The sequence below is a fragment of the Neolamprologus brichardi genome, chromosome 2 (genome assembly GCF_056152115.1).
Source record: "Neolamprologus brichardi isolate AB-2024 chromosome 2, ASM5615211v1, whole genome shotgun sequence".
Lineage (NCBI taxonomy): Eukaryota > Metazoa > Chordata > Actinopteri > Cichliformes > Cichlidae > Neolamprologus > Neolamprologus brichardi.
Genome location: NC_142105.1, coordinates 33,511,031 through 33,635,570, shown reverse-complemented (window position 1 = coordinate 33,635,570; position 124,540 = coordinate 33,511,031). Strand labels below are relative to the sequence as shown.

At 39.5% G+C, this 124,540-nt stretch overlaps 1 protein-coding gene across 2 annotated transcripts; it reads right to left on the bottom strand.

The window, feature by feature from the left end:
* Nucleotides 1-14,846: 14,846 nt before the first annotated feature.
* On the bottom strand, nt 14,847-68,627 carry glra4a (glycine receptor, alpha 4a). 2 transcript variants are annotated; one of them, XM_087851723.1, is made up of 10 exons: nt 68,266-68,627; nt 38,761-38,885; nt 36,064-36,131; nt 34,730-34,953; nt 31,544-31,626; nt 26,153-26,290; nt 25,703-25,917; nt 23,448-23,597; nt 20,744-20,854; nt 14,847-15,789 (listed from the first exon to the last, which is right to left on the bottom strand). In XM_087851723.1, the coding sequence occupies exons 1-10, from the start codon at nt 68,331-68,333 to the stop codon at nt 15,496-15,498; spliced, it is 1,476 nt and encodes a 491-aa protein (XP_087707849.1). In that variant the 5' UTR covers nt 68,334-68,627; the 3' UTR covers nt 14,847-15,495. The 2 variants fall into 2 exon arrangements, with proteins under 2 accessions (XP_087707849.1, XP_087707845.1); XM_087851719.1 differs by lacking the exon at nt 20,744-20,854.
* Between the last annotated feature and the right edge of the window lie 55,913 nt (nt 68,628-124,540).

Genomic DNA, 124,540 nt, shown 5'->3' with positions numbered 1-124,540 from the left:
ACATGAAAGCAGCCTTTTTTCTTATTTATTGCTGTGAACCCATAGCCTGGTTGCACCACTCCAGTTCCATGTAAAACAGTAAGGATGAAAAACAAGAGATGAGGCTGAGGTACATGACATTTTCCTCTAACAGTATCAGATCACGCACCTCAGTAGAAGGAGGATACACTCATACTGAAGGATCAGATATTTGGAGGACAGGAATCAGGTTGGGAGACCCACCACGGCACTCACAGTTATCTGTGAGTGCAGGTGGTGAAGCACACAAAATGCTTATAGTGCTGCAGTCTCTTCATGGATAAGCTATAGAGGCAATACAGTCCTTATAGTCTTGATATCTAAGGTAGGGAGTCAGCGAGTGCTACTTCAACCTAGAGTGTGCTGCAACTGCAACGTTTTTCTTAATTGGCTTTGCTCATACAAACAAATTTAAATATATTAAAAAAATAACTTGGCTAAATATAAAAAGAACCTCCACCATGTTTTAGCAATTCATATTGGAGATTTCCTATATGAACTGATTGCATGCATCAAGGGCAAATATTAGAGATGACTTAAACGCTCATGCAGAAACTGTTATATTGCTAAAATATGCAATAAGGTGGTATTGTTTAAAAAGAAAAGGGTTTACTTATTTTGCTCGAGATGTCTGAAGTTAAACTGCATACTAATTTAGAGCAGAGACAAAGCAAAGAATTAGCTCACTGACAGGGTCTTAGAGATTCAGCATTACCTTTGACCTGCTGCTGAAAACAACTAAGATGAAGATGGAAAAGCTAACCTTAAGAGACATCCAAGCATTCATTACCATGCTGTGTTTGGCATTCGTTTGGATATGTGATATTTAGGGAAGGAACCCTTCTTTGCCCTGTCGTTAATTAGTGCAGAAGAAAATGACCTTTTTGAATTGTCAGAGCTGGTGCCACCTTTAAATAAGGAATTGGAGGACATTTTTTTTATGATGCTATTTGTAGATCTATTTGAAGTAGGGATGCAACGATACCAATTTTTACAAACCGATACGATACCGATACTTGGATCTGAGTACTTGCTGATACAGAGTACAAAAACCGATACTTCTACCACACACACACACACACAAATACAATGAATTGGAAGACAGATTTTATTTTATTCTCTGCCGATAAAAAATAAAATCTTAATAAAAATGACCACAAAAAAATTTCAAGTGAAAAATAAGCACTTCTGTTAAATTATTGCAGAGTCTCCACATTGTAATTTTACAAAATATCACTGAACTATTGGCACTGTCTCGAGCTTTCAGAATAATAAATAAACACTTCTGTTTGGAATAAAATAAATACAAATTAGGTTTGAGAATAAAATAAACTTTTAAATTATTGCAGAGTGTCCAATTTCATATCTCGGCTGGAGTATGCTGAGAAGACGGTTCAATCCTATGCTTTCCACGACCGGCATTGGCTGGTCATCCAGAGCGATAAAATGAGTCAGAGCCTCTGTTATTTTAACTGCCCGTGGATTTTCTCTTGACATTTTTCATCGCTTTTCCAAAACCTGAGTTAAAGTTGGCTGTTCCACACTGCTGACATTTTGTTTAGCCTAGCTACAGCAGCCTCCAGTTTCTCTTTTTTATCTGGAGTCGCCAGTCTCACTCGTCTAACCCTGTGCCTGTTTAGCGTGGGATGTCCCCCTAGTGGCCAATCTAAAAAACTACAACAGAAATGACAAGCCACCCTCTGATTAATGAAATAAGTTGGTATCGGTTCATGGTATCGGTTAACTTTTACGAGTATGAGTACACACACATTTTACAGTATCGGCCCCGATACCCGATACCAGTATCGGTATCGGTGCATCCCTAATTTGAAGTATCTATTTTATTACAAGATACATTTGTATGTATTAGGGCTGTACAATGTATGTACAATGATAATAGGAACTTTTCACAGAAGTAAGGACATATAGTGATAATGAGCAAGATCACCTGCTTATCCATTTGTGAAACTTGTGTCTTTTGGGGTGTTTCGAGTCTACATGTGATGCAGGTAAGGGAAAAGCAAGTCTGGAAGGACAACAGGGGACAACTGATTGCAAAGAAAAAAGAAATAAAGAAGTCTATAGGAAAACTGTCCTCTTGCGAGCTTAGTAAGCACTTAACCTGATGAGTTTATATTCTCAGTCATCACCACCGTAATGATGATTGTCTACATTATGGTCACTATTAGAGTAAAAAAACTAAAAGTAGAGTGTTCATTAGGAACTTCTAATTGGCCAGCAGTGACACTGTGAGTGGGCACACCCGGATATCCTTATTCATCTGCATTACCAAGACAATAATAGTAAAGAACTTCACTGACCAGTCCTGGGTCATTTTGCAGTGAGAACGTTCATCTTCAGTCCTTGGTTAAACAGAACTAAGCTCCTCATTTCTTTATTTGTTGCCTACGAGAAGACTTTCTTTTAATTTGTGATTCTGAGCAGTAGCTCTGCAGGCTTTCTGAAGGCCTTTCAAAGGTTTTCTTTGGACAACAGCAGCCTTTTCACTATTTTCTTAGTCCCATCTTTGTTCATTACCATTTTAAGATGATTAATAAAGGCTGGTTTTGACAATGGCACACTTAAGAGAGAAAAACAAGGAGAAAGGGCTGAGATGCCAAATTACACATATAGTTGTTTGGAAAAATCAATGGCAACAGGTTTTATTGAATCCAGATTTTAATATTTTGGTTCAAATCATCATCAGTATGTCTGTGGAGGTCAGGAGGGGGGACAACACTGAGTGTCTACAGCCATCTCTAAAACACAGTGGAGGCTCTGTCATGTTTGCTGCTGCTGGCTGCATTTCAGCCAGTTGTGTTGGGGATCTTGTCAAAGTTGATATGAACAAAGAAAAGTACCAGCAGATTTTCACACACCACGCAATTTTTTAGATATGAAAAACAGCTGATCCTTTTTATGCATGACAATTAAAGTGGTCTTGAAACACTTTCATGTCATGGAATTACTGACAGACAGTGTTGGGAAGGTTACTTTTAAAATGTATTCCATTACAGATTACAGATTACATGCCCCAAAATGTATTCTGTAACGTATTCCGTTACGTTACTCAATGAGAGTAACGTATTCTGAATACTTTGGATTACTTAATATATTATCATGCTGTTTACAACTACATGAATGTACTATTGCTGTGATTTATTACTGTTACTGAAGGTCCGCGGCTCCGAACCGTAGTAAAGGGACCTCTGGCTAATACGGTGGGTTCTGTGTCGGCTCGTAGCTGAAAACTAGCTTTACTTTGTTGTCTGGGTCAAGTTTCAGACAGAGGCGTTGAAAGGCTGCTCCAGCTCCCGTTTCTCCCTCCCTCGCTCACAGACACATAACGGGTATGGCAGTCCATTCTCCCTGCAGCACGGACTACACTGCCCATGATGCTACATTCTTTAGAGCTATACCTGTAGCATTCTGCCTGTTAGCTTAGCACAACAACAACAAAAAGGCCTCTCTCACCCAGGAAACACGCAGAGCGAGAGAGCGTCACCCTGTAACCATGGCAACCGTAACGCTGCCACCTGGAACAACAGAACGTAGCTGTCAAACAAAACCCAAACAGTCCTGACCCGCCACAATATGAAACAGGGAAGTACCGCCGTGTAATCCATTTATTTCAACAAAGTAACTGTATTCTAAATACCACCTTTTTAAACGGTAACTGTAACGGAATACAGTTACTCATATTTTGTATTTTAAATACGTAACGGCGGTACATGTATTCCGTTACTCCCCAACACTGTTGACAGAGAGTGCAATCAACATTATTGGTAGAAAATGGAACAAAAGCCGGCCAACATTCAAGCAAGACATTAAGACTATCCTTCAACAAGCTTGGAGAACTACTCCTGAAGACTGCTTAAAGAAATTTCAAGAAAACTCGTCTAAAGACTTGAAGATATTTAATTGTGTATAGAGAGAAGGACAGTTGGCAACACATCAGTAAGTAATAACTCACTTCAAGTCTTTCACTTCAGGTCACAGTTGGTTCATTTTAATGGAAAGTCTTAGTGGGAAAACATACAGGCATGCAGACGTCTGCATGGACCCATGGGCATGAAAACATACAGTGCCAAAGCCAAATGTCCCTGAAACCAAAGTTAGTAGGGTAAGCTAGTGTGCAAATCCAAAGGTTAATAATCATCTGAAAAGTACGACCTCATGACTAAAGCACAGGCAGATCCCGTAATTACAATTATGTATTTCTTTAAATCCATATGTTACTAAAAAGTCTTTTTGGGGGCAGATAAGTTTGAGCTTCATTATTTCAGGTGCAATCAGTGTTAAACAGTACAGTATAAAATATAAGGTCATGTTTTTAATCAGCTTACAGAGATAAGCATTTGCCTGGAGGCTAATCAGGGGAAGCCAGAGAGTTTTACAGTGTTTTAAAGACAGCATAAATTATGGAGATGCAAAGTAGAGTAAGGCGCGAACCACCTTCACAACCATAAAAACACCAGGTTAGAGAGAAGTTACAGCTAACTCCAAAGACTGCTGCAAGGCCTGCAACGCAAGGGATTATGCAAATGACTGGAGTTCACTGGAAGAGTTTAAATTTTGTTGGTGATCAACACCAACATGTTTTTATTTGCCAAAGATAAATGCCCCGATGACCTCACAGTTCAGACTGTGTCAGAGGTGCTGGAGAGTTCACCTGACCTTCTGTTCTGTTCTGTAAAAACAATAGTCTCATTAATAAGCAATAACAATGAATCTGCTGAGGCCACAGCCTGAGCTCAACCTGCAGAAGGCATGCTACCAGGGAAAACACTGTACTTGTACGAGATGTGCTTCTACAGTGTTTTAGAGAAGATCCAGGAGAGTCTAGAGTTTCCCAAGGATCAACTAAAATTCCAAAAATACCGCAGGATTAGAAGTGTACCTGCAGACTTTTTAAAAAGCCGCCGCAGCTGCTGCTTGTCTGCGTGAACAAGAAGCATCTCTTGTCTGCTGCTCTTTAAATTTCTGATGCACTGAGACGGAGTGAACTTGAGGTTCTTAAATTGAACAGTAAAGTTGCATCATCCATTCATAAGAACCTTACAGTTCACTTTATAAATGCCCTCAGGAGAAGGCGGCCTTCAGGATAAAGACTTTTCTGTTTCTAATGATAAAAAAATGTTTCCACTGAACTGGCAGCGTGACTGTGAGAAGTAATCCCCAAAACTAATTGAAAAGTGACATCAAACCAGCATTTCTCTGTATGCATGCTGTTATGCTTGTCTACAAAATAAATGAATTAGAAACACTGGCATACAAAATCAAAGTATCAAAGTCTCTGGTGTTCAGCGACTTTGACTATGAGTCACAGAAATAGAAGTAATAAAAGGAATGACCATTCCTTAAGAACAGCGAATGACTGTGTAAGTCGCTTTTGCTCTTTATTTTTTATCTCTTTGGTGAGAAGCCAAAGAGACATTTAGCTGTCTTAACACACACTCACGCACACACACACATGCACCGCCTCACAGGAAAATAATTATTTTCCCTCTTAGTTCACCACTCTGAGCCAAACACCTCCAACTCTGATTTGTGTCAGAGCAGCAGCAGCGGAAAAAGGACGCGAACTGTCTCCCTCCCCGACTCTCTTGGGCATTAATGACAGCGACAGTCGTGTCTGTTGGACAGGGGAGACGAGGAGGTGGAGAAAATCCACAGCAGCAGGAGAGGTGGAGGCAGAGACACAGGTGTCAGGGTTGGTGGGTACTTACTGACTTTTTCTTTGCATTTAGTTGATCTTAATAAGGCGATGTGAAACACAAACAAGATTCGAGGATCATAATTATAAATTTGTTTTAAGTTATGGAAAATGGGATTAATTATGTAAAAAAACCAATATCTCAATGCAATGTTTGTTTTTTTGTGAAAAATGAGCTAATTTGTTCTCTGTGGACCACACAGAGTTAGTCCTTTGAATAAACAGGAAAGATTAGGAGAGCACTCTGCCTGTAGGTGTAGCTTTGAACACTTCTGCTTCATGCCCTGGAGGACGGGGCAGTGGCCCCCCCACACCCTCTAACAGATCATTACATGAAGGAACCTTTTAAAAAACAAGCGCGTCCATGCTCACAGGTGTACACACGGGTGCTCACACACACAAACTACACCCTTTTTGGCTCCTACCTCAAAGCACACTGTGCTGTCGATCTTACGTGCTGCACAATAATGTTTATTTAGTATTTACTGTCATATTCACATATATCATTGTGATGTTGTTTATTCTATTACTCTCGTTTTCTTCTGCTTGTTTTCTTTTTTCTTTCTCAACAGGTGATCCAGGTGATCGATATATGGATTTTTTTTTCTTCTGCTTATTCTGTTGGTTTTTGTTTTTTGTCCTACTCCCCCGACCCTCTTCTCAACTGTTTTTCTTTCCCCCAGTCAAGTCTGTCCTGTATTCAGCAAGTGAAAATAAAATAAACAATAAAAGGTGAATCAAATGGACCATTACGGCAAAGCTGGGATGGTCAATTTGGTAAAGAAAATCCGTTGGGCATCTTTCTTCGCCTTTAGACAATAATTCTGATGGCAAAAGAGCCAAACGGGACAGGCAAAAAAAAAAAGGTTTGAACACTTCTGCACTGGCTTCGTGCTCCAGACCTGGGCTGGGGTTGAATAATCGATTTAGCTTTGATAGGTTTTTCTAACTGAGTGAACTGACACAGAAGTGTCTACATGGCATCCAAAACAAGAGCAAGTCAAATTTTCTAAATACTAATGAGGAAAAGTTCTTTGGTGCTTCCTTTATTACATCATTTATTTATTACATTTATTACACCAGGATACACCAGACCATCCTTTTTTAAAAAGGAAAGGAGATCATCCCACAATTACTTTGTAAACCTACACAGTTTTTTTTAGATTGATTGGTAATTTATTTCAACATGTGAACAATATACAAGTACATTTAGAAAAGAAATTGAGAAAGAAAAAAAATACATACAAAAAAATGTTATGATTAATTGACATGTTGAAAGGGAAGAAGTAAACACTTATTTAATCCCACCCCTTTGCCATAAATTATCAGTTAATATTTAGTCAGCTTCCTTACTGATATAATTTGTAATAAAAACAGTGAACAGATTTCTGATATACTATATACTATAATATCACATCATGAGTTTTGTTTGTTTGTTTGTTTTTTAAATAGAGACATTCACTTAATTTAAATATTTTCCTTTTCTTTATAGTTCGAGAAGATCATATTTTTATAACTCCTTTTGAACAGTTTTATGTTTGGACGTTGCTTTAATTCCATATTCAGACTGTTCCACAGTTTCACTCCATGAACAGAAACACAAAAGCCTTTTCTTGTCGTACGTACCTTCATTGTTTTAAAGTTACAAAAACCCCTTAAATTATAACTTCCTTCTTTCAATAAAAACATACTCTGAATATTACCTGGCAGTTCTTTATTTTTTGCTTTGAATAGTGTGTTTTTATATTAATCACGTGGAGTTTACATGTAACGAAATGTAAATATAAACATGTCTGTGAAGGTTCTCAGTCATCCAGGTCATCGTAGTCAAAGGAGCTTGCAAAGAAAAGCGTCTGGACTTCTTTAAGACGTTTCACCTCTCATCCGAGAAGCTTCTTCTTAAATATAAACAAAACTTAAATGGCCATAACTCATAATCATAATCATAAATAATAAGTAACGTAAGTGATGCAGATCATGTAAATATTAATGTTGTCTTCACAATGTGCTGTGAACCCTTAAAAGAAGTGTCTGTTTCTCCTTGTATATATAAACATAATGCTGCTGTAATACAATGTAATTCTTATGAAACTGTTGCCTGAAAAATGGAAAAATATATCTGAAAAAAACTGTAAAAAGTTATAATAACATGATCAAAGCAAATTTTCAGATGTTGAAGACAAGAGTCGACATTGTGCTTCATTTAACAGACACTGACACTACAAAGCCAGTTTGCCTTAGTTGTGTTTAAGGTTGTTTTATTGTTAGTTTCATTTAACTTTTGTCACTGAAAGCCTTAATAAAGGTTAGAGTTGTGTTGGATCATCTATCCAGTTTGATGAAAAACTATCTCCCTTTGTGAGTCACATGCATTCCCCTTTCCAACCTTCATGATTAAGTGTTATATGACGTACATAAGAGCATTTAGATCCTCTAACCACTGTAGTCTGATTTTAAACTACCAGCATAAGTGTACATTAACAATGAACTGACACCAAGACAAAGACTGAGGGGAAGGACTTGACTATTTATTGACGTGAGGTGATCAGGGAAGTGGAACTAGCTGGTGACACAAGTGAAAGCAATTATACAGGTGAAGACAGACAGTCAAAATCAGACCGGGGAGAAAGCACTACTGAAACAAGAGACTAGCAAATAACCAATAAAATAAAACAGGAAGTGAGTAACAGCCATAACTGACACAAGGAAATGCAGAAACAAGTACTGAGATGTAAACCAACTAGGTTTGAAAATATATATATTTTTGACCCCGACCTCTTAGCATTGGGCACATTTCTAAGTTTAATAGTCCTAAAACTGTCTGTTCTCTTCCCCCATGGTCTCCTTTTATCAAATGTACATGTCCTTATGTCTTAATCCTGGTTGCTTTTCTGGCATAAATCTTTCTGGCATTGCACAGATGACATACTTTATATGCATTACATGTATTACTACTGTAATATGCAGAGGAACTGGCATCATTCCTAATTCAATCTTCAACTAAACTCTCCCCAGGAGTTTTAAAATCTTTTAAAGTGAAGTAATTCTGTGGTTGACATCGTTTCAGTTGGTACCTATTCTGTCTACAGAGGGACAGGGAAGTGACTAATTCCTTGTTTCTCCTGTTCACACACAAAGACCGTGCAGTGTGCATATACATCTATAAGCATTATCCATGTAAACCTTGAGCTGCAGTCTTCCCAGCTGTAGGGCTTCTCTCAGATGTTGGAATTACAGAAATGTAGAAGCACAGCGAGGGATTAGTGGAAATGAAACCACATGGGATTTCTTGTATAAGTATACACAGTGAGGAGTTTTTCAGTGCTGCTTGAAATATAGTTTTTTTTGTCTTTTGCAGTTTTCTTGAAGAAATATTTTCTTGTCTCAGGTTGGAGGAATGGTTTAAAATGAGCAGGCTGGATGTCTATCTGTCTGTATTTGAAAGATCCAGCTGACGCATCAATCATAGCTACATCAACAGTGTCGAGTCGTATAACCGGGGTGGACTCCAGCTTCACGTGTTTGCCTGCTATCTAGCTAATATTAAAAGGCTGTCTGCTAGGCATGTTTTTTGAATGTGCAGAAATGTCAGGGTATTGATGAATGTCTGAACATTGTTGTTGCAAGAAGAACAGCAGAAAAGATTGTTGATGGGTTTGTCTATTGAATTATTTACTAAAGCTTCAACACTGTGTCCAGCTTTCTAAACTTAACAGCAGTTAGTTTCAAGAATTTGGCTGTAAATTCTTCGTTTTTTGGTGTATCGATGTACCAGCTGTGGAAGTAGTGGCTCCTAAAAAAGCTACAAAGCTGTGGTGCAAAAAAGGTATTTTTTTCCTTTCCACTGCTGCCCAGTGTTTTTTTCCCATGGAAGTCTTCTTTACCTTACAGCAGCGGCCCCCAACCCCTGGGCCTCGGACCGGTACTGGTCCGTGAGTCGTTTGGTACCGGGCCGCGAGAGTTGAGGCTCAGGTGTGAAATGTATAGTTTTCAGGGTTTTTATCGTTAACTCGGTTTTCCTGGGTCTTTTCACGTGTGTTATGAACAGTGTTGGTCAAGTTACTTGAGAAAAGTAATCAGTAACTAATTACTGATTACTTCCACAAAAAAGTAATCCCGTTACTTTACTGATTACTTTTTTCAAAAGTAATTAATTACTTAGTTACTTTTTAAAAACACGATTTACAACCTGAATAGGTGATAAAGTGATAGATCTTTCAGCCCAATTCTACTTTTTCTACATAATCATCATACAAAATGTAATCAAATGGAAAAGTCTCTTTTTAAAACTTGTTTTATTCGTTTTAATCTTTTAACTTTATGCATCAAGCAAAAATGTAATTATCTGCACCATTGTCTGACTGGAAGAAATTTGTTTAATATTTAAACCTTTTTTCTGCACATTCCAGCACATAAAATAAAATATTTTTGTGTGTTTACACTCAGTCTTTCAAATAGATGCAAGTAAAACACAGCAGAAAATAAATAAAGTCAAAGACTAGCGGTCCTGTTGCTCTATTTTCACCTGTAAAGCAGGAGTGGGGTAGGCGGAGGGTTACCCTGGTGCAGGTGTGCCGCGGTCAGTGGAAGAATCCGCGAGTTTCTCTGTGAGTTTCCCATTACGTCGTAGCTACTCGGTGCTTGTTTGGAAGTTTAGGGTTTTTTTCGCTGTAAAAAGAAGTTTTCTTCCCACGCACAACGGACACTAATGTTTTTGTCACTTTTTATGGAATCAAACTCAAAGTAAGGTCAGTACTTCCACGCTTTAAACGCTGCACGCTCATACTCTCTCTGCACTCCATATATGATCCATTGTTGATCTGCACACAGCTGTTGTCACGAACGTCGCACTCGCTTACGTCACTGTCATGAGACATTCTCGCAAAAAAATCACGGTTTTAGTAACGCAGTAACGCAGCGTTCCTACGGGAAAGTAACGGTAATCTAATTACAGTTTTTGCAATAGTAATCCCTTACTTTACTCGTTACTTGAAAAAAGTAATCGGATTACAGTAACGCATTACTGCCCATCTCTGGTTATGAATAAATCTTCTTTTTTTCGGTACCAGTACTAGTTTTATTTTGTTGTATTTATCCGCGACACCTTAAAGGCCGGTCCGTGAAAATATTGTCGGGCATAAACCGTCCGTGGCGCAAAAAAGGTTGGAGACCGCTGCCTTACAATATAAAAGGAACATGAAACATTTTCTGTGATGATTTGGCACTATATAAGTTAAATTGAGTATCGTGTTGTATTGACTGAAAGGAAGTTACTGTGTCTAGACTTGGAGATGATAAACTCTGTTTATTTTATCTCCCTTTTAGCCGTTTTCCATATATCATATTTCTTGAGTACCTGCTGTGGATTTTCAGGAGATCTGAAGCACTATTTCCAAAGGATGGGGCATTTCACAAAACAGAAAAAGCACAGGATCTGAAATTAAACCTTCCCTTGAAGTGTTTGTCAGGGGGATTTTGATTGCACTACAACCCAAAGAATAATGAATACACTGAAAAGCCTACTGGGCACCAAATAGTCACATAGATCCAGCTGCATGTGTGTCATTGTATAATGGATCATCAGTAGAGGAAAGACAGGATATTTGCATGAAACCATTGAACCACCTACATAGTACTGAATTCACAAGTATGCCTATGGGGGAAGAAAAAGGTGTATTTAAAGTGCAAGGACGTCTCTATCCAAATGCTGGGTGACATTCACAAGATTTGCAGCCATAATGTTGTGTGGAACCAGCAGTTTCCTCTGTTTACTCTCATATATTTAAAGGTGACACGTGTAGCATTGTCTCACCAATGCATCACTGTCAACAGAAGGCAATATTTTCCCCTTAGATGCTATATTTCTTTATCTAGCATTCTGCTATGAAGGTTCTTATACAAACAGGGTATTTTTCTGTGATAAATGCTTGGTAACAGTGATCTAACTCATAAGCTCTGATTAAAATTATATCATCTATCTATGCTACACTAGGTTTATTTTTGATGGTTCCTAAAGCATTTTTCCAACTAGATAAACAGCAGTTTGCTGATCTAAGACATTTTTAATGAGGACCTGAAGAGAAGAGCCAACGACTGAAGGCACGTACAATTCTGTCTGCAGAGAACAGGTGAAATGCTTATACTCTGAGAGAAGAGTATTGATTGCAGGTCTTAGGTTGCACTCTTCAGTTTTAGCTCTACTGACATTCAGTGAAAATGGGGAGGGGGGGAAAGCTGTTAATCACTCCCAAGGGAGACAGTGAAGGCATACCTCGAACATGATGACCAGCAGCTCCATCAAACGCATATTCCTTTCTCCCGTGCTGACTGTATGTTACACAATCACATGGCTTAAAGTCATGTGTGTCATTTGTCAGCGTTGAGCATTCCCTGGAGAAGCCTTCAAATAAACAGCCACACATAGCACATGACTGGATGCATGTAAATCCGGTTGGAACAATGAATATTTTATGTTTTCATTTGGGTCCATCCGTCCGTTGGGACTAATTTATAAATCAGTTGGTTTAATGGCTTTGGTTTTCTTTTTGGTGCCTTGTTTGGTGCATGGGTTTAGGGTTTTTGTTAAAGTCATCGCACTCTTGGGAATTTGTGTGTAATGAAAGTTAGGGTGCAAATCCAGCCAGCATAGCAAAGATCTTGCTTTATTGGAATCCATCAGTCTTCCTCTGTCCTCAAAATAACGCACATTTTGAGCGGACATGCTGTTTTCTTGAAGAGGCAATAGAGCATAATGTGCCAGAAATCACTGGGCCTATTTTGCGTGTGTCAGTCAATTGAAGATTTAGAAAAGCTTCTTATTTTGTAACAAATGTGCTGTTTCCCCCCCTCAGAGTCAAAATAACCCCATCTCTGACTTACAATGAAAGGAGGCGACGCTGTGCGATACTATTTGTTTCGGATGTGAGAAATTTTGGTTAGTGTTTTGAGTTTCAAAATGTTATTTGACCTTTTGTTGTGTGGGCATCAACAATGCCAATTCTGAATGTCTGTATTGAGAAATTGGTTTTCGGTTCTGCAAACTGGCTATGTTTTTTGTTTTTGCAGCCAGGAACACTGAAATCTACACAGATCTACATTAGAATGCAACTAGATCTGGTTTTACGCCAAAACAGCATATTTGGACTGGAAAGTGCAAAAGGAAACAACAGCCATATGGGTACAATGCACAAACTTTTTTTAGTCTTCCTTATTTATTAGTTTTGTTTCCTTAGACTGTTAAAACACTGGATTTTTACTCACCAAAAGTACAGCACAAATTATTATTATTTGTCAGAAAACCTCATTAAAATGGTCCAAAAGGAATCAACAGCACAGCACACACAGTGGAGAGGTCTACTTCAGTAACATCGCAGCCTTGAAACTTGGCTGCATAAACTACTTGCCAAGCTGTAATGAAACTGGAAAAAGTGGGAATAGAGAATGCTGGCCTTTAAAGTCATGGTTTTGCCTCACTGCTGCAACCAACACACCTCAACACGTTACTCTGAAGGCCAGGCAGGTCGTTTGCAAACAGTTGCAAGTCAAGATTTTCCATGCAAACTACAGGCAATGACAGCAACCTGCAACCTGCAGTTGCAAGGTGGTTTTAAGTGCAGCTCAGTATGCCTCAGGATATTCTATTTCAGGTTAGCCACTGTCAACAACTGCTCACTAACCAGCCACAGGATAGACACTTTTCTCTACCTCAATCCTTGGTTCATACTTTGTTTAAATGCAATGTTCTGCTGTCGGAGCTTTCTTCTTGGGATTCATGTGGACCCACCATCTACGAGCATAGCCCCGCACGGCAACTGCACTCATCAATGGCAACAGTCTCTAACTAGGAGGAAAACACACCTTACATCACACAAAAAACTTCTCAAGAGTGCCTAAAGTTACAAGAAGATGGGCCGAACCGTAGAAATGAGAAACTCCCCAGATGCCAGTCTGATTGAATGAGCCACAGTCCACACCCTCCTAGCTTACCCAAGGGATCCACTACAAACACCCACAGCCACCATGGATTAAACAGATGAGATGTAAAGTGTCAATTTGTGACTTTTGTTTAAATAGAGTCAGACATGGGAAGGATTCTAATCTCAATTAACTAGAGGCAAAAAAGCAAATCAGCTTATTTCCCCAAATTTCCTCAAACTAATGTCCTAAAGGCTGCAGATTAAAGGAAGGGGAATGCATTAGCCATGGCATGCAACAGTCAACACTTTTGACATTTGCATGCCCTTGCAGACTGTTTTAGAAATTTAAGCTGTCACAAGCAAGTATGAAGGACTTCAAGGTACGTGTCCTTCAAGCTGAGGCAAAGAGTCCAGCGTGTAAATGCTTTTTACATTTATATAACAGTAGCTCCTTATTTGAGCCTTTCATCCAGTACGCTAGATTTTGATTCCAAAAATAGCAACATATAGGATAATATTTAACCCAGTAAAGTTTAAAGCACAAACCCCATTGATATAAGAGCAGGCAGATGAAACACACACATACACTAAAGGATTCTCACACACGCATTTTCATTACCAGGGGAACCATACAATACAGAGGAGTTGATTAGGATTGCCAACAAAAGGACAGTAGGCTCTGGCTGCCTCTCTGAATTCATTGTCATTAGCAGTGGAACACCAAGCCCTTTTCAAACTCATTAGTTGATAAAACAACCCTCTGATTTCCCATTAAAAAACCCATTCGTCCTCCCTCACTGCCGATGCTCTCCCTCTACTGCATCCCTGAATTTCCACACCTTCCAAACCACTCCTGAGGATAGCAGCCCTTATGCAATCTTTCAGTGAGTTCCTGCAAGATTTATTATGCAAGTGGCATGTTATCACGAATCAAACTCCAACAATCTTAATGTCAATTTAGGATTTTGCATCTGTAACATTTGTAATTTCTTTATTCAGAACCTTTTTTAAATTTCTTTCCACTTGGGCTTTTAGAGCTGATTGCTGCTATTAAATGAATGCAACAGAAACGTAATTGTGTGTGATTCAGCTATTCTGTGACTGATTTCTTTGACTACATTGTCCCTCCACCCCCCAAAATGAATTATTTGAATACTAAGGTTAAAGAGAAGCAAAATCATTTGTTTTCCTGGCAGAATAACAATTTATTTAATTTATTTAAATTTAGACAAAAGGAAATACATATTTGTGCTTTGTGCAGTATAATGAACAGCTTTGTTATATACACTTTTATACACCATTATGTATAATCTCTTGTTACAGATACTTAAACTGAATGATCATCACGTACTGAATAGTCAGAAATATCAAAGAGCCCCCTCCCCGCCCCGCCCGGACTGTTTGCACCCATTTGTTAAAGTTGTTTAAAAAAAATATTTTCAAAAACATTCATTCAAAGCTGGGTAGTGTCAAAATTCAAGTCAGAATGTCTTGTTCAGCCAGGACCAACTTCGCTGAAATCATTTATCCATCTTTTGAAGCAAAGGTCATGAACCCAGAAGTACCGTCAGTGTCTCGTCTCTGCTGTAATCCAGGCAACTCAATCCAAGACAGGAATGCACACAACAGCCAGAAACCACGCAGCATAATCGAGTTTCTGCTCTATGTCCACGATCCTGAAGACGCACCTGAGCACAACATTTTTATTTTTAGCAGTGGTTCTGAGAAGCAGATGTGCCGTTTGACACGGTTCCTCACTGTAATGTAGATTGACAGGCAGTTTTGGTTTCGAGAAAACAAACAAACAAACAAACAAACAACAACATCCCAGACTGGCAGAGTGTTTTACAAATTTGCATGGATGTCTTCATGTCGCAGCACTTTATAGGTGACCCAGTAGAAGATGTTAAATATGAGAAAGCTCAGGGGGAAAACGGCTCTGGATATGGTGTCAATTCGTTTGGCTCGGTCCACGAAACGCTTGTGAAGCACTCCTCCATCAAACATGGTAATCGGAGGTGGCGGTGGGGTGAACACGCTGGCTCCTTCCACAGCAGTGCCATCCTTGGTCTGCAGGCAGTGACCCAGGCCATAACCCCGGAAGTAAAAACCGCGGCTCTCCCTCACCAGTTCCTCCTCCTGTGGAGTCAAGCAGGGAAAAACAGATTGGCCTCTCGCTGTCAACAAGAATTAGCATACAGCTTTCCACATTTCCGCTCAGTGGCTGATTCTTAAATGCGTCTGTGGTGTAGTAGCACAAAAGGGCGGCGCAGTGTAAGAATGAGATCACCCAAACAACAATAGCAAAAAAAGGAAAAAGAAAAAGTTATGTTTACTAAAATGTTCTGTCAAATTCCTGACATTTGTTTGTTTGTTTTTTTTAAATAAAACGGTGATGATTTGTCACCAAGTGTATAACACCAGCCTAAGTTTAGGAGAATTACATTTAAGAGAAGCAGAAGTCAAAACTCAAGCAAACTTATAACACAAACATAAAACTGTATTGAAAAGCAACATTGTTACATTAGATTCAGAGTTGAAAAACATCAACATCTGTTTCTCTTAAAACTAAATAAGTAGTGATTTTTCAAAAACTAGAAAAATTCAGCAGACAGGGAAAGGGGGGAAAAAAAACACACCTGGGTTGAGGGTTGAAACTCATCTGAAAGCACAAATAAACTGTAGCAGTTTACTTTGTAGTGCTGCATGCTTCTGCTGCCACGCTTATATCAGCATCAGCATAGGTAGTAGAGTCAGTAGAGATAACTGCTAGCAATATGAAGCAGGTACAAAGTCCAACTGCTTTCATCTCTGAGGTGAGCTACAAATGGGAGCAAAGAACACCGGTACCTGAAGGCTTTTACACACCAAGTGCACTGGGAAAAAACGACACAAAATTCTTCTTCAGATGTGACCTCATTGTGTAACGTATATAAACACAGCAAGTGTTCCATCGTAGCGGAAAACATTGTCCGCAAAAAAGTCTGCATCGTAAGCTGGTCCTGGTTTGTTTTTTTTTTAGGAAGAAATAGAGATTCTGGGTTCATCCTATCCTCAAGAGAAGGGTTTGATCCAGAGTTGAAGCTGTATCATGTTTCATACATATTTCAGGAAGTCAGTGGGGCAGTTTGAGCTCTTGTTGGCAGAATTGGGAACATCTGAGGAGGCAGAGAAACGATACCACGGAGCTAATTGACCCGGATCAGCGTCTGGCTGTGGGTTGGAGGTAAACCAGTATTATTTCAGTATTTCCGTATCATCATATATTCAATATCAGTGCATGTTTTAAGTGCAATTGCTGCCAAATGCAGCGGTTAAACTGGTCAGATCAGTTTATTTTCATGAAATGAAAAGAAAAAAAAATCAAGCTTGATCTGAAAAAATAAATGTTACAAATTTGTCCAGTAAATTATGCATCTGGTGTGTGAGAGCTGTAACATGTGACCACTTGCACAGTTCGAGTCGACTCTAGGGTGATCGACTGAGCCCATTATACTGCCGGAAATATGATATTTTCATATTAAATCATGCATTTGGATTTGATGATGATACTGGGAACAGAGAGAGGAGTTGGGTCCATAGGCTGACTATCAAAAATGTGACTCCTTCCAGATTATCCTAAGAGCTTCAAAATTTGCCTGGCGTATCCCTGAAGATGTTGAGTTTAAAGTAGATTAAAAGTATCTATAACAATCTACTTCATTCAAACAACCAAAGAAGTGAAAATGAGGGCATCTTCTTTTTGTCACTCTGAAAATAATAACCCCCGTCTTTCCCCTTTTCAAAGTTACAGAATGACAGACCTTTCATAATGTTAATAAAATGGCTCAAAATATTAATAAAGTCATGATCTCGCCAAAAAACCTTGCACTTGGCATTATGCTTTGATGAATGGCTATGCACTTTTTTTTTTTTTTAAACAGTTATTGAGACACTGTTCCCGCCCTTTGAAGAGAATATTAATAGACATGCAGCTTAACTCTGACAGCCCTCTGACACTTTGAGAGATTCACTTTAGCAGGGGAAAGTGAAGATGTGGGATCTAAATTGGATGATTAGTAGTCAGTGTGAAGGGCCCTGAAAGCTCTGATCCCCGTGTCCCGCCTCTCTCTGTTTCTCTCTCACTGACCCTGGCAGCTCTCTGGCTCTCTGCTGAATGTCGTTTCTCAGTACTGTACAGACTTGGCAGAAAGATACCAAGAGTGCACATCTAAGTATACTAACTTACTGTAAACTTACACCTTGCGACCAACTTTCTGCTACTCCACTGGTAAACTGCACTATGCAACAGGTGGATAGGGAATACACTGCTCTTCTAGCACAGCTTAATTATCCCTCTGCCACCTTAAACGATACAGAACATCATGTGCTAAAGTCTAATGGTGCATTTCTCTAAAGATAACAGGCGCTCATCTCTGCTCTGTGCTCTCCGCAGCAGCTATACTGGCATAACTTCAACTGAACCCGCTCTGATTACCACATTGTGCTCTGTGGAGAGTAAAGTTATTGTCTAAAAACACAAATGATCAGAACAGACGAGCTATTTTTTTCCTGCTTTAGTAAAATTTCATGTGTTTCATGTTCTTTAATTACATCAGTTAGTCATTTTACCAGTGAATAACTATGCTTACTCACTGGTACAAAATTAGTTAGATCATTAACATCGTTGAATATAAAATGTGCATCTGAGTAAGGACTAATCTTTCAAACTATTACAATGGAAATACATTTCCAGTGGACAAGCGAAGGAAAATGGATGACTCAATGGATGGACTGTATCACTGAAAGAAGAGTGTCCAGAAAATATGTAGGACACAGCTGAAAGGTTACAATGACTGGCAGTGATTGTTCTGCCACTGCACCAGAGACAGATGATTGTGTAGTAAACAAACAAATAAAAAAACGGGTTCAGAATTTTTTAAAACCACTATCAGTGAACCAAATAAAACATGAGAAGAAACAACGTTTAAAAACAAAATCCAGGGTGTGCCCAAATGTACATGGGTATTTTTGAAAATGAAGCTTTTTCTATGCGTTTGGGCCTTTCGTCCACACGTAAATGGCGTTTTGAGATTTTTAAAAACTCCTGCCAGGACGGAGAGTTTCGAAAACTCACGCAACATCAAAGGTGTGCGCCTTTTTTGACGTCATGCTGTGCGCCAGGTAGGGCTGCCACAAACGATTATTTTGATAGTCGACTAGTCGCCGATTATGTTTGTGATTAGTCGACTAATCAGATCATCATCCATTGGACCTAAAACGTACAGCTTATTGCACCAGCAGCATCTGCTCTTGTATAACTATCATTAGCTTACAGCTTTAAGTGTTTAAGGTATGTGCTAACTAAAAATAAAGACAAGATGACAGTTTATTAAATTTTAATGAAATCTGCAGATTGTTTCGGTGAAGTTTAATAAACTCCTTGCTATCTAAAATATAACAGGACACCGGAGTAAACTCTCGAGCATCTCACACTTCTGATAATCAGCTGTCTGCTTGATGTTTATTCAGCTGTGTAAAAACTATAATTTTAATCTCAGCCAAACCGATTTACTCAGGAACAAATAAAATACTACAAAAAGCCAAATAATAACATGTTTAAGTTATCTAAGTGACTTATATATCATGTTTAACCTGAGTAGCGAAAGAGGCGGTGGGTTTGAAAACGATTAGCCGGGAGTCCGGTGTGCTCATCGGCTCTAGTTAGCCTAGCCCCCGGCTAGCTATCGAGCTAGTGGGTAACAGACGTCTCCAAAAACGTCGGAGCGATTTTGAAAATATGTGGTGTCTTGATAAACTGAGCAGATATTTGAGGTTTACACAGCTACATTCTCGCCTGAAAATATGTTAAACGTTTATTTTGTGACCCAGAAAGAATAATAAGAGTAACATTAAAACTAACTAGCTGCCGCCATTGTTGGAAACTGAGCTGGGCTGCGCTATGAATTCTGGGACACAGCTTCTTCTTCTTCGGGGTTTAACGGCAGCTGGCATCCTTGTACATGCAGTGCTGCCATCTTCTGTTTCAGTCCGTTATTACACTCTTAAACCCTGCTACTTATTCCTGCGTCTTTTGTGATCTTACAAAGCTTCAAACGACGTCGACTATTAAATCAGTCATCGACGATTTTGATAGTCGACGTAATCGTGACTAGTCGACTAATCGTGGCAGCCCTAGCGCCACGTAATAGTGTACATGAGATAAATTTCTACAATGGCGCTTATAGACTACATACTGTTGCTGTTTATCTTACTATATGCAGCTTTTACACGCTTACATATACACACGCAGTTACTGTCTCTCCATTTAGAAAAGACCAAAGACTGCTTCTATGCTTCATGTGTTTACTCTTTCCCGTCCAGGCTTCTAGACTTCTGATTGGCCAAGATTTCTACATGGTTAGGATTATATCGGCACCTGTTGCTTTGGCCCCAGACAGACCATCACCTGACCAAGACCAGACCAGACCAGACCAAGCTCAATCAAAACTGAAATGAGGCAAAGTGAATAACTGCATTGTGGTCTGACAAATAAAGTCTAATATTCTCTGGACATCATGAATAATGTGTTTTCAGCTTGTTATCAATACACAATTCAAAAGTTTACATCTGTGACTGTACTGGGGTCCATATCTAATAGCTTCCTACTCTGTGAAGGCACCATTAATGCTCAATCATATTGAATGACACATTTCAAGTTTTAGGGAACACGTACTACCACCCAGATGATATATTTATCCAGAAAGTAGCTGAAGTTTGTTCAGCAAGACATTATTAAACCACATTCCACATATAATACAACAGCATGGCTTCTCCTTCGACAAGGAAAGAATACCTGGAGCCTGAAAACAGGTTACACACCGGGGAAGAATAAAGGGCAAAGTGCAAAGATTTCCACAGCTAAAGGTCAAAGGGCGTTGACTATAGAAACAAGATGAGATCAGCACAAGTTGGGTTTAATTCAGGAAAAGAGGTCAGGAATTCACGTTTAAGGTGAAAGTTGCTCTACACGGTTTGAAAAAGTGGATGCATGGACAGAAATAGGGTTGGGAAGGTCAGGGTTGACACCGGGTTAGATTTTTACTCCTTTTACCCTGGCACAAGCGCTGCAGTGCTGATTGAGACTCCTGTAGGTTGAGTTGTTAGCAGGGATGTCACTGGCTTTTCGCAACGACTCAACGCTCCCAGGCTGACTAGCAGATACCTCCATTGGAAAGGATGGTGGACAAACAGAGATAGCAGTTACTGACCATTTCATTTTTTATGATTAAAAAATGAGTTTTGAAGGCATTTATCTTATATATTTGATTTGTTTTGAGTATTAGAGATAAATTAAAAAAAAATCATGTTCATATTATATCATGTGATATAATACACACAAACTTTAGGTGCAAATAACAAACTCAAGTAGATGTTCTTAGCTTTTAATTAAAGAGATACTGAGTGTAGATGTTAGTGAAAAGAAACGACTTTGAAGACAAAAAAAGACTCCTCAGGGAGACAGCTCAAGTTATTTTTGTAAAGACTATAAATGGAAGTACAAATCCATGTATTTATTTTTACACATTTGATCGCTGTGGGTATGCACAGTATACAGTAGCTGGTTGAAATCTCGCCTCTCATTGATTAAGCCTCAGTCAGTCTGGGATTTGTTTGCCTCAGACTCGCAACATCTCTCTGCTACAACTACAGGGCCGGGCGTCAATATCCCTCAGATGTATAGTTTGTGCCCTCCAACTCTGTGGGAGTAATTGTCCAACTGATGTGAACAGGGGAAGTCCTTTTCTCTACAGACCATTATTCTCCATCTCTCCTCTTTTCTCTCTGCTGTGCAGGAGGCTGGCTGTCCTGCAAACCTGCTGGACTCTCCTGCATTTACAGGGAACGCTGCCACGGGTCTAGGCTGTCTAGACTTGGAGGTGTTTAATGGGATTTTCAAAATATCCTGCTTGTTTCTCTTGAGACAAACATCTCTGTCTTACCACTCTTTAAAGACTTTTATTTGTCAACTTACAAGCTGTCGTCTCTAACAACTGCTATTCAGGACATGGATTCAGTTTAGGAGATATGTTTTTGGATGGAAGAATATGCCAGGACCAAAAACCAAAAGATAGCACTTACTGAGGGTTGGTGTTGCAACTTTTAGACTGATCACTATTAATAAACACAAATTCAAGCGTTCCAGGTAAATAAGAAACTATTAATAAGAACAAACCAAATTGCTAAGTTGTTGCTTTGGTGTTTGTCTTGCTAAGATGCTCTATCACAGTTTTACTCTTTTAATTCAAATGGACAGCCTAATAATGGGACTTATGCCTGTTTATCTTCTGCACATACAATGTGAACGTGCTTGTGCCCCTTTAATAGCAACTTACCAACTATAGCTGCAAACTTTATTGTGTGATAGAAAATTATAAATACATGGAGTTCAGTGTTTCACTGACATTTAGAGTGCACCTGCAGGCTGGTTGGCTTATTGGAAAGTGCCCATAGGTCATTTACATATTTACATGTCTACCTGTTGGAATAGGTTTGTTTTAGTGTTTAAAAAATAGATGATATTCTTATTTTGTACATTGTTGGTAAAAGTCAACTCTTAGCTGTGCTCAGTAAAATTATTCAAAAACTACCGAGCCCAATTTCACATAATTTGATGAAAAAATAGAGCAAGGACAAAGAAATTAAATTAAATTGCAGTAGTAACAGTAACAGCATCTTTACAGGTCTACCTAAAAAATCAGTCAGACATCTACAGCTCATTCAGAGCTCTGCTGCTCGAGTCCTCACTAAAACCAAACAAGTGGACCACATCAGTCCAGCTCTGAGGTCTTTACACTGGCTGCCTGTCCGTCAGAGGAGAGACTTTAAAGTTCTGATGCTGGTCTATAAAGCTCTGAATGGTTTAGGACCAAAATACATCAGTGACCTCCTGACCCAGTATGAACCTTCCAGATCCCTCAGGTCATCTGGATCCGGTCTTTTATCAGTTCCCAGAGTCAGAACCAGACACGGAGAAGCTGCATTCAGCTTTTATGCTCCTTATATCTGGAACAAACTCCCAGAAAGCCTCAGATCAGCTGAAACACTCAGTTTATTTAAATCCAGGTTGAAGACTCACCTGTTCTCAGCTGCATCTGAATAAAACACCAAATCCACACTGTTAAGCTTAAATTTCAAAACTTATATTTTAACTACTGATTTTATCTACTGTTCTGATTTTATCTGTTTTGATTTTATCTGTTTTGTTTGTTTGTTTGTTTGTTAGTTAGTTAGCTTGTGTTAATCAATTTTAAACCATTGTTTTTGTTTCTAATATATCTGTAAAGCACTTTGAATCACCTTGCTGTTGCATTGTGCTATACAAATAAACTTGCCTAGTTACTGGATGGCTACACTAATCAGTATAACCTTTTCATATCTGTCATAACAGTCAAATTTAGAGTAATTCAGTGTCACAGGGTTGGTAAGAAGCCTGTTGCTCTGCATCAAAAGTAGTGGTAGAGGTAAAAGATCACAAGATCTTCTAACAGGTCACTGCTCACGAGCTGAACTGAAGAGACTGGATCTTCCTTATTTAATGTGACAGCCAGCTGTAGCGTGTTGATGCTGTCAGCTCCTGGATCTACAGCATCGCACAACAACAAGAGGCAAAATTCATTGCTAAATAGGATGACGAGGACTCGAGAGTCTTCTTTCTTCATCCGTGCTTTTCAGAATCTACTAGATTGTGACACTGAATACAAGTGTGTGTGTTTTTCTTTCTGGTAGCAGTGTGTGTTTGCGTCATTTACACTTACTATTCTCTGCTGCCGCTGCTTTTTCCTCAGCCTGATGAACTCCTTGTGTTGCCTTGAGACGAAGTTAACTGCTGCATACTCCAGAAGGGCAGCAAACACAAACAAAAGGCACACTGCCATCCAGATGTCAATGGCCTTCACATAAGACACCTGGAAAAGGACAAGGTCACAGTGTAATCAATAGCCGATCAATAAGGCTGATGGATAATTTCGTTTGTTGTTCACAGTCGGCCCGTTCTGGCTCTGCGCTATAATGACATACATCTTTGGGATGGCCTAGAATTCGAATGAGTCAGTGGGTTGTGGGCTGTTGACACAAAGCCATGAGGCAGGTCACAGCTAAGGCTCGGGGAGTCCCCTCGCCGTGTCATTCATGAGAACAGATCTGTCACACCACATCAGCAACACCAACTGAGCAGGCACTCACTCAACTGAGCAGCATTTTACTGACTGTTACAGATACATACAGAGAAGCAAGGGAAAAACAGGGATTGACAAACAGTTTCTTTTAAATGACTCCCTGTGGCTCAGGAGGTGGAGCGGGTCAGAATAAGCTGCTGTAATGTTATTGTGAATAAGTAAATGTGGCTTTAATAGTCAAAAGACTAAAAATGTGCTGTATAGATGTCAGCCCATTTACCACATAAAGACAAAATAAAGACTTTTTTTCATTTCCATTGACTTAACTTTGGTGGGCACAGCCAGCACAACTTTGTAGGAGTAATAACAGGACGAGACAAATTCTGGTTTCCGTCAAACTCTCACTGAAGTGTCTCAGGAACTCAGTACATGCTCAGTTTAATTCAGCTCAAATCTGGGACAAACTGCAGTCATCAAATAGATAAGTGCCGATTAAGGTTGTGTATAGATCTGAAATGCCTGACATAGTGTGTCTGATGCTTTTCTTGTGATAGTCACAAGGTCTTCGCATTAAATCTAGACTCATACAGACCAATTACACGTAAAATGTCTTTTACAGACATTGATTCTCTGATATCTCATGAAACATTTGATTTGTCTTGTCAGGTATTATCAGGAAAGTTAATGGTTTTTGTAAATCCTGCATCACTTTTTCAAGGATATGTCTGAAAATGTCAGAATAGTGTTCACAATGCCATTTATTACATATGTTTCACTTGGTCAATGACCTTTTTCTGGAGCTGATAGCATTATGTAATCCTATTTCCTCTCATACTTTAAGTTTTTGGACAAATCTGGGAATATTATTAGTTTCAAAATCTGTTCATTTGTTTCTGAGGATAATATTTCAGGTCCTGTGGGAGAAAAGTTACTTCTTTGCACTTTGCTGACATTTTAGATGTGATTTATTCCATCTCAGATCTTCTAATTTTAGAAGCAACATGCTAAATCCAGCAGACCGATATGTTTATTTTAAACTTCATGTGCTAACAGCTGTCTAAATGACTCGGGTAAAGTTTGTAGCATGCGTGCTTGTTGTTTTTGTCTGCTTCCACTTGTCTTTGCACTAAGATGATGTCGGAGAAAATGTGCAGTCATATTCGTTATGTTCCCACTAGTGCTGTCAGCGTTAATCTGAAATGATGTTAACGCCACAACCCGGCAAATCTCCGTTAACGAGCTACCGCTGATCGCCCCGTGCGTGGGGCTGGACGGTCAACACGTAAACGAGCTAACTGCGCTAACGCGCTAGTTCCCACCAATGTAATTGAGCATTGCGTGGCACATCCAACATACTGTTTTACTTTAGTCCATAAGGCGCTTACCTTCAGGGTCATACCTCACATGAAAACCAAAATAGTTCCAAACGCCAGATCTGAATGAGGGTGGGGGAGGTTCAATTTGCCATGTTGCAACGAGCTTAACTTCTGCCTAGCTAGCTTGCGCTGTGCTCAGTGAATCTGTGTTCGACTACTCCGCCCAGGCTGCACTGTCGAGCGCAGATCCACTGAGCGCTCAACACAGACAGCATCGTCAGAAGGAAAGTTGAAAAAATAAATTAAAAATTTTGTATTGTTCGATACATATGCGTACGGAACCGAAAGCACTGTATCAAACGGTTCAATATCTATACGAGTATTGTTGCACCCCTAATATTATATATATATATATATATATATATATATATATATATATATATATATATATATACATATATATATATATATATATATATACATATACATATACATATACATACACACTGATTGCTTAATCTTGCATGAAAGTTAAACTACAGTCGTATTTTTTCACCCATTTTTGTGCTGAGGACTCACCTTGGGCAAAGAGGCTCTTGAACCGGAGCTCTGTGTGGTCATTGTAAGTACTGTGGTGATGCCCAGACCAACTCTGGCTGGTGCAGCATCCATGTTTATCCAGAAAGACACCCATGAGAGGATAACAATGAGAAGGGAAGGGATGTACATCTGGATTAAGTAGTAACCCATCTGACGTTCCAGGTGGAACTTCACCTCAATGCAGGTGAACTGACCTGCAGAAAGTTGGTATAAGACAAAAGACTGCCTGTTTTGCTTTACTTGTTTTTCATGTTTTTGTGTCATGACCTGAAATATAAATACAGTAAGAAACAAGTTTGTCTTTTAAAATGACATTTTTCTTGAAGGCTACTAGACTTCATGCAATCAGAATTATGCAGGGTGTACAGGAATAAGATGACGTGCAAAAAAAGTCTTATAACATGGGTAACTTGGTTACACTTATTGCACCTGTGTTGTAGTGCTTAGTGCAGTAGCCCAAATCCTTCTCTTCTTTTAGCACAAACTGAGGGAGGGTGAGGTCATCGGCCACCTGAACGGGGTTCTCAGACAGCCACTCAAAGATTAAGTCATTCATCGTGTAACCAACTGTGAAAGGAAACCAAGGGGCACAAAAAGGAGAGAACAGACACAGATGGTGAGAAACGTGCTCTTCCAATTACAACTTAGTCTCTTCTACTCGTTCTAAACAAATCCCTCCTTGTGTTTGTGTTTTTCCCTTGCACCTTCCCTGATATTTGAGGCATTTAGCTGATATATACCCCACTATTTTCACATCATGCATTTTCCTACACTACTGCATATTATGAAAAAAATGCATGCAGCTGCTAACGTACGTCACTTCGCACACTCAGTATTGAACATGCAATTTTCAAGTTACCACTGACTATCTGCCAAACTGCACCAGTACAACAGCACTTTACAGAGTTATGGAAGCACTCTTCACAAAATACAGAATGTAGTGAAAAACAAGGCTGCACATTATTTAGTCATTCTGAGACGAGAAGTGCAGAAGTTTACAAAAAAGAAGTCTGTGTGTTGTTTAACTCAGATAACCTGCTTCAGCAGCTATCGAATATTCTTGTTATCACTGCCGTTATTCCTCCTCCTTAACCCAATTTTTCAAGGGGATCTTGCTACCACGGTATAAAATCCGTGCATGAGAAACCTTGGCTAATGACACTTGGAGAGAGGCAGAATGAAACTTGGAAGGCTGTGGTGATGTAATGCTCCTCTCCCCATCTGTCCAGCTACCAGCTACCCTCTGCCATCCTGTTTGTCACAGTAAAGGTCACATCATACTGCACAGCAACAGTTGTGTTGTTGTTTGAAGGTTACAGACTAAGGAGGCGACACGAGGAGCATATCTGCCTGAGAAACTCGGAGAAACTGGTGCCAACACACCATTAACGCACGAACTACAACATAGCAGTTTAGAGAAGCACTTAGATGTAAACACTTGGGATAAGTCAACAGCTGTTTTTCCTGAAACACAAATAATTCACATGTTGATTTGCATCATTTTTTAAAAGGGTTACACTCCTCACAGCTGCGTGATTATAGGTGTATTAAAAATGCATGCTGCATGCAACAACAGCAAGGAGTTCCTCGCACATCTAAATAATACTGATGTCCACTGGGACCCTTTAGGGCCTGAAATACAAAAGACATCAATTATTCACGATGTTACATCCAATCCCACACCACCAGTCTGAAAAACACCACCACTAAAACACGCTTATGTCGTTCACAAGGAGAAGTCACTGTCATTCAGACATCCTGCTACAACAACCAAGGGGAATACCAATGCTTTCCTGAGATAATGAGATGCTTTTCTGTTCTGTTCTTCAGCCAGACGGAGCTAACAGACGTCAAAACGCAACCGACACAGCTTTCAAGGTGCAATAAAAATGGAATTCATGAGCCAGTATGTCTGGAATATCTCAGCAAGGTAGAGTAATGAGCATTAGTCACATGCCATCTCTTTTTTCATGTTATAAAGTCTTTCACCTAATGAAAGTTGCGGTTATGCTTCACACTTCCTGTTTTAGTCTTGGCTTTCACTAATAGAGGAACTTCCAAGTAGATTTGGGGTTTCTGAACATTAATGGCTCATGGCAAAGCAAACTAGTATAAGCTGCATATATGAGGCTTTGAAGTGTCAGAATCCTATGGTTGGCTCTATTTATATATCTATATAAGCCCGTGGCCTTGGCTCTCTAAACCTCAGAAGATAACCCCCCCAATTATTCTCCTCTCACTCTCTCATGCTGAGCAGATGGTGTTGCGAGAGCTCTGGTAGTGACAGCAAAACCCATAATGTCCTCTTAACATTAAGCTCAAGCCAAGGTGATCGCACCCTTGGGTGGTGTACACCAGCAGCATCCTCAGTAGGCCTTTAATCATAAATGATTACCTCTCCTCTAATGGCAGTGTGATGTGATACAGTAACCCCCAGAACTAACACACATACACGCACATATAGACAGACACTGCCACATCAGGCACACATCTGTTTACCCGACGTCTCCTCTTCTTGCACTTCTGAAGGGTGAAATGTCTTTATATTTTATTAGATTAAATAAAAACTCAGCTTGTCCCTCTGCTTCTTGATTATTACCGAGTCAGGTACAAATCCAGAGAGAGGTTAAAACTTTAAACTAAACTTATTTGGATAAAAGCTGAATTTCTGGAAGGCTCTGTCTATTTCACCCTTTGCCAAAGTTGAATTTTTTGTCCCTGTGAAGGGAAATTGGGTCACCCCTAGGCACAGCGGGTGGGTCACATATAATAAAAGGGACACAAAATTAAAGTTTTATTATTTATATCCTGGAAATTGGTTTCATGAGGGCAGATACTATCTCTGCTAAAGGCAAAGGAAGTCTGATAGAGGAGAATACTCTTCCTACTCTGTTTTATCAGTGCATAACATTTTAACAGGTTTCAAATATGTTTTCTACATTTTTTCCAAACTCTCTGGTTTTAATAAATGCGGAGAAAATGTGGTGCCTTGATCCAAACCTTTGAAACTGTCCACTCCACTGAGCTGACTGATTCGTCTGGCACTGTGACGTGAAAAAGTAGCTTCTCTGTCAAACATTCAGTCCAACGAGCACCAAAAAGCAGGACTAAAGATTAGCCAGTGTCACTGGCAGCATCAATGCTGATGCCAAGCAGTTGTCAAGCTGTGCAAATGAGGAATCAGACTGTTTTGCATTTGTGCTGCTGAAATTGACATGATCCCCTCAAGAGTATTTTACATAGATGGTGCATTCTATACAAGGGGTAACGTCGCAGTTTGATCTTGCTTTGGTCTGCTCTGCTCTTTAAACCCCAGCAAAACCAATATGTTTGCACGACTGCACTTCAGTGTCAACCTGAAATTGTGATAGCTTCAGACAAAGAGGTTAGTCTCTAAAGAGTGATTAGGGGGAAAATCTAATCCTCTCTCCCACTGAAATGTTCAGGAGTGCAGACAGTGTCAGACTAAAGATAGAAACAAAGTGTGAGAAGCTGACAATTCTGCCATATTTCATGTAAGAAAATGTGAATGATTCAAGGGGGGAAAAGTTCATTTTATTTTTCCTTGTCTGAGGTCACATTGCAGCAGCAGCAACATAGCTGGGGTTTCCACTCGTCCCTTTGCCCAGCAAAGGTTTCAGTTCCACCGGGGGATCCTCAGATATTCCCATTATACTCCTTTAAGTGAGTTTCAGGCCTTACACTGGGGTCTTCACTCAGCAGATGTAAGCAGAAAAATCCCCCCCTCCCAAAAGAAAGATGCCTAGGAGGGATCCTAACTAGATGCCTAAACCAACTTAATTGACACGTTTTGGCAATTGTGGTATAAAATGACAGCTGCTGTCAGCAGCAGCACCAATTTTCAGTAACTGACTAACAGTGTTGGTCAAATTACTTGAAAAAAGTAATCAGTAACTAATTACTGATTACTTCCACAAAAAAGTAATCCTGTTACCTTACTGATTATTTATTTTCAAAAGTAATTAATTACTTAGTTACTTAGTTACTTTTTAAAAACACGATTTACAACCTGAATAGGTGATAAAGTGATAGATCTTTCAGCCCAATTCTACTTTTTCTGCATAATCATCATACAAAATGTAATCAAATGGAAAAGTCTCTTTTTAAAACTTGTTTTATTAGTTTTAATCTTTTAACTTTATGCATCAAGCAACAATTAAATTATCTGCAACATTCTCTGACTGGAAGAAATTAGTTTAACATTTAAACCTATTTTCTGCACATTCCAGCACATAAAATATTTTGTGTGTGTTTACACTCAGTCTTTCAAATAGATGCAAGTAAAACACAGCAGAAAATAAATAAAGTCAAAGACTAGCGGTCCTGTTGCTCTATTTTCACCTGTAAAGCAGGAGTGGGGTAGGCGGAGGGTTACCCTGGTGCAGGTGTGCAGCGGTCAGTGGAAGAATCCGCGAGTTTCTCTGTGAGTTTCCCATTACGTCGTAGCTACTCGGTGCTTGCTCGGAAGTTTAGGGGTTTTTTCGCTGTAAAAAGAAGTTTTCTTCCCACGCACAACGGACACTAATGTTTTTGTCACTTTTTATGGAATCAAACTCAAAGTAAGGTCAGTACTTCCACGCTTTAAACGCTGCACGCTCATACTCTCTCTGCACTCGATATATGATCCATTGTTGATCTGCACACAGCTGTTGTCACGAACGTCGCACTCGCTTACGTCACTGTCATGAGACATTCTCACAAAATATCACGGTTTTAGTAACGCAGTAACGCAGCGTTCCTACGGGAAAGTAACAGTAATCTAATTACCATTTTTGCAATAGTAATCCCTTACTTTACTCGTTACTTGAAAAAAAGTAATCGGATTACAGTAACGCGTTACAAGTAACGCGTTACTGCCCATCTCTGCTGACTAACATAGTTAGCTTCACCAAGTGGATAAAAATACTACTGTTGTTGACGTAATGTCAGTCAACATCTGCCTCAGATGTGGAAGTTAGTTGGCTAACTTCCACAGCTTAAAAGGTTTTGAAATGACATGTTTGCTCTTAAAACGGGAACAAGAATGAGGCTGTTTTCGGTAAAAGCAATTGTATTTCATAGAAAAGCTTTACCTGATAGTGTAAAGTTCCCCAGATCCTAATCTACAGGACAAAAAGCGCAAACATCGGTCTATACAACATAGCATGACTTTTGATCACTGTCACAGGAGACAGTGTTTCTTATACTAATTCTACAAATGCTGGTTATGGTTTGGGTTAATATAGACCCTTTTGCACTGTTAGATGTTTTGCTATTTGAAAACCCTTAAGATAAACTTCTAGAAAGTACAAAGCTATGACATCACAGCAACGTGACCAGTCAGTTGTAACAGTGTCCAGGAAGCAACATTAATTATGGTGATAGAGGAACAACACGGCAATATCAGATTGTGGATGGATTAAGTACAATTGGATCCCTGACTGCAAGACTGCACCCAACATATGCTTGCACATTAGCATCTTTCTCAATCAAGCTGGTAGAGGTCTTACAGTTTCACCTTTGCAGTCGTAGTTTAATAAATATTTAATTACTGCTGTTAAGCAATATGTGGACAATCGCTCCTTCTGTGAAATAGTACAGCCAATGGTCAACACCAGCTTGAGTAACAATCATATTAGCAATATCGATTAGAAATATGGACAAACATATGAAGCAATTACAAAACGTCATGCTCACACAGACCTGTAGGTTTGGCATACAGCAAGGCAAACGTAGAAAAGGGCAAATGCAGAAAATAAGAAACCAAAGGAGGATAAAAGAGAAGTGAAACAAAAGGAAGAGGAGGAAATGAAAACTCACAGCTTTCAAGCTGCATGGTACAGGTCTGAATGTCCATTGGGAAATTCTTCAAGTCCATAGGGCAAGACAGGGTAAGAGTCAGCCTGAGAGAGAAACAACAGATTGGAGAAGAGAAATAGGATGTAGAGGATGTCAGAGGGCACGACAGAGCTCAAGGAAAAGACACGAAGCATAAGAAGAAACGATCGATTACAACATCTTTAAAAAGTGGCTTTATCAGCGTCGGCTGCTTTGTTTTGCAATTTATGAGTCTGTCTGAAAATGTTCAATAAAAAGTAATCGAATAAATAAAAATAATAAACAAAAAGAGTAGATTGGAAAACAGCTTGAATTTGTCTGCCATTTGATCGCTCGCTCACTCACCACAGTAATAGAGAAGTAATTGGTGTAGGCATCCCGACTTTTATTTGTTGTTTTGATGCATTAAGCCTTCAAGGATTCTTAGAGAAGAGAGAGAGAGCTATTTGGGAGTCTGTCTGGAGGAAAGCTCTGTAATTACCTGCTGTAATGCATTGCCCAGAGGCGAGACAAGAGCCGGCAGCAATATACACTCAGGCACCCATTTGCAACTGTGTTATGATGACAATATCTCTTTCACCAGCAGAAGAACAAACTACAAATACTCCGCTGGTTGACTCGCTGCCTAAATTGTGTCATGCACTTAGAGGGAACAAAGATGTTTGATGCATAATTACCGAACATAGTTTGCAAGCAAACCTAAGAGATGCAGTAAATCAGTGGAATGAGGAGGTGATTATCTGTATTTGCAATGCTGTGCGTCTGTTTTCAATGGATCATGTTTATGCCTCTCCCTCTTCCTAAAGAAGTTTTTCTTCTCAGTAAAATAGTAATTTCATGATGGAAAAATCAACAACAAAACATTAAACATTATAAATATCACTGCACAACATAATAACTTAACGCGAACAGACTTTTGTGATTAAATTGTTTTGTATTGTGTACATTTTTATTACAAACACGTTTAAAGCTTTAAAATGGGAACTCGGGACACACGAGCACGGAGTAAAACTACATCTACTCCTCCCGTGCAATCGTTTATTAAGTCGGCTGCAAATTTCCCATCTGGCGCAGAGTGTCATTAAACAAAATCGCATCAAAGACTCCGTCACACACTTGCCACTTGACATGTTTGCACCCTATTAATAGTTTGGTGACCTCCAGTGCGCATAGACACGCACTGGTTGGGTGGAAAGATGCAGTAAGATGAGAGTAACTGGCATTTCAGCAATCTGCTATATTTTAGTTAAGAAGTCATGTTTGAGTGGGATTTATTTTCCATTTCTCTGCTAGCACTAGACTGGGGAGCAATTTTTTTTTTTCTTTAGAGGGGGGGGGGGGGATTTCTTCACTGAATTTAGCAGATATTGAGTGCCCAAGTTGAGTAATGATTTGCTGATGCATAGGGCTGTGCGATATGACCAAAATCTCATATCCCGATATAAAACATCTATCGTCCGATAACGATATAAATCACAAAAATGTAACATTTTCTGTAAATTCTGTGAATCTCGGGCAGCTCGACTTGCGTGAAGTGTTTCCAGCTGTGCGTCATGTAGCTGGAGTCGAGTGTTTTAACCGATGCATGAAACGATACATTTTTAGACATAAGTTGTAACAGTCGCTGTTTTCTTTGTGAGTATTTATTACACGGCGTGCTGCGGGGAAAAGCCTGTTCTAACGTTTGAGTCTAAGGTTTATTTTTTAGCACCTGGCGTCTTTTTTACTTCTCATCCGTAAATAATCTGCTCTTTCACGTGATTCAGTTTATTTTGAAAAGTCTCAACAGGATCTTGAACTTTATTGTGAAAGGTTTATGTGGAACATAAACAAGCGAACACGTGATTGTTTTACTGTCGTTGTTGCTAACAACAACGCATAAAAACAGTCGCTTGTCTGTCCGTAGTGTGGTTATATTAAATATAAGGGAAAGAGAGAACTTTAAGAAATTAATTTAACCACTACAGTGACATCAAAACCATGAACAAATATTGCTGTAAACAGTTTATTTTGCGACACCACGAAACAAACGATAGCGTAAAATGAAACGATAGATGTTTTTATATTGTCATCCGATATATATCGTTATATCGAACAGCCCTATACCAGATATATTAAGTTAAAAAAATAGACTCACAGAACTATTTCAAGTCACACTTTGCATGCAAGCACCTTAAACTAAGTGAGTGATAAAGAAGAGGTGCAGCACATTGACTGGTTCAATTGACAAAACAGCCAGTCACTGCCTGGGCACATTTATTGGCCTGCAGAGGCACATTACTATGTTCCCCGGCATTTGTCATCATCTAAAATGAAACAACAGACGTTTTTATATCGTAATCCGATATATATCGTTATATCGAACAGCCCTACTGATGCATATACATAGTTTGAGTTTAATGCCTCGATTAAAAAAAAAAGGAAAAAGACGCTGTTTAAAATGTAAACCAAAAGAAAATACAACAATTTTCAAAACTCATAATCCCAGATCTTTGTCACAGCAGCGCAAAGAAAACATATTCAGTGTTTGAACTGAATCTAAGAAACAGTTTCTAAGAACTAAAGATGGGCAGAGGTAAAATTGTGAAGGCTGCAAATATCTAATCATCTACAGCCCATAATATCAAGAATCTGCATGACATGACCGTCTCACCTTTGAGATGTGCTGCTGCCAAAAAATTTAAAATGAGCTACACTTTTCTTTAAATAGTACATTTTCTCACTTTAAACATTTGATATGTTTACCATGTTCTTTATTGTGAATAAAATATGGGTTTATGAGATTTGCAAATCAATACATTTTCTTTTCATTTACATTTTACACAGCATTTCAACACTTTCTGAATTTGGTTTGGAATATATTGCATGTACAGTAATGTTGTATATAAAGCCTAAAGAGGACAGAACAAAATGTGAAGTAAAATAGAAAGTCTCAAGCTCAAACTGAATATAATTAAATGGACTTCACACATAAATAATTCCCTCTTTAAGGGGTTTATGGTTAGAAATGGGCAAAAACAAATTCAGGTCAGACTCTCACTCACAAATCCAAACCTACTAGAGACTGAAATGTAATAAATTCATGTTGTTAAAAAATAAATTAAAGTGTTTTCTAAACATATAACTAGATAACCCAGCACCAGTGGTCCTGCTGTTCTCTTTAGTTACCTGATACTGTAAAGAACGCTGCCATCTTGGAAAATGCGTAGCAGCTTGTTATCAGTAGTGACCTCATGGAAATTGGCTCCTTTCTCGTTTGCGAAGAATAAATCAGGTTTCCAGATAGAGTCCAACATGGATGGATCCAGATCGAGGGAGTCATCGGGGTATTCACTGTATGCCAGACGAGGGTCGTTCCATTTTTGCCGTAGAAAGACATTGAGCCTGTAGTCCTGTGGAAGAACGCAGGGTAGTTAATGGAAAATATGTCATCAGTGGAGGTTGCAGTTAGATGGAAAACTCAGAAGTTCTGCTGTAGTTTGAGAAGTTCTGATACGGGTCAGTGTTTGTCCGTTCTTATTTTGAATTGAAGCTAAACTTCTCAAAGCCAGACAGAAATATCATGAAAGTTATTCTCTTGGGATTAGTTAGTACGGCTTGAAACTTTATACAACATTAATTCGAGCGATATAATTTTTCTACTTTATGTTTCCTCATGATGAGAATAACACACTTTAATGAACATCATTTCATTTGAGAAATGTGAAATGTGTGGAAACCCTGGAGACTGAGCAAATAAATGGAAAATCAAGAAAGAGCAAGCACTAAGGTCACTACAGATAATTCATCTTTGTTTGCTGCATTATATTTGTCAGGTTTAGTAAAAAAAGAAAAGAAAAGACTGATAATGCAAGCCAGGCTAAGGAAATACACCAAACACAGCCCGGCCTGCAGCCAGAATAATAAGTAATTAAATTAGAAATCTAATCAGTACAAATAATTCTTAATTTCTCTGTGGCCAATTGCAGTTATTAAGGTTTTTTCTTTTATTTCTTTTAAAAACATAAGAAAAGTCCTCCAGTTAAAATATGAATGTTTTCTGGGTTAACCTGACTGCAGCTTTGGAGCTCTGGAAGTCCCCTGGACACCCTTAAACACTTCACTGCTTTACTGTAGTGTTAATGCAGACGTAAGGGGAGCCATTTTTCCTGTCCTTTCACCCTTCTCCCTTTTCTTTCATTTTCTCAATTTTTCATTTTAATTGCAGAGTGGACAGTTCATTATCAGCATGTCAGTGACCCCAATGGTCTCTGAAGGTTGCACTGTTATGCTCCAGGAAACAGAAATTGCTTCAGCACTTAAAGGATTAGAAACCAATAAGTTAGAAAAGGAAAATGAAAGTATTTTTTATTATTAATCATGCAGAGAGATACAACTGTACCATAATCTGCTGCTATAATCATGTCAAAGAGTATTTACAATATTTAATTTTCTGGGCTACGAAGAAAAAGCAAAACTTGCATTTTTAAGAGATGTGTAATATTTGTACATGCTCTTCTTACCATGGTCGTTTCTGTGATCGAACCAAAGCTGTTGATAAAAATATTACAGGTGACATTCACAGGCGGACCTGGGAAAAGAGATAAGAACATAGATGCACACTTGTGCGATTTATGAAAAAGCACCACTGTGAATATTTGTCTTTGCACCTTTAAGGCTACAGAAAATGTATCCACTGTATCACTACTTTTCATCTGCTTACAGTGACTGTGACTTAAAAATGTTATTGCAATGCATGCAATAGGGATGCACCGATACCAATACTGGTATCGGATATCGGGGCCGATACTGTAAAATGTGTGTGTACTCATACTCGTAAGAGCTAACCGATACCATGAACCAATACCAACTTATTTCATTAATCAGAGGGTGGCTTGTCATTTCTGTTGTAGTTTTTAGATTGGCCACTAGGGGGACATCCCGCGCTAAACAGGCACAGGGTTAGGCGAGTGAGACTGGCAGCTCCAGATAAAAAAGAGAAACTGGAGGCTGCTGTAGCTAGGCTAAACAAAATGTCAGCAGTGTGGAACAGCCAACTTTAACTCAGGTTTTGGAAAAGTGATGAAAAATGTCAAGAGAAAATCCACGGGCAGTTAAAATAACAGAGGCTCTGACTCATTTTATCGCTCTGGATGACCAGCCAATGCTGGCCGTGGAAAATCAGGGAGATAACGGTGCCAAAACTTTCTGAAGAGGTAAAGACAAGCAGTGTGTGCGATGTCAGTCCTCAGTTTAACGGCACAGTGGACTGATGATCCACGGGCAGATGAGGAGTTCGTTCGTCAATGCCGAATACTTATTTTGTTTGTTTACAATATGGACACTCTGCAATAATTTAAAAGTTTATTTTATTCTCAAACCTAATTTGTATTTATTTTATTCCAAACAGAAGTGTTTATTTATTATTCTGAAAGCTCGAGACAGTGCCAATAGTTCAGTGATATTTTGTTAAATTACAATGTAAATTACAATGCAATAATTTAACAGAAGTGCTTATTTTTCACTTGAAATTTTTTTGTGGTCATTTTTATTAAGATTTTATTTTTTATCGGCAGAGAATAAAATAAAACCTGTCTTTCAATTAATTGCATTTGTGTGTGTGTGTGTGTGTGTGTGTGTGTGTGTGTGTGTGTGTGTGTGTGTGTGTGTGTGTGTGTGTGGTAGAAGTATCGGTTTTTGTACTCTGTATCGGCAAGTACTCAGATCCAAGTATCGGTATCGTATCGGTTTGAAAAAATTGGTATCATTGCATCCCTAGCATGCAATGCTAATTCCAGTTCTGAAGTTGGAGTTCCTGCTATTGCTCTCACTGTCAGTGTAACGACAGCTTAAAAGCTTCATGTAAAAGTCTGGGCACAAAGATAATGACAGGATGAACAAATATACTCGTCTGAGAAAAAAAATAGTGCTCAGGCCTGTCTACATTACATAACTCAGGGAGGATGTGTTATCAAGTTAGAGTCACACACTCCACTAACAAGTACACCACAGAGAGGTACAACATTAAGAAAAATGTTTTGTTGCTTAAACCCTGGAGCTGTGTGGAGGACACACATGATAACCTTACTCTCAGGTGCTTTGTATGTACACCATCTACCCATATCCTCTCCTGGTGACTTGTGGGTGGTTCAAACTGTTTCTTCTCTAGAAAATCCAGGTAGCAGTTTTGCACAAATATTTTGTATGTAACAGAATTTTGGTTTTTGGAAGTAAGGTCGTACTGAGACAAAATTACAGTGGTTGGGTGTCCCATAGCATAAAGCATAAGAACTGCTTTAAATGTTAGAATTTTCAAATTCAAATTTTATTTGTCACATACAGTCATACACAGTACGATATGCAGTGAAATGCTTAGACAACTGCTCGTGACCTAAAGAAAAAAAGAAAAGGCTATGAATAAGAAAGGAAATAAATATGAAAATCAAAAAGGGTAAATTTAACTAGGAAGGAATAAAATAAAATAAAATAAAATATAAAAATTAAGTTAAAAATGAGATAACTGTACAACACAAATTAGAATGAAGGGTAAATTTAACTGGGAAAGAATAAGATAAAATATATAAATTAAAGTTGAAAATAAAATAACTGTACAACAAAATACACAATACACAGTATAGAAATATCTATCTATCTATCTATATATATATATATATCTATCTATATCTATATCTATATATATCTATATATATCTATATCTCTCTCTCTCTCTATATCTATATAGATATATATAGATATAGATATAGATAGATATATATATATATATATCTATCTATATCTATATCTATATATATCTATATATATCTATATCTCTCTCTCTCTCTATATCTATATAGATATATATATATATATATATATATATATATATATATATATATATATAGATACATACACACACACACACACACACACAATAACAGCAGCTGTACAAGTATTAACTGGAAATGAGGAATATAATGTCCAGTGTTGTGCAATCCACATTATTTAGTGTCTTGTGCAGTGCAAATATGCTTAAAGTGATTTAAGTGATGAAGTGAAAACAGTTTTGGTGAAGACACATACACGGCAAACGCACATGAGCTTGGCGAGTTTAGCTTTCACAGCACAGACTCGCTACTGTTGGCTTTGTTTTCTAATGCTTGTACTTTCTCTAGGATTTTCTTGAGGGCTACTGCGACGGTCTGCCATGGCGTACGCTGTACCTTTGAAGTTGGGTCTGATCCGTGCATCATATCCTGATGTTTTCCCCATGAGTTTGTCCAGGAAGTCAGAAGGTGAAAGCTCTTGTCTGCTGGAGTGCTTTATCTCCTCCTTACAGGAGCTCAGTCTGACATTACCCAGGAGGAGAGGCAAAGACGGGAGCAACAAATACAAAGAGAAAGAGAAGAGAGAGGATATGAAAAACGGTCGTGAAGGAGTGTATGCATGTCTGAGAGGTAGCAGTGGGGGTTGTGGGCAAAGAAAAAAATAAATGAAGCCAGCAAGTCAGTCATCAGCACAAAGCACAGCAGTAGATGCGAAATGAGGGTGAAAAATGATAACTGAATGGCTTGCCTCAGCTGGCAACTAAAAGCTTATCTATTTCCCATCATGACTAAGACTTATTGAAGTTGTTAGACCCTAACTACTGAGAAGCAAAACAGAAGCAGAGGTAAACTTGTCCCTCCTCTGTGCCTCCCGCTGCTTGCGGCTTAGCAGGGGTAAAGCTTGACAGATTGATGGCTCAATTGTAATGCTATGAATGTCACACTGGGGAGAGGAAGGAGTTGATACGAGCTCCAGTAAGGCTCGGGCAGCCACTGACAAGAATAACCAACAGCCTGGAGTGAAAGGAAAAAGAAGAAGAGTAACAAAGGGGGATATCTTAAGGAACACACAAAGAACAGCACACATTGGATTTGACTTCTGTTTGGCTCTGGCTGCAGCACAGCATATTGCACCCCATGAATTTGATACAACTGTTAACAGTTCATGATTCTGTCGAGATCTAAAGCTACGTACAGATGGCAGGTTCAGTCATTGGAAGGCACAGTGTTGCTGATAGCCTGTGTTTTCCTGATTAAGTCTGGAACCAGTCTGATTTACCAATCGTATGCTCTTTGCTTTAGAGTCACAAAAACTGCATGGTCAGTTTATAGTTTACAGGGTGACTTTGGGGACAATATTTTTTAAACATGTGTGAAGCCGAGTTGGTCCTAAGATATGCGTTATTTGCAATAGCACAGACTACAATTAGGAATTTAAAAAAAGGGGGCTCTAGTGGCATGGTGGTTAGCACTGTTGCTGCACAGCAAGAAGGTCCTGAGTTCAATTCCACCATCAGCCCGGGGTCTTTCTGTGTGGAGTTTGCATGTTCTCCCCGTGTTTGCGTGGGTTCCCTCCGGGTACTCCGGCTTCCTCCCACCGTCCAAAGACATGCAGCTTGTGGGGATAGGTTAATTGGATAATCCAAATTGTCACTAGGTGTGAATGTGAGTGTGAATGGTTGTCTGTCCCTGTGTGTTGACCCTGCAACAGACTGGCGACCTGTCCAGGATGTACCCCACCTCTCGCCCTATGACAGCTGGGATAGGCTCCAGTGCCCCCCGCAACCCTGAAAAGGAGAAGTGGAAGCGAATGGATGGATGGATGGATGGGGGCTCTAGCGATGGATCACTGTGGCCAGTTTGGCGTTTACTGCATGCAAGAAGTCCAATTTGTGACTCAATTTATCCACTTGTGCCGTCACTTATTTTATATTACTCTACAGATTTTTTTAAAAATTGAAATTCCTTCGCAGACTGATATATTCATTTCCATATGGTGACATTTTGCCTCTGTAATTCTCAGTTCTGATGGACACCAACTGTACCCAAAAATAGCCTGCACGGTAATTACTACACTCACTTCCTCTTATTCCCGTTGCAGTGTGTGCAGGGGTAAAAGAATGCATCACGTTTGTTTTGTTCTTTGAACTGCTTTCATTTTACATCCTCTCATTCGGTTTTAGATCATGATCAGAGTCATTAATGGGACAAACATTCACTTCTGGTGCTTCTTTAATGGAAAAGCTTTTTGTCATCAGTCCCCTTTGATTTAAATAAGGAAGCTGATTTGAGCTAAACGTATAATCTAGCTCTGCCATCTATTACTGTGACAAGACATGTTTATGTATCACTGTGTGTAGATTCAGTTACTGAAAGAAGAACTCCTTGTTGTTCCGAAACCTGTGACTATGGCTCAGATACTAAAGCGTATTGCCTACCAATTGGAAGGTCTGTGATCGAGCCCCGATTGCTCCATGCAATGTGGTGAAGTATCACTGGACAAAGTGGCTCCGATGCATCTATCGGAGTCTGATTTTGTGTGTGAATGTTAGAAAGTCCGAGTTTCCAAGCAAGCATTTTCAGCTTTATTTTTTAATGAATTCATTCAAATGTACTCAACTTGCTGTTGTTATTCAAAGACCAACACTTACAATCTGATTATCACTTCTGTGATAGTTTTACTAGCAAGCTTTGTATATGAAGTGAAGTGACTTCATCCAAGTGACTGAAGAAGTCACTTGGATGAAGTCACTTCAGTCTCTGAGAGTTGGTCTCAGAGACTGAAGAGAGACTTCATCCAAGTGACTTCTTCAGTCTCTGAGAGAGACTGAAGTGACTTCATCCAAGTTCTTCATCCAACTGTCTCTCAGAGACTGAAGAAGTCACTTGGATGAGTGACGAAACGTTTCTCCCAGAAAATGCTACGTCCAGATGAACAGAATCAACTTTTGGAGAAGCTTTGTATATATTTTTTAAACTTTTATTTTTAGACTGAATATTGTGTTGTGCTTACCCACAGTACTTCTGGTACAGACAGCTCATCTATACCTCTGCAACTCTAGTTTTACTGTTACTGTGCTCATTGATTTTACCAGCGTCTGTACCACAAGTAAAGCGAGCTTGTTGCCTCGCATACATAGTGAGGTTAGATGGATTCACTGACAACCAAAACAACATGCCCATGAACATACAAGCCTTATCACTGCAGCCCTTCTTTTGCTTTCATCATACAGATGTGCACATATCAGTCTTTTGTGAAAGCTCAACTCTCACTAGTCCCATAACTCCCCTCACTCCACGCACTTCTCCCGCTCTAGTAACACTGATGTAATACGCGCACCTCTCTTATCTTTTTCCCCCTCTCACAAGCACTTGGCTACAAACACAAACAGGTGCACAAGGGGATGGATTGATGGTCAGCCTCTTACTTGCAGTAAGCCGCTGATAACAACAAACAATCTGTCTTGGGTTGCGTCCCTTTCACAAACCAACACAGAACAATAAAGCATCCTGTTTGGCCTAAAGTGTGATTTTTCTCTCACAGGTGGTCACAAGAATTCAAAGACAAATGACTGTGACAGTAAACTCTTTAATCTTGAAGAAATATTGACAGACAAAGAATAAGACCCCACAACAAGCATGTGTTGGCAGTGCCCTGTAAATGCTTTTGATGTGGATGGCTCATGATCAAAGAAAAGATGCTGTTACATGACATTTTGGGAAATAAAAGATCGTGAAGAGGTTAACGGCAGTCAAGGCACTCAGTCTGCCCCACAACGCTGTAAGCATAGCTCACAGGACAAGGTTCACCATTTCTATACTGTACTATGCATGCGTCAGTGCTCCGAGCCAACGATTAAGACAGAAACTTCTAGTGAAACACAGCCCCACGTTATAGAGCTGACTGAGAGTAATTTCTGCTTATGCTCGGGGAAATACACTCAGGAAATGGCAGCATGAGGTTTCTCAGTTAATAAGGTGCTGGTAGTTTTAAGATGTTTCCTGATGGTGATCAATAATGAAAATATAGTATGCAGAAAATACAAAGTTTAAGTGCATTTAAAGCACAAAAGTAAAGAATATTTAATGAGTAACAGGATAAATAAACTCTTGAGGTCAATGGATGAACTTCTTACCCGCTGCTATAGGAGGATGTGTGGGTTTGTTTTCCCTCAGGGACCAACATCACCTCTCTATCAACCCTCACGCATATCCAACTGGATTTCTTGCTATTGTTTATGGTGTCACAATAGGATCTTATATAACTGAGAGGGTGAAAGAAGAAACAGCCTAAGCCATTTACAAGCGTGTCAAAACAATTTTATCTTTAGGTTTCTGGCACAAATACAACTGTTTGAAAATGTGCTCACTTGCATTCCGACTAATGAGTCCTGACAGATGTTTAAGATGTAGTGCTGGAGGTTTTTTGAAAGACTGAACTACTTCCAAAAATTGACATCTTTATCAGGAAACTGTCTTAGTCAATCGCTTTTGGATGTGAAGTCTATCGAGGTTTATGTAGTGTACAGGAATCACTGTTAAGATGGAACAATGTAATAATCTATTGACCATAAAACTACAAGAGAGGCTGCAAGTGGCTCATCAGAACCCTTAAAAACTAAATTATGTGGTTCTTTGTTTGAATGATTCAATTATTAAGATGCTCTTTGCTGACATTTAATTAGCCTGACCTTTTGCCTCTCCCTGCATCCCTTTCATTTGAGGATCGGTGCCAGGCTGCTGTTGAGAATAACAAGTCATTCCTTCCATTATAAAGCAAGTTTTGCCCGTAACACTCTCGTTAGCAAGTGACGTTTTATTAGATTTTTAAAACAAAGCTAAAGTCAAAGCCAAAAGGTGATTGTATACACACATATTTAGATGCAGGGAAAATTTTGTTATAACAGTGTAGCCAGTAAGAAATGTTTCAATGTCTTTGAAGTGGTAATTTGCTTTATTGCTTTTATAAACCCCCCCTGACTTTACTGTTTGAATCTATCATAGGGTAGTTTTCAGTTTGAAAGGCCTCTCTGCATCTTCCTGAACTCACAAATTCACATCAGTGGGGCAGCTGCAAGAGGAAAAAGCTGTTTTGGCAAACCTGCCAGGAGCGTCTTATCAGATCAACCATGTGTACCCAAAGTAAGTACGACTGGGGTGAAGAGCTAGCAAGCATTTGATTACCTTTCCACTCCACCAGGCTTTCAACAAAAATAAATAAACAACAAATAAACCTTCAGGTTGCCGTTAATTTTGGTCAATGTAACAGAAGCGTTATCCTGCTATCTTGTGTACACACGACCCTCAGTCCAGGAAAAAACAAACAAACAAACAAAAGTCTACGGATAACAACGCAGGGGCCAGTGTTAGTCAGGGTTGCTTTGTTTTACAGTTCTTCCTCACACAAAACAGACAGATTTTGAGAAATGTTGTATGAATAGAGATTAATTTACTAGTTTTAAGTATATATTTAAAAAGAAAATCCCAACAGAGAACAGTGCAAACTAATTAAGCTACAGCGAAACTGGCAGCAGCTTCTCTTGGCTTACCGGAGCTGTATCGCCAACTCCTCACAACTTGCTCTGGTTTAGCTTCACCACTGTCATTGTAATGAACCGCTGATCTGTACCATAAGTCATCCTTGCAGGGTTGTCGGAACTATATGCGCAGTCGCACTAAGGACAGATGTGCTCAGAGGCGTGCCCCGTAACGTGTATGGAGCGGTCTGTCGCGGCAGGAATAAGTTGTACAAAGTCCATGTAAGTTACGATAATACTTTGATAAGTGTGTTTCTAATGTAAGGTATGTTGCTGCGTTTGTATTGTGAGCTATCTGAAAACCTTTTATTCTTTACTTACATTACTTACATCCATGTGCTATTTTTTAGCTAGACATGTGTGTCATGCAAGCTAGCAGCACCCCATGAGAAACGGGCCGAAGTGTTTAAGTGTTTACCGGAGTTTGCACCCTTGGCAAGCGGACTGAGGTATGTGATGAGAGGTGATCTGTTGTTATATTTTATTTAACCGAGCTGTGTAACCCCTTGATGCTGTTTGAAGTAACCCCTTTTGTTTTATTTAATCTGTGACTGTATATCTCAGAATTACTTGTTTGAACTTACCTGAATTGACTTAAGCTCATTGTTGTTATAGTTCAAAAGGACTGTACGGTTATCAATTTTTTCTTATTTTATAGTTTTCACGGTGCTCAATGTCCAGAGAATGAGCCGTACGTGGTGAGGAAATAAATGGCTGCACCCGTTAGAGACTCTTCTGTCGTTCTTGTCGCCAAGGGCTGCTACAGTCATATTGTGCTTTTGGAATATAATGATACTCGCCACCTAATTAATAATTAAAAATTGAAAAAAAAAATGTGAAAACTTATTTTAATCCAAATTATTATCTAAAAAAAAAAAAAAAAAAAAAACAAGCTATACAAGAAAACATTTTATATTAATTGATTTATTTCTATATAAGGAACCCCATTAGTTTCCACAATAGTGGTTGCTAAACAAATTTTTATGAGTGTTTAATTGTGTTTAGATACAACAGGACAACGCTGTTTGTTTAACGGCTTTGGACCAGAAACTGATCTTTTGTATTATTGTATAAGCTTTTTAAATTTGAAGAGCTTATTGTGATAATCACACTCTTAACATTTCAGCTCTCAGCATTAAAAGCACAATCTTTGCTGCACTAGCTTTGAATGTTGGGACTGGATTTAATCCATAAGATGTTTATGAAGTGCAAATATAATTTATAGGAATATGCTGCTGTTGCAGGTCAAGCAGGTCAAGCAAAAAGATTAGCTACATAACAAATGCTAGGCATTTATAGTGCGGTGTAGTTATAACGGACATCAGCACATCCAGTAAGATAAAAGAGGCTTGAGCTGTCGTTCTCTATATATTACATAGAGTTCAAATCTATAAGGACATAACTGGACTGGGTAGGGTGAGGGGGAAGGGAGGCTAAGTCAGCAGGAGACCAACAGCTGCAAAATTCACTGATTCCTCTTTTTCTCACGACATATCGCCTCCATGCCTCAGGAGATATAGAAAGCTGCCCACTAATTTCAGGGACAGATAACGAAGCAACTAATTATCACATAAAAATACTACTTTGAACAAATATGTTCAATTTTTTTTTTTACTTATTAACAATCAGTTTATTTTTCATATAACAGATAAAAACTGCACCAAATCAGATGGGATGAGGGTCTTCCAATGGAGTTCAAACATATTTTGTTAATGACTTTTTCATTAGAAAGACGCAGAAAAGCACATCTTTTCACAGTATGGATGTTCACTGGTTTCCAACAAGGAAGCACTGGGGGATATCGAGGCCATTAGATATTCATATAGTACATGGAAATACTAAGTTTCTAGTCCCATTAGCATAATGGGAAACAGAAGAAAATTGCTTTCTCTGCCTGTTGCCACATTGCTCTAATTTCCTACTTGCCAACTTGTCCTTGACATTTACTTGAGCCTCATGTATTGATCTAATACCTCTTAGATAATTGACAGAACTTTCTATCAGGCCAACCAAACCACAGAAATCATTCAAGCTTGTGACAGGCATCTTATCAAAACGGTGTGCTTCATGGAAATACAATGACATGCCATTTTTTGTTTTTAATGGCCTGTGTAGCCCTTGTCTTTACACCCCTGTATGAGATGGCCTATGGCTACTGCTGTTGCTTTTTGATCAATAGGCACGTTGGGGAATGGGATTTGGAGCACGCTGTAATTTGAGCTTGCACATTTATCTTCAATGACATGACCACTGCCATCCTATAACACCTTGAGTATGAAAACACAGGTACCGACAGCGCAGATGATTTGTCACTTAATCGGGCCATCACCGGGATCTTACACTTGTGTTTTAATGCAAGATGCCTTTAAGGAATAGGTTAAAAAAACAAAACACAGAAATCCAGCAAAGACTTGACCCGAGAGATGCATCTGGCTCTCCGGTGGATCCATCGACTGCTCATCAGAAATGGTCTCAATGGAAGGGTGAATGTTTAACTCCAAAAGGCCTGAACTACGAGTTTGTGGAAATTTCAGACTGTGATTTTTGGTTGAAATAATCTTCAGTGTGTATGGAGCGGGTCTGGACAAAAGAACAATACTAATCCATGTATTTTTATATTTTGATAATACAATGTACTCGATTATTTTACTGGATTAGAAAGTGATAAACACCAGTTTTAAATGCAACGACATATAGATAGTGCATCAAGAGCAAACAGGGTCATTACCAATAAATACATGTTTACAGACTTGCTTTTGCCACAGTAATGACAAGTCCGAGTTGGCTATGCACGTGCACGCATTCCTGTCATGATCAACCAACAATGTGCTGAAGAGGTGGAGAATTTTACATATCTTGGCATCATCATCTCGAATGACGGGGTCTCTGATCGGGATGTCGACGCCAGAGTAGGGAAGGCGGTTGGTGTCCTGCGACGTCTCCAACCTATTTGGACCTCCCTGAATGTTAGGGTCAAGATCAGACTACTGAACTCTATCGTCTTCCCTACTGCGCTTTACGCTAGTGAAACCTGGCGCTCAACAAGTGCAATTATTCAACACCTGAATGTGCTTCAACAACGTGGCCTGCGGCGAATCCTGAGAATTTCCTACCGGGACCGAATAACAAATGAGGAGGTCCTACGAAGAGCAGGCACCCGCCCATTAGCCGATGTTGTTGCAGAAAGGCGCTTCCGCTTTGCGGGCCATATTTTACGCCTACCCCCTCATCGCCCAGCTAAGATTGCCGTGACATGGCGTCCACGCACTGGCAAGCGAAAGCAAGGCCGACCAAAGACCACATGGCGTCGAACATTCATGGACGATCTGAGAACTGTTGACATTGCCTGGGACGAAGCTGAAGCAGTCGCTGCTGACCGACATCGATGGAGATCACTAGCTGCCAGATGCGCCGCCCGGCGTAGGAGGAACTGCTAAGTTCACTCACTATGTGTTAACAGACCTCTCTGCACTGAATCATATCTGTTATTAATCTCTGTCTCTCTTCCACAGCATGTCTTTATCCTGTCTTCCTTCTCTCACCCCAACCAATCACAGCAGATGGCCCCGCCCCTCCCTGAGCCTGGTTCTGCTGGAGGTTTCTTCCTGTTAAAAGGGAGTTTTTCCTTCCCACTGTCGCCAAAGTGCTGCTCATAGGGGGTCATATGATTGTTGGGTTTTTCTCTGTATCTATGAAGCGCCTTGAGGCGACTTTTGTTGTGATTTGGCGCTATATAAATAAAATTGAATTGAATTGAATTGCTAAGTAAGTAATGACAAGGACACAATGAGCTGTGGCTTGATGACAGATTTAACATCACGTTGCTACTACAGTGAACTCTAACTAACAGCCAGGCTGTTCTCATGCACCCTTTACTAATCTTCAGTTCTCTAATGCATTCTTGTCTAGTGACTTTAAATTTATAGCTGTGGGAATATATTATCCTATTCTTCATGACATAATGCGTTTATCTGTGAGAATAACGCTGCGTTAAATCTGAATCTACTCTCTCCAACTCCTAATTGCAACATCTGCTGTCAAAATGTCATGGCAGAATGAATTGTTCCTCCCACATACATTATCTAGCAAAGCTTTCTCTTTCTTTTTTGAGTAGATTTCAGAGTGTAGTCTTGCTATTAAAAACCTGGGAACCCAGAACCTTTATATAAGGTACTCCATAAGGCATCTTTCAAATTTACCAAAGGCATTGAACTTTGATTTAAAAATATGGATTAACTGTATATAACTTGCTGATTGTGTACCTCCTGTTGGCTCTGGCCAAAGCCTAATCAACAAACTAAAGGTCTCCAACAGTAGAAGTTTTCCTGCGATGAACCAGGGACGGACTTGGCCCACCCAAGAGAGACGAATCTAACACAAAGCCTCCTCAGACCTACCCATCTTCCCAGATGTCTCTTCAAGCTACTTTGTATTCAGCCCACCTTCTTCACGTCTACAATCTGATATCAGCATGGATTGCCTCCTGTCAGTCTGTGAAACAGAGCTAGCAGGATTTCTGATACAAAGAAGGGACGATACCGACTGCAAAAGATTTGCCTTGATGTGTGTCTGGGGACTTGAAATGTACCATGGCTTCATTTTCATACTGCAATTGGATCAGAGTCATATACATAATTTGCTACATGTTACATTGAAATTCATATTGTTATTATGAACCTTCTTATAGTTGAATGATTGTGTTCAAATGCAGGATAAAAGCCACGATCAAAGCACTGTGTTTATCTCCATCTTCACCATGTCTTACATTCAAGGTAACAAAATGCAATAATTAGCAAGTTGGGAAAGCATTTTTCTATGTAGCCAAATGGGCACGGTAATAAACATAATGAAGGCATTTAAAGTGCGTCTCTTCACTGCTGGTGTCTGCATCACTGCAGCGACTCAGAGAAATCTCTCCAGTTCATTTCTTACAGAAGTAGACTACTGTCAAACTAGGTAAGCTGAACACGTAATTACACGTTGTAGACTCTTCTGTTATGATAAATGTCTTCCGTTTGCTCCCTGCACCTGTATGAATATGGAAATCGCGCATTGGTCTCAGTACAAATCACATCCTCTGATGCTTCTTTTTCCAGTTATCATAATCTTTTCTTTTATTAGCTATTTGCTAAGATGATGATGTAATGGCGTTTCCCTTCCTACACTACATTGCGCACTAAAGCTTTTTCACAGTTCTGACTACAGTTTCATTATCATTTCATTATTATCTCTCAAAGGTCACTCTTTGTGGGGGAAGTACAGTGCGGTGGCTCTCCTATTTTACCTTAGCAACTAGAGCGGTTATTGCAAAAACCAAGAAAGACATAAGAAAGCTAAGGGACAGTGTGTGAGTCAGTGTGCACTTGGCCCTGGTCATGGTCCACCTGCGCTTTTAAAGAAAAGCCTAAAAGCTGGTGGTTTTGCTGTCAATCTGTATAATAAAGTGAGGTTTTAGAAGCAGACTGTCATACAGAAAAATCTTCCCACAGAAACGCACAAACAAAGACAGTAACTGCACTCTGCATGACCCATATATTGGACAGGACACTGAAGAGAAAGGAAGTTGTAGGCATAGCCGCTGACCTGTTTCGCTTGATCAAGCTGCTGGCTGGAAGCAACAACGTCATGACAAAGACACCGTGGAGCTGCGTCTACCAGCTATTTTCTGAATCGCACTCGTACAGAGAGCAGCCTTGCAATGCTTTGTGAAATCAGTTTGTCGTTGTACCTGTGCTGCTAATGTACAATTTCACATCGATGAAAGAAAAGTTCGTTTTTAGTCTTTTTACCAACTTTTTTAGCCTTGAATATTTAAGCAGCCCATAATTATTTTTGCCCATTAAAGTGATTATAACAGTCTGCAAAGATTAGCTATACAATGAGATATCCCCCCCCCTCCCCCCTCCAAGATGATATTTATTTCATGAAACACTATTTTCTGGTAATCTTATGCAAATATAACTCCTTTTCTCTCACATCAACACCTAGGGTGTTCCCTGCCTCTGGTGCTATAAAAGCTGGTATAGTCTCCAGCCCTCCCACAGCTATAGCTGAGACTTTGACTGCAAGCTACAATTTTCATGTTGCAATTTTTTTAAAATCACCGATTATGCCTCAGTAAACATGAGATGGTACAAAGCCAAGGGTAGATAGAAAACACGAGGACTTTTCTTTCTCACAGATTTGTAAAACCCTCAAGAGAGGCAGAGTCTGGCTCTGTGAGATTTCCTCAGAGGCTCGAGTCCAAGAGACAACTCAGGCACTGCTCCATTTGCTTTGTGCACTTTTTCCGGGGTGATGTCTTATTCACAAGAGCCTCTTGGGGTGCTGGACAAGCATTGCATGTCTAGCAGCTTTTTCCAAAGAACAAAGGCATATGGCTATGGTAATCCTTTAGCCTGTTAAAGAAAAACACGTTCAGACAGACTATGAACTAATCCTGTTTGACATACACTGTTGTGCCTTTTTATGTCTTCCTATCAGGTGGATTTAATTATTCCACTGTGTGAGAGAGAAGCAAACAACAAAGGTAAGAAAAAGGTAAGAAAAGTGAAAGCCTTTTGATGTTAATTAACAGCCTTTATGTGACGCATTTATTGATCAGCAAACACTTCTCATACACAGGGAACCACAACGTTTAGCACTGTTTGAGGAGACAATGTTGCTTTTAGGGACATTAAAAAAATGAATGAAACTGGAAGGAATCTCAGTGGTCAGGAGGTGAGAACGAATCTCTTCAGCTCACATGATGTCTGCTCAGTATGACAGAGAGATGTGTCTCCAGCACTGTTATGGATGGTTAGCAAGCTCTGAGGTGAGTGTGTGGACTGAGATAACCATGAACGAAGCACGGTGTTGCATAACTAAAAAGAGTGTCACCAGGTAAAAAAAGAAAATCATGGTAAAAGCACATCTTTGGAGCATAAAGTCAGTCATCTAAGCAGTGTCCTCCAAGAGAACCATAAAAACATAATCAAAAACTTTTCTCCTTAACGTTGTGATGTTAAAATTACTTTTTTTACAGAATCTCACTGGGAAATTTTACGCCGTTATGATCACCAAGGCTTTTGAAATATTAGCTGGCTTACCTTGAAATGACAGTTTGAACATCGCTAACAGAGAGATGATGAAAATCATAAAGACCAACTTTCAAAAGTGACTTTTGATGGCAACAATGGCTATGAAAATAAGTCAATCTGCGTAAACAAATTTCAAGAAGCTGATCTCAGAAATGTTGGTAGTAAAACACATTTTAACTATAGGAAACGTCTAAACTTACCCATCCACCCTTCCTCGCTTCCACTTATCCAATTCATGATCAAGGGCTTAAAAATTAATATTTAAATGTAATTTAACTAATTCAAGCAATGAATATTATAGTTGTCCCATTTCAGTGTTAGACATGGGACATCTATGGACTCACTAACACGATTGCAGCAAACAAACTAAAATGTCTCCTTTCTGGGGAAGACAAATGTCCGCCAGGCAATCGATTGAATCAACAAAATGAGGAAGAGTTAGAGGCTCAGGCTGGGATCTAATGGACTCAAAGACTGTGTGTACTTTTTTGACAGTCTTAAATGTGATATGCTGGTAATATTTTGTAACACTGGACATTTCTTTGATTTAGAGATTAAACGAGGGTTTCTGCTTTACTGCGTTCACGAGTCCGTAACGAGGTTAGCAAAGAAAGGCAAAATAACCATGCACGAGTCAATTCGGAGGCCACTGACTTTGACGCACCATCAAAATAAGATAAGATAAGATAAGATAAGATAACTCTTTATTGTCATTGCACAGTCATACATAGTACAGTAGTACAATGAAATTGGAAAACTGTCCTACGTCGGCACTACATATAACACAAACAACACAACACAGTATAATAACTTAGTAATAAAAAAGAAAAATAAGTGTATTTGTATTGCACACTGTTATTATTGCACATTAATTATTATTGCACCTTGTTATAAATATAAATATTATTATTGTTATTGTTTTAAACATTGTTACCTCCCCCCTAAAAAAGTCCAGGGAGGTAGCCAATCAGGTCAGCTATTTGCATTGATCAGGGCTATTGGGACCTCAGCAGCCTGAACCTCCTGCCATCAACACCACTGTTGCGCCCTAAATTTGTGCATCCATTTGAAATATACGGCACACAAAATGTCAAAGGCTAAAACTGTGTTTTTAAACGCTCTCGCTTTAGATTTAAGCTAAATGTCTCCCACAGATTTCAGCTGCCATACAATTCAGGGCCTCTTTAAGTAGGGGACATGTCTCGAATTCAGGTAGGCCAGGTGACTTTCTGTAGAACGCATGCTGCCGAATTGCAAGAACCGGGTTTCACATCATTTTTGGAGAAATAAGCAGTTACTGAAAAAGACGTGGTATAAATTGCAGCATGAATTGCTCGCATCTATTCTTTTGTTGCCTTGTTCCATCTTTTTAAAAGTACTGCAATAGGGGGTTGTACATAATATTACAAACAGTATTTTATTTATGTTAAGCCTCAAAATCTCCATTAAATAAAATCTACTTTTTAATGAATAAGGTATCTGGGCTTATTAAGTTGGTTCAACAGTATTTTATATAAGATCCACGTTAAATGATCTTCGTCCAGAATAAGGTTTGCTGTGAATCTATAAAGACAGACCTTTTCCCCTCCGATTAAACAAGTGCAATAATAATTACAATAAATAAATCAGATTCCTAGAAGATAATCTAAACTTTTCCATTCTTTACTTTTACTGTAGACCTCAGACAACAATTACTTTGAGAAAACAGATTCTTTTAAATTCATTCTTTCCAAGGGGCAACCAAAGAAACAGCGCGCCAACATAACACAGAATATCCTTGGGATTAACACAAACACCTTCCAAAAGCTCACACTGTTGTGCTCTCCTCAGCAAAGATTTCTTTTTTAAACTTAAGCACACTATGATACCATTACAGTTTAATACTCTACTCCTCCTGTCAAGGACAACTAGTCATCTCATCAGTGTGTGTGGAGAGAGAAAAAAAAAGTCCGCTAGCAAGGCAGATTTGTGGAGGTATATGAACAATGTTGCTTTACCCTTGAAGCAGCTTTCTACTCTGTTGAAGAGAGTCACATGAAGGCCACGTAGGGTAAATGGGCCACTTACATCACAAAGTGTCACATAATGGACACTAGGGCTGCCACGATTACGTCGACTATCAAAATCATCGTCGACTGATTTAATAGTCGACGTCGTTTGAAGCTTTGTAAGATCACAAAAGACGCAGGAATAAGTAGTAGGGTTTAAGAGTGTAATAACGGACTGAAACAGAAGATGGCAGCACTGCATGTACAAGGATGCCAGCTGCCGTTAAACCCTGAAGAAGAAGAAGCTGTGTCCCAGAATTCATAGCGCAGCCCAGCTCAGTTTCCAACAATGGCGGCAGCTAGTTAGTTTTAATATTACTCTTATTATTCTTTCTGGGTCACAAAATAAACGTTTAACGTGTTTTCAGGCGAGAATGTAGCTGTGTAAACCTCAAATATCTGCTCAGTTTATCAAGACACCACATATTTTCAAAAGCGCTCCGACGTTTTCGGAGACGTCTGTTAGCCACTAGCTCGATAGCTAGCCGGGGGCTAGGCTAACTAGAGCCATGAGAACACCGGAGTCCCGGCAAATCGTTTTCAAACCCACCGCCGTCTTCGCTACTCAGGTTAAACATGATATATAAGTCACTTAGATAACTTAAAAATGTTATTGTTTGGCTTTTTTTAGTATTTTATTTGTTCCTGAGTAAATCGGTTTGGCTGAGATTAAAGTTATAGTTTTTACACAGCTGAATAAACGTCAAGCAGACAGCTGATTATCAGAAGTGTGAGATGCTCGAGAATATACTCCGGTGTCCTGTTATATTTTAGATAGCAAGGAGTTTATTAAACTTCACCGAAACAATCTGCAAATTTCATTAAAATTTAATAAACTATCATCTTGTCTTTATTTTTAGTTAGCACATACCTGAAACACTTACAGCTGTAAGCTAATGATAGTTATATAAGAGCAGATGCTGCTGGTGCAATAAGCTGTACGTTTTACGTCCAATGGATGATGATCTGATTAGTCGACTAATCGCAAAAATAATCGGTGACTAGTCGACTATCAAAATAATCGTTTGTGGCAGCCCTAATGGACACATACAGTAAGTTCAATCATCAATATAGAGCTATTTAACTGATGGTTGAAGACACTATTGGATCGGTTACAGCAAAGGCAGAAAACCTACTGACATCAAAGCATCTCAGGAAGCTTTTTCCTCACCAGATCAAACCGTCATTTCTTGTAATTTGATTCTTACCATGTGAGAGCAAAAGTAAGCCTTAACACACAGTAATTCTTTGAGTGTATAGGAGAATTATATAGGGTCCTTATATAGGACTTTGCAAGTGAACTTCCCTTATTTAATGCTGCTGAAGAGCAGAGACTCCCTTACGCTGGGTTATCTGACAAATACAGCTTTAATCTTTCTCAACCACCTTTACCACCTGACAGATTCTCCTTTACTGATTGTATGTGACTTAGGGTGTAGTAAAATGTAGGAGGACAATACTTCTTATGCTGTTTTGACTTTATTCGGTAAAATTGGGTTTGCTACGAACTACTGAAAGGCTATGATTAAAACATTGTGTAAACATACATGCTGGTATGGATATTAGGGGTTCCATGGTATGGTAGTTTTTGCATTTCCTGGTCAAAAACCAGGCGGAGACGCAAACCCAGCATCTAGTCTACTCTTAGTGCTGGTCCCAAGTCTGAATGAATAGGCGGGTTGCATGAGGAAGGGAATCCACTGCAACATTTGTGTAAAATCAAGCATGTGGATCCCCTTGGGAAATAAGGGATCAGCCAAAAGTTTCTTCTTGTACACAATAAAGATTAAATCTGGTTTGTGCTGCAAGAAAACACAGTCCTTATATTCAGCTTCCCAAATCAACATTAGGAATTCTGCTTGAAACCCGGGTGTAGTTTTTGTTTGACCTTATTAATTACCAACATCGCACAGTTATGCTTCCTAACCTTTACTCTCATTAAGCCAATGACAAGGTCAAAATGTGCCAAAGTACCTTGTGTTGTCAGAGGAGAATGACCACAATGCCTTCAGCTGAGAGGAAGGCAACAGTAACTCAAATAACCACTCACTACAACCAAGGTATGAAGAAAAGCATCTCCTTAGATGCCCCACTGTCATCAGATCTTAACTCAATAGTGCAGCTCTGGGATGTGGTGGAACAGGAGAGTCACATGCAAACAGTCACTAAATGCCATCATGTCAGTTTGGACCAAAATCTGTAAGGGATGTTTCCAGTCCCTAATTGAAGAACTAAGGCACTTCTGAAGGCAAAAGGGGCTTTCAACCGGGTACTAGCAAGATGTACCTAAATAATGTAGCCAGTGAGTGAGTGACCCTAACCCCGTTTATCCTTATCTACTGTAGCGGTCCCCAACCCCCGGGCCTCGGACCGGTACCAGTCCGTGAGTCGTTTGGTACCGGGCCGCGAGAGTTGAGGCTCAGGTGTGAAATGTATAGTTTTCAGGGTTTTTATCGGTTTTCAGCGTTATTTTGTTATCGTTTTGATCGTTAACTCTGTTTTCCTGGGTCTTTTCACGTGTGTTATGAATAAATCTTCTTTTTTTCGGTACCGGTACTAGTTTTATTTTGTTGTATTTATCCGCGACACCTTAAAGGCCGGTCCGTGAAAATATTGTCGGGCATAAACCGGTCTGTGGCGCAAAAAAGGTTGGAGACCGCTGATCTACTGTACATACATAATCAGTGCATAAACTCAGAGCACAAGTTAGACAAGTAAAGAAAAAGGAAAAAAACAAGCAAAATGATTAATAAATTGTGGTATGCTGCTGTTCGACTGTTAGCTGTAGCCTGCAATATTTGGCTGACAAAGCTGACACAGCCCTATGTAATTAATGATTGATTATAGCGTGGTCACTCTAAACGGCTCGGTTAATGACTTTCGGATTCAATTACAAAGCAGCTCTTCAGCTCGACTCCACTGACCACTTCTTCTTTTGGCCAGCAGCGTATGATGAGGTCTTGCTTTCTGAGACCACACTTTCCCCCCTCACTCTCAGAGTGAAGTTTAATCAGCAAGGCCCTTCTGGTCAGATGTAATGACATGATGGAGGGTTTCATAATGGTTCACCACTTCATGATTCTAATTGTAGAGAGCATAATGACCTACAATAGTGAACCTCAGAGCCAAAGTGCTCTCCTAGTCAATAAGTGGGTATTTTTAATTTACCAGAGCTAGAGAAGAAGAGTGGAGAGCTCCCCTTTATTGCATTACGTTACCACTGTGTCACATTTTCTTATCCAGACACTGGAGAGAGTTCGATTGTATGCTGGATTGTTTTGGCTGCAAAGATGCAGCAACATGTATTTGCAGAACACAACTGTGGTTTTATAACCCTGATGAAGCCACCTGAAACCTTCACACCTACCGCGCCTCCACCTCAGCTGGCTGGCTGCCTTCTGCAACCAAAACTAAAATAAAGAAAGAACTGCGACACTAGCAGTTTGTCTGTGACGCCAGGCCATTGTTAGAATCAAGAACAAATAGGATTTGGCACAAAGACTATGGTATAGAGCTTTACTCAGGTATACAAATCAAACAAGTTCTTGCACTGAATTATTTAAGCAAGCAGTGAATGGAGCACAATTTACAACATTTTAAAGCACAACATGATCTAAAAGAGTCGGGGTGCTGCGTAGGATGTAAATGAGTGAGTTGAACTCTACACCAGAGATGGGCAGTAACGCGTTGCTTGTAATGTTACTGTAATCCGATTACTTTTTTCAAGTAACGAGTAAAGTAAGGGATTACTATTGCAAAAACGGTAATTAGATTACCGTTACTTTCCCGTAGGAACGCTGCGTTACTGCGTTACTAAAACCGTGATTTTTATGCGAGAATGTCTCATGACAGTGACGTAAGCGAGTGCGACGTTCGTGACAACAGCTGTGTGCAGATCAACAATGGATCATATATCGAGTGCAGAGAGAGTATGAGCGTGCAGCGTTTAAAGCGTGGAAGTACTGACCTTACTTTGAGTTTGATTCCATAAAAAGTGACAAAAACATTAGTGTCCGTTGTGCGTGGGAAGAAAACTTCTTTTTACAGCAAGAAAACCCCTAAACTTCCAAACAAGCACCGAGTAGCTACGACGTAATGGGAAACTCACAGAGAAACTCGCGGATTCTTCCACTGACCGCTGGACACCTGCACCAGGGTAAACCTCCGCCTACCCCACTCCTGCTTTACAGGTGAAAATAGAGCAACAGGACCGCTAGTCTTTGACTTTATTTATTTTCTGCTGTGTTTCACTTGCATCTATTTGAAAGACTGAGTGTAAACACACAAAAAAATATTTTATTTTATGTGCTGGAATGTGCAGAAAATAGGTTTAAATGTTAAACTAATTTCTTCCAGTCAGAGAATGTTGCAGATAATTTAATTTTTGCTTGATGCATAAAGTTAAAAGATTAAAACTAATAAAACAAGTTTTAAAAAGAGACTTTTCCATTTGATTACATTTTGTATGATGATTATGTAGAAAAAGTAGAATTGGGCTGAAAGATCTATCACTTTATCACCTATTCAGGTTGTAAATCGTAACTTAAAAAGTAACTAAGTAATTAATTACTTTTGAAAATAAGTAATCAGTAAAGTAATGGGATTACTTTTGGGGGAAGTAATCAGTAATTAGTTACTGATTACTTTTTTCAAGTAACTTGACCAACACTGCTCTACACTTAGTGTTTCATAAGTGAACATCAGTGTTACCATTTTCGAAGAATTATAGAAGGCAAGTAGTTAAGCATTCAGTTTTAAGGATGCCATCATCTACAGGTTTTAATATGAATAAAGGATTCAGAGAATAAAAAAAACAAAAACAAAAAACTATATACAAAGAAGACGACCATAAAACTATTATTTGCGGATACCATCTTTGGACAGGTAGTTGGTAGTTTCTTTAAAAACAGGCTCATTTCTAGAATATTGCACGGCCTCCGGTACATTTTGGCAAACAACTGTCAGCAAAAACATATCTGTATGTAAAATTACATATTAAACCTAAAAAAAAAAAAAAAGCAGTTTAGTTACTCTATAAACTAAAACAATTGCCAGATAGAAACTGTAGATGTAGATCTGAAGAGTTTCCTGATCGGCAGAAACTTGGGTTTTTGTTTATGTGGGTTTGTGAGAAGACCCACATAAGGAATGAGGCTATCGATTAGGTTGGCTTAATTACCTTTTGCCATTCCTGGCTACTTTCGGGGTTAATGCAGAGAAGGGAACTACTTCAACTTAAACCGTGCAGTTTTTCATCTTAGCTCACGACTGATGGACAGCTCTACTTAAATTAATAATGAAGGGATTGCATCAGGAGATGAACATGAAGTTTTGGTTTGTTTACTCAAAAGAAAGCTAAAAAAGTTCTCCATTACCTGAGGAAAACTGCAGAGGCTACATGAAAATGTTGATGCACGTCTGAAAGGTTTTTGGAGGTTCCCTCCATAACCAGTGGACAATGTTGCATTTAATGCTCTTTCAGCTTAGCATTAGCTGGCGACATATCTTTAAAGATTAAAAGTTTACCCTGAGCTGATGCGCATCAGTTACGCTTCATGATGCATTTATTATTCAGTGGCTTGGGGTTTTGATTTCAGCTGGCGGCAGAGGCATGTCAAAAATACATGGTTTAGTGTGGACAGGAAAAGACAGGCAGAGACCCAGTTCTCATCCAGAATACAAAACTGGTTTATGATATGAAGGATCGTAGCCATTTAACTCATGGTTTGATTTTGATATGAGAAAGTAACTGGCATATTTGCCCATATAAAATCCCTGAGGACAAAAACACTGTTTTCATCCACCAGCACCTGAAAACGATTCCAATCTGTCAAATGAGGCCATTACACACTTTTGATGTAACTAAAAAAGGGAAAGGTTATATGTGGTTTAACTGAAACGTATGTCAAATAATCAGTCACATCTCTCAGCCTGAGGTGTCAGTTGACCAGTGAAGGAACAGGCCAGCTGCTGGAGACCATCAGTGAACTGTCACCTCCACCATACATCCAAATACAAATCTAATGCCCACTGAAGAAATGGGTAGATCTATGTCAGACAGTGCCTCCTTGACAAGGATGTGACTGTGTGCTACCCTTTTATTAAAAGCTGCACTTAAATAGAAGATAGATGTTCATTTTGCCTTTTTCCAGCTGCACAGAGTTATTAAAAACTGAGAATGTGCAGAAAAAAAATATGTTTTCTCCCTTTCCTTAACCCTTTAAGACCTACCATAGAACCAAGGCCGCCAGAGCTTACTTTATATTTTTACATGCTGTGGAGCCATTTTTGGGAGCATTTCAAGTTGCTATACATCAATACAACCATTATAGCCCAAATTTTAATCATATGTATGCATTAAGTCCATAGTAACTACATAAATTGCAAAAAAGTGCAATAAACTACAAAAAAATTGAAAATCGTTTTTGGTTTTTTTACATATATTTCTAGTTAGAGAAATTTAAGAGGCTTATCCCTCAAAACTGTAAATACAAAAAAGTTGCAAAAAATAGTTTCCCACCACAGGAAATTTATTTTGAGTGTCTTCATAGTTTTATTTTTGAAATACACCAATTTCTATATACTGCAGGAAAAACGAAAAACAATCCTATGATGCAAATTTGCAAAGAAAACAGCAGGTGCATCAAAATAAACTATTTCCAGCAGTGCAATATGAGTCCTAAGCATCCCAGCAACTATTCAGAAAAGCATAAAGTCAAACATGACTTATAAAAACACCAGTATAGGCTTTTAAGACCTACAAGTAAAAAAACTAAATTTTCTGCGAAAATGACGTCACTTCCGGCTTCGGGCAGGAAATGGCGGACATGTGATAGTTCACGCTGACGTCTGTTTCAATGTGGGAAGTATTACGAACAGCTGATCAGATCAGCAAAGCGTGTTTCTGGAATATTATGTTTTTGTTGCTGCAAGTGCTTTTTATGCAATTTTTGCAAAGCTATATGTGGAAGGAAACTGTGACCGAGGACAAGCTGATGGCATAAGATGTAAGTACAACTCCTCCAGTTTCATATGCAAAAAAAATTATTGCGCTAGCTCACGTGGTTGCAGAGCTACCGGGATTTAAAAATAGTTACGCAAAACGGAGCGTGCCCGCTCCAACCGGCTTTAAAGGGTTAACAAGCCTTACTTGACTTTTATAATATCCTCATTGGAATCTGAAGATTACAAGTGCAAAAACATGAACTCTTTGTTTATCTTTTGAGGACTTTTTTGTCTATTGGGTTAATATTTCATTGATAAGCATGCCTCTACTGCTCATGGCGGTGGCGGCTGTGGAGAGCAAACCGTCTGCTCGCCTCTTGTATCCAGCTTGGCTCTCATTTTTTCGTCATTAACTCACATAAACATCCCATCTGTTCTCCTTTCACACTTCCTTTTGCCAGTACTCCTTGCTGCTATAATCTGTGTATCAACCAAGTGTGTGGGGATTTTCTGCGTTTTTGGAAAGAATGAGAAAACCCCAAAAGTGTTTGTTAAAGTCTAACTCAAGGTGAAATCACTGTTAGACCCTACCCATTTGTTTCTTTCTCTTGCCATGTCCAGCTGTCTTTTAAAACCCCCCCACACACGTCACATGTGAAGTTTAATTTTAAAAGGGTTTAAAAAATGCATGCAAAAGTTTTCTCTGATGGAAGTGCCAGGCATTTTCTCACCGGGCTTTTCCCCATGCAAGTGTTTTGGACAACTCCTCGTGGGCTGCAAAATGTTTAAAGTGAAGGCGCACAATCTTTGCAGTCCTCTTCTCTCTGCTGTTTACTAGCCTCCAGATATTGCTTTGCTGTTGCAGATACTTCTGTGCCAGCTGGGAGGACCATCAGAATTTAATTAAAAGCTATCACAGAAAGATTTTGTCCTCGCCCAGAAACCGAGCTTTTGAAGTCTGTATTGGCTAAAAATCGTATTTGCTTCTTTCCAGGGAGCTTACTATAAAGAAGTCCTTTTCCTGTTCTTTAGCAGTTGTTTTAGAACGGGCTTCAAAAGAAACATCGAGCTTGCTAAATGTCAATTAGCACTGTTATGGCAGACATTTTATTCCAAAAAGACGTATTTGTAACATTGATTCCTGCATCTTAACTTTTCTACAAACCGTTTTCATGAAATTTGACATAAGGTTAAAAAAAAGCTGACGTGCCATTAGAGGATCAGCTCACTGGCCAAAACTGATCCCCTTGGACTGGATATCGCATATCCTCCACATTGGTGACCCATGACTCGAGCATGCTACGGGCCGAGGATAACACAGACTCCGCTATGGATGCATCAGCGGCCGCTGGTCCCCCGCCTCCTGCTGCAGCTACGTTTGCTGTGGCGCTGAAACTGACGGACTTTTGGCTCCACGATCCCCTGTCGGGGGCACGTTGCTCAGCGTGCTGACCCGGCCCCCTGGCAGCCCTGGACGTCCTTGCCCTTCAGTCAACGAAAAACGGAGGACACCCCTGTGTTGGACGGCGGTCCGCGCCTGCTTTGCGATGTTTCCACCGGCAGCCCCCGCCCGGTGGTTCCCCTTTCATGGCGTCGTTGTGTTTTTGACTCGGTGTGTGCCCTCTCCCATCCCGGCGTCCGGGCATCGGTCAAGCTGGTCAGGGCCAGGTTCGTTTGGCCCGGCCTTCGCAAAACAGTGAAAGACTGGGCTGCGGCCCATGCCATGCCAACGCTTGAAAATCCACAGGCACACGCAGGCACCCCTCGAACCTTTCCGCGTCCCCGGTAGGCGTTTCAATTACGTTCATGTGGACCTGGTTGGTCCCTTGCCGCAGTCACAGGGTTTCACGCACCTTTTGACTGTGGTGGACCGCACGACCAGGTGGCCGGAGGCAGTACCCCTGGCGTCCAAGACAGCGGTGACGGTGGCCAGAGTATTTTTGTCAACATGGGTTTCGCGTTTCGGTCCCCATGCTGACATTACCTCCGTCCACCGTATGGCGGGCCATACAGGGTTCTTAAACAGGGCGAAAAACATTTCCTTTTGGACTTTGGCGGTCGGCAGGAGGTTGTCTCTGTTGACAGACTTAAGCCTGCACATGTTATGCAAGATGATCAAGTGGTCCCGGCCAAGGAGACTCGCCGTGGCCACCCACCTGCCACCGGGCTGATGGATTCTGTTTTTTCCCCCAGGAGCGACCCACAATCAACGGAGCCCGAGTTATCCGCAGCTTTTTCTGACCGCCAGTGCCAGCCCGCGGCATGTGTGGTGGACCACTAGAGGGCTCCACTCACACCCAGTGTTGAGGAAGTGTGTTGCTGTGTTTTGTGGCGCGATGTGTTCAGTTGATGTTGGAGAGGAATAAAGGAGTGAGAACTGAGAGCTCTGTGTCGTCCATGCTTACCTCCACACAGAAACCCTTTTCCGGTCACTTCCCCCATCACAAATATTTGAAGGACAATCCTAAGCTGATCAATATCTTCCAGTAGATGTATTCAGCTAAAGTACATTCCAGTTTAAGGTAGAAGTCAGAATTTCCAACTGGAACGCCCCCTCAAGTCGGATTTCCAAATCTGAAAGTCGGAGCCGCCCGGCCAACCCCAGTTTAACAATCCAAGATGGCGGCAGTGAACATAAACCTTGCTAAGGAGCAAAACAAATCCCGTTTTTTCTCGATTTTCCAACTTCACTACTGGAACATGCTCAACTCTGCAGTGACATCACTCCTAGTTCAGCCATCGTAGTTCAAAAGTTGATCACATCTCTTGATGAAAATAAGGAACTGCATGTCGTCACACACCAAAACAATTGGTTGGTTTCATTTTGAAACCCTTTGGTTCAAATTTATTCTGTTATTATAACTGCAGTAACACTGGAAGTATCTCAGTGGTGTACACATTATTCCAATACAATGTTTTAATTAGGCCAGTTAGTCTCTGAGACACAAAAATATTTTTTTAAAGCGTTCAAAATTTTAAGTTAGACTTTCCTTGCAAATGCAGTGACACTGCATTAAAACTACTCCTCACATTATAAACTAAATATGAGAAACCGAACGTGCCAGCAATGCAGTGAAGAGTCTAAAAAGTAAAAATAACTTATTTTATGTCTCTAACTGGGTTACAGGATTGTGATCATGTTTATCTCCAAATATGTCACTCATATAATGTTTAATGTTTATGGCTGACCTATTTTCTCAAGTTGAGGTTTGGGGTCATGTTAAGTCTTTATCCACTCCAATTAATGCATTACAGTTAAGAGGGAAAGATCCCATGCCTCCTCTTGAACTACCATGCTCTCACGTATGCCTGCGCGTGCACACACACACACACACTCTAATCAGGCTCGCAGTGCCCAGCTCCATCTGATAAGACTTACTCTCTGATATTTTTTAAGCTCTGACTCATGATCTCTAGCTGACTGCAGGCAAGGACAGCAGAGATCCTTGGTGTGCAATCCTCTGCCCGTCACTTCATGCAATCCACTACTCTTCTCTTGCAATTTTCCAGTACACATGTCAGATGACCAGTGGTCAGGGACATATTTGCACGATTTCCTCTGATGTGATGTTCACATGGTGAAGACTTCATGTGTGATAGTTTGGCTATTTTTTTTATTACAGTATCAACAACCAACTCGTTTTTCACTGAACACCCCAAAGAGAAAAATTCAAGTTCTACCATGTGGAAACTCCCGTTCAGACAACACATCAAATGGTGTTAGTCAGAGGTGACAGTGGGAGAAGTTCTGTTGTAATGTGGACCTCTTTTGCTAATTTTCAGCTAATTATTATTTTTTTAATTCTTGGATTTGGCTAGAGTAGCTTTGCATAACTCAGATTTTTTTTAAACCTCATGCTGAGCCTTGCTGCAGCCTCTCAATTCATCTGCTGTCTGAAACAAGCCATTTTGGCTCCTTTGCTTTCAAGGCCAGCCTCTCTTTGACCTAACTTACTTCTGATAGGATGCCTCTTATAAACAGGAAGCTTGAACAGCAGTTGGGTGGCTTCCATACGCAGCAGACCTGTGTGCCTGAGGATACCTTATTACAGATAATCACTCTTATGAAAATCATATAGAGTCATTAATAGAAAAAAAAGTGAAGCCTGATCTTTAGGCTCACGTGGATCGCTTCAATTTTATCCGACACTTGGCCGTGTTTAAGTGAATATTATCAACTTTAAGACTATAACAGAAAAAATTAAAACATAATTGATCCACTTTCATAGCTCCCCATTATAATGTGCGTTCTAAAAAAAGGAGGCAGTATGACTAAAACAAAAACTCATGACCAGAGATGGGCAGTAACGCGTTACTGTAATCCGATTACTTTTTTCAAGTAACGAGTAAAGTAAGGGATTACTATTGCAAAAACGGTAATTAGATTACCGTTACTTTCCCGTAGGAACGCTGCGTTACTGCGTTACTAAAACCGTGGCCCTTTCTCAATTCTCAAGTACGCGAGTACGTACTCGCGTTCTCGGCGGGTACGTACTCACCGAGAACGCACGGAAGTACGGACTCGCCGAGAACGCGAGCACTGACTCGCGATTTGTACAATTGGAACACCAGCGTACTTGATGATGTCACAGGTCCGGAGTTTTTACTGCCGTCCTTAATTTAACTGTGAGTAATATGTTATGAAGCTTAACTTTAATCACAGTCAAACCGGTTTACTCAGGAACAAATAAAAAGCCGAAATAAGCCAAACATTAACATTTAGAAGTGATCTAAGTGACTTATATATCATGTTTAACCTCACTAGTGAAATCTCTATTAATAAAAATAGTGTACATGTACATACGTGTACATACCTTAATAAAAACAAGCAGGTGAGATGTTAGAACGCTTTTATTTTTATTTTAGTGGACACTCAATACAATAGACAGCCACTGGGGTTTGTTTAACCTGAGTAGCGAAAAGACCGCGGGGGGGTTGAAAACGATCTGCCGTGAGTCGGCTGTTCTCGCCGGCTGTAATAATCCTCGACCTCGCTGTCTGCTATGGAGCTGGCGGGTCACAGACGTCTCCGAAAACGTCGGACCTCGTTTGGAAATATATGATATCTTGATAAACTGAGCAGATATTCGAAGTTTACACAGCTACATTCTCGCTTGAAAAGAACTTAAAAGTTTATTTTGTGACCCAGAAAGAGTAATATTTAAAAGTTTTTAGCCCCGCTCGTCCGCCATTGCCGCGTTTGAGTTTTGGACGAAATGCATTCTGGGATATTTAGCTGTACCAAGTCCACACAAGTCACCACCGATGCATGCTCGATAAAACGGGCGGAGCGAGAACACATCCGGGACTTTTTCGCGTTCTCGGCTTGATGCGTACTTCGAATTGGAACAGTACTTGGTCTCCGACTGATGACGTATCACGAGTACACGAGAACGCAAGTACGCACAAGTACGCATATTGAGAAAGGCCCCGTGATTTTTTTTGCGAGAATGTCTCATGACAGTGACGTAAGCGAGTGCGACGTTCGTGACAACAGCTGTGTGCAGATCAACAGTGGATCATATATCGAGTGCAGAGAGAGTATGAGCGTGCAGCGTTTAAAGCGTGGAAGTACTGACCTTACTTTGAGTTTGATTCCATAAAAAGTGACAAAAACATTAGTGTCCGTTGTGCGTGGGAAGAAAACTTCTTTTTACAGCGAAAAAACCCCTAAACTTCCGAGCAAGCACCGAGTAGCTACGACGTAATGGGAAACTCACAGAGAAACTCGCGGATTCTTCCACTGACCACTGCACACCTGCACCAGGGTAACCCTCCGCCTACCCCACTCCTGCTTTACAGGTGAAAATAGAGCAACAGGACCGCTAGTCTTTGACTTTATTTATTTTCTGCTGTGTTTTATGTGCTGGAATGTGCAGAAAACTAATTTCTTCCAGTCAGAGAATGTTGCATATAATTTTATTTTTGCTTGATGCATAAAGTTAAAAGGTTAAAACTAATAAAACAAGTTTTAAAAAGAGACTTTTCCATTTGATTACATTTTGTATGATGATTATGCAGAAAAAGTAGAATTGGGCTGAAAGATCTATTTATCACCTATTCAGGTTGTAAATCGTGTTGTTAAAAAGTAACTAAGTAATTAATTACCTTTGAAAATAAGTAATCAGTAAAGTAACGGGATTACTTTTTTGGGGAAGTAATCAGTAATTAGTTACTGATTACTTTTTTCAAGTAACTTGACCAACACTGCTCATGACTAAGCCAAAGCTAATTTCTTTAGCTATTTTCACATTTTCTGATCCAGCTTTACTTTATTTAAACAGTTATTTTAAATCAAGTTCAGGAAACCCTGTTCTGCAAATGCACACAATATTTTTCACAGCTAATATTTTAAAAGGTGTTGGCAATAAGGTGTTAGCAAGAACATTTACAGTGGCACTGTTCTGTTAAAGTGTCCAGTAAACTGTAACGGTGAGCAAGCATGAACCATAGCAAGGGAAACAGCTAATATAATCCAGCCAGCTGCTGTTTCTCTTGCAGTAGTGCGATAAAATGCAAAAGAAAATATCCATTATAAAAAAGTTTAGAAGTTATGTATAAGTTAGTCATTTAAGTGCTATGGACTTAAAATACGACTTGCAGCAAAGCACCATGATTATCTTTATGTTTCAGTTCTGTGAGTGCAAGTTTTAAAGATGCTTAAATTAACATAAATCAACAACTTTGCAATTAAAACTTAGCATCTTTAAGTTTCCTCTTGCAGGGTCAGAAATTGTCTGGGATACCACATAAAGAAATGAAGTGGACGGCAGAAAAGCTCCAGGAAAAGAGAACGTGTCAGGTTTTGTTCCAGGTTGTCATTCAAGTTAAAGAGACACAACATCGCCTCTTTCTACAGACACACGTCAACACATAACCACCTCCCAACCCTCAGAGGATGATATGAACTTGGTTATTTATTACACCCTTCGTTCCCGTTTCTCATTTCCTCTTGTTGACAAACACCCAGTCCAAAACATATATCCATCCTGCTTGATGAGCACTATTTCACATGACATTTCCCCCCAAATCTCTTACAGCACTTCCCACCTAACATACACCTCCCCCTCCATCTCGTTTCTCCTATCTGAACCATTTCTCTCCATCTACCAGCCTCAGTCTCCACTTTGCTAATCTTCACACCACCTCCAGCTAAATGAATCACTCTTTCAATTTCTTGTTCCCATTTCTCCCCTCCCAGGTTGCTCCATTCCCATTTTCATCTTCCATCATTCCCCCAACGTGTCCATTGACTCCATCTGATTCTGCCTGTCTTTTACACCTTAATCCCTTCCTTTTCCTTCATGCCTCCCCCCCACTCCCTCCCTACATGGCTAGCAGAACGACTGGTAGGAGAGCATATAATTTGTCAGAGGAGGTGCTGTCAGTTGACTGCTCTCCAGGCTAAGAGCTGCTCTCCTCGCCCCTGGGTTCACGGAGTCACTGCTCTGTTCCGCTCTGGGATTATGCAGATCTTAATTCCCTTCCGCTCACACCTGAGGGTGGCAGGGCATGAAATAAGAAAAGTGTTCACTGCAAATAAAACTTTTTGCCACCAAGACGAGGGAGAGAGGTTGAGGGAGGACGAGAGGAAGGTGACATGGAAAGAAGAAGACAGAGGAGCTTGGTTATTGTTAGATGGACTGAGTGAAAGAATGATGGCGTGGAAATAAAATGTTTTCTAGAACCCACAATGAATGAGATTTCCTGCAGTAGTGAATAAACTAAGCACAGAAACAATATGCTCCACTCCCAGCTCCCATTTTCAAACATGCATCCAAATGTTCAGTATGCAGCAGCTTCATTAGTTTTTATAACCCCAGCAAGCTTTGTAATCACTGTTCAGCACCACGATTATCCTACACTGGAGTATTAATGTAGCGATTTAAACGACCCACAAAAGCCATCACTCAACCTTTCAATGCAACCGGGAATTCCACAGGTAGTTTGACACCTCTGGGCAAACAGATTTAGTGACTCCGTGGTTACTTCATAGTTAGCGGCATCTTTTTGTTCTGTGCGTAAACGGCAGGTCTAGTTTTTTAATTAATTAATTAATTGATTGGTTTCTTGCTCATATGTACCAGTCTTCCATCCCCCCTTCAACCAGCATTTAAAACGTTTAGATGTTAATTTCTAATAAAGTCTTTTAAATAAGTAAACAAATGACAGATGTCTTACAGCCAGTAGCGTCGATTAAAATGGTTTAAAAAAAAAAGTTTATGCGAAGCAGTTGATGAGAGAGAAAATAAGTCGCACAAACACTGAGAGAATAGCAGATTGCTCCCTCACCTGATAAAGACTCCTTGGAAAAAGCAGAAAGACAAGACATACAGTATCCGAATGACCTGTGGGAGCATCCTCTGGCTCGAAATCTCGCCCCACTCCCGATGAATAACTTGCGAGGTTAATTGTGGGAATCAGCAAATCCACTGAAGAATCGTGAGACCGGTGTGGAGGAAAAAGGCATCGTCTCTCTCAGGGATCCAGGCTGGTCTTTGGGTAAACTTCTCCCCCCTCCCAACAAGTCCAAGGGGGGGTGAACACATGCAAACAGCGGGCGCTGTGCTTCAGGCGGCTGGGCGGCACTGGTCAGACTGTCAGTGCGCTGGTGCATGTGTTCAAGGGGAGTGTCGGTTTACGTGTGGGTCTCTTTTTTCCTCTCTCCTTTTCCTTCACAATGTGGTTTCGTCTCCTTTTCACTGTATTTCCCTCCCTCGCTCCAAAAAATTTGAAAGGAGTGAAGATTTAAAGGAACAGTAGCTTTTGTTTTGACGGCTGCCTCTGGTGTAATTACCCTTAATTAGAATGAAGGGAGCGAGGCCTCCGATGATGACCTAATTACACGCTAGCTGATGACCAGTTTGGACTAAAACACTCAAAAACGTGTCAGGAAAATGTGAAAGTTCATTTTTAAATTGTTATTATTTAAGATTTCTAGCGCAATAAAATAGCTTTCTTCAAGTATTAGCGCCACAAGCTGTTTTATGCCATTCACCATTTTATTTTCCTGCAAGTATCAGCAGGTAATTTCCAGCAACAGTCCCCTGATAGCAATCACCTTTGACCATCACAGCCAGCAGCTTTCTATGCACAGATCTAATTAGGTGCCGTGGTTTAATTACGCTTACAACATCTAGTTATCATTGGTAAACTATTGCTGTCAAGGGAGCGTGACCTGTAAATTCTTAGCCGACCAATCAGCATGCAGGATGTTAGCACTCTGTGGACAAAACTGGCTTCTAATCACTAATTTAGAAAAAAACAACTAAATTACAAAAGTCTTGTTTATTTCAGTTCAAACAAAAAAATCTGGGCTGTTATTTTAAAAAAGGATTATTATTATTATTATTATTATTATTATTATTATTATTATTATTATTATTATTATTATTATACCCAGGAGATGCATACCCACAGATAAACCTGCTAATTACTACTAACAGACTAAAATGTCACTCACCTGAAATGGGTCAAAAAGCTTCTTTAAGGGTTTGTACCACATGGACAAATGAAAAGAAGAAAAAGAACAAACAGTCATTTATAGTTGTTGGTTTTTGAGTGAATGATTCTTTGAAAACAAAGCCACATTTTGTACAAAGCTGTGGAATGGGCATTTTAACATGGGGGTCTACAGGTAGTGACTCACTTTTGGACCCATTCATAAAGTAGCCATTGGAGGAGCGGCAGTTTTTGGCACTTCAGTATTATCTTCATTTTTAAGCCCTGGAAGCTGCAGTATGGGCAAAGCAAATGTTGTTCACCAATTTTTTTTTAAGGAGCTTCATTGAACCAAAATACAATATTGTTATCAACCAAGTGACTGAGGTAAACCTGCCTCCACCTTTGCACCCGTTAAAATTGTAAAAAGAGTAATTTTCCACATGGAAACATCACCAAAGTGGAGCTTTTGTAGGGATGTTGCTGGTTTTATTAAATGAACTGCTGAGGTGGGTGCTGTGGTTAGCAAGTGCCTTCTTCTTCTTTGTAAAAAAGATCAATATATTTGTGGCTTGAACTAGATGGAACCCTGTCTGCTATGGTGTTACTGCATCAGGTCATTGAATGCATCCCCATGTACTGGCAAAAGAAAGAAAGCAGAGCCGGTCTCAGTGTCCATTAGCACCTCTGAATATTAGAAACCACAGGGCAGCAGCACAGTTGTCTGTTTTATTGTCAGTCATCTTTCCCGGTTGATTCCACTCAGCAGCTCTAATATGTACTAAGTAGGCAGAACCATTACTTGTCTTTATGTGTGAAAATACAGCAGATTAACTTTCGCCATATTCAATTACTTGGTCCCCTTTCAATGAAGAACGGTATTAAAGATGCGTTTGGTTTCTCGTTCTTAAAAAGGAGTGAAAAATCACAAGCCTCTTTAGCTTCACATTCCACTGGGCTCATGAATTTACATCAGCTCATTCAAATTCTGTTTTTGAGTTTGGCTCTTTTTCTATGAGCGAGCGGGTCACACATTCAGAACTTTAAAAGAAGTCAAAAGATATAACAGGTAAGCCACGTAAAGTCTGAGAAAAATAAAAACAAAACAAAGGGATTATCCAGGAGGTGGTCTGAAAGGAAAGCGGCGATTAAACCTGCTGCAGACGCTGAAACACACACAGCTGCAGAAACAACAGCCAAGGAATCATTCTTGTAACAGTGCTTTCACCTACCTGAAGCGTGCATTTGTATTTAGTACATTATTATGTAAAGGCTCTGTAGATGAGACTTTATCATCAACATCTGATAAGCTTAACATTTTTCTGGCCCAGTTGGACCCTAGCAGACTTATGGGTATGTAACAAATTGCAGAGACAAGGAATTACACAGGAAGGACTCGGAAAATGACATATAAACTAATAAAATAACACGGGTCACACCATCATCAAAACAAGTGGAGCTGACTGGAATAGAGGCACAAGAGGAAAGAATGAGCGTGTGGGCACAAAAACAAAGGAAGGGAACGAAGGCTGCAGTTAAAGAGGTCAGAGATGTGAAGGCAGAAGTTGCTTTGGATATTTAGTGTCTTTGTACAAGACACTGGCTGATATGCTAACATCGAAAAGCTGTTTAATAGAAGCTCTTTTGGCCTTTCCATCAAAGAGGGAAAGGGTGGCTGTATAACAAAAGTCTAGTAAAACAACATAAAAGAGACAGATCAGGGATTGGTAGTTAAAGTGGGGGGTTCTTGGGAAATTAGGAAAAATGGTAAAGTTTAAAGAGGAAGGTAGATTTGTTGTCAAGTTTAAAGATAAAAGTGACAAGGCCTTAAACCTCCCTCTAGCTGAAAGATCAAAGGGGAAATGTAGTGAACGTGAAAATGATGCTAAATGCTAATATTCTTGTCTTCTGCAAATCCAGAGCCCAGGGATTTGAAGTAAAAGTTAACGTGTGTTTAGTAGAAGATCTACATTAGCTGTAACAGAACAGAAGCTGTTACTGTGAAGAATTTAAATTCTCAAAAATTGAGGCAGCCATTCAGGAACTGAGACACTATAATTTTAACTAAGCATAAATACACGCAGGATGAAGCAAAAGCAAGAGCTGTGGAAATGCAAAAACCGTGACCAGAAGGAAAAATGCCCCATCCAGATTCTTTGAGTAAAGTTACAGGACACCATTAACTGTTTCCTCCTGAATTCACAGAGAACTGAGGTTATCATATTTGACCCCAAAAATCTCAGAAACATGGTGTTTAATCTGATACTTAGCTTGGATGGCTTTACCTTGGCTTCCAGTGAGATTCCTGTGAGGAATCTTGGAGACCTTTTTGAACAGGATGTTTCCTTCGATGTAGACATTAAACAAATATTTAAGACTGCTGAAATGCTAGTTAATGCATTTATTACTTCTAGGCTGGACTACTGTAGGACTATTGCAGTTCCTTAATATCAAGCTGTTCTAAAAGTTCCCCAAAAATCCCCCAGATAACTCCAAACACTGCCGTGAAAGTATTGACAGGGACTAGAAAGGGAGGTTTTATTTCCTGTAAAACATCCGTGCTTCTCTTCATTGACTCTCTGTCAAATCTGAGTTTTTCTTTTCCACCACTGCTAAACGCTTGCTCACAGGGGATCGTGTGATTGTTGGCCATTTTCTATTTAATATAGCAGAGTCCTTAAATTAAATAGATGTGTTATTGGCACTAGAGGCCAAACCACAAGATCACACATCAGTTGTGGTAGATGATGCAAGAGGGAGTTTTAGAAAATAAACACTGGCCCAGAGAAGCTGCAAGATTGCATTACATGAAGTATGAGAGAGAAGCAAGAGACAGGAGTATAAATCATGATTATAGAATTAGATTAACAGTTTTAAACTGAATGCAATGAGTTTGTTTGAAAACAGGCAGGAATTTAACCCTTTGAAGCCGAGTTTAACATATTAGATAAATTAGTTTTTCTGGGTTTGTGAGACATTTTTAAGGAATAATGTTTCAAATATGATACAAGTTTAAACTCATATATGTAAATATATGAGTTAATATTTAATGTTAATATTTAATGTGTGTGTGTGTGTGTGGGGGGGGGGGGGGGGGGTGTATGTTGTAAGAGATTTCACAAAACACAAAAAGTTGTACTTTTGGTAATTATTTAGTGGTTCATGCTTTAAAGCGACAATTAAGAGGTGTGTTTAAAGACTAGCCAGGTGTTTTGCCTTCAAGCAAACCTAATTAAGCCACATTTAGACACTGTGATGAGACACTGTGATTCATGTAAATGAACTTATCACATGTGAGATGGGCTATAAAATTAAAATTCTTGGGAGTGCACGTGGATGGTAAATGGACCATCCACATGCAGATCCACTTTTTAATTGCGAGCCTCATTAACCTTTAACACAAATATTCGTGCAATGTTTTGTTGTTTATTTCTATTCCTAAGAACATTGTCTAACATTTTCACACCCTCTCACACGGTTGCATCACGGGCAACTTCAACATGCAGACTGGAGTAGGGCCACTTTTCACAGAAGTGATTATGGCTGTTTATGTTCAATTCAATTCAATTTTATTTATATAGCGCTAAATCACAACAAAAGTCGCCTCAAGGCGCTTCATAGATACAGAGAAAAACCCAACAATCATATGACCCCCTATGAGCAGCACTTTGGCGACAGTGGGAAGGAAAAACTCCCTTTTAACAGGAAGAAACCTCCAGCAGAACCAGGCTCAGGGAGGGGCGGGGCCATCTGCTGTGATTGGTTGGGGTGAGAGAAGGAAGACAGGATAAAGACATGCTGTGGAAGAGAGACAGAGGTTAATAACAGATATGATTCAATACAGAGAGGTCTGTTAACACATAGTGAGTGAGAAAGGTGACTGGAAAGGAAAAACTCAATGCATCATGGGAATCCCCCGGCAGCCTACGTCTATTGCAGCATAACTAAGGGAGGATTCAGGGTCACCTGGTCCAGCCCTAACTATATGAAAGTTGTTATGAAAAAGGAAAGTTTGAAGCCTAATCTTGAAAGTAGAGATAGTGTCTGTCTCCTGAATCCAAACTGGAAGCTGGTTCCACAGAAGAGGGGCCTGAAAACTGAAGGCTCTCCCTCCCATTCTACTTTTAAATACTCTAGGAGGTAAGGTAAGGTTAAGGTACAGCATCCAATAGAAAAGGGTGCAGGCATGGTGTGAGTTATAGACCTGGAGAGGAAACAAAACAATCATCATTGTGGTGGATATAACAGACTTGGAAGCATTTTCTGGCCACTGGTGAAGCAAACAACACAATATGGATTCTAAAGCCAACACGATGAAGAAAAACTCATCCAAAAGAAAGAAGTCCACTGATGCTGATGAACCACTGAAATAGTGGTTACTAAAGAACATAGATGATACAGAATCAGTCCTATCTAGTAAAATCTGTTTCTCCCATAATTTTAGATTCAAGATTATTTGACTTTCAACTCTCTGACTTTGCACCAGCTACATGTTTGCACAGAAATCACAGAAAAGGCAAAGACTAAACAGCATCCAGCTTTCAAGATATTACCTGAACAAATTGAAATGGTGAAAAATAAACTGATGAAAGAAACAATGCTGTACTTAACAGCACATAGAATAGACGGCAGATTAATTTTTGCCAGTAAAACCAAAAACAGAAAATACTTAATGAAGGCACTGCGATTCCTCAAACCACCTTCAAGAATATCACATTCGTTCAAGTCAAACGTCATCAAATCACCAAAATCTTCTGCAATACAAATAAAAGACTGCATGTGCTGTAGTTCTTGGATAACCATGACAAAGGCCAAGAAGCTACTGGCTGCTCAGAGAGATTTTTATGATTTGATTATGATTCAAGTTTTATTTTGATGTCATAAAATGAAAAGGCACAACCCTAAAAAGAGAAAATACACAGCTGATAAGCTACCTAAGTGACATCTGAGGCGAATGCTGTCAGCGTCTTATCTTTGCTGTTATTCTTTAACCTCTTGCGCTGCCCTCATCTCAGCTTTGTAGATTAATAGGAGGCACAGTAGTGAAAGGTCAGGTTGCAGCTGTGGCAGTCACTCTGACTTTTTCCCCTTTCACCCATACAAGCAAAGGCGACGTTTTCTTTAACCAGCTTTATCCTAATATAACTGAAGCATGTGTGGTAACATGCCAAACTTGACCTCTAACACAGCAACCTAATAAGTTGGTCTCAGAGACTGGGGCTAATGTTTCCCCTTGAAACCTCCTAAGAAATCACTATTTACGTTAGCAACACATTTATGCAGGTGAGTAAAGATTGGACTAAAATTCTATGCAATTCTCCGAAGCCCTGTTGCTGCCAGCATTTGTGCCAATTGTGAATTTCCTGGGAAGTGATTTTTTTCTCCCGTTTCTGTTTGTGCTGTTAGTCGCAGAGAAATGGCTGCACAGGCTGGCACAAAATCCCAATCTCGAGCTCTCCCCCAGAGGGTTAGACCTGTGGCTGGAGTAGTCTGTTTGTGGTCTAACTTCTTCCTTATCCTCTGCTTCAGAGTAAATAACATTCTGCTTGGCTGTTGGTCTGGGTGAATACAAAAAGCTTTGTGCAGCGGTCCGTGCTGTTTATGGCCTAAAGAGGTGATTATCCACATAATGTTTAGAGGAACTTACACAGAGACAAGGTTAAGGTGCCATCCTGTCTGGTTTTATTGGTTTTTATCTCAGCTGTTTGGATTTGACAGGACTTTGGTAACAACTAAAAGTCTGTCCTCTTTCATCCATGTTCTCTGTATTTATACTTTTCATGATTTCTTGCCGTTGCACAATATTAGATGTAAAATTCTCCTTTCTGTACGCGACTGTGCATTCTGGAGAAAATGCCATGTTTAATAATGTGAATAGATGAGTAGATAAGTATGTGATAATGAGAAGACAATGTGAATTAAGAACAGATTGCAGAAAAAACACAAAATTCAACAATTGTGTCACACATACTAAGCAGCTTTTCAAAATTCAGAGGGGATTTGAGCAGACTCCTTTGCAATATTTCTTTTGCTTTGTTTGTTTTTCTTTGGGCTGTTTTGCTTTTTACCTCCCTTTTATTTTTCCCCTTTATCTTCTTCTTGGGTTTCTTTTCATTTATTGAGGTCCTACTTTTGGTTTGATACCATCTGTGTTGTTTTCTTCTCATGTCAATGCACAGACCTCTTTGAAATGAGTACTTTCTTTCTTTCTTTCCAAAACAGTATTCATAAATAAGTTTCATACATTATCACCTAACAGAGTTTGTGAGGAAGAAACTTTCTGATCAGGTATTCTAAAAGGATGAACCTCTTCAATAACTACCTACCATTCAATGAAGAACGTGCTTGGTCATATCTAACCCCCTCATACATAAATATGGCCCTAAACCCATTTCAGTCTAATCCTTGTGGCATTTGCTGTTTGCTCAGTCGTGTTTTCAGCTTCAGAAACTTGATTTCAAACTTTATGTATAAGTGTTATATTATTTGTATTTTTTGATTAAATGTAAGGGACAAATTCTCTCATGGGAACATAAATGTGCAGAAATAGATGCAGATGCATAAAGTAAAACGAATAATCCAGACAGACATGACCATCCGTCTGCATGCATAAAGCATCCATTCATTTCATACCGCCAGCCAAGGTGGGCATGCAGTCCAAAAGAAAGCTGATAGGCTTTGACAGATGGACGTGTGCGCCACAATGTAAATGACAAGAATCAGTCAGAGCCAGTCAGCCAAAATATTGGAAGAATACAACGTCAAAGTCAGTCTAATACAACATCAGCTCTACATTTTATTCATATTAGCTGTAGTCAAAGTCTATTTTATGATTCCCGAACACGTAGTTCACTCCAGCACCCTAACCCACATTTCAAAAGCAGTTGCCCTTAAACAGCATTTAAAACGAGCAGCCGTTTGTTTTGAAATTCCAATTAGCTTGCAGACATATCACAAATCAACCTCCGCTACAGCTTTAGACAGAAACAACGTAAATCTGCTGTATGCTTGTAAGAATGAAGTCTGAAGACATATTTATGTTTAACTTGTGTCTGAGTTAAGCAGCACTGAGCCACTGCAACAGCTGTTCAACATGGTTAAATGAAGATGGTTATGTTTATATTGCTCCATATGAAAGGAAGCCTGGGAAAGTGACCATGAGGATGAGGCAAACAATAAATATACATTAGGCTACTGGATGAAACTGGAGCCAGCAGACAGATAGCGGTGTTTAGCAAAGACTGCTAGCTAGCAAATCTTAATTTTTTACAGTATAAAGATATGTGATTGGCTGTAGCGCCAACTTCCAATCCTTATTGCAGTCCAGTGGCACCACTGCCCAAACCAACTATTAATTTATTTGCCAATGCAAGTCTTTTAGATGTATTAAATACTTGTGATTGTTCTTCATTTATATCATAGACTTATGTAAAGATAATCTAGATCAAACTGTATGAAACAAAATTTGTGCCACTGCAAAAACCTTTGGTCATGACTGTGCTGCAATCTTTGAGATACAGGAATATAGTTAAAGTACCAAAATTTACCAGGAAGTGTCACGTTTATCACGTTTGTAATCATATAGCCTTATTGCTTAACCATCCGTTCATTTTCTTCGCTTATTCTGGGTCACCTATTCTAACTGTCACAAGGCAAGAGAGAGGGTACACCCTAGGCAGGTCACCAGTCTGTCACAGGGCTAAGACATAGAGACAGACAATCACTCACTCTCACATTCACACCAATTAAGCTAACTGCATTGTGCTGGAGGAAGCCAGAGTACCTGACGAGAATCCACGCAGGGAGAACGTGCATACTGGATCTGAACCAACAACTTTCTTGCTGTGACAGGATGGTGCTAATCACAGCATCACCATGCCACTCATTATTTAACCAAGTCATGGGTTTTACTTTTTTGTGATGAAAAGAAAGCCTACAAAACACACAGGTCTTGTGTGTTTGGGTTCAACGCTAGCTTGATCTGCTAACCCAGGGAAGCCTACCATTCAAAAACACCTTGTGCATTTTCTTGTAAAGCTGTGTTTAATAGTACTGAATGTCATGACTTGTTACAGTTACTTTCAGAGGCTAATAATAGTCCAAAATATGAAAATAGGTCTCCAAAATACAAACCATTAAACATTAAAATTTGCATTTAATTTCTGCTTAAGGCTCCTTTTAAGTAATACAGGAAGTTTGAGCTTGACCTATACATAACATCAGACAACAGTACTTTCTCTACACTCCCCCAAAGATACATGAATGCGGACAAAATTAAAATGAAGTGCATATGTCGTTCTTCTTATGCTCCTTCTACCTGACCTACTGCCACTCTGACCCCTGTCAGACGATCATAGCATTCCTTGACATCACCAAACAACTGCAAAGAGCTAAAAGGAGGCTGGTCAAAGCTTTAACGAGGGTCTGGTGTGTTTGACGGTGGTATGATTAGCTGAACAGACTAAAATGGAAAGAAAGGGTCCAATTTTGATGACTGGTGTGAATCTGGTTCCACATATTATGGAGGGCACTAAGAGAAAGGTCAGTAATGGATGTTTTGGAGGCCAGTTCAAAAACAAAGTGCATCTCCTTTCGGTCTTTGTTGAAATAAATGGATTACACGGCGGTACTTCCCTGTTTCATATTGTGGCGGGTCAGGACTGTTTGGGTTTGTTTGACAGCTACGTTCTGTTGTTCCAGGCGGCAGCGTTACGGTTGCCATGGTTACAGGGTGACGTTCTCTCTCTCTGCGTGTTTCCTGGGTGAAAGAGCTCCTTTTTGTTGTTGTGCTAAGCTAACAGGCAGAATGCTACAGGTATAGCTCTAAAGAATGTAGCATCATGGGCAGTGTAGTCCGTGCTGCAGGGAGAATGGACTGCCATACCCGTTATGTGTCTGTGAGCGAGGGAGGGAGAAAAAGGAAAAGTACGAGCTGTCATCGGGCAAAAACGGGAGCTGGAAGCATGTAAATATAATAATAACCACTGCAGCCAAGAAGAGAGCCTGACGAGCCCAGCTGTAAGTAAGCTATTAAGACTCGACTGTACACCGTGTTCGTGTTTTCCTCTGAAACAATAAGTTCTGTTGGAGCAGCCTTTCAACGCCTCTCTCTGTCTCTGCTAGCAAAGTTGACCCAGACAACAAAGTAAAGCTAGTTTTCAGCTACGAGCCCGACACAGAACCCACCGTATTAGCCAGAGGTCCCTTTACTACGGTTCGGACCTTCAGTAACAGTAATAAATCACAGCAATAGTACATTCATGTAGTTGTAAACAGCATGATAATATATTAAGTAATCCAAAGTATTTAGAATACGTTACTCTCATTGAGTAACGTAACGGAATACGTTACAGAATACATTTTGGGACATGTAATCTGTAATGGAATACATTTTAAAAGTAACCTTCCCAACACTGGACAGTACTGACTGACTGAATTAACTTTGGACGATCAGTAACCCTGTGATCTGCATTTGTATTTCAATTCTCCACACGACTCCAAAAGACTCTTTATGTGTGAGTTTGACCTTTGAATAGCCTGGACACTTCTTACTTATTAACCCTATCTCCTGATTATTATTTTAAGGAACGTGACTAATACATAAACGCATGTATATGAGGAATTTGATGGTACAACCAAAGCGACACAAAGTAAAAACTGCTTTGATACTAAAAATATTATTAGTATAGGTTAAATCGAGTTTGGTCACTGTTAGTAGCAGCTGTTCAGTTGCAGCATTTTTCAAGTGCAAAGAAACTTGCTAAAACACAGTCTTTATGATGCAAGCATTGAATGAAGTTGGATGATAGTTTCGACAAGGACTGAACATTGCATTTACTAAAGCACAGTTTTGACTAATAAACTGATGAAGCAACATAGTATAGCTGAGTCTCAGCAACATCAGGAAGTAGGATAGGACCCTTGGTGTCTAAACACTGGTGGTAGTAGAAGTGAAGCAGATGGTGACTCAGATGAGGCTCTCTGAGCAACCAGGATGAGGCGGAGATGGAGAAAAGGCGAAGAGTCTGGGAGGAAGAATATTTGAACAACACGAATGTGTGCAAGAAGACTTTTGGAGACGTTCAGATCAGACAGCAGATTTGCTGGAAGATGGAAAGAGTGTTTGCAAATTAAGGATTAATTAAGGGGATTAATACAGGATCTTGCTGTTCATTAGCATTTTTTAAAATTCTAAATAGGACGATAATCATTCTCTAATAATAGCCGAGTGTTTATTGCGATACAAAATGCTGGACTGATATACAGTGAAAACCCCACATTTTTCACAATTGATTTAAAGCTAAAAATAATAAATATAATTATCGAAGTCCTAAAAAAATGCAAGTTTACTGGTTTTGTATTCATATCTCTTAAATTTTCTAAAGCATGTAAATATATCCTGAATGTACATGAAAAAAATTTGATTCTTTAAATTAAACACAGGTGCACTCAGTGTTTGCTGAAGCCAATAATAAACAATATGTTTGTGTTCTTTATCAGATGCCCACTCTTATTTTTATTGTACAAACACAAACACTCAAGTCAGGCCCCGTTCTCCACCGATCAATGGTAATGATTTTTATACCGAGCAGACTGGAATCGGTCAGCTCTGAGTCGTGTTACAACTGTGATGCGTACGTTTTAGCTGCTGTCTTTTTATGACACAAGTCACTATGTCAATGAGTTGTGACCATGAACTACAGCTCAGCCTTTGCTGACGTGAACATGCAGCTGAGCGCAGCTTTAAGGCGCAGCAGCTATAAATAAGGTGCTTTATGCTGTCTTTGTTCTTCGACTTCACCGAGGCAAAATGTACTTCATCGGCTGCGAAATAAACTCTTGAAGAAAACATTTAGATTTCCTTATATTTTAAGACGAGAAGGCTTATAAAGGACGCTTTTGAAGATAACACTTTTAAACGGCCTTTGTGTGACTCATTTCTGTTAGAGTGGAGTTTGAAGGAGTGTTCAATGGCTGTCCTATTTTCAACGTAATGCCTGTGACACTCGCAGGGGTAGAAATGGTGAGAAACAACAATGCTGTGCCCTGCAGCTTCTTTTTATGTTGCTCTTGTGAGTTTGTGATGGAAGTGAATAGAATCCAAAGCAATATGGTAATGTGTTCAATTATAATTAGCCAACAGTAGAAGTGAATTAAGTTGTCATTTTTCCCTCACGGAAAGAAATCTCTGCGCTGCACAGCTTCATTTTCTGCAGGCATCCTTTAGTGACTTGTGTCTTTATCTTTATTTCATTCAGTAGGCTTAAACTATTATTGGAAGTTATGACTCTGTGTTTATCAATTGCAACATACTTAACATAATTTGTCTTATTCAAAATCATGGATAGGCAGCACGGTGGCACAGTGGTTAGCACTGTTGCCGCACAGCAAGAAGGTCCTGAGTTCAATTCCACCATCAGGCCGGGGTCTGTGTGGAGTTTGCATGTTCTCCCCGTGTTTGCGTGGGTTCCCTCCGGGTACTCCGGCTTCCTCCCACCGTCCAAAGACATGCAGCTTGTGGGGATAGGTTAATTGGATAATCCAAATTGCCACTAGGTGTGAATGTGAGTGCGAATGGTTGTCTGTCCCTGTGTGTTGGCCCTGCGACAGACTGGCGACCTGTCCAGGGTGTACCCTGCCTCTCGCCCTATGACAGCTGGGATAGGCTCCAGCGCCCCCTGCGACCCTGAAAAGGAGAAGCGGAAGCGAATGGATGGATGGATGGAAAATCATGGATAATGATGGGTCAGAGTCACAGACACTAATCTGCCAAGATCGAAGCTGAATCATACCAACACACATAACATCGTCTCATCGAACATTTTAATTTTAGGATTTTGGATTAGAATTAAAGATGATTTATTAACAAAATCACACATAGATAAACTCTGTTTTAACACTGTATCACTTAATCCATAAAAAGGTGTTTTTTTAAAAATAAAAGTCCTTTTATTTCACTTTTTAATAAAGATGAGGCAGGAAAACTAAGTCTTTATGGCACCAGTGTGTGAATGTGTGTGTGAATGGGTGGATGACTGGATATGTAAAGCGCTTTGGGGTCCTTAGGGACTAGTAAGGCGCTATATAAATACAGGCCATTTACCATTTATTAGAATAAAAAAAGCCCTATTTACTTTGAAGAAGATAAAATCACTGTATTGATTTCTCCTCTTTACTAACAATAGAATCTCTTTTTAGTGCAACTACTCAATGTCCATATTGCATGTGAGCATTGTTGCGTGACTGACTGAGAAAAATGGGTGCATTCCTTTAAACTCAGTTGTTGTGTTTGTATGTAACACAGTCTGATTGAGTGGCTTTATTAGGAAGTGGGGAGTGAATAATGGCCCTACGATGTCATAGATACAGAGAGCACTACCAAAGCAATTGCACCTGAAATCGGTTTAATGCCAGTGTTTCCAGTTGAAGTACCAACATCCACCTTTGCAGTGTTTCATGGGGCCAGCTTTACACTGGCCAGAGTACAAAACACCAACACGGGTATGTGAAATTAACATGTGGATAACCTCTTATTATTTCAGATTCTGTTACAAATGAAGGTAAATTTGAGTGCAAGCGCTGCGAAAACATTTTCATAATTGATCAGTGACTCTGAGCTGCGATACAAATTAGTTGCAGAATTACTCAGGGTGAAAATAGAGCCAATTAGCGCACAGTTGATTGACCCCTTTCTGGTCAGGATCCTTGAATCTTAGCAGGTTCATTTGTCTGCTCTCAGTTGTTATTGATGCAATAGGACGAGGAAATGTTTCACCAACGTAATGAGTCTAAGGGGGATTTGAGTCACGTTTCATAAAATAAACAATAGAGAAGCTTTTCTGAGCTGCCAGAGGTACCCAGACGAAAAGGGTAGAAACTGCAGAGTTCAACATGATGTATGATGAAACCAGGAGCAACTGCATCTTATCTTTTTATAATGGAAAAGTTTGGTATTGTACTCTTCCACTTTTGCAGGTAACAGACCTTAAAGGCCACCATACCCAGACATCTCCTGGGTTGCATGTTATATAGCTGCTGCTCAAGCTTAAAGGAGAGTTTCATGGGGAAAATGCCATTAACTAATGCTGATGATGTCAGAACAGTCTGAAGAAGCTGGTGATTCACTGTGCTGCATCAGGAATGTGCTCATGTGAAATGGCACTGTATGCACTGGCTCATCACTAAAGGTTGTAACTGTACTAAAAAAAATGTTTTACACTTCAGATGACCAAGTATGTTTCATTTGGTAATTTGTGAGGTCATTTGGTAATCAGTTTATTACAGAAGAGATTTCACAAGGGATTATTTCATTTTATACTTCAGACGTTAGACATCCATCTGCATTTTATTGCTTTCAAAGTAGAATAGGATAGAAAAGCCCTTTATTGTACAAAAAATACAACAAATTTGTGGGTGCTTCGCTCAAATACTGTACAAGAAATATAAAAACACAAAACAAGATGCATTAACACAAACGCAGCACAGTAAAAAGAGCACTTGATCATTCCTATATTCGTGTATTATAATATATAAACCCCGATACCATTATTTGCCTTACAAAACCAAATATGCATGTCTGAAGTACAAAAACTAAATTTAACTTTTTTTTGTACATTTTAGCTTTTATAAATAATAATTATTTGTCATAGGCAATAACAAATGCTTTGCTGAAGAAGGTTAACATGGCAACATTCAACATACATTTCAGAATAATTAGGACTAAGAACAAAATGTATCCACTCTACAAGAATCTTATTGAAATTCATCTTTTTGCAATAACAAGGTTTCTTCCTGTTAAAAGGGAGTTTTTCCTTCCCACTGTCGCCAATGTGCTTGCTCATAGAGGGTCATATGATTGTTGGTTTTTGTTCTGTATGTATTATTGTGCGGGGGTAGGGAACGTTAGTCCTCGAGAGCCGGTGTCCTGCAGGTTTTTGGTCCCTACACCTGAATCAAATGATTAGTTCGTTACCAGGCCTCTGGAGAACTTCAAGACATGTTGAGGAGCTAATTTAGCCATTTAAATCAGCTGTGTTGGATCAAGGACACATCTAAACCTGCAGGACACCGGCTCTCGAGGCCTTGAGTTCCCTACCCCTGTTGTAGGGTCTACCTTACAATATAAAGTGCCTTGAGGTGACTGTTGTTGTGATTTGGCGCTGAGTAAATTTAATTGGATGTGAATTCAAGAAGCTCAACATATTTTCAGTATATGCTGGTTTAAAGTTTTGAGGGACTGTCACAGAAAAAGTAAAATCCATTCAGTGGAAACTATAATATTTAAATACTAAAGAAACAACGATGAGCTAATAAGAAACAGATTTTTCTAAAGTGTGTGCTAAATATTCTCAAATTACTTGGCACCCTGACCTTCATCTGTGTTACCTGCGTGTGTCCTCACACTGACAATAAAATAAGCCCACAGCTGGAATACAGCAGGAGATTCAACAGCACTGTACACAACACAGGTGTTCGTTTATAGTCGTGACCTTTGGTATTTCAACAGAAGTAAAGAAAAAGCAGAGAAAGTGCACTCTACAGCACTTGAGCTGGGCAATTACTTCTGCACACTTAAACATCATGATTCAGCAGGAGTGCAGATTGATACTCTGTGTGTACAAATCTCTGTATATTAGTACTTTTGGCTTTTCATCTGTATTTTATGACTCTAGCAACTCCTACCTAAATGTCATAACAGGTCAATTGCCAATAACTCTCCAAAAATAAAAACGTGTTTGTAGATTTGCTGGTCGAATGCCTCAATGGGAAAATGGTCTCCAGAGTCATATAAAGAGTGACAACCTTTGCTTTTGGAGGAAAAGGTGGAAGTGGCAGAGGCAGACTGGAAACATGCTTTCATCCAAGCAAAAAGGCTCTACTTCCTCGTGCAACCAGATTTACTTTTTAGATTTTCCTGAATGTTTTTGTTTACAAACCCGTTTGGTTAAGTTTAAGCACCAACACTACTTGGTCGTGTTTAAGCAAAGGTCACGAGAAGCTTCTCCACTATTTTCTTATTTATTGGGGAGAGTCCCACCTTATTTAATATCAGGTGCTTTACTGAAAAGTCAACACCAATTCTGAAAGGTTCACGGTTTTACATGGGCTTATTTATGACCCCCAAAATTTCCCCAGTGTTTGGTTGCTTTACAGTTTTTCTCCATTGGTTTGGCTCATTTCTTTAAACAGAAATTACATTCTCAAAACTCTAAGATCATTTGGCAAAACACTCTTACAGTTTACCACAACACTATAGCTCACCTGCAAAAGCTCATATCTCTTCCAAAACTGTTCACTCAGGCTTCAATCTAAATCCCTTTCTCATTTAAACAGTCAGTGTCTCCAAAATGGCAAAGATCCTTCTCAATAGCTTTGGCTCATTTCTCGACACAGATCGGACATTCTCATAATTCCTGGTGCTTTTGTCAAAATAAACCTGGATGGTTGATCACAACAACATGGTCCACCTGCAAAAGCTCATATCTCCCCTAAAACAGTTCACTCATGTATCAAAACTACATTTCTTTCTAATCTGAATAGTCAGTGCCCCCAAAATGCATCGTCCCTTTGGCATTGTGTGAGTACTGCCATTCAAAATGTTTAGATGTTTTGTCACTATGGCAGAGGACCAACAATATACAACAGAAAAGAGTAGCCTCCAAGGTTTGACATCACAGATTGCACTCACACTACCAAGGAAATGATAACCATTTTTTATTCACATGCAAAAGAAAGTTTCATACATATGTAAAAAGAAAATGTACATTACAGTAGTAAATTGTATGAACACAAAATCAAAAAACAAGGACTTATTCAGTGTTCGCTGTACTCATTCTCCCGCTGCACAGTGACTGGAATACTTCTCTAAACTGTATGAATTATGTAATTCCATAGTTTACAGTAATTTGTTCAATATATTTCTTGTCATATTTAGTATCAAAACATTCCACTAGTCCTCTCCACCTGCTAGTATAGACCTACTACTGTAGGCAGATGCACACAAAATCTCTACAGTAAGTTATACATTTTTTGCCTCACGCACAGTGCCCTGTCCTATACAACATATAATTCCATCATAGATTACATAGAGTACATACCTGTTTTCCCTGTGAAAGGTTTGGATAATGGAGGAGACTGTAGAGCGAGGCACATTAGGCTGCACTCGACGACCTGCCTCTGACATTGTGAGGCCATGGTTTATGACATGGTCTATATTTGTGGCCCGAATTTCATTCGGGACAGCACTGTGTCTTCGTGCTCCTCGGCCTCCTCTTCCCCCTATTCCTCCACCACGCATTCTCAGTCCTCCTCTTCTTCTTCTTCTTCTTCTTCCTCCTCTTCCTTGAGGAAGAACTTCCCCTTGTCCGTTTGCTTGGCCTTGTCTATCCATGTTCAGTGATCTGACTGGCTCTGGTTAAGCTCTATATATCTGTGTTTGGCAGCACACAATCATGGAGCACACCTGTGTGTGGCACCTAGTTTCACCTGACTGTCAATGACTGTCATCAATTTATCAAATATTCAAAGAAATTCATATATGGTATTCATGGTATTATGTTCTTGACCAATTTTGACGATTGAACAGACGGTTGTGCATGTGAGTACTTATACAATGAAATCATGCTGACATGTTTTGGAGGGAATGATCATTAGACTGAGAATCAACTAATCAGTTTAGATCTACAAGATCTATTCATTTGGAAAATGTGCTAAATGTGGGCTAACTGTATAACTGTAGGCTACTTGTACTTAATCATTTGCAAAGATGCACTGAGACAATTGAGACATGTACTGAGGCATTTGCCATTTGATAAAATGAATGAGAAATGCCATTCTGTTGTGAACATTTGCCAAGAGGTTTGGAGGTTTATCCAAGTTATTTTGAGAATGTAATTTCTGTTTCAAGAAATGAGCCAAACCAATGGAGAAAAACTGTAACACCATCTACCATGATTTAAATGGTCAGTTGTAGCTTCCATTTAGTTTTCTAAATTATTATTTCTATTCCAGGCAAACAATATTTATGTGTATATAAAGTACAATGCCACATAGTGCATATTTTTAATTTGTTTTTGTTTGAAAGTTATATAATTTTCTAGACTTGTGCTGCACAAGGTAAAGTTCTGGTGACTGTGTTATTCTTTCAGTTACTCCCTCTCTCTGCTTGTGAATATTTAAGCTTCAGACCAGCAGCCAAGGGCTCACAGCAGAGAGTGAAGCAGAGAGAAACATGCATTTAAAATCTGGGACAAATTTGGGAGGAAGAAGAGAGGGAAGGCTGAACAATTTGGGTCGACGGTCATATTTTCGATCTGGCACTGGGCAGCGGGAGGGAAACATGACGTGTTCTCAAGAGAGGATAAACTGGTGCAGTAGGTCAGACTAATGTAGATTCTCTAAGTACTGCTGACCAACTGCTGCCTGTAATGCTATTATTTTGCTTCCTTGTTTACTCACACCTCTTCACCCTCGTTGCTAGTTGGGGATTTTATGCCAGGTCCAGTCGTAGACACAAGGTCAGCCAACAGACCGCACAATGCATGCGGGGGGCAGACAGCAAAAAATAAGACACAAACATAAGGAAATAAAACGCTAAACTAGGAAACAACCTAAGCTAAGTGGAATACTTGACAAGCAGAGAACAAAGAAAGTGGCGTATACCCAGATGAGTAATTAGTTGATTCGACACAGGTGAGGCAGAATGCTGATGAGATGTAAAATAAGGTTAGTGATTAAAAACGAGACAGGAAATGACAACTAAAAGCCCCAAACCCTGAGAAAATCAGGGACAAATGGTGTAAAATCTCCTTTTAGATTGAGCCAAAGAGCTTTAAACTAAAAGTGGCAGATGCTGTATTAGAGCGCTGCACATACACATTGGGGGAGGCAAAACACGGTGTCTTATAATAAAAGGTCGATAGGGATCAAAATTGTTTGTTATGACAAGATATTGCAAGTTTCTTTTTATAAAGCATCACATTTGTAGCCCTGCTCCTCTCAGCAGAATAGATTGCCAGTGACAAACAACAGTAATTCACTTTCTCCTGCACTATGAATTGATAAATCCCATCACCTCCATCTTTGCACTGCAGCAGTTTTGACTGCAGCAACTTGAGAATAATGTAGTCAGCCGCTCCTATTTCTTCTCCTTCTCAAACGGTGCTTAGAAGCTGGAGGGGTGTGGATGGTAATTGGTTTGACTGGGGGTTCAGTCAGCTGGAGGAAGGGGGTTTGCCGGTAGTGATAACCGCATCTCTCTCGCAACTCTTCATACATCACTGAGTCAAATTTGAATAATTCATCAGCATGTTGTGGGTTTATTTTGTCAAAGCATCCCCAGACATGATGAAGGGCAGGGTTACAGTGTGGGAGGAGGAGGTGGAAGAAGAGGAAGCAGGAAACTCTTAGGGAATGATCAACAAAGTTATTAGTTCTTGTCAAAAACTTGTCTAGCATCCATCATGGCTAATTAGGTTTATGACATGCAAAGGCACAACGTCTTATTTTGAAAATGAATCTGGAGGTGATGCAGGGCGATGCCTGCTAATGAGAACTGATTGTAGATCTCAAAATTATCTCACTTTCGCATTTTGAATTCTCTTTTTGAAATAGTTCAGTTGCACTCTCAATTCATTATTCACCCTGTTGTCTAAGATGTGCTATATTGGTATGAAAAAAAAAATCCCCTTGGTTTGGTTTCTGCAGACAAATTAACATCCTCACGCTTATTTATGAATTCCTCTAATCACCAAGTCTGTACATGAACATTTGGGTCAACCCTCTTAAGTTGAGACAGCTTTTGTGCCCTGCAGCAAGTGTCTCTATTGTACCAGCATTTGCACTTCACTCCTGTTTTTCATATTTTGTTTATGGCTTATTAAAATTTAAAAGTACCCAAACTTGTCCTCTTGCCTTTGTAAATGATAGTCACAGCCTCTTGTCAGACTGTATGCTTGGACCATGCTCGTCACAACTATTGCTGTTCTCCGTTGAAACCCCAGAACAGTGATTTTCAAGCCTCAAAAGTACCTGTCGTGTTTTTCTTATATTGCATAAATGACAGACCCTCAGGGACTTGTCTCACTCCAGCCTTTTTCAAATTTGCAAAACACTTACCACTTTCTAGCTTGCAAGAAATTGCATCTTTAGTCTTTCTCTACTTCAAATGCGTGTAAGGTGAGTGAAGACTCATTTGGTGTAAAAATACCCAACTACTTTAAAATGTTCACTTCTTTTTACTTTTATGGGCTCTTATATTATTTTCATTTTATGGCTCAGAAACGCCTTCCTTTCAGGCCATAGAATTGCATGACGCTCTACCTCAATCTCACTTGCAGGCAGGGTTTTGGGAGTTAGTGCTCGTCTCTCTTGGAGGCCTTCTTTAAACAGTGTCCTGCTGAGACACCTGCGGGATATTCTTTTCAGAGAAGCCGACATTCACTGTCTCTCAGACACATGGGTAACTCTCTGGGGAAGCAGAAGACACAAAAGCCCAATATCGCATGAAACCTGACACAACCAGTAACTGTAGATTGGTTCTGGACGCCCTGCTGAGAGACACTAATAAGGCCAGGGAGCTAACTGACAGTATCCTCTTTCTTACCAGGAAAGTGTGGCATTTCCTGTTTTCCTTTCTCTATGTGGCAGGAATATAAAGAAGTACACTTTAAAAGGTCTGTATTGTCTGACGAGATGAAGGGCATCGTAAGATATTCAGAAAAAAAAATTGCCACTAAAACCATCACAATGAATTTCATTTCAATGATCTTTGTTGTTTCATCCTGGATGGTGGTTCTCACTCTCCCTAGTGCTGGATTTGGCTCTCAGTCTCCAGCCTCGTTATATTGTTTGAGTACACCATGGATAGTTCAGTGGAGAACATCCGATTTATGCTCCTGGCTTCTATTGTTTTCGTGTCTTCATGCAGTTAGCCGAGGCTGTGAGTCTTTGCTTGGTCTCAGAGATGGGCAGCTTGTTGTATTTCTTAGGCATCCCATTCTTCATCACACCTTTCAGCAGCTCTGATAGTTTGCTAACTTTCCTCCATGTTGTCTTGATCTTGCCTTGGCACGCCTCTTTGTGGTTCATTCTAGAGATGGCACGATACCACTTTTTTATGTCTGATACCGATATCATAAATCTGGATATCTGCCGATACCAATATGAATCCGATATAGTGTTTTTTAATCAATAAAGCTGTTCATGCTGCATTTTTTACAAGTTCATACTCAAGTTTAAATAAACAGCAACACTAAAGCTATTCTGTTATACCTGTATGTAAAAAAATACACTGCACCCAAAATATTTCATAGTTCAGCAACACTGATCAATCTAATAACCTTAAACCTGCTCCATCCTCCCTATTCTGGTGTTTTAAAGAGTACTTAGCAGAAATATTAAGCAACCTAACTAATAGGGTTGCAAACTCCCAGCAAAAAAAATTAAAAATAGGGAACCACCCCCCACCTCATGATGCTTAATCAACGTAATCAACTTTAATTTGATGCAGTGTGGAAAAAAAATGCACAGAAATAAATTATTTTTCAAGAATAATTAAATAGATTCAACATCTTTCTTCAACAGAATTGCAGACTGCACAGATGGTTCCCAAAGGAAAAAGTACTATAGCTTACTAGGGTATATTAGACTTAACAGTTACTATATACAGTAATGGACTTCTATATATTTTACATCATATTAAAACTTTGGTTGTAAGATTCAAACAATTATTTATTAAAAGCTCGACATTTTAAATGAGAATAAGAAAGAAAAGTATGTCTTTGTGCCCCCTTTTCCCTGTTCATGCCCTATCGGCCCCCCTGGCTAAACTTTGCTAGATCCGCCCCTGCACAGTTACGTCAGCTGTAGAAAAAGATCCTGGTGTAGAAATAATATTAAATAAATTCTAACAACAGCTGATCAAGGTTAAACGTGCTGCTGTTGTTCAGCCGCTGGTTTCCTCTTTCTGGCGCGAAGTGGGACAAAAACAAACAAGAGAGACTCGCGACAAAAAAAGCCGATCAGCTGATCATTAATCAGTTTCATGATTGAAGTAGCAGCAGGAGAGAGAGAGAGAGAGAGAGGCAGTCGCTCCATATATCTGTTGTTAAGCTTAACGTGGGAATGCTTTACAAACATTCAGAGATGAACTTACACACTTGCTTTACTTCTCTCTGGGAAAACTTCCTCAGAGATGAAATGCCGGTTTGATAGCGACGCTACAAACACACACAGCCGCTCTATCACGTGAGCACACTGCTCCGACATGCTACGGTTATGAGCCGAGTTACGCCATGTCGCAAGTTTTGTGAGGAGCTTTTTTGACATTTAATGGATCGAATTACATTTTTATTTCTCTCCGATATCCAATCCAGTAATTTACGTCAGTATCAGACCGATACCGATACGTAATATCGGATCGGTCCACCTCTAGTTCATTCTATTGCCAAGCATCTCGAGGATCGCCTTGGTATAGATGATAGATGATAGCTATGATCATCTCTTTCAGGCCAGCTGCTTTGACATTGAACCTACCTGTTGTTTTTGGGGCATGGTACCCAATCTTGGAGTATGAGGTTGATGTCCCCCCTTAGTTGGCATCCTGGCTCTCTCTTGCTGTAGCATTTGCAGTGTTCCTCAATAATCTCTAGTTGTGAAAGAAGCTGCTTTTTACAGATGTTGGAAAGAAAATTACTGCAAATCTTATTTTTACAGTTAGCAGAACGTAAATGGATGTCGTGACACGGAGATGAAGTTGGAAAAAAATTCTCAAAGGGAAACACAGGTGTTTGAAAGAGCATTAGCGAATTCTAGTATATTCAGGATTTATCATATAATTGACAAATATTCAGATGCTCTGTGAGACAGCAGCCAATTTAAATTTTAAAATTAACCCTACAAATATTTTTAGGTCTCGATTCCTTATACGATGGAGGAAGAGTCAGGAGCCTTTAGATGGTAATGCACGTATACTTTCGGATCAATACACAAATGGAGACACTTAAGTTTAACATGGCATTGTCTTTGGATGCTCACTGACTCTCTGTTGCTCCGTAATGAATACAAACTGCTGCGTAAAATTGAATAACACAGAAACAACACAAACAAGAATTCAATAAGAAGAAATAAATGGGGCTTTTCTACAAAATCAGGAAAGTGTATCTAATGCCTCAATTAGGCCCACTGACCACTTTTCTTTTCCTTCGTGATGGCCGCATAGATGTAGAAAAGAGAGAGAGAGAGAGTGGGAGCTTGTGAAATAAATAATTAAAGTAGAAAAATAAGGTAGCACTGACATTGGTACTTGAATTGACAGTAGAAAGAGGCCTTTTTGTGAAATGAGAAACCACTCTGTGGAAAACTAGAAGCTGTCTTTTGACACTCCTGCTGTTTTCTTTTAATGATTAATAAAATTGGCGTGTTAGTGTTTGCTGGTCTGATTTGTTTAGATAGTGTTATTGCTCCTAGAAAGTCAAGCACAGCTTATTCTTTGTCTCTTTTTGTCACTTTGAGGGCAAAAAATGTTTTAGACCTCATTTTGCATCCCTCCGGCTTTACAAATGTAAGCTGCTGCCACAAACTCTGTCTGAAGCCCAGAATATTTCATCTTAAATCACACTTTCCTCAGGACTTTAAAGTTACTGAGGAACAGAGTGGGGTTGTGGAGCCGGGGAAGGTCACATAATGGGTTTAATGTTTTCTTGCTGCTACTACAATGCAATAAAACCAGTAGACAATAATGGAATGATAGCAAATGACACTGGGGGACGCAATATTGCACCTCCTGTCTTACAAGTGAGGAATTACACCAATAAATATGGTTAATGGGAACACAACCTGGGGCACATGGAGGGGTTGCACGCCAACCAAACACTAAGCTACGTGTAAAGCTATAAAACAACAGATCAGTGAAATGAATCTGGAAGGTGTTGCAGAGACACCAGACGCCTGACTGCAACTGTGCTGTAGCAGGAAGACGACAAAAGATGTCAGGGAATATATTAAAACGATAACCACACAAACACTGATGATGTTTCCCTTTGTGCCTTTTCCACTCATGATTCTCTCTGCTGGTCTCTATAGCAACCACGGGCTTTTGAAGCCTCTACACACACACACGCGCACACAGACACACATTTAATGTCCTGCAAACTTATGACGTAGCCACACTGTCCAGCAGTGTCCTTGGCTTTTTGTGGCAGGTCTACATTTTATAGCAAATACATTTATCTCCAATTATTTAAAAAAAATGTGTTTTATTCAAATTGAACTAAAAGTAAAAGTAAGATGCATACCTATAACTGCTTTGACAAGAGCTCGCTAAGACTGCGCTGTTGATTAAGTTTGGTTTGTTAAGCTCAAATGAAAACCTTGTATTTGGGTTTATATGGAGGGGAATATGAGCATCATGCAGTTCCCAATGTCATCACGAGCCACACGGGGGAACTGAAAGGAGCAGGGGCGAGATGTAATCTTCTAATAATTCAGTTTTGTTCATTCGTGTTCTACTCCAGTTATAAAGGAAACATCCTGAAGAGGGATATGCAATAAAGCTCCTGCCTTCCACAAGACCCGTAGAGACCCATTGATAGACGTAAATGTAGTTATCTGACATGTTGCACATCCTCAGGGATGTTCGATGAGGCTCGCTTCCTGATGCAAATTTTTTGTTTATCTTTTAATGTCGTGTTTTTATACAGTAAAATGTAATTTGGGATAGGACTTTCAAACATTACAGCGATAACAGTGACCGTAACAGCTAAAATGTTATTTATTTAATATAGTTGTGGTCAGAACTTTACATACACTTATTATTGGCATGAAGGTAATGGTGATTTGGGGCTTTTGTTGACTTGTCTGAAGTGTTCTTTTTCCACGGTGAAATGACTGTACACCATGGTTCTTTAATGAGTTTAAAACAAACAAGAATCAGGTGCAAGCTTAAAGTTTAAAATTTATTTTGCATTTTCTTTAATCCACTCTGTCAAAAGTATAAATACAGGTTTTTATATATATATATATATATATACAATCCCTCAAACTCATCTACTAACTGATTTAAATGTTTTAATAAGTAGTTCTACAACTTCCAGAATGTCTTTTAACTTGACAAATCTAAGAACTATTAACTTCTCGTTAGTGATCGTGATCATTAACCGGTAGTTTCTCTTTGCCAGAATAAAATGATTTGTTTGATAACACTTTTGGAGTAACCAGTACTCAGAAAAATGGGAAAATCCAAGGAACTTGGTGAAAATCTAAGGAGAACTGTAGATTTACACGTTGGCAAGAGCTCCTCGAGCCACTTTTAAAACAATGTAAGTACAAGTTATTTAGATGTGTCTAGAAGAAGGCCCAACATTTCAAGAACAGCACAGGAACCACTAAGGCTCAAGTCTGCCATGAAATGGAAAGTAGTGGACTACCAGCATCACTGCCCAGAGTGAAGTGAACTCAACTAATTGTGCTGAGAGAGCGGACAATTACTACCAGACACTTGTTGGCTACCAAAAGGGTGTGGCTGAGTTTTAACTTATTAAGGGACATTTAACCAAATATTAGTGCAGGTGTACATGTACAGTGTTGGTCAAGTTACTTGAAAAAGGTAATCAGTAACTAATTACTGATTACTTCCCCAAAAAAGTAATTCAGTTACTTACTGATTACTTATTTTCAAAAGTAATTAATTACTTAGTTACTTAGTTACTTTTTAAAAACACGATTTACAACCTGAATAGGTGATAAAGTGATAGATCTTTCAGCCCAATTCTACTTTTTCTACATAATCATCATACAAAATGTAATCAAATGGAAAAGTCTCTTTTTAAAACTTGTTTTATTAGTTTTAATCTTTTAACTTTATGCATCAAGCAAACATTAAATTATCTGCAACATTCTCTGACTGGAAGAAATTAGTTTAACATTTAAACCTATTTTCTGCACATTCCAGCACATAAAATAAAATATTTTGTGTGTTTACACTCAGTCTTTCAAATAGATGCAAATAAAACACACCAGAAAATAAATAAAGTCAAAGACTAGCGGTCCTGTTGCTCTATTTTCACCTGTAAAGCAGGAGTGGGGTAGGCGGAGGGTTACCCTGGTGCAGGTGTGCAGCGGTCAGTGGAAGAATCCGCGAGTTTCTCTGTGAGTTTCCCATTACGTCGTAGCTACTCGGTGTTTGCTCGGAAGTTTAGGGTTTTTTTCGCTGTAAAAAGAAGTTTTCTTCCCACGCACAACGGACACTAATGTTTTTGTCACTTTTTATGGAATCAAACTCAAAGTAAGGTCAGTACTTCCACGCTTTAAACGCTGCACGCTCATACTCTCTCTGCACTCGATATATGATCCATTGTTGATCTGCACACAGCTGTTGTCACCAACGTCGCACTCGCTTACGTCACTGTCATGAGACGTTCTCGCAAAAAAATCATGGTTTTAGTAACGCAGTAACGCAGCGTTCCTACGGGAAAGTAACAGTAATCTAATTACCGTTTTTGCGATAGTAATCCCTTACTTTACTCGTTACTTGAAAAAAGTAATCGGATTACGCGTTACTGCCCATCTCTGTACATGTATGTTTGGATCAGTAAGTATACTTTTGGCTGTGTGTCGATTAGAGAAAATCCCCCCAAACCCAATGGTCATTCTTTAAAGTCAATAAAGATGTCAATCGTTCCACTCTGAAAAAAACATTTCATAGAAATAATTAAAAGCCTCCCAAATCCAAACTTGGAGCCTGATAGCTAAAGGCTCTGCCTCCCATTCTACTTTTAAATATCCATGGAAAAACATTTAGGTCAGTCACACAGTCTTCATGAAAGTCACCTTTCACTGCTTTTATCAATGTTACATTGACTGTGACGTGCAAGCATTAAATAGCCTCATAAAGAATCATGTAAAACAATTGTAAGAGCCACAGATTCTACTTACTGTTCAGATTCACAGATGGATGAATAAAAAGGAAGCATTCCCACACTGCTGCTGTAGGCCACCAGTAAGTGAGTAAAGAGCCCAAGATAGGATAAGAAATGACATTACTGAAAACACAGCACAAAGATGCAGCACTACACCATAAGAACTAACATTACTTTTCCTGTTTATTTACGGCCCACTAGCATGACTGTGAACCAAGTTTCAACAACAAACACAACTGAAAGTGACACCAGTGACAAAACAGATTAAATGTGAACCCAGTCACATCGAAATTAACACGGACCTACAGCAAATAAGACACAACACTGTGGCAAAACAAGCTCCTATTTTATGCAGAATTGACTTGCACAAATGAATGAGCAACAAGCTCTCCACATTAATCATCACCTGGAAGAACACATAGACACCCTGAAGGCTTTGCTGCTATGAACAGTAAATATAAACTGGTCAAAACTGTAACAGATTTGTCTGCAGTTAAGATCTATTATTGCGTCTCTTATTCTCAGTCTTAAGATATGGGTCACCCTGAACGTATCATGTTGATTAAAGAGCTTGGGCATACTTGTTGATCAACCATTACAGAAAATTACAAGCGCTGTTAATTTAGGTCAGCTGTAGCATGAACCTTACATTGGGTGGTGGTCTCATATATTTGTTAGCTGTCATATCGCTGTCTTTAAGGTTATCCTTTGTATGTCTGCAATCTCCATGGCAACCAGCCCCTTCTTCCTTTAAATTCTTCTGCAGCTGCCCCCTGACACTGCTGTCGTGCAGCCAGAAAGAATACGTCTCAGGTTGGGATTAGAAGAGTGACACAGCTGGCAGGATTCATGTGAACCGTACCAGACATGGAGGTTCCAAGAGTGTCATAAGATGAGAACCTCTTGCACTGCTGTTGATGATGGCCTGCCAGGTGGACCGTTTACCTTCCTGTTGTTGGCTCACAGACAAAATTGTGTATTTTTCGCATCCATTTAGGTTATTTCAGAGATGACGAGGTCTTTCTTCTCCGTTTTGGTGGCTTTGGATCATATGTTTGGCACTCCACCCCAGTGTTGGGTAAGTTACTTTAAAAAAGTAATTAATTACTAATTACTAATTACTTGGTCAATAGTGTGTTTAAAATACTTATCTAATTACTGTGTCAGAAAAGTAACTTAATTACTAAATAAGTAATTTAACTAAATACTTCTTAAAATCCCGATAAACCTTGAGTGGGCAAACAATAGAAATTAAACTCTTTAAATAATAAATATTTAAAGATGGAGACTCTACAGTACGCAGCGGTAGCATCTCTTCCACAAAAACTAATTACTGATTACTTCCCCAAAAAAGTAATCCCGTTACTTTACTGATTACTTATTTTCAAAAGTAATTAATTACTTAGTTACTTAGTTACTTTTTAAAAACACGATTTACACCCTGAATAGGTGATAAAGTGATAGATCTTTCAGCCCAATTCTACTTTTTCTGCATAATCATCATACAAAATGTAATCAAATGGAAAAGTCTCTTTTTAAAACTTGTTTTATTAGTTTTAATCTTTTAACTTTATGCATCAAGCAAAAATTTAATTATCTGCAACATTCTCTGACTGGAAGAAATTTGTTTAATATTTAAACTTATTTTCTGCACATTCCAGCACATAAAATAATTTTTTTGTGTGTGTTTACACTCAGTCTTTCAAATAGATGCAAGTAAAACACAGCAGAAAATAAATAAAGTCAAAGACTAGCGGTCCTATTGCTCTATTTTCACCTGTAAAGCAGGAGTGGGGTAGGTGGAGGTTTACCCTGGTGCAGGTGTGCAGCGGTCAGTGGAAGAATCCGCGAGTTTCTCTGTGAGTTTCCCATTACGTCGTAGCTACTCGGTGCTTGTTTGGAAGTTTAGGGGTTTTTTTCGCTGTAAAAAGAAGTTTTCTTCCCACGCACAACGGACACTAATGTTTTTGTCACTTTTTATGGAATCAAACTCAAAGTAAGGTCAGTACTTCCACGCTTTAAACGCTGCACGCTCATACTCTCTCTGCACTCGATATATGATCCATTGTTGATCTGCACACAGCTGTTGTCACGAACGTGGCACTCGCTTACGTCACTGTCATGAGACGTTCTCGCAAAAAATCACGGTTTTAGTAACGCAGTAACGCAGCGTTCCTACGGGAAAGTAACGGTAATCTAATTACGTTTTTACAATAGTAATCACTTACTTTACTTGTTACTTGAAAAAAGTAATCAGATTACAGTAATGCATAACTGCCCATCTCTGACTGTAATATTCTTGTCTGCTTGTTTCAGAAAAGTGAAGAGACGGGAATATGTCCATTTCATAAAACAGCCACTCGCTTCAGCCGAGTGCGACAGCTTCTGCTTTAGAAAACGACTGTGCAGCAAACTGGCGCGAAATGATGTGCAGCTGCACTACAGCGATGTTAAAGAGTTTACTTCTACGTTTAGAAGACAAATTATTGAAATTAAACAATGATATTCAGCGAGTTTAATTATTTTACAATGTAACGCAAGTACATTGTAAGTAACTGTAATTAAAATACCTAAAAATGAACAGTAATTAGTTACTCTACTTTTTCAGTGGAAAAGTAATTTAATTACACCCAACACTGCTCCACCCCATCCTCGAGTGGCTTTGTTTGAGATTGTGTGAGCCCTGATTTACTGGTTGAGTTGCACTGCACTTGCATCATGTTTGTGCTTGCAGATTGGCAGCTTGTATAGCCAGGTCTTGTAAGCCTCTTAGATCTAAAAGAGCCTCACCTTTTCCAGACTGATTGACCGTCCTGGCAGGACACAAATGTCAATCTTGTGCAGAAGTTGAGTTGTTATGCTTGAGACCACATGCTTGTCGTGCATAGTCTACCAAGGCCTCTCACGGGTCCCCTAAGAATCAGATTGTTTCACCACCAAGAGTAAAGACGACGCTATCATTCCTGGTCACTCTCTGAATTGAAAGGCTGCAAGACTTGACGGTGGGCTTGATTTTCATACGTGCCCATGCAAATGGGCTTTTTAAGGAGCCTTACTGTGCAGGCTGGGATTTGGAGAAGGGTGGTGACCAGTGTTGGTCAAGTTACTTGAAAAAAGTAATCAGTAACTAATTACTGATTACTTCCCCAAAAAAGTAATTCAGTTACTTACTGATTACTTTTTTCAAAAGTAATTAATTACTTAGTTACTTAGTTACTTTTTAAAAACACGATTTACAACCTGAATAGGTGATAAAGCGATAGATCTTTCAGCCCAATTCTACTTTTTCTGCATAATCCATCATACAAAATGTAATCAAATGGAAAAGTCTCTTTTTAAAACTTGTTTTATTAGTTTTAATCTTTTAACTTTATGCATCAAGCAAAAATGTAATTATATGCAACATTCTCTGACTGGAAGAAATTAGTTTAACATTTAAACCTATTTTCTGCACATTCTAGCACATAAAATAAAATATTTTTTGTGTTTACACTCAGTCTTTCAAATAGATGCAAGTAAAACACAGCAGAAAATAAATAAAGTCAAAGACTAGCGGTCCTGTTGCTCTATTTTCACCTGTAAAGCAGGAGTGAGGTAGGCGGAGGTTTACCCTGGTGCAGGTGTGCAGCGGTCAGTGGAAGAATCCGTGAGTTTCTCTGTGAGTTTCCCATTACGTCGTAGCTACTCGGTGCTTGCTCGGAAGTTTAGGGGGTTTTTTCGCTGTAAAAAGAAGTTTTCTTCCCACGCACAACGGACACTAATGTTTTTGTCACTTTTTATGGAATCAAACTCAAAGTAAGGTCAGTACTTCCACGCTTTAAACGCTGCACGCTCATACTCTCTCTGCATTCGATATATGATCCATTGTTGATCTGCACACAGCTGTTGTCACGAACGTCGCACTCGCTTACGTCACTGTCATGAGACATTCTCGCAAAAAAATCACAGTTTTAGTAACGCAGTAACGCAGCGTTCCTACGGGAAAGTAACGGTAATCTAATTACGTTTTTACAATAGTAATCCCTTACTTTACTTGTTACTTGAAAAAAGTAATCAGATTACAGTAATGCGTAACTGCCCATCTCTGACTGTAATATTCTTGTCTGCTTGTTTCAGAAAAGTGAAGAGACGGGAATATGTCCATTTCATAAAACAGCCACTCGCTTCAGCCGAGTGCGACAGCTTCTGCTTTAGAAAACGACCGTGCAGCAAACTGACGCGAAATGATGTGCAGCTGCACTACAGCGATGTTAAAGAGTTTACTTCTACGTTTAGAAGACAAATTATTGAAATTAAACAATGATATTCAGCGAGTTTAATTATTTTACAATGTAACGCAAGTACATTGTAAGTAACTGTAATTAAAATACCTAAAAATGAACAGTAATTAGTTACTCTACTTTTTCAGTGGAAAAGTAATTTAATTACACCCAGCACTGCTCCACCCCATCCTCGAGTGGCTTTGTTTGAGATTGTGTGAGCCCTGATTTACTGGTTGAGTTGCACTCCACTTGCATCATGTTTGTGCTTGGAGATTGGCAGCTTGTATAGCCAGGTCTTGTAAGCCTCTTAGATCTAAAAGAGCCTCACCTTTTCCAGACTGATTGACCGTCCTGGCAGGACACAAATGTCAATCTTGTGCAGAAGTTGAGTTGTTATGCTTGAGACCACATGCTTGTCGTGCATAGTCTACCAAGGCCTCTCACGGGTCCCCTAAGAATCAGATTGTTTCACCACCAAGAGTAAAGACGACGCTATCATTCCTGGTCACTCTCTGAATTGAAAGGCTGCAAGACTTGACGGTGGGCTTGATTTTCATACGTGCCCATGCAAATGGGCTTTTTAAGGAGCCTTACTGTGCAGGCTGGGATTTGGAGAAGGGTGGTGACCAGTGTTGGTCAAGTTACTTGAAAAAAGTAATCAGTAACTAATTACTGATTACTTCCCCAAAAAAGTAATTCAGTTACTTACTGATTACTTATTTTCAAAAGTAATTAATTACTTAGTTACTTAGTTACTTTTTAAAAACACGATTTACAACCTGAATAGGTGATAAAGTGATAGATCTTTCAGCCCAATTCTACTTTTTCTGCATAATCCATCATACAAAATGTAATCAAATGGAAGAGTCTCTTTTTAAAACTTGTTTTATTAGTTTTAATCTTTTAACTTTATGCATCAAGCAAAAATGTAATTATATGCAATTTCTGACTGGAAGAAATTTGTTTAATATTTAAACCTATTTTCTGCACATTCCAGCACATAAAATAAAATATTTTTTGTGTTTACACTCAGTCTTTCAAATAGATGCAAGTAAAACACAGCAGAAAATAAATAAAGTCAAAGACTAGCGGTCCTGTTGCTCTATTTTCACCTGTAAAGCAGGAGTGGGGTAGGCGGAGGTTTACCCTGGTGCAGGTGTGCAGCGGTCAGTGGAAGAATCCGCGAGTTTCTCTGTGAGTTTCCCATTACGTCGTAGCTACTCGGTGCTTATTTGGAAGTTTAGGGTTTTTTCACTGTAAAAAGAAGTTTTCTTCCCACGCACAACGGACACTAATGTTTTTGTCACTTTTTATGGAATCAAACTCAAAGTAAGGTCAGTACTTCCACGCTTTAAACGCTGCACGCTCATACTCTCTCTGCATTCGATATATGATCCATTGTTGATCTGCACACAGCTGTTGTCACGAACGTCGCACTCGCTTACGTCACTGTCATGAGACATTCTCGCAAAAAAATCACGGTTTTAGTAACGCAGTAACGCAGCGTTCCTACGGGAAAGTAACAGTAATCTAATTACGTTTTTACAATAGTAATCACTTACTTTACTTGTTACTTGAAAAAAGTAATCAGATTACAGTAATGCATAACTGCCCATCTCTGACTGTAATATTCTTGTCTGCTTGTTTCAGAAAAGTGAAGAGACGGGAATATGTCCATTTCATAAAACAGCCACTCGCTTCAGCCGAGTGCGACAGCTTCTGCTTTAGAACACGACCGTGCAGCAAACTGACGCGAAATGATGTGCAGCTGCACTACAGCGATGTTAAAGAGTTTACTTCTACGTTTAGAAGACAAATTATTGAAATTAAACAATGATATTCAGCGAGTTTAATTATTTTACAATGTAACGCAAGTACATTGTAAGTAACTGTAATTAAAATACCTAAAAATGAACAGTAATTAGTTACTCTACTTTTTCAGTGGAAAAGTAATTTAATTACACCCAACACTGCTCCACCCCATCCTCGAGTGGCTTTGTTTGAGATTGTGTGAGCCCTGATTTACTGGTTGAGTTGCACTCCACTTGCATCATGTTTGTGCTTGGAGATTGGCAGCTTGTATAGCCAGGTCTTGTAAGCCTCTTAGATCTAAAAGAGCCTCACCTTTTCCAGACTGATTGACCGTCCTGGCAGGACACAAATGTCAATCTTGTGCAGAAGTTGAGTTGTTATGCTTGAGACCACATGCTTGTCGTGCATAGTCTACCAAGGCCTCTCACGGGTCCCCTAAGAATCAGATTGTTTCACCACCAAGAGTAAAGACGACGCTATCATTCCTGGTCACTCTCTGAATTGAAAGGCTGCAAGACTTGACGGTGGGCTTGATTTTCATACGTGCCCATGCAAATGGGCTTTTTAAGGAGCCTTACTGTGCAGGCTGGGATTTGGAGAAGGGTGGTGACCAGTGTTGGTCAAGTTACTTGAAAAAAGTAATCAGTAACTAATTACTGATTACTTCCCCAAAAAAGTAATTCAGTTACTTACTGATTACTTTTTTCAAAAGTAATTAATTACTTAGTTACTTAGTTACTTTTTAAAAACACGATTTACAACCTGAATAGGTGATAAAGCGATAGATCTTTCAGCCCAATTCTACTTTTTCTGCATAATCCATCATACAAAATGTAATCAAATGGAAAAGTCTCTTTTTAAAACTTGTTTTATTAGTTTTAATCTTTTAACTTTATGCATCAAGCAAAAATGTAATTATCTGCAACATTCTCTGACTGGAAGAAATTAGTTTAACATTTAAACCTATTTTCTGCACATTCTAGCACATAAAATAAAATATTTTTTGTGTTTACACTCAGTCTTTCAAATAGATGCAAGTAAAACACAGCAGAAAATAAATAAAGTCAAAGACTAGCGGTCCTGTTGCTCTATTTTCACCTGTAAAGCAGGAGTGAGGTAGGCGGAGGTTTACCCTGGTGCAGGTGTGCAGCGGTCAGTGGAAGAATCCGTGAGTTTCTCTGTGAGTTTCCCATTACGTCGTAGCTACTCGGTGCTTGCTCGGAAGTTTAGGGGGTTTTTTCGCTGTAAAAAGAAGTTTTCTTCCCACGCACAACGGACACTAATGTTTTTGTCACTTTTTATGGAATCAAACTCAAAGTAAGGTCAGTACTTCCACGCTTTAAACGCTGCACGCTCATACTCTCTCTGCATTCGATATATGATCCATTGTTGATCTGCACACAGCTGTTGTCACGAACGTCGCACTCGCTTACGTCACTGTCATGAGACATTCTCGCAAAAAAATCACAGTTTTAGTAACGCAGTAACGCAGCGTTCCTACGGGAAAGTAACGGTAATCTAATTACGTTTTTACAATAGTAATCCCTTACTTTACTTGTTACTTGAAAAAAGTAATCAGATTACAGTAATGCGTAACTGCCCATCTCTGACTGTAATATTCTTGTCTGCTTGTTTCAGAAAAGTGAAGAGACGGGAATATGTCCATTTCATAAAACAGCCACTCGCTTCAGCCGAGTGCGACAGCTTCTGCTTTAGAAAACGACCGTGCAGCAAACTGACGCGAAATGATGTGCAGCTGCACTACAGCGATGTTAAAGAGTTTACTTCTACGTTTAGAAGACAAATTATTGAAATTAAACAATGATATTCAGCGAGTTTAATTATTTTACAATGTAACGCAAGTACATTGTAAGTAACTGTAATTAAAATACCTAAAAATGAACAGTAATTAGTTACTCTACTTTTTCAGTGGAAAAGTAATTTAATTACACCCAACACTGCTCCACCCCATCCTCGAGTGGCTTTGTTTGAGATTGTGTGAGCCCTGATTTACTGGTTGAGTTGCACTGCACTTGCATCATGTTTGTGCTTGGAGATTGGCAGCTTGTATAGCCAGGTCTTGTAAGCCTCTTAGATCTAAAAGAGCCTCACCTTTTCCAGACTGATTGACCGTCCTGGCAGGACACAAATGTCAATCTTGTGCAGAAGTTGAGTTGTTATGCTTGAGACCACATGCTTGTCGTGCATAGTCTACCAAGGCCTCTCACGGGTCCCCTAAGAATCAGATTGTTTCACCACCAAGAGTAAAGACGACGCTATCATTCCTGGTCACTCTCTGAATTGAAAGGCTGCAAGACTTGACGGTGGGCTTGATTTTCATACGTGCCCATGCAAATGGGCTTTTTAAGGAGCCTTACTGTGCAGGCTGGGATTTGGAGAAGGGTGGTGACCAGTGTTGGTCAAGTTACTTGAAAAAAATAATCAGTAACTAATTACTGATTACTTCCCCCCAAAAATTAATCCCGTTACTTTACTGATTACTTATTTTCAAAAGTAATTAATTACTTAGTTACTTAGTTACTTTTTAAAAACACGATTTACAACCTGAATAGGTGATAAAGCGATAGATCTTTCAGCCCAGTTCTACTTTTTCTGCATAATCCATCATACAAAATGTAATCAAATGGAAAAGTCTCTTTTTAAAACTTGTTTTATTAGTTTTAATCTTTTAACTTTATGCATCAAGCAAACATTTAATTATCTGCAACATTCTCTGACTAGAGGAAATTTGTTTAACATTTAAACCTATTTTCTGCACATTCCAGCACATAAAATAAAATATTTTTTGTGTGTTTACACTCAGTCTTTGAAATAGATGCAAGTAAAACACAGCAGAAAATAAATAAAGTCAAAGACTAGCGGTCCTGTTGCTCTGTTTTCACCTGTAAAGCAGGAGTGGGGTAGGCGGAGGTTTATCCTGGTGCAGGTGTGCAGCGGTCAGTGGAAGAATCCGCGAGTTTCTCTGTGAGTTTCCCATTACGTCGTAGCTACTCGGTGCTTGCTCGGAAGTTTAGGGGTTTTTTTCGCTGTAAAAAGAAGTTTTCTTCCCACGCACAACGGACACTAATGTTTTTGTCACTTTTTATGGAATCAAACTCAAAGTAAGGTCAGTACTTCCACGCTTTAAATGCTGCACGCTCATACTCTCTCTGCACTCGATATATGATCCATTGTTGATCTGCACACAGCTGTTGTCACGAACGTCGCACTCGCTTACGTCACTGTCATGAGACATTCTCGCAAAAAAATCACGGTTTTAGTAACGCAGTAACGCAGCGTTCCTACGGGAAAGTTACCGTTTTTGCAATAGTAATCCCTTACTTTACTCGTTATTTAACGCGTTACTGCCCATCTGGTGGTGACATTGTCCAAGTCCTTACAGCTGGGAGTCTGTGACCTGACGATGCGATTCCTCTTACCATGTGTCTTCCACCCATTAGGATGATCTCAGATACTAATTATTAAAATCATTGTTTAGTATCATCATCTCAAAAACTCGTTGAATCTTTATTGGCATTTAACAGGTGATTTGTTATTAACTTTCTGAACACACTGAGATGTTTCCAGCACCCATGAATCGTGCTCTGGGATTAAACGGGTTAAGTGCCTCCCAGGGAAGAGTGCAGCTGTGAATAAACGAGTCATTTTTAAATTCATCTCTGTTGGAAGTCCAGCAGTGTTGATGGGAAAATTATATTTGACCAAAAAAGGCAAACCGCCAGAGTGAGAATGACACAGGCTTCCAATTAAACCTGATCATAATCTTGTAAGCCGACACTATCACCAGGATACATACATTATTGAGATTGGGATATGCTAAGTCTTCCTTGTGTTCACAAAGTGAATATAAATTTGCCTTATCTGGAAGTGCGCTGTGACCTTGAATGGTTAATAAGTAGCTTTGTTTTGATTCATACACTACCATTCTTCTTTAAAAAACAAACAAAAAAGACGTTTGAAACTTGAAGGATGTTGTATAATTGCATAGCTTCATGGCTACACTAGCAGGCCAATTTCCACCACAAACAACCATGAGACAGAAGAAAGGTGTTTATTAAATAAGGCCCACACAGCAAGTAACAACAAAGGTTTGTTACATCATCAAAAGAAGTCAATATCACTCTAAACTATAATAAATTAATAATTTCCCCCGGACCCTCAGGCATTAGGCGCTCATGCCTAAGGCAAAAGAGATGTTTTTGTTCATTTGTAAATTTTGCTTTGTTATGCATATCTAAAATCTGCTGTTTGCAAATATGAAATATGTCTGTTTTATTTAATATTTACCAGAAGTCCTCTCAAAGAGAGAGAAATGATTAGCATAATTTTGCTAAATGTAACTATGGCTTGGAGGGCCTGCAATTCAATGTTTGAATGGCAGGCAAAAAGGGGTTGCTCAGGGCAGACAGTGATGGATGGGGAGTGTCTGGAGCCATCGGCTTAGTGTTAAGCATACGCTGCATTTCTCTCACTCGTCCTGCTGCCCTTTAAGGAGCATCAGCAGGCGCTCCATAACTCAGTGGCATATTGGAGGAGAGGAAGGTGGGACAAACAGCACTGGGCAGCCCTGATAAAGGTCTGTGTCCTTGAGAGGTGACCAAAGAGTAAACAGCATGAGATAATCCCTGTCTTTGTCATGTGGACTTGGGAATATTTGTGCATTTAGGTGTGTGTCTGGCTGTGTGTTTGTAGAGTGACAGTTAAAATCAGGGGTAGTGAGGCTGCGTTTCAGAGTAGTCCAGATAGGTCTGATCTTTATCAGCCCAACATGAAGTAACGACAGCATTGTTCTGTTTCTTTCTAGTCATGTTTACTAATTCAAATATTCTTTTTGAGATCAGTTGTGCTGTGGTTTATTGCAGAACAAGGCTGCCGTGACAGGAAGCCCAAAGCATTTATTTAGACAATTATATTTTAATCCAAACTATTTTTTTTTTTTTACTTAAGCCAAATTGCTAAATCTACCCATAAACAATGCAAACCACAGGCTTTGCTGCAGATTGTAAATGCAATTCATTATTACTATTAATAATGTTTTTCCACTCAATTTGAGCATTTACAATGTTTTTTTAATATAAACCTCATTCATCCATTCAAACACAATCCCCATAGAGATTACCAGGGATTGAACCCCTGACCTTCCAATTAGTGTATGACCCCCTCTCCTTCTTCACTAACCACAGCTGCTGCATTGATCTTAATCTTATTAATTTTTTTATTTAACAAGGATGCAATTTTCAGGAGTGTAACTTCAATGGACACCTGGTCTTAACTTTTTCCATGCAGGTCTGCCATACCTCTGGATGTCATCATAACAATGACAAAGCTGCTTAGTCATGTTTGACCAGGACATGTCCTTCAACGCACATATTAAACAAATATGTAAGACTGCGTTCTTCCATTTGCGCAACATCTCTAAAGTTAGAAATATCCTGTCTCAGAGTGACGCTGAAAAACTAGTTCATGCATTTATTACTTCCAGGCTGGACGACTGTAATTCATTATTATCAGGATGTCCAAAAAACTCCCTGAAAAGCCTTCAGCTAATCCAAAATGCTGCAGCAAGAGTCCTGACAGGGACTAGAAAGAGAGAGCAGATTTCTCCTGTTTTGGCTTCCTGTTAAATCCAGAATTGAATTCAAAATCCTGCTCCTCACATACAAGGTCTTAAATAATCAGGCCCCATCTTATCTTAATGACCTTGTAGTACCATATCACCCTATTAGAGCACTTCGCTCTCGCTCTGCAGGCCTACTTGTTGTTCCTAGAGTATTTAAAAGTAGAATGGGAGGCAGAGCCTTCAGTTTTCAGGCCCCTCTTCTGTGGAACCAGCTTCCAGTTTGGATTCAGGAGACAGACACTATCTCTACTTTCAAGATTAGGCTTCAAACTTTCCTTTTTGCTAAAGCATATAGTTAGGGCTGGACCAGGTGACCCTGAATCCTCCCTTAGTTATGCTGCAATAGATGTAGGCTGCCGGGGATTCCCATGATGCATTGAGTTTTTCCTTTCCAGTCACCTTTCTCACTCACTATGTGTTAACAGACCTCTCTGCATTGAATCATATCTGTTATTAACCTCTGTCTCTCTTCCACAGCATGTCTTTATCCTGTCTTCCTTCTCTCACCCCAACCGGTCGCAGCAGATGGCCCCGCCCCTCCCTGAGCCTGGTTCTGCTGGAGGTTTCTTCCTGTTAAAAGGGAGTTTTTCCTTCCCACTGTCACCAAAGTGCTGCTCATAGGGGGTCATATGATTGTTGGGCTTTTCTCTGCATCTATGAAGCGCCTTGAGGCGACTTTTGTTGTGATTTGGCGCTATATAAATAAAATTGAATTGAATTGAATTATCTGGTCCTGTGCGCAGGACCAAGTGTTGTTGGCCACTAAGATTTCTAGTAAGGTGCTGTGGTTGTACTTGCTTCCTAGCATTATTGGATTAGCTCTTTTACATATTGTGGCTCCTTAAGCTCAGTTTGACCTGTGTTCTTACGTTAATAAAACGATTAGCATGTAAAGAAACTGGATTGGCGTTCTCTGCACTTTTTTTCATCCATTCATTCAGCTGTCCCAGGCTAGCACATAGAGACATCCAACCAACCACACTCACACCACTGGGCATTACTGAATCACAGATCAGTTTAATATGCAGGTCTTTGGGCTGTGTGAAGAAACTGGTTGGTTAGGATTTTTCCTTTTCTGCCCCGTAAGTAAGAAGGAGGTGCAAGAAGGAGGTTCGAAGGCTGAAATAATATAAATTTGAAACTTTCTGTAATGCCATAATATCACTAAGCGAACTCTTTGAAGTTTAGCGCAGAGCAGTAAAGTGAAAAAATGAGAGTGTCTGACTGGCCGACGGGGACCGGCTGAACCTGGGGGTAATCGTCCAAGGAATGTTTCATCAACTCGCACGCTCCCTACCTCAGCAGATTTGCATCCCCTCCTGTTCGCCTCATCTTTCCAACTTTCTCTCACTCCATCATTTGACGAATGACCCTGAACAGCTGTCAGGGCAGCAACATTTAATGGCTTCTGCAATCACAGTGACTTGTCTGCAGTAAACGGATCCCTTCGCGTTTTTCTGTCATATGGAGAAAAACAACACAAGCACTAGCAGAGAATCTCTCAGTCACTGAGACCCCTACTTATGCAATCAAGTTAGTGACATATGTTTAAATGAAAAATTACCCTTGTGCTGTCACCAGTCGTATGAACAATGTCGTCATCTGAATTTGTTAATGTGGTAACGGCATGTCATATTCAGGGTAAGTCATATTCAGGGTAAGGCAGGCAAATTAAATGGTGTGAACGGGGAAGGGAGTTCGTGTAGAAGTTAAAATATCAAGCTATAGTTAAAGGCAATGGCACAGTGATAATGTTGTTACACAGTCCTGCAAAGTTTTTAGAATATGCTCAGAGAAGACTCATGACACAGCGGAAAGGGATGAAAAAGGTGTATTTTTTCTTTTTTTGCACTCACACTTATGCCAGTGAAAGCCGCTGGGCTGAAAGAAAAAAAAAAAACGTGTTTCTCCAGCTGCTGCTCGGCATTAGGCAAGCTTAAATTTGAGAGGGGTACAAATCCATCTCATTTGATTCTGTTTCCATCCTAAACTTGAGAAAAACAACAATGTTGTTACTCAGACTGATGAGCGGTGCCAGAAGTGGCTTCAAGCAATAATTGAGCTTTGATTTCTGAGTGTTTACCTCCTTCATATTCACCTGAAATATACCTACAATACAAAGAAGCTTACATAAAAATGAAAACACTGCTAATATATTTACTGTGCAAGAAAAACACATGCTGACGGGTCCGTGTTGCACTAAGAGCGACAGGTAAAAAAAAAAGAAAGAAAAATCAATGCACACCTCGCAGTTTATGATGATATCATGACAGCACATATAGATCATACTGATGCCTCAAGGCTTTCTGAAAAGCTAATAAATTTATTTCCATTTTAGTGCTATTTTATTACCATCTGCTGTATTTCTCTTTAGTGGGCTCTTCTTTGACTCTAAATAAAAGCACACAGCATGACATGAGGCACCATCAAGTTAACAGCTGCTTTTGTGAATATTTAATGTTGTACCTACTGGAATTATAGCCACAGAAATTGCACAACGCTATTTGTGTGTTTATCTTTTATTGTGAATGCAAACCCTTTTGTCTTAGGATTCTTAAATTACAACATATATTTGTACATTTTGGCTGCTAATGAAATAGTATGTCTTGATGTAGGAAAGGATTATCATTTATTATAGATTATTGCTGCTTTCTTATGTCTTCCACTGTTTAAATGCTGCTGTGGTTGTGTGGGTTCTCTCCAAAAACACCAACTTCCACTTGTGCTCCAAAAACAGCCATGATTTAGGTGAACTGTTGATTCTAAATGGGTGGTAGATGTGAATGGTAGAGGGTGTGGTTGCCCGTGTTAGCCCTGCGACAGACTGGCGATACTTCCAGGATGTATGCTGCTACTTGCCCTGTGACAGCCGGGATAGACTCTAGACCAAGGTTATTATCGTTAACGAAAACTAACGAAATAACGAAAACTAGAAGTGAAAAAACATTTTTGTTAATGGAAATAAAAATAAAAACAAAAAAAGGAAAACTAACTAAAACTGTAATGAGTGTTCACAAAACTAACTAAAATTAACTGAATTTATAGCAAAAATGTGTTTAGTTTTCATTGATGTGTGCGTGTCATACAAGAGTCAAGGGTGAAAATGAAGTTTAGTTTCCAGATTTTTTTCTTGCTGTGTCTCATTATGCCAGCAGGTGGCAGTACGTTAGTCGAGTCGTCTGTGTCGCTGCTCCGTCCACGCGCAGAATCATGTCAGGAAAAGTCGGGAGCCAGAGTCCAATTTGGGATTACTTTGAATATGACTGTGTTTTGGATGAAGCAAGTGTCTTGTAGTGGAAACAGACAAATTATGAGGGACATTTCTAAAGGGAAAAAAATCCCACAAACCTTAAAGTGCACTTGAAAAGCTCACACAAGAAGGCTAACCTAGCTTACCTTGAGAAGGTAAGGGAGCACACTCAACCCTCATCCCCAGAAAACAGAAGCTAACCCCAGGCAAGGCAGCGTGATGCATCCCGAGACAACAGGACGGGGATATCTACACAACTGTGTGAGTCAATTACCTTCAAAAAGTTTATCAATTCACTTGAACCACAATTACGAACACCCGGTGCTGCGAGAGTTAATAGTCTCATTGGGGCCAAGATATACATTTTATAGTTGCCTGGTATCAATGGTTGTTCATCTGCCTTTATTTATTTATTTAAAGAACCCATAGGTGGGAATGTGAGTCGTCTGTCTCTGCGTGTTAGCCCTGCGACAGACAGGCGACCTGTCCAGGGTGCAGTATGGTAGCTGGAATAGCAACATACCCAAGGATGAGCAGAGTGACTGATATGATGAAACTGGGATTTTGTTACACTTAATTATTGCAAACACAACTAAAACTATAACTGAAACTAATCAAAACTAAACTGAAACTAAGGATTTTCAAAAAAATAAAAACTAAACTAAACTAGCAAACAATTGGTAAAAACTAATTAAAACTGATATAAAATTGAAAATCTGAAGTCAAAACTAAATAAAAATAAAAACTAATGAAAATTGCAAAACTATTAAAACCCTGCTCTAGACTCCTGCAGTCCTGAACTTGATAAGCAGAAGACAATGTATAGATGGATTACCTTGATGTCTAAGTTTAAGTTCCTTTTTCCTAGATCTACAAAGTCGGTTGGCAAAGAGATATTTGTGAAAACAGTATCCCGACTGATCATGGCTTGCTGACTTTCACTACATGCATGACATGAACATTTTCTGATGGCGCTAACAGCCTATTGTATTTTGGCAAGAGACTGTCTTCTACATCCTTTGCACTTTACTCAGGGAACCACTAACCTAAACCAAATGGATTGTCCAGTAGTGAAAACGTGGCTGATGCAGACTCCATGTGCTACAGTGTCACAAGCAAATTCTTCCAAAATTCATGCATGATACAAGCTGATGATAACGCCTCGCATCATAAAATGGTCAGAGTTTGTTGCTGGCATCTATTGTCAGTCCCCATGGTCAAGTTATTCTTGTGCTGATATTATGCAGCCTGAAGCTGGCATTAGTTTTCTGCTTCGTCTCCAGTGATGCTGTCCTGAATATTTGTTGAGAAAGCACTTTTCTTACTTGACTGAGTACCGGCGATAGAAAGTGTATTTGGTCAAGCAGTCATGTGAACATCTTCGTCCTGGAGTCAGTGTGAGCATGCACGATAAACAGATACCTGTGTCAGCCGGTCATTGAGCCACATGTTCAATGATGTGCATCTGCACAGTGTGATGAATTGAGCAGTGAGATCTGTCTGCAAACGTTTGTCTCTTTGTGACGGCTCATTGCTCAGTGGAGATGTTGTGTGGATGAGCATGAATGGCACCATCTGAGGATAACAGGCCTCATGGGCAGAGGGGGGGTGTGGGACCCTGTTTAGGGTACATCTGGACAACTGGCTGTCCTCTTCTGTAAGAGCCAGAGTCAGCTGAAAGTCCAGCTGTCACTTCTGCTGCAGCGAGGTCTGATTTCCCCCCTTCAGTTTCCAACTTCTGATCAAACTATGTGACTTATTTTAACTTTAAACGTCCCATCTAGTGGTGACCTGGTAGCAGAATGGTCACAATCCATGATGCCACATGATCACAAATGCCCTGAGCAGCAAGTGCTTAATTTGTTTCTGCTTGGCCAGAGAATTAGCTGTCAATACCCTGCTTCCTCACTGTAACAGTCAAATACAAGAACTAGGTTTAAAGAAAGAAAGTGTACTTATTGCATTTTCCTAAGCCTTATCCATCTAGCTGAAGGCACTTAAATAATTTTAACTAAAATTCTCTCTGTTTATACCTGTGATTTAATTTGATTTGGGAAATATTCCAGTATGTTTTTACTTCTCTAAATTAAACTGAAAAATAATGTTACTTTTATCATGACATGTGGAAGCCATGTGTTGGTAAATAAGGGAGAAAATTAATGTTTTTTTTGAATCAAGCGTTTCCTCACATGATTGCTTTCTATTCATACCAGCAGCCTAATGAAAGACTCAAATAAGAGAAAATTGCTCATTGTATATCCTTGCTGTTTCCCCACTCAAGGGTCTATTTTTAATGTATTTGTACTAGCTTCTACAGATGTTTCTCATTCGATTCAGTCAAAATGGTTCAAACAAACATGCCAAAGTTAATCAAATGAAATCGTCTTTGAATGTTTAGAAGCTGCGTTGGAGACATTGCTGTAGCTGCTGCTGCTTCCTCTGGAGTCTCGTGTCAAAACAAAACGTATCTGGAGGCCATGCAGGTTGTTGCAAATTAATTCTGAAACGTTCCACATGACAGAGTGATGACTTTATTTTGACCAAATAAAATCCAGCAAGGAAGGAGGGACCTAAAAACTTTTTAATATATTCACTTATTTATTTTTCACTGTTCCTATGAAATAAATTTCCACCACCGATTTAACATTTAAAAAAAATAAAATGTTTTATTTCCTTCTTTGTTTGCTTGTTTTTTTCTTTACCTGAGAAAAAAGTCCTCGGTGACGATCTCTCTGGTATTATTAAGCCCAGTTACAAATTTAAAAAACAATAAAATGGAAGTTTCACTTGCACTTAATTATAATAAACCTTCACTCTGTCACATTTAAACCGGATAATACCTAAAAAGAGAAACTTACAGTGGACTAATACAAAAGGAGAGCAGACTTTCACAATAACTTTCCCTTTTAAAGCCTTCATGCACTCACACCACCTCAGGCCCACAATTCCAATTAATGAAGCTCCACTTTCTGCTGTCTCCCTAATGAGGGGGCGTTCAGGAACTAAGGTGCTGGTCCTGTGACCCTCCTCTGATCTCTACATGTGACAAAATGATGCTTTACCTAAAGGACATTATACCTTCAGGGAGGGGCAAATGTAAATGATGACAGTACGCACTCCCCTCTTCATCTATGTCATCTTCTTCGCCATTATTTTTAATCAGTCATCACTGGAGTGCTGAAGGAGCAGCTCACCTTGTTAAACTGTGTCTGCTGTGGCTGAAAACTCTGTAAAAGCTCAGTTCTTCACATACAGACTGAATAGACAATAAATGCCAAATATCAAGCAGATATGTTTTAAACATTGTAATATTCTTTGCTGGCTGTTCTCATTTTGCATACACTGAACTTGCCGAGATGTGTTTCTCCTCGTTTCCGTCGGTCAGTGATTATAGTGGATATTTACAACCCACTTGTTTTTTATTGGGATTTTGCAGAATATCCCAGCAGTTTGAAAATGTGGTTGTAAAGTGGTTTATAGGAAAACTGTGTTTCCTAACCAGTGATCCTTTCAAATGATTGCCCTAAAAAACTGATTTTTTTCATATGCCTTTACCCAAATCCAACGAATTGAATTTTGAGAATTCAACAGCCACCATTAGGTGGGAAAGTGGATTCAAAAGCAGCCATCAGGATGGGAAAAGGCAGTTGTCTTGAGTTTAAATTCGTTGACAGTTAAAAAACAACAACTGGTTTTCCTTCTACTTGTACCTTACTGCAGTCTGATGTGTATCTGACAAATATCTATATGTTTGGTGCTCTGTGCAATCATTATCATGTGGTAAAGAGCACAATATTGCTGCTATGTGTACTCAACTTTTATTATTTCTTCATGTAAGCTACGTAATTGGCCTTAAGTTCTGCTGCCACACATTTGTGCCTGCAGACAGTTACAGTGGGATATATATGTCACTTGCTACTTACAGGATGCCACATCAGCATGAGTCTTTGTCACATTCACTCTCGCTAGAGTATACAAAAAAACCAAAAACAATGTCATCCAGAAGCTTTCCAAAAAATCAATTACAAACACTTTTAGTCCAGCTACAAATGAGGACGTCCCTGTAGTTGAGAAATGCACTGAATTGTACATCCACTGATCTTGTTAGAGCCACATTTTTCACAATAATCACAAAAGCAGGATAACTGTCTACTTTTGTAGAAGTACCGTCATCGGGTCGCTGCGATCAAGGGTGATAATAGATAAAGATGGGACAATAATAGGGATGGGATGACAATGAGCTGATATACCAACCTCATAATTGAGTCATTATCTGTCCATATTTTCATTTAACGACACATATCCAACACTGACACACGGAGAAATGTTATTTGTACATTACAGGGCAAGTCTTGTTCAGACTTTTTGATTTTGTAAAGTAAGCCCAGTGAGTATGCAAATTGTCATAGTGATATGGCAGGTGAGATGGGTATTGACCTAGGGAAGAGAGGAAATCAATATCTTGCCATTTCAGGTCCCTTTGGGCTTTTTTTAGTAACTCGGTGCACAGGCGTTAATCACTGAGTCAATTGTTTCATTAATCAAGTCTCAGAAAGTGGAGATGGGTGTGAAAGCTCTCGCTCTCTTCCTCCTTCTCCCTCTGCCCTGTCCTCGCTTTGACAAGTAGATAACTATCCCTAAAAGAGAGGAGATAGAGGTGACTGTGCTGCACTGCAGCCAAATCTCACTGGGAGGCTGTCAGGCTGAGTTCCAATACTGAAAAGTCTCCTTTTTCCTCAGCTGCTGCTTTGGGGGAGGTGACACGAGCAATTGTATTCTGACAGTTTCTCTAACTTCGTCTTGTCTTGTGAAATCTACATAACAGAACAGTCATGGCTGCATGAGACATTTGATGATCTGTTTTGTGTCTTTTGTGGCTCAGGATATGGAAAACATGTCAAATGGGGAAAAAAAGTCCTGATAGATTGCTTGCTTCCTTATCGTACACTTTGAGATATATTAAGCTGGATAAACAACCAATTAGTTTTTATACAAATGTTTGTGGTTAGATGTTAGAATTCCAGATTTGCTATAAAAATAAAGATTTTATGCTTTGCTTTATATATAAATATGATCTCCTTCCCACTCCCACCCACTTAGGTGTGTGGTACAGGTTTGTTCCTCAAACCTTGGTCCCCCTCCAGAGGCCGGGGAGTTTGAGGGATTCCGTTCAACTTTATTTATATAGTGTCAAATCACAACAACAGTTGCCTTTAGGCACTTTGTAATGTAAATTATAAAGACCCTTCAATAATACAGAGAAAACAGGGACCGGGTCACCTGATCCAGGCCTATACGCTTTATCAAAAAGAAGCTACATTAATGATACTTCCCCTGGATCCAGATGAAACCATGGTGTCCTTTGATGTAGTCTCTCTCTTCACGTACATACCCACCACGGAGGCCGTGGAGACTGTCAGAAAACGACTACAAAAAAACAGCCTCTTAGAAGACAGGACCAACTTCACCCCGATCAGATCTGCACACTGTTAGACCTCTGCCTCACCACAACATACTTCAAATACAACGAAGGCTATTACAGACAAAAACATGGCTGTGCCATGGGCTCCCCCGTGTCACCTATTGTAGCCAACCTTTACATGGAGGAAGTGGAAAGCAAGGCCCTTGGCTCTTTCAAAGGAAGAGTACCCAGCCACTGGTACAGATATGTAGACGACACCTGGGTCAAAATCAAGACACAAGAAGTGGAATCCTTCACTGCGCACATCAACGCTGTGGATAAAAACATCAAGTTCACCAGGAAGACACGAAGGACGACTGTTTGCCTTTCCTGGACTGCGCTGTGCACATTGAAGAGAATGGCAACCTCAACATTGAAGTTTACCGGAAGCCCACACACACGGACCAGTACCTCCTGTTTGACTCCCATCACCCTCTGGAACACAAACTTGGAGTGATTAGGACCCTACACCACCGGGCAGAACATGTTCCCTCTAAGCCTGAAGGGAAAAAGAAGGAACACACACATGTAAAGGAAGCACTCAAAACGTGCAGCTATCCTAAATGGGCGTTCTTAAAGTCAGCAAAGAGGCACAGAAAAGAAGATCAGACACCAGCGAGGGAGGATAAGAAGGACAGACGCAACAACATTGTCATCCCCTATGTAGCCGGTGTATCAGAGAAACTCAGGAGGGTTTTCTCCAAGCATGACATCCCGGTGTACTTCAGACCCAGCAACACACTCAGACACAAACTGGTTCACCCGAAAGACAAAACGCCAAAACACAGACTTAACAATGTGGTGTTTGCTGTACAGTGCAGCGAGGAATGCCCAGACCTCTACATTGGAGAGACCAAACAGCCACTTCACAAGCGCATGGCACAACACAGAAGAGCGACCTCCACAGGACAAGACTCAGCTGTCCATCTGCATCTAGGAGAACCAACATAGACAAGGAGGCATAGAAGAAACATAAACCAGACTAAAAACTCACCAAGAGAAATATTTCCTTTCAGCAATGAGTGTGAAAAACACACATCAAACGTCTGCACAAATATTATTATTTGTAGTGAAGGTGAGACTTTGATGAAAACAACACTGAATGATTTCATTTAGTCTTTAATGGCATAAGCAAAGCAACCGAGACACAAAATATTTGAATCTTCATATTTATCAAAGCAGGCTTATAAAAGTGTTTCAGGAAATATTTTCTTACACTCAGTTTTGCTGTTTATATTTCAACGAACATGTTTCTATCTCACCTAATTAACGAAAAGTGATGAATGTGGATCACTGGCTTCATTTCCTTTTCTGTTAAACCAAAGAAACTGATATAAGCATTTTACTATCATCCACATCACTGTGTGCTGCAGTGAGGAGGAACAATACATATTATCTCTTCATATTATTGATTTATGGCACCGAGTTACTACAGCAGATGTGGAGGGATCATGTCCTACACATCAAAGCTTGTTGTTTCTCAGAAGCTTTGGGAGAAAATAATGAGAAAAGGGTCATGATCTCATAATAAATTCCAGTAGTCGAGTACTTGCATTTATATGTGTGTCTGGATTCTTCTCCATAGAACATGAACTTTACTTGAACTCTCAGTTTATGAGTAGAGAAGTTAAACAAATCACAATTGCAGAATTGCAGCTTTTCTGCAGATGATCCTCGTGCCCTCCACAACTTAAAAAATATTAATACAACAAAACCTTCTACCAGCACTACAAGCATTTAACCTCCTCTATGAACCCTTTCAACTTGCATTCAGCTTGTAAAACATGTGCAAACTATTGTCATATTTAGTGATTATGAAGCACCGTATTGCTAAAAGTAAATGTTACATTTTAAATAGAAAGCAGAAAGATAATGTATCTTAGCCCTTCCGGCAAGTTCAGTTCTTGATCATTTCAATCAGCCATGAGGAAGTGCTCTACTTAGAATCATAGTACTCAGAAAGTCCTGCAGCAAAGGCACATAGTTAAGATTCTGAGTAGGACCGAGATAAGAGATGAGAAAGCCAAAGTGCCAGCGAGAGACAAATAAAGGTGAGATGCAAGATTTCTCCTCACTGAGTTAATCATGTGAACAGATGAGACCAGCTTGGACCTATCTCGGAGACGCACTGGCAAAACAGAGCTGACAAATATGGCAACTGGAAGATGAGGGAAGCGATTACGAGCATGGCAAAGAATAAGGCCTTAGCACGCTGAAATCTCTTAATGTTCTTGGATGGCGATAGTAAGTCACGCTTTGGAACTCCATGCATGTCAATGTGCATGCCTAACAAGCCTAGCAATGTGCCACCTCTGCCTTATCAGGCTGCCATTCATTTGTGGATCAAGTCTGTACGCACGCACATTTAAGCATTTACATTAATATGCATGGACGTGTGTGAATGCTTAGTAATGTATGAGCTGATTCACCCCTGGCTCACCCATTTCACCTTTTCACATGAAAGGTATTTATTTGGAAGGGTGGAATAAACCTACAAAGAGAGAAAGGATGAGGCGTGAGTTCCCTTTGATCATAAACAGTAAGGGACCGCCTATGTTGGAAGTGTTGTTGTTTGCTTTCCTATTTAATTTAGGGGAAAAGACCTTGTGCCGGTAAGCTCTGTCTGCTGTAAGCTTGACAGACTCTGGTCACTGGGAGTCTAATGCCTGAAAAGTCTTTAAAAACATCTTTAGGTAAGAACGGGAGAAATGTGAGGCTGATTTCATTTTCAGTTAGAGGTGGGAATCACCATACATCCCACGATACGATATTATCACGATACTTAACGCACGATACGATATTATTGCAATTTTTTAAAATATTTTGCGATATTCAGATTCTGTACATAAAGGTAAACTTTATCAATATTCATTTTCTCTAATATCAAAGTCTCACACTCAGTCTTTCTCTCATTTCAGTTTGATTGTTGACAAACTGAACGGTTTGTATTACAGTCTAGTCCAACTTAACTGAATCAACCATCTGGTACAATTATAGCTATTCTGAACTATGCAGTTTATGAAAACTATGCAGCCCCTTCAGCAACTGAAGAATTTGAAAGTAAATTAAAACAAAATAGAATTTTACATTAAATAAAAAAGTTTTCAACTTAATTCAAATAAAACATGTCTTAAATTAAAATAAGTAAACTGTCATGTTTATTGCTGCCATAAAACAAGTTAAACACATTTGGACAGTGAAGGAATGTCAGGATTCTTGCTCAGAAAAAGGATCAACATGCTCTGAAGTCAGAGCACAAAAACCTTTTTTGTAACAAAATATCGATTTCTGCTGTCCCTGTATCCATACATTATTAGCAAACAAAATATCACCATGCTACACAGTATCCATTTTTCCCCCACCCCTATTTTCAGTACAGATGAGGTGAATATAACTTCTGTGATTCTGTAATCTCAGCAGGAAGTTTGTTATCTAAAGGCGACAAATTGGATTGGTATGTAGTAGGGAACACATACCAATCCTGAAATCGTATATGTTATGTAGGAAAAGGACAATTTTTCGTACGGATGTTCTCCTCCTTAAAGACAGATCCAGTTTTTTTCCCATGTGACATGGTTCATAGGTCATTTAATAACCTTAAATTACAATTCTAATTTGAATCAAAGTGACAGTGAATGGAGTGTGTCCAAAAGCACATTACCTGTGCTGCATATTAATGAGGACAGACTGCTTCAAGGGAAGCTCCTGTCTTATGGCAGTTTATGTCGATGCATGGTTACCAGGCCAAGTTTGAATGAAACAGCTGTGCAAGAAAATGCACAGAAAATTCACGTGCAACGACTTTTACATGACGTGATGCCAGCTGTCTCAGAATGTCTCGTCTATCTTAGAGAAAATGCAAAAAGGTCGTAGACAGGATTCCCTTTTATGGCACAATTTTTAGTCATTTTAAGTCTCTCTCTCTCTTTGCTTGTTTGAGATGGATTAATAAAATAAAGTGTTGTGCTGTTCCTGCACTCTGACAGCTTTCTGCAGAACTGGCAGAATGTAAAATCTCCCTTTTCATTAAGAGTCAAAATGGTTTCTTTGACAGTCGGTGTCAAAAACATGCAAAAGGTCTATTAATAAGTGATTGGAGAAGCACGCTGGAGGGGTAACCTCAGCAAAGCTTTAACCTTAATGGTCATCTTTTCATGAATTTTTCAATTCCTCATTAAGGTTGCATCCATTAAATGTGTTGTTTCAACTCTACACTGTCAAACAAATGACAAATACGCAAAGGTTATGAAGCCGCTGCATATTCGCAGACTACATTTGCAAAGAAAGCCAGAGACAGTTGAGCAATTTTGATAAATGCAGCCTCAGGCAAAACTAGGAGCCATTTGTTGTTGCCTGAAGCCATAGAGCTGTGTAAAAACATAACTTTATACTCAGTGCAAATCAGTAGTGTTAGGAAACCCGTGGAGACTGAACGAAATCCGCTTTTTTTTCTGTGTTGTGTAAAGGAGCTAAGGATTAAAGTATAAGCACTGTGTCAATATGTAATGCTCAGCATTGTGCTTTCTCACCATATGAGGGAAAAAATCATTTCCGCAGGGTATAAATGAAGTGACCTCATTTTTCCCCTTCACGTCCCAGCCTAAATGTTGTTTCTCCTGTACTCCCCATATTGTGATGTAAATGAGATGCATATTTGGCTCATCTTGCTCTGCTGAAGTGGAAAGGTAACTATTTGCATTATGTTTGCAGGATGCAGTGCTCGCCACATTACTTTATTCCATAAACGCACATCTTCATGCACAGCAACACTTTATCTGAGCTAATTGGTCTAAAGCATACCGAAGCTTGGAGGACTTGCGAGTCATGTCTGTGTGCAACTCATACTGCCCATCCTAATCTAGTCTGACTTTGCTCTTGTTTTGTTGTTTTCTCCCCCATTTTTCTGCTCCATGTGTTACTCTGTGGAAAAGACTTCAGGTCAATCAAATATAATGAATATGCTCAGTGTTCTAACATAGTCCATGAGCCCAATTAATTGGATTTTTGAGACAGCAAAGTATAATTTCACTCTTCAATTTCTTCTGCACCATTGTATCACTGACATAGCATTATTTTGTTTTCGGGATGGACAATTTATTCCTTTTTCTTCAAATCAGTTGCAAAAATTGATTTACGATTGATTAAAATTTTAGAGTAAAGACGTGCTTTACTTAAAAAACCTGAAAAACTTTCAACTCATGCAAATGATCTTATTTTTAAGCAATCTAGAGGTGATGTAAGTGACAGGAGTTATCACCTAAAGGTGTAAGGAATTAATTGGTAGACGCAAGGTGTAATAAACGGGATTTGGTGTTTTATAAATAGTAAGTCAAATTATAAGGACTGAGTATGGCTGAACTTGTGTTATTGGAAGACACTGGAAACCATGTTTTAAGAGAAAAGAAACCTGAATCAATGCTTCGCCTATAAATCTTGTTGGATTATGTTGGGATTCCTTGTTATTTGTGAATAAACCATCAAGTGTGATCCATCCTGCTATCCTTTATTGTATTGTATCGTATTGTATTGAAACAAATGTGTTGTACCACTCTTTCAATGCTCTTTCATATGATATATTACTCGATATGGTTTCTTGTAATTATTTTTCCAAGGTCAGCTTTAACAGGCAACTATTTAACAGTGAAGGACGAGGTCAAACGCTTAGCCAACCGAGATGATAATGGTTCCCATGGGCTAGTTCATTGCTTTGAAGTTTGAAGAGTCAAAAGTTTAAAAAATTGAGGGTAAAATAAACTTTTCACTTAGTTTCGCATCTGGGGAGACCTCGACCTGATTTTTAGCAAAGTTTAATCAGCTCGAGCCGTTATCAATATCTGCCATCACACAAAATTTGAAAATGATATGTCTAAAATTGTGCACGCTAGAATGCTAACAAACAGACAAATCTCTCCCTTCCCTACATACTCTGTAAGTCATGACGTGTATATGCACATATAATTAATGAAAATGATCATAAAAATTATTCCATGGTAACAATGGTTAATAACCATCCATCCATCCATTCGCTTCCACTTATCCTTTTCAGGGTTGCGGGGGGCGCTGGAGCCTATCCCAGCTGTCATAGGGTGAGAGGCGGGGTACACCCTGGACAGGTCGCCAGTCTGTCGCAGGGCCAACACACAGGGACAGACAACCATTCGCACTCACATTCACTCGCACATTCACACCTAGTGGAAATTTGGATTAACCAATTAACCTATCCCCACAAGCTGCATGTCTTTGGACGGCGGGAGGAAGCCGGAGTACCCGGAGGGAACCCACGCAAACATGGGGAGAACATGCAAACTCCACACAGATGGTGGAACTGAACTCAGGACCTTCTTGCTGTGCGGCAATATTGTTATTTCAATAAGATGATGAAAATAAAATGAAACAGATATGTATGACGCATTTTAAATGGTTAGTAAATATGGTGATGTGCATCTAAAACAGTATTTGCATGGTTATTATAAAGTTGAAACACAGCTGTTCACAGAATTTACCGAGCGTGTTGAAAAATGATGCTTAAGGGTACCAAATGTGACGGTGACTGCCTCTGAGACCTGTCTCACTGTTGTAATGGCAGGTGCATCTTGGCACCATTGCCAAAGGGCACCTTGTTCTCTGGAACCTCAGTTTCTTGGAAAGAACTGCAGTATTTGACACCCTGGGGCTGGGGCGGGGCTCTGTGACTTAGTAATGACACTTTTGTTTCAAAACAATTAACATTTTGAAATCATTAAGCAATATATAATATAGTATAAAAATGTAATGGATGCTGATTTCATCAATATAACATTTTTTATCATATCTTATCAGCTATGACACAATAAATGCTGAGTAAAATACATAAAAACACAGACAAGACAATATTGTTTTTTTTGTTTGTTTGTTTGTTTGTTTTTTGTCCCGTTTGGATCTTTAGCATCAGAATTGTTGTCTTAAGGCCAAGAAAGATGCCAAGCGGATTTATTTTACCAAGTGGATCATCATGGCCATATTGGTCCATTTGATTGACCTTTATTATAATTATGAATTAATTTTATTTTCGGTTGCTACAAACGGGACAGACATGACTGGGGGATAGGACAGGGAGAACGAATGAAAGAAAGAGAGGGAGAGAAAGAAAACCAGAGGGGAGAAGAGACGGTGAGAAAGGGGGAAGAAAGAAAAACAAAACACCTGGATCACCTGTATGGAGAAAAAAAACAGAAGAGAAAGCAAACAAAAAAAAGAGCAACATAATAAAAACAGCACCATCACAATAAACCAGCTAGCAGTAGATAACAGTAGATACTAAATATTAAATATTATATTGTGTCAAGACAATATTGTGAATGAAGTGATCTGAACTAAAACAAAAACAACATTTAACAGAGTTTTAATTTAAAAGACGTCCAATTTGTAATCAGAGTTTGTGCACTGACAATCTCTGTTGTACCCAGAGTGCAAAGTAGCTGAGCTGACACTCAGATATGTGTGAATTACTATCTTTCATGCTTGAGAAGACCTTACATATCAATTACAGACTCTTCATTTGGATGGAAACAAAGTAGCTGCTTAGACAGCACCTCATCGAGGCAAACCAGCAACATAAATCACAACTTCTTCATTTCGCACTCTGTTTCCGGAAACACTTAGGTACCCATCTAAATAAACAAATATGACAAAATATGGCACCGCTTGGGTGAATAACATTTCACAGTGCCTGGAACCAGAAGGCATCATACTGAGCGAAGCGGCAGGGAAAACTGAGTTGGACTTGGCAAAACCATGGTTGCTGAAGTGGCTGGTTTGTTCCTACTCACGGTAGCAGTGTGAGACACCTCTCTGGCACTGCCTTCTTCTGAATTCAAGCCAAGCCCTCCTGCCTGTTACCGAGGTACAACAAGGTTGCAGCTGCAGAGCACTTTAAAAAGAAAAGCTAAATGCCTGCTGATGAATTGGAACCTGTGGTACGCTGTGTGCTCGTTCACTTCAGGTGTTTTGGTGTCAAACGATCTTGCAGGTTTGCTGTTTCTGCTGTGACCTGCAGAAGTCTCTGCATTGGGACTTCTGCCCGTCTACAGGAGCTGTCCAGCTGCCTGTCAAAGATTTAAGTGTTGAATTTAACGTCTATATTTATACTGTCTCCAAACTGGACTGACCTCAGGGCTCAAACAGCCAACAAAAGGGCAGGAGATAATAGTTGTGATGATGGTGTAATTATTTGCCCTTCTTGACTGCTCTATTAATGCTTCTGTACATGAATTGTGGAGTTAAATCTTTGCAAATCCCCCACCGCATACAGTGCTATACACAGATTACAGTATCACCTGAAACCAGAAACAAGTGAGACAAGCCAAACTGGAGCAAAGCTCTCACTTTTCTTAATATGCACAAACCCGGGCCGGAGGTGCATCTCAGATGAATAACATGTTAATCACTTAAAATCCCCCAGAATCATTCGCTGCTGAAGAAGACTGCATTCACCGATGTTTTTGCAGCCCTGTGAACCAAGATAACTTTGAGGAGGAGACATCGTTCAAATAGGCTTGGCTAATGTATTCATATCTTTGCCAGCATTGCATGTTTCGGACTGTTTGGCATGCTAGAAGCTGGTATAAATAATCTGATGGACAGATTCAGACTAGAGATGTTTTAATTTACAAAAACAACTGAGTACATGGCTGCTAGAGGTGGGAATCACCATACATCCCACGATACGATATTATCACAATACTTAATGCATGATACGATATTATTGCAATTTTTTAAAATATTTTGTGATATTCAGATTCTGTA

Coding starts and splice junctions, on each gene's coding strand:
- glra4a (XM_087851723.1), bottom strand. CDS start 68,333: ATGCTCCCACAGGTCATTCGGATACTGTATGTCTTGTCTTTCTGCTTT. Junction 36,132..38,760: donor GATCAGACCCAACTTCAAAG/GTACAGCGTACG, acceptor CTCTTTTCCCAG/GTCCGCCTGTGAATGTCACC. Junction 23,598..25,702: donor CAAGAGCCTCTTTGCCCAAG/GTGAGTCCTCAG, acceptor GTCCTTTTCCAG/GTGTCTTATGTGAAGGCCAT.